Source organism: Sorghum bicolor, chromosome 7 (assembly GCF_000003195.3).
Source record: "Sorghum bicolor cultivar BTx623 chromosome 7, Sorghum_bicolor_NCBIv3, whole genome shotgun sequence".
NCBI lineage: Eukaryota > Viridiplantae > Streptophyta > Magnoliopsida > Poales > Poaceae > Sorghum > Sorghum bicolor.
Genome location: NC_012876.2, coordinates 1996287 through 2133863, shown reverse-complemented (window position 1 = coordinate 2133863; position 137577 = coordinate 1996287). Strand labels below are relative to the sequence as shown.

Below are 137577 nucleotides of genomic sequence, written 5' to 3'. Positions count from 1 at the left end.
ATGTATTGACACAATTTACTGTTATTAAATACCAGTTGTCAGGTGTACTTTGGAGGTTCATGTTCCTTTAGCTTTATTCTTCTTATTGCAGCCCTTGCAACTTAAGAAACAAGAAAAGGATCCATCTACGTGTTAGATCTAGTTTATCATATTAGGGATGGCCAAATGTTATGCAGCCTGTGTAGCATTTATAGCATGTGGCCGACTATCTTTTGAGAACATGTGATTGCCATGTGTGTTGTGCAAAGATATCAAATGCAAGTGTGCAGTGTGTACTTTTGACTATACTATTGTGGAAATCTAATTGTCTTCTGATACTGTTGCATGATATGGAGTGTCGATTCTTTAGTTGTTGTGATGCATGAGATTGCTGACTAAACTACCTATGATCTAAGCGCAACACATAGTTGGGCTTAGGCCCCATGTGATTACAATAGCTTAGTAAATACTATTGTGAGTTATGCCTCTGATTGTTACTACCATGTTTCAAACTTCCCAAGATAAAAAATGTGAAATATATCTATGTTCCACTGTATCCTAATTAACGCTGAGGTTTCTATTGCAGATGGAGCTGGTGGCAAAGGGACTTGGGGCAAACTAATTGATACTGATGCAGAGGCATGCCTTGACCGAAATGATCCAAATTATGACAGTGGCGAGGTAATGACTATTGATGATCTTGACCTGTTTATTCTTTCACTCTGCTACAAACAATTAAGTGTCAAATGTTCAATCTCAGAAACTATTGTAGTTCACCTTTTATTTAGCTCTAAGTGGTTACTATCCAACCATACATGTACATCGATGTTGATCTTTTTTTGCTACTCAGGAGCCATATGAGTTAGTTGAAGCCCCTGTTTCAACCCCACTAGAAGACTACAAGAAAGCTGTTATCCCATTAATTGAGGAATATTTCAGCAATGGTGATGTAAAATTAGCTGCTTCTGATCTTAAAGAATTGGGTTATGATGATTTCCACCGTTACTTTGTCAAGAAGCTTGTTTCCACAGCAATGGACAGGCATGACAAGGAGAAAGAGATGGCATCAGTGCTTCTATCATATCTTTATGGCAACGTGGTCAGTTCAACTCAAATCAGACTGGGCTTCGTGCTGCTATTGGAGGCTGTTGATGACCTGGCTGTTGACATACCTGATGTGGTTGATGTGCTCGCACTTTTCGTTGCACGTGCAGTTGTTGATGACATTCTGCCACCTGCTTTCCTCAGCAAGGCAAAAGTGAGTCTCTCAGGATCGTCAAAGGGTATGCAGGTTGTACAAATTGCAGAGAAAAGCTATCTTTCAGCACCCCACCATGCAGAGTTAATTGAGCGACGATGGGGTGGTTCAACTCACATCACAGTAGAAGAGGTGAAGAAGAGGATTGCTGATCTTCTAAAGGAATACATCAGAAATGGTGATACAGCTGAGGCTTGTAGGTGCATTAGGGAGCTGGCAGTGCCCTTTTTTCATCATGAGGTGGTGAAGCGAGCTCTTACTCTTGGAATGGAGAGTCCAGCTGCTGAAGCACTTATTGCCAAACTTCTGAAGGAGGCATCTGAAGAATGTTTAATAAGCTCTAGTCAGATGATGAAAGGATTCTATCGGGTTGCTGAGAGTCTTGATGATCTCATTCTTGATATACCGTCTGCAAAGTCTGAATTCCAGCTGTTGGTATCAAAAGCCATTTCTGAGGGATGGCTAGATTCTTCATATGTGAAGTCAGGTGTCAACGGAAGCGTTGAAGATGATGAACATGAGAAGCTGGCAAGGTACAAGAGGGAGGCTGTATCTATAATACACGAATACTTTCTATCTGATGATACAACAGAGGTTATTCGTAGTGTCAAAGAGCTCGGTTATCCAGAATATAATCCAATCTTCATCAAGAAGCTCATAACAACTGCTATGGACCGCAAGAACAGGGAGAAAGAGATGACATCAGTTCTTCTATCCTCATTAAGCATGGAGCTGTTCTCGTCTGAAGACATCGCCAAGGGATTCATAATGCTCCTTGAATCTGCAGAAGACACTGCACTTGATATATTGGATGCCTCAGATGAGTTGGGACTGTTCCTAGCCAGGGCTGTGATTGATGATGTTCTTGCACCTCTAAACTTGGATGAGATTAGCAGCAAGCTTCCACCAAACTGCAGCGGGGCTGAAACATTGAACATGGCACGCTCCCTTGTGTCTGCCCGGCATGCTGGTGAGAGGCTTCTGAGGTGCTGGGGTGGTGGAACCGGATGGGCTGTGGAGGATGCAAAGGACAAGATAACAAAGCTCCTGGAAGAGTATGAGAGTGGAGGTGATTTAGGAGAAGCATGCAACTGTATCCGTGAACTGGGTATGTCTTTCTTCAACCATGAAGTTGTCAAGAAGGCGCTCGTGATGGCAATGGAGAAGAAGAATGAGAGGACCCTGAGCCTGCTGCAGGAGTGCTTTGGTGAAGGGATCATAACCATCAACCAGATGACCAAGGGGTTCTCAAGGGTCAGGGATGGACTCGACGACCTGGCTCTGGACATTCCTGATGCCAGGGAGAAGTTCATTTCCTATGTGGAGCACGCAAAGAAGAGTGGATGGCTCCTGCCCGGGTTTGGTGTTGCATCTTCAGTTTGAACAGCTGGTCAGAGAAGTACGAAGCTGAAGCAGAAGGCAGGCGTAGGCCGTAAAATGTGGCTCAGCAAACCCAGTTTGGCTGTGTTTTCATCGTTTGTCGTTGCTCTTGCGCATAGGTAGCGGAGCGAGCCCCTCCTGGTTGCGGTGGTGGTGGCTTGTGTGTCTAGATCTTGCATCTGATGACATGCTCATGCTGTTCTTGTTTCATTTCATTTTAACTCCCCATAGACCCTTTTTACATCAAGCGAAAACAGAGAAGAGAAAAAAAAAGACCATGTTGTAAAAGATCTGGCGCCATGCTCCGCCTGCATTATGGCTGTTTCTTTCTTATTTAGCTGCAATGGTGCTTTCCTGCCCTTCAACTCTAATAATCTGCAGGGGAGGACAATGTCGCCAGTGGGATGAAGCGTCGCCTCCGGATCGCTACAATTTTGTGCTGCCTCATAGGCCGTAGCGGCTTTCCTGTGCCATTGGATGGTTGGATTGTGATTGCTACTCTTATTCTTGTGGAAATGGTGTGGTCTGGTGAATGCCTGGATTGCTGAGTATGCGCCGCCGGCCTCCCTGTCTGGACTGGCACTGTATCTCCGATGTTTTCTTTGTTTTATGATGCGAGACGAGTGCTCATGGATTTGGAATTCAGATGCGGTATCATGAGCTTTTAAAACTCCATCCTGGTGTGGTTTTAAATTTCTTGATCCAGCTCAAAATTTTGAAGGACTTTTAGGAAAATTTTGAATTAAGCTTGTGAAAAATGAATCTGACTCTTCCAGAATGCCCGTGCTCCAAACGGCGCAACAAGCAGGGTTGTTAGAGCAACTTCAAGAGACTGGCTAAAATTAGTAGCCAAATTTTATTGTTTAGCCATTTTGTAAAGTAGAAAACTTCTTAAAAAAAAGATCCACAACAGTCTTGCTATTTTACAAAATCATATAGCTTGTGTCAGTGGTTGGCTATATATGACCAACGAAAATCATGAAATAGCTAATTTTCTATTTTACAAAACTAGGAAATCATGGAATAGCTAATTTTCTATTTTACAAAACTAGGTAGCACATTTGTTGGAGTCTATCTTTTGTTATGCAAATTCTAAAATAGCATCTATAATAAAAATAACCAAGCTGTTGGAGTTGCTCTTAGAGCATGAAAACATATTCCGACAACTCTTTATTCTAGCTCGGAATCTATCGTGCATCTAATCCTTAAACTCCCAGTCTATTGCGCTTGTGTATTCTAACTCCCAATCTATCGTGCTAGCGCATGTACATATTCCATCAGTGGTGGTGGTGGCCTTGGCGCTTTTTGTTTTCTTTTTCCTTTGCACTTCCTTTTATCATCAACTGCTTGCTACTGCCACGACCTAGAGGTTCACCGAAATTGGATATCCAACCACTATTTTCAGATATGAGTAGGCAATGGAGATTCCATTTGGGAGTTTATGGGGTGTGTGTGAGTTATGATGGTGGAGATGTTCACCCATGGCTTGGCACACGGCCATCGCCGCATAGGAGGTTTGTCAGAACTAGGTCACTATGTTTAGATCTAAGAATACTTGGATGTAGAGTAGGTGATGAAAATTCGGTTTTTAAGGTTTTCTGTATGAAGTAGGGTGTTAGGGATGGCTGGCCAAGGCGATAAGTTGTGGGAAGTTGGCATGTACGACGACAACGACAGTGTATGTTTTTCAGAAAGAAAAAAAACTGTTGGAGTATATTTTTTTCATGCCTCATACTTTTTGGAAAGGCTCTAATATTTAGACTCATTTTTTAAGATATTGTTAGAGATGCTCTTATCAGGCAACGAGTGATGAATTATTCATTTCATCGAGATGATGAATTAATCATTTCATCTTGCTCCCTTGATTGGGATAATGATTTCATGAAAAGGTTAGGCCCAGTGCTGGCAAGTCCCACATGAGTGAGGTCTGGAGAAAGAATAACTGAGGCAAGCCTTGCCCCTACATTGTGCAGAGAGGTTGTGTTAAACCTAAGACCTTTGGCTTAGTGGAAAGGCTTCTCACCACTGCGTCGGTTCTGTCCTTCGTAATGATTTCATAAAGGTAGTAGAGTATATTATAAATAAAAGGAGCAAACCACACCGCACCTGCTTCATCTCTCACCCAACCCCGCTCCACCTCCGCCCTCCCATAATCGGAATCAAAGGAGAAATTTCTAGGCCACTCACCATCACGCCGCCCACCACAGCCACTCCATCCCTCCCCTTCCCTATTGCCAATCGAAGGAGGAAAGCCGACCCCTCACCTCCACCACGGATTTGGCTAAATGTCACTTGCCGCCTCGCTCATCGCCACTTCAGTCACCACCACTAATCCGACCACCTCCCTTTCCAACCTCAGCCAAAATAACCTTCCTTAACCGAAAAACTCCTAACCCTAACCCTAACCCTAACCCACAAAACCCTAATATGGATCAAAGCTCATCAAAGGTTGAGGAGGTCAACAAAGATGGAGATCGAGGAGGTTCAGCAGAGATAGAGATCACCGGAGAAGAGGAGGTAACCATCATATTTGACTTTTTATTTCCTCCTTGATCTCTTTTGTTCTAAGTCTATGTTACTTATTTCCTTTTATGTTTTAGTTGATTTAGACGGTGAATTTATTTCTATTTCTTCTAGGGTGGGGGTTAAAATAAAAGCACACCATCTAACAAACTATAAATATGGTTATGCAATCAGGAAAGTTTAATCATCCATCTATAAATATGGTTATACTACAAGAAAAGTTTAAGCAAATAGGCGAGGTTTTGTTTGTCTTGGCTCTTCTGGTTCCTTGGTTCTTATGTTTCTTTACCACTAGTTTAATTCAAAAGTAGCTCTTTTTGCTCTAAGTATTTTATTTGGAATTATCATCTATCTCTAGATTTTTTTCCCTGAAATTTTTAAGAGTTCAGAGATATTTTGTGATTTAAAAACCTTGCAAGTATACTACCAGAATTTTTTTTAACTAAAGAAGAACAAAATTGTCTTCAAAACCACTCCAAAACCAGTCAGTTGAATATAAACCACTCCAAAACCAGGTAACCTAACGGTTTTGCGAGTTTATGGAGTAAGATGTCTGATTTTTAAAGTTGATGATTCATTGAGGTAAAACAGATCCTTTTTTTCCCAAAGAAATCAAGAAACTCCATGGCCCAATGCAGCTGCCCTAGCCTTTGCAGCCGTAGCGTATATGCCCTGGCCTTCGCGTCCGCAGTGGCCAGTGGCCACACTCGCCGCCTCGATCATCCGACGCGTTGGCGGCGAGAGCCATCTGCCCATCTCGCGGAGGCAGGCGAGGAGATCAGCAGAGGCGGGCGGGACTCGGCAGCATCGCCGGCAGTGGCCGCCGTCCTGAGCCCGGCGATGCACATCAAGATTTCACGAAAACAGTAGAGACCGACATAAAACAAAATCCAACGCACAACTACAAACACGGTTATGCTACCAGGAAAGTTTAAGCATCCGACTATAAAATCTCTTTATGTTAGCGATGCACATCTGCTGTGTCTTCAACCAGTATCTCCCCCCATCGGAGGCAAGCTACAGTCTAGAGATGGACACACTTTTGACAGTCTGATGAAGTCTGAACTGATTTGACCACCAGAGCCAAACCAGAAAACATGATAGAAGACTAGCAAGAATGGACAACCACAATGTCAGGTTCAGCCAAATGGCAATCAGCATACCCCAGCCTCCAGCTTGAACTGCAGAGGGCTGCTCTGTTCCTGGCCTGCTGCAAACTACCCTGCTTCTGCCTTCGTTTTGCAGTCTGGTCCGATCTTGCAGAAGCAGCAGCTGAACAGCTTGGCTCGGCGTTTCTCCCGCGTCCGGGACTTCCGAAGGGGGGCACAAACACTGCAGGGTAGAAGGAGCGAGCAGCAGCCACGACGAACTCTGCCTTCATCAACCTTTGATGTGTCTCCAGCGGTGGCTTTGAGGGGAGCGTTTCCTGGTGTGGATGCTGCAGGGACGACAGAGATTTTCTGGTAGCTCAGGATCCTCGGCTCGGTATCCACTGTGTCACCATCTGCGCCGCCATGGAGACACCCCAGGATGTGAGGCGGCTTCTCCTTGGCTTGCCCCACGAGTGGGGAAGGGCAGTCTCTTCTCGATGACACGACGGTTCTGCAGTTTGAGGTGACTGGGTCCTGCGCCTGACGGTCTTCTCTTGATTCCATGACAAGGCTGACGGATGAGTCCTTGGATCCAGCCCTGCTGCCAGAGATAGGAGAAAGGTTGATTCGGATGTCGACGTTGCACCTCAGCAAATTCTGCAGAGATGCACATAGTGGCTTCCAGAAGCTCTCTGATGTTGGGACAACCTCAGGATGGCAGAACTGTAGCTCAGCAACTGCGACACCTACAATTCAGAGCAAAAAAGAATGAAATCTGACGTGTAGAATATCCATGGTCAGGAACACAGTGATGCTAACTGAATGTATGCAGTCCAAATTGGCAGGCAATATTTGATGCCTAGTAATGCAAGATGCACCCCCATTAGGAGACAACAACACTAGCTTATCAACAAGCATACCTATTGCTATATCATGCATATGTCCAGACAAACATGTCCTTTCTGAAATGCAGCACTGAGCAACTGTCTGGAAAGGTGTATTAAGGTGGACCACAGCAAATACAGGAAGTAGGGATGCGCTATTCAGTGACAAACAGATCTGTCTCCCCAAAAAAAAAGAAGAAAGAGGTCCCACACACAGAGCAAATTACCTTGGGTTGTATACAGAGACGACAACTTCCCATCCTTCCGCAGTAAATTTTGAAGTGGAGGGGATGAACAGTTTTCAAGAGCTTTCATCCATATCGTCTCCAATACATCTGGATCTCCTAAATTCATGTCTAGAGAACTAACTTTGTTCTGGGAACAAAGATGGGAACTTGTATCTAAGCTCTCATCTTTCAGTACTGCAGTCCCATCATCTGCACAAAGTGCAGCTCACTTATCAGTAAACAGACAGTGACATAATGATAAAGTGACATTGACATAGTTCCACTTCACAGTGCTTCTTACTCTCAAATATTTCAACATTCAGGAGAAATTAAATTAAGAGGATATTAATTACCTGTCTGACTTTCAGTAAACATGCTTGAAACTGCAGTATCATCTAGACAGTAGGGTTCCCTCATATTAAACTGTAACAATGCAGCAGTAAGCCATGTAGACTGATTTTTTGTGGTCTTTAATTGCTTTTCAGTTTCAGAGAGTATTTCCAAAGCATTCCTAAGTTTGTGTACATCCACGTCAGCAGCTGCGAAATTAATATTAAGTTAGAAAGAGATGGAAACAGTAAACAGGTATACACTGTGAGTGTAAATACTAAATACTCCCTCCGCCCTCTAAAATTTGTACTGAAATATAAGGCATTCTATATGGCACCCATGCTCAGATTAACAAAGTTTGCTAAACAGAAAACCATAATTTGAAAAGAAACTCCTTAGTTGGGTTTAATCCATGGATACATGCATCATATTTGAGTATTCCCTTAAGTTATCTAAAAAATTTTGGAATGCATTTATAGGACACAATATTATGCGGGTAACTCATCAGCGAAAAACATAATCTTATCTCCAGCAAGACTGCAAGAGTATTCAGTAGAAATGATACTGCAAAGCTTATCAACAACAGCAGACAAGATCTGAGGACATTTAATATGTAGGTACATGATTTTCAAGCTTAAGAAGAAAGAGAGCATACATGTATGTTTTCCATTAACTCTTCTAACTTCTGAAGAATCTGAAGGGTGCTTCCCAGCTAAAATATCCATGATAAGATTTGCAAGCTGAGCTAATAACTGCAGAGGGTCGACTTTTGAGCTCAAAAGCTCCCTGGCCCTCCTCACAATTGTAGCAGCATCTGATGACATGGCCAGATTGAGAAGATCAAGCAATTCCTCGTCTGAGACATCACCTATCTGGGAAAAGGGAAGGAAAAACAAAGAAAGTTCAGGTGCCGACAAATTTACGGTTTCCAATGGATAAGGGTTAAAACTGTAGATTGTGGTAACAAAAAGGGAAGGAAAACAAAGAAGTTCAGGTGCCGACAAATTGACCGTTTCCAAAGGAAAACGGTTAAAATCGTAGGTTGTCGCAACTCCTTTTCAGGAAAGAAAACCGGAGTAATCAACCTACCAGCTCATGTGTAACTGATTTGCTGATCCTCTTTCCAAGTAGAGTTAGTTGGTCAAGCATTTGAATTGCATCTCGAATGGAACCGTTAGCCTTGCGAGCAAGAAGGTCCAGTGCCTCAGCTTCGAATTCCATGCCTTCTTTAGTACAAATCTTGATCAACCTGCGGGCAATCTCTGCATCATCTATCTTGCAAAACCTGTAGCTCTGGCACCACCCTATGGAATTGCTTGGTAGCTTATCAATATCAGATGTGATCATAACAAAGATCGTGCTCTCAGGAATCCCTTCAAGGCTATTGTAGATAGAGTACCATCCCTCCTTGTCCATGTGCTGGCAATCATCAACGATCATAACCTTGAAGTGTGAAGAGGCAGGAACTTCACAGGCATTCCTGAGCAAGGCCGCGACCCTAGATTTGCAATCAAGTTTGGAAGCATCAATCTCTACCACACTGCTACTGCTTCCCGAGAATATGGCCACGCACTCGTCACAGCGGCCACACGGCTGGTTCCCACCAGGGGAACGGCAATTGAGCGCAGCTGCAAATGTTCTAGCCATGGACGTCTTGCCCACGCCGTGCGGACCATGGAAAAGATAGATAGGAGCAAGCTTCCCTTTCAGAACAGCACCCGAAAGAGACTGAGCAATAACACCGTGCCCAACAAGCTCGGAGAAAGATTTGGGCCGGTACTTCTGAAGCAAACTCCTGGAGCTCTCCTGGAACGTGCTGGCCTCCCCCCTCCGGCCAAGCTCCTCCCCATCACCCACCAAACCAAAACTCCTGTCCTTTGCGCCCCTCGATGACATCCCGGAGATGGCGGAGCAACAGCTCTGGTTATGGAGCACCGCCTTGGCCATGGCATTGGCCTTGATGATGTTGATGGGCGAGTCGGCGAGCCGGCCGGACCTGAGGCTGTCCCCAAACTCCTCCCTCCTCCGCTGGAGGTGATCGTACGCGTTGTAGCTGAAGCTGTGCCTGCCGTAGGTGGTCTTGTTGTTGCTCGCCCCCTCCTGCTGCTCGTCCTCGTCGATGGAGCAGCCCTCCCAGATGGTCTTCTTGGCGGAGAACTTGGCCAGCGAGTTGGTGTCCGGGTCCCTCAGGGATCTGGACCGCATGATGGCCACCAGGGCCCTCGAGACGGGGATGTCCACCGAATGCCGCCTCCCATCCATCATCTTGCTGCCGACTGCTACTACCTCCACTGGCGAACCCTGCGACGCAAACCAAACCACCAGCGTGTCATGGAATGGAACAAAACAAAAAGCCTACCACGGAACAAGAAAATTTCAGGCATTGCGCGGTGAACACACACACACACGGTCGAAGCGACAGGCAATCCGTCCTCCCGGTGGACGGAGCACCGGCCGGGTCGGGGGCACCGAAATGCAAACTGGGAAAGAAAATCTCGAGAAAGGAATCTCCTTTACGATCTTCCCCCCGCAGGCAGCATTGCCATGCGAACGGCCTCCCGAGGAAACCGAGCGGAAAAGAGACGAGAATCTCGCGCCTTGCTTGGTTCCGAGCAATCCCGGGACTTTTATTTTACACCAAAAACCCGTACGGGGACTGGGAGGAACAACGCAAGCGCGAAATGCATCCACGAGCGGTAAATAAAAAAAAAAGTCGCCACAACCAAAATCAAGCGGGAGAATTTCGCTCCGCATTCCAGAATCGCCGCACGAGAAGAGAAGGTTTTTGGGATAATAAAAAAAGGAAAAAGAAAAAGAAGAATCCGGCGACCGGGACGAGGCCAAGCATTTCTCCAGAACCGCGGAGCGAGAATCCAGCCGAGAAAAAAAAATGAAGAACAAAAACCCAAGCAGCAACATCGCTAAGAGATGGAAAGAGCTAAGAGATGGAAAGAGATAGAGAGATGGGGAGGGATTAGAGCAGCTGCAGAATCCTACCGCCTTCCACGACGAACGACGGATGCCCGAGCCCGGAGCGGCGGAGCGCCTTGTCCTCCACTCCTCCTCCTCCTCACGCGCCGTCTCGTCGTGGCACCGCCGCGCCGAACTCGACTCCCTGTCGCCGCCGCTACATTAATAGCGGGAGACACGCTCGCGAGGAGGAAGAGGGAGGAAGAGGTGGGGCAGGCGAGCGAGCGAGGAGTAGGAGGAGGAGGAGGAGACGGGGAGTGGCAGAGTGCCGTAAATCTCTGGGCCGGCCGGGGGGTGGAAACGGAAGCGGTGGCGTGCGGTGCGGTGCTTGCTCGGCCTGGCGGGAGCGGAGCGGGGGAGAAACCTCGTGCGCCGTGCCGCTCGGGGGCGGGGGGTATTTTGGTCTTTTTCTCTGCTTGGGTTCTGTACAGTTCCGTTGCGGTGGGAGGCGATGGTTCGCGGCGGGGGTGCGTGGGGGAGTGGATGACAGGTGGGCCACGGAGGTGGGGCTCGGTTGTCAGCGACGGCGGTGGGAGGCGGGCGGCGTGAGGGGGTTACTGTGACGGGGTGGTGTCACTGTGGGGCGGTGGGCCCGGGAGGAGGGGGTGGAGCTCGTGACCCCACCGCTGGGAGCTTGACCGTGGTCTCGTCTCTCTGGTCACTCCTCACCCCTTGTTTCTCTCTCTCCTACTGTTTCTCTTTTTTTTTTTTGCTAGTCATTCATCTTGGCTGGTTGTTTTGAGATTTGCCGAATTTTGGCTGCACTTTTGCAGTTGGTGTTTTGAATCAATGCAGATGAGAACGTTGGGGGGAAGGCATTAGGTTTTTAGATTAGATTACGCCTTGGTTTTTTTCATATACATCAATGACAGTCTTTGAAATTTTGTCAATGGTGTGAATTGTATTTTCCGAATGGACGCGACGGTTACATTCCGTATATAGGGCGAGTTATTCGGTCGATATTTGTAGTAGATCGTGTGAAATCTTTTTTATATGTATGCGACAGTAACGGTCTCTATCTTGGGAGATTATCAACGATGTGAATTGTATTTTTCGAACGGATGTGGTAGTTACCTTCCGTTTATAGAGCAACTCATTCGGTGGACATTTGTGGTAGATCGTGTGCAACTTTTTAAATATATATACGACAATAACGGTCTATATATTAGGAATATTAATGATGTGAATTGTATTTTTCGAACGGACTTGGCGGTTATCTTCCATTTCAGAGCGAGTCAATCGTGTCAATCTTTTGTAACGAACTGTGTGGATCTGTTGAAAGACGGTCTTTCCTTCTTTTTTTTTTTGTACGTGGTCCTTGTTTAAACATGATACCACGTACGTTATCTTCCGTTTATAAAGTGAGTCAATCCGTGTGTGCTTTTTTAACGAACCATTTGACGTGGCGGTTGTCTTCTGTTTCTAGAGCAAGTCAATCGGTACAAACCACACAAACATGTTGAAAATGACGATCTTGCCATTCGCATGTGCTATATATTTAAACACGGCACAATGTACGTTTTTTCTGCATGGACGCTGGTAGAAAAAACCGAAAACTCTGTGGAAATCATTTGTTTTCTCTCTAGAGAGTGAGAGGACACAGCACAAGTAATTAGTGGTTGCTTATTTCCTCCTGCCTCGTGTCCCTCACCAGAACTAATATATTTTTTTCTTGACAGTCTCCTGATGATGATGAATGATTAAGAAATCAGTAGCAACGGTATCCCGTGCTCCCTTTTCCGTTTCAGCCTATCATCTCCTGCCCCTGTCACAAGAATCAAGGTGGTGGTTTAGGTTAACACTCCTACTACTCCTAGCATTGCTTCAAGCAAGTGTGTTCTTTGCTTTTGTGCTGATTATGCTTTTCTCCCTTTTTTTCCCTCCAAAAAATTGTTTCTTGTGCACAAATGGATGGATAGATATTCCATGCTCGGGACCTTCTCCTCTTCTCTGCCATTCTTTTTTAGTAACCCCTCGCTTCTTTTAACGAGGATCCGGTGGAAACCGACAGCAACCGGCGGGGACCAGACCAACGCTAGTTGGCGTCCGGCGACCTGTTTTTTATAATTATTTTATGTTAAAACTTTAAATATACTACACTGCTCCCTAATCTTCTAGATTTATATACTAATCACCGTTAGTGTAAATTATTAGTACTCGTAGAGTGATTATGATTTCATCTTTTGCAGCCATCTCTTTTTTTTTTTTTTTTTGAGAAACTTGAAGCCATCATGTGGGATGGTCTTTCGCTGGTCAACTCTACCGCTGAAACCAGTGTGGTACTTTATCGGCGGCCCATGCCGACCCAGCCCATGAGCAAAGAAAGAGAGAAACAGGGGAATGATCGCATCATCATGCATGTTCATTCCAATCAAATCAAATCGCCGCCGTCCGTAACTGGCGCTGCTGCGCTCCTGTACATGTGATTTGCTCTAATCAGCATCATTGGTGGATTTGCCCTTAGTCATGATTGAACTCTAGGATTTTGTCATGGATACTAACCAAACGAACTGATTCTCATTGAGAGATCATATGTGATGAAAAATCTCAACGCGCGTTTAATCTGTTGGTACATACGTTATTTGAGTATTCCCTTAAATTAACTTAAAACTTTTTGGAATGCATTCATTACAGATCGAAGAGAGTAGTCACCAAATCAAACTAGTTCTAATAAAGTTTCTATTTGCACAAGAAAATTAGTTATTTCCCAAGAAAATTAGTTATTTGCCATTTTCAAGAGTGCATTTTGCAAATCTGTTATTGTCAAGATTAACTTCGCAAAACTACCATTTAGATCACACACACACCTTGATTAACATGCCATTTTGCCTCTTTTATTTTTTTCCAATTGTTTCTCTTCGAGTACTCCTATCTAGCACCAAAATTGACTAAATGGCAATTATGTGAAGCCCATTTTATAAAGATGACATTTTTTGCGATACGTTGACAAATCTGCAAAGCCCAATCTTAAACATTGAAATAGCTGGTTTCTCTTGTTTACACAATACTCTTATTCAATTTAGAGATGTTTCTTTCGAGTGAGCGTGTAAGATGGAGCACCATGTTTAAATATTGACCTTAAACAACTTTTTATGACCTTCAGTAAACCATCTCAAAACGGTATAGCTATTATACAACTTTACTAAACTAGGCAAATATCTGTTTCAGTAGCAGAATTTAACATTTTAGACATGTCCAATCCTGGTCCCGTGCGTCCATGTGACACAGACGGTACAGCTTGAATACTGATGTAAAAATTACAGTAGCAGCTACTCTCTCCATGTAAAAAAAAATGAAAAAAAGAATATCTCATTTACCGAGAAGTTAAGTATTTTCAAGCTTAATATAGTATCAACATATGTACCTTCAAATTCTTTTACTGTAAAAATATATTCTATGGTTAATCTAGTGATATTTATTATGTATTATAAATATTAATATTTCATTTATTTTTTATATATATTTAGTTAGACTTGACTGTTTGACTTCTTGTAAAGCAAGATTTTCATTCTTTGTTAGACGGAGAGAATATATAGTAGCCAAAGTACTGCGTGCAATGTGCTGGCTACCGTATCAGTGCCTATAACCACACTCTTCTAATGACTGTATTTTACATGTATTTTTTTACTGTATAAGCCATCAGCAGGCCGTGTCATTATCTTATCTTGTGCCCTTCAACCGGACCGGGAGTCTGCCCTACACTGCTGGGGTAGCTTGTAGTGATCATAGATCATTGTAGGGGCCTCCCTCTCTAAAAAGATCCAAGATCCGGCCTTGGGGCGTCCGAATTGACCCTTCGTCGTTTAACTTGCGTCCTTGGAGCTACAAAGATAGGGACAGGGAGACCCTAGCATATGACAGTGTAGTTAAACTAAATCACAAGTCGCGTCGTCCAATCCTGTCCGAGAAAAAAAAATCGAGGTCCATCCAACTGTTTCCATGGATAAGACATACTCCTATATACATATATGCTGGTCTACTTTACAAACCTCTTCCAATAGTTTGCCACTTACATGATTGTTATTACAAGTATAGTTCCATTGGCCCTTTTGTACTTTGGAATGATGCAAGTTTTGCCTTGCCCCATCTGTCCTTGTGTCATTTGCATGAGCAGGGAGTACACAGTACTAGTGGTACCCAAAAACAATATTTAGGTAGACGTGCTCACTAGTCAAGTGTGATCCAAATATGGCCTCAAGCCCTAACTTGAGATTATATGTTATGTTACTGCTAATAAGCATGCTAGCAGGGTGAACAATAATTCTTTTTTAAATAAAAAAAAAAGTTTCACAGACGATGCCCCAGTCCACATGATTGCAAGACAAGTAGAGTTCAGATGGTTTTAATTCAGTCCACACAACATGGTGAACAAATAAGAGCTCCGACCCGGCTGATTATTATGCTAATAATTTGAGCTAGTAAACACACAAACAAAGTTACAAAATTATAGGATCCAATGTTCTGAGAGTTACATGAGAAACAGAACAAAAACAATAATTGGGGGAATATCAGAATCCAAAGAAGAGCAATAGTTTTAGTGTCGCCTTGTCCTCTTCTCTTTCTGTTTTTTGGGTTTTCTTGCTGTGAGAAAAGAGCACTGGATTGGATTAGGTGTGCACAGGGGAAGGCTCTGCATGCAGTGACTGCCACTGGAGTCTGCAAGGCAAGCAGACAAGAGCCACAGGACAAGAGCTGCTGAGCCGTGCATTTGAGATTCTCCTGAAGGTCTGAAAAGTGATGGCTGAATTATTGTGAGAGAAAAATATTACTGACTGACAGAAAAAATATCGACTGATAAGAGCATTTCATCACACCTGGAAAGCTAGAGAAAAGCAGGTAAAAAGCTTCATCACATACTCCTACATGTTGTTACTGAATTCTGACGGAGTCTTGCTCCTTCCTGCTGCTGTTGTTACTGAACGCTGCTGCTGTGCATCTGCAAGGTCCATGTTGAGGATCTCACACTTGACTCTTTGGTCCAGCTTTACCGTGCATCGTGCAATAACTGGAGTGAGGTAGGGCCAGCCAATGAACAGTAGCGGCGGCAGTAGACAATGGACAAATGCGTGCATGCTTAGCTGGGGCCTTGGGGAAGGAGGGTACGTGTACAGTGCCCCCCATTACATGGGCAGCAGGACAGGATCTCCATGGCGGCAGGACAAGCTGCAAGGACCAAGGTCTCTTCATGGCGGTAAGGCCCGTAGCCGTAGGTAGGGTAGGGCAAGCAGAGTTAAAAAACGTCCCCCACTTCAATGGATGCGGCGGGTGGTACTTGGCTGCATGCGTTGTGCCTGTGCAGATCGTCAAGGATGTGATGATCATGCCATCATGGGTGGTAAAACTGCAAGCACAACAGTCTTCGATTTAACAACCAACCAGAAGAAAGTCATGTTTTGGTCTTTCCAGAAGCAGAAACATGCCAGTACAGATCCCTATTTCTAGATGCAGAAATAGTGGTCTATATCCTCATTTCTATGTGCATCAATGCAATATATACAAATGTAATTACTGGACTAGGAGCAAAAATGAAAATCATAGGCCATGAAACTATATTGATAGGCACTGCATCTAATCAAATGGGCTTAAAGTGTACTGTAAACACTATCTGCACTAAAAGGAAGACACCAAACTAAACAGATTGTAGAGCAGGGTACTACAGATGTAACTGATATTTACATAAATAGAAGAATAGACATCAGCAAATTATCCTTTGAAAAATGAAACAGCAACATGTGCAAGGGTAAGCCACACATGCTATATATGAAACCACAAAAAAAAAAAATCCAAAACCTAATTGAGCACCTACATGTGCTCATTCCTAGGATTTTTTAGCAGTTCATCCTAGAACTTTAGAGTACAAATAGGTTTGACAGTCAATAAGCACAAGAAGCTAGTTCTAGAGCTTAAAGGGACACTTACCTGGATATTCTCACAAGCTATTGAAAATTGTCGACCAAAATCGTAAAACAATCTTCAGATAATATCAACATCTAGACCCTGCATCACCAAGTATATGGATCATGCAGAATACAACTCAATTCATACACCTCTTTATGCATAATGATACAAAACACATACATGGCATGGCACAGAAAGGCAAATGCACCAAAGAAGCGACATGTTGATGTTAACTTTTGCAGCAGCCGACATGGAGTGTCCATGCTGAGCACAAGCACCTTCAATCTAACCATCCATAGGAAGGTAAAATACCAGGACAGTTACTGTCATTGATGCTGCCTGAAGACATACCATATCCCAGCAACCCCAACATGCACAGCTTATATAGACTGTCCAATTATGCAGAAGGTAGTCAGGTACTGCGCTAGTTATTTTTTAGCACATGAGCAAGGTTTCTATATATAGCTCGAGATTGATGTCATTCAGTGGCTACAATCTACATGGTTTTTTCCCCAGCTGCAAGGACACAATTTAGTCATGTAAATGACTTTCTGTATACAACGTGAATGATAATTGATCTCCACATCTACATGGCAATGAATTACTGTAAGAGGAACATACTGTCCTTGCTAGGATTCAGCATGAAAGAAAAAAGAAATAGTGAAGACCAAAGCAAAGAAGGCAATGATAAATGAACTACTAATATCACCAACCTATCCATAACCGCTGAGTAGAGCATTCCAAATAAAAGTTGTTGGTAATTCGATCTGCTCAAATACATTATGAGTAAAAACCAAATCTAATATCTAAAGAGCATCAGATCTGATAACCTTGGACACTGCATATTGACAGATGTGCAGGCCAGGAATAATGAGATGAGCATGGAGCTTCTTTACAGCTTCCATATTACAAGACAATTTAGTTAAAGAGGAGCAAGAACTAGACATGAGGTTCACTTCACCTGCTTCCTGCAAGGAAATGTAAAATAGGTAAAAGCTCTAACAAACAGCTGTACTGGGCAAAGCAGTAATTTTTTAGGAGGAAACAAGTGAACAAATGCAGCATGCCTTTGAGGCTTATTATGAGGGCACAAAAGGAAAACAAAGTGAAATGGCACAATGATAGCGCTGAGTTAACAAATATTGGGCTGCAGGCATATCAATTATGACAATCTATTTAGCAACCAAGAAACAATTAAATTTAATTTTGTTTCTTTACATGGGAGAAAAAAAATGGTAAAATATCTGGAGATTTATTGAAGTTGGTATAGTACAGGGAGCTTAAAGTGGTAAGGTTGCAATAAAATTTGAGAGAGCTTCTTCCTCTCATCAGACTGGACAATCAGCAACTACTGAATCTCATTAACCAAAGCAATCCCAAGAACCTTAATAGATCTCCTTTTCCTCTCATCCAATAAATTCCGTGCTTGTTCAGCATCACTGAACCTACCAAGCTCATTAAGCAAATCAGATAGCACCGCAAAATCACCTTCGCATTCTCTAAGTCTAGTATCTTCTTCATCGCCCGCTCCCCCATCTCAACTTCTCCACACTTACTGCAAACACCCAACATTATCCTCCATAGGACTGCAACTTGTCTATTGTTTGCTCGGCCTCACACAACCATCCAAGCCCTAGCTAGCAACTAGCATGTCTATGATGCACCCAAAATGTTCGACCCCTGGATCTATATTGTACTATAAAACCATGCTTTTTTGAAAAAACGCTAGCCCTTGCTTTACCAGCCCCCCATGACTGCAAGCATCGACGACGCTCAAGAAGGTGACTCTGTTGGGCCTAATCCCTGCTCTTCTCATCTCTGCAAACAACTCAAGTGCCTCAACTGACAGCCCATGCATTGCAAAACCAGAAACTATCGATGTCCATGGCACTAGGTTTCTTCTACCCATGCGGCATCTCACCCATAATGATCCATCCAAGACTAGATTTGCAGGAATATCTAGTAAACCAGTTACCTCACTCAGGCTAATGCCTCCAGCCATCATCTAGCAGAAAAGAGCAACAGCCTCCTCTTAGAGGCAGTATACCTATCAATCATCCTGGTCCATGAGACAACATTGCTGCAGGGTATTTGATCAAACATACGCCTCACATACTCAACCTCACCCCATCCGGCGAAGCCATTGATCATCGCGTTAAACCACATTCCTCACCAACATTTCATCCAACACCTTCCGTGCTCTGCTTCCATCAAACGCCTCGAAACAACATACACGTGGGGAAAGGAGGCGTGCACCTAATCCTGGAACTCCACCACCTTGGCACCTTGCAGACCACGAATGCAGCTGCGCACCGGCTCGAGGACATTGCGCAAAGCCTTGAACACGAACGCGAAGGCAAATGTGGTCATCAGCAGCTGCGGAGGAGGCAGGTGGACTGGTGGTGGTGCGCGTGCCTGAAGAAGCGCAGAGCTTCTTGGGGGTAAAGGGCCGTGGCCCGTGGGACGGTGGGAGTAGCCGTGTAGGCCTTGACTCTTTCTCGTAGAACACGGGTCTTTATTGGGCTAGGTGGGAGCCTGATTTTTTTTTTCCGAAGATTTACCTGCGAGTGGCACCCGTGATCTGATGTTTCTCCCTCTCTTCTACAGGTGTTTATTAAGAGGTTAAGTATTATGCATCACAAACCTAACTAACCGGGTTCATTTTTCTTCCTTTCATCAGCAATTAAATTCCAGTTACGTCTTGATAAGCTCATTTGTCTATATGATTTTTAAAATTGTTTTTAAATCCGAAACATGTCGACCACAACGCCTTGATAAGCTATCTATTTATATGGATCATACATCTACAACGGATGTAATATATTAAAAAAATCAAGTTTCCCTTCCTAAGATATTTATTATATGTGAATAACCGAATTAATTAGTGTCCTACAGTCAATTAGCATATAATCAGTCTTTTCGGACTTGGTCCCAAAGATGTTATAACCAAAGGACTTTCAGTTACAACAACTTTCCACAGCTCACATGTCAACCAAACACACCCCTAAACACTAGGGTACGTTTGGATAGGAGAATCGTTTTGGATTCTCATGTGGAACCCAATAATCTGTGCCAAATGATCAAATGTTGAAACGTTTCACCTCAGAAACGCTTCTCCTTCTGTCTAGGAACAGGAATCTTTTTTTTTGCGAGGAAACTGGAATCTTATTTGTTTGTTTTGCCTCCCTTCTCTTCTAACAATTGGATCTTATTTGTTTGTAATTTTTTTGGTGCAACAAATTAAAAATGTGTTGTATTTAAGTTTTTTCTCCCTCACAAAAGATTTAAGATTTTTAGAGCATGTCTATATATATATAAAATTCCCGTGAATCAGAATCTAGGCTACCAGCCAACGATCTCAAGAAGAGATTACCTTTGACAAAATCTAAAACCGGAAGGTTTCTACGAGAATCTGAACCCCTACCGAACCCTAAGTCTAAGGTGAATATGTTTCGCTCCCATTATAAGAAACATAATTAAATAAATAAGCTATTTTTTCCATTCATCGTAAATTAAATTGTAACTACTTTCTTATGACCATTTTCATATAATTCCCCAGTGATTCCAAAAAAAATATATGTCAACCATGACATCAACGCAAACAGAAAGCGAAGAAAAAGAGGGAAAATATTCAAGACTCATCACCAAAGTGACCTAAAACCGCACTACAAACTCAGCAACTTTGTTTTGTCATCTTGCGAGCGGCCCACGAGTCCTCCACATCTCCACGCTCCCACCCACAAACCAGGGCCCAAACCAAACCCATCATGGCCCCACATGTCATCCTCCCACCCCCAACCCTAGCACCGGCATTCCGATCGCTCCCTCCCCCGACCCCACATGTCATCCACCCACCAACGACCTCACATATAAATACCCTTCCGTTCACAAGCCCACCACGCGCCTCCCAACCTTCCAGGGAAAAAAAAAAGGAGACCCCCCCAAATCGGAATCCGCACCCATCCATGGCCGCCGCCGCCCTGCTCCGCCGCTCGTCGGCGGCGCGCACGCTCCTCTCTCCGGCCCTCTCGTCCCGCCTCGTCGCGTCCAAGCCCCACTCCTCCTCCCCCGCGCCGCCTCCGCCTCCGCCGGCGGCGAAGGCAGCGGCCAACACGAAGACGTTCTCGATCTACCGGTGGGACCCGGACTCGCCGTCGACGAAGCCGCACCTCAAGGACTACCAGGTGGACCTGTCCGACTGCGGGCCGATGGTGCTGGACGCGCTGCTCAAGATCAAGAACGAGCAGGACCCGTCGCTCACTTTCCGCCGCAGCTGCCGGGAGGGCATCTGCGGGAGCTGCGCCATGAACATCGACGGCGACAACGGCCTCGCCTGCCTCACCAAGATCTCCTCCGCGTCATCTGCGTCCACGGTCTCGCCGCTGCCCCACATGTTCGTCATCAAGGACCTGGTGGTGGACATGACCAACTTCTACAGCCAGTACAAGAGCGTCGAGCCGTGGCTCAAGCGCAAGGACCCGCCGCCGCAGCAGGGCAAGGAGATCCCGCAGACCAAGGCCGATCGTGCCAAGCTCGATGGCATGTACGAGTGCATCCTCTGCGCCTGCTGCTCCACATCCTGCCCATCCTACTGGTGGAACCCCGAGGAGTACCTCGGCCCTGCCGCGCTGCTCCACGCCAACAGGTATACCACCGCCACCCCCTTTGATACTGTGATGGATGACTGCTGAGTGATGCATGCTGGATCTGTTTGATGATTGCTGAATGATGTGTGATTGATCGGTTGTTAGTCATGCTCTTCTGATCATGAAGTAATTCCATTTGAACTGTTTGATAATTGCTGAGTGATGTGTGATTGATCGGTTGCAAGTCATGCTCTTCTGGTCATGAAGTAATTCGAGTTGAAGTGATGTGTGTAGATTGTTTGATATAGTTGATAGCTTAGCTACGGCCTGAAAATAATTGTGATCCAAGTAGATTGCCAATTGAAGTGATGTGTGTACACTGATATAGTTGATAGCTTAGCTACACGAGCCTGGAAACGGGTTGTGATCCAGGTAGATTGGTTATTTGGTCTGATGTCTTGATGAATTGTTTGTTCCTTAGATGTGATGGATCCTATGTTGTTTATATTGGTGGCAGTAACACCAATGAGAATTGGTTTCATGATCATGATTGAGTGGCTGCTGTGACTATGATCTTATGATTATTAGTATGACTAGTGAAGGAAACATGTTGAATGCACTTCTACAGAAGATTGCTTCGGCAGCTTTAAAGGCATTGTGGTACCAGTATTCTTCTAGCATTTACCTTATGAGTTGTAAACACGTCACACCGCCCAACTTAAATTAACATATGGTGGATGTTTTGGTGAATCTAATTCCTCTGATAAGTTGTTGGGCAGTGGCGTGCTAAACTGCTAACCTCTCTTCCAGTATAGAGAGTGCGAGTTCCTCGCTTCATCACCGTTAAACTACACTGATGATCAAACATCTTGTGGATTTGTCTGCACTTGTTTCCCTTGAATGATAGTTGTCTAATATGATAAATTTTCTTTGCTCTAAGTTTTAGGATGTTGCTAAGTCCATGACACGTTCACCCTTTTTAGGCTTCCGCTGTGGGGGACGCTTATCAAACCAAAACCCAACATGTTCATGCACCTTCAAGCTCGAGGATATCATGGGGTGTCAGAGAAGAGAAACCTGCGGGACCACAAACGTAGATTGCTTGCAGAAAAATATGAGCTGAGGGGAAAGCTGTATAAGGCTGTCTGTAGGGACCCTGATCTTCCATTGGATATGCGGGAGAAGTTCCGCTATAAGTTGTCCAAGTTGCCAAGAAATAGCTCCATGACACGCCTTAGAAACCGCTGCATTTTCACAGGCCGGTCTCGCGCTGTGTACAAGAAATTCCGCATGTCCCGTATTGTGTTCCGCACATTGGCAAACAAGGGTGAACTGACGGGCGTAAAGAAAGCATCATGGTAGATGCTAATGAGCCAGTAGAAAAAACCGCTAGCTCTGCAGTAGTCCAGGAAAATAAGGTTGTTTACATGCAACCTTTCAGTGTGTGATCCCTGAAACAAGCTTTAAAGTTTCTGACCAGCAGCCAGTTTTATTTAAATGTTTTAGCTGAATCAGTGTACTGCACTGTTTTTTTGGATATTATGCACTTATTATGAAGTTAAAGGATTGGAACATGTTTCTGAATGCAGAAATGTTTCTTTTTCTGTTATCTTCCCACTGGGTTGTGAATATGTTTTGCTTGTTTCTGTTATCAGTTACTCTGTACTTTATATTGTTAAGTAGTTACCGTCTCACTCCAAAGGTTACATCATGTGCTCAAAATTATTATGAATATTGTATGTTAGAGTAATCCGACTTCCTAAGTTGTTTGTTTTAGTGTTTGTTTGGCTACTTTTTGTTCTACCTTTCTGGACTTCTTTCTCACTTCTCAGAAGTCTGTTCTGCATTGCATATTTGTGATCCTCTGATATGTTGAGTCATTTGTTATTCTAGTGTTTTATTTGATTGTATGATCCATACATCAGCTGTTTGATTCATCTTACCTCTGTTTAATTTATTTGATGTGCACATGGGGTTTCTGTTAGATCATAGGAACTAAGATATAGCAGTTAACTTTCATCAAATAATATGATAACCAACTTTGTTTGCAGTTTGTGTAATTAATTAACATTATTGTTTTTTTGGTATGCAATATTTTATATTCCTAGAGTTGAGCTGAGATTAATCAAAACTAGTTAATGGGGGCAGTTTTGTTGCCTTAACTTTATGCTCCAAAAAGCACTGTTTGAATATCACCTCCCATAGGTAATAATTTTGAGTGTTTTTACTGCCTAATTGCCATAAGAAACTGTTTCTCCTGGACAGACAGCATATCTGTAAATGCTACATGCTGCAGATATGTGTACTCCCTCTGTCCCAAATAAGTCATTTCAACTTTCTTGGAGAGTCAAAGCATCTCATAAGTAATGTTGGGATTACAAAGACTTATGGCATTAAATAGGTATACTATGAAATGTAATTAATGAAGAATCTAATGATACTATTTGGTATCATAAATGTCCCTATTATTTTATTATATAAACTTGGTCAAACCTGAGATCTCCAAGAAAGTTGGAATGACTTATAATTTGGGAGTAGATTCCAAATACTGGTATCTAAACTTTAGAGTCTAGTTTCCTTATTTTTGTGATTGTGTTTTCATATTTATCTCCAATGAAGTGATTGAAATACTTGCCCCCTTCGGTTCAGTTTGAACTTTGAACTTCTGATGCCCAAGTAGGGCATGCTTGCCATACCACGATGGGTTGTGCTATAAAATATCCATTCGATGTTCCAGGTGGATACAGGACAGCCGTGACCAGTTCACCAAGGAGCGCCTGGACTCCATCAACGACGAGTTCAAGCTCTACCGCTGCCACACCATCAAGAACTGCACGCATGCTTGTCCCAAGGGCCTGAACCCGGCAAAGCAGATCGACACGATCAAGAAGCTCCAGTTGGAAGCCTGAGAGCGGATCGTGTCTTCCATTCAAAATGATCATGGAACAAACCTGTGAAAATTTGTGATAAACTTGCCTCTCTTTTTTTTCGTCTTTGCGTCGTGGTTTCTACTTGACAAATAATTCCTCGATTGGGGCCTCTTCTCTGATGCTCGTATTTGTGTCAGGTGGAGGTAGTGTAGGGAGTGAATAACTGCTACCTTATTTCATTTTTAAGCTGTATCTAATTTGGTCCTCTGCAATGCATTGTATGGATTACTGTCATTCGTTGATGATTTTCATTGCATTTATCATTTGCTTTACATGCTTGGCGAGGCGCTCCGCGCTCGTTGGCGCTTTCCTCCAAACTCCCAACCGGCCCAGCCCTTTTTCTGATTCACACTGGGCTCGACCACCCCAATCCGCCATAGGCCTTGAAGAAGTATTTGGGCCTGCTGGGCCTTCCAAATGTGAAGTAATTAGTTGTACTCCGTCTACAAATAAATGCGCATCTCAAATATTTTTAAGTTTAACTAAATATATACAAGAATATATTAATATTTATCATATGTAATATATATCATTAATATACTTTCATAATATACTTATTTGTAGATACAAATATTGATATTACTCCTTCATTCTAAATTATAAGTCATTTCAAGAATCTTAGAGAGTTAAAGCATTTTCAAGTTTGACCAAAATTATAGAGAGAAATACTAAGATTTGTAACATAAAGTGAGTATACTATGAAAATATAACTAAAAAAAAATCTAATGATACTTAGTTGATATCATAATAGTTAGTATTATTTTATCATATAAATTTAGTCAAACTTGAGATATTTTGACTCTCCAAGATTCTTGAAATGACTTATGATTTGGGATGGATGAAGTATTTGATATATTTCTAGTCAAACTTAAAAAAGTTTGACTCCTCGAGAAACGAACCGTGTATTTATTTATGGACGGAGGGAGTAACTAGTATGTGAAGCAATCTCTAAATATAGAGTATAGGAAACGTTTCAATTTGTTTGAACAAAATTGCAACGTATTGTTTGCATTTTGGAAAGCTTCTAACTAACATGTGGGGTTTCCAACTTGCGTCAAACTATCTTGAACTACTACTAGCTTAGAAAAAAGATGTTGCCAAGAAGTGTTAAACACTTAGATTATGTGTCTCATGCACGGCTGATGTGATGAAAGTTCCTGAGCTTGCGAATAGATCATTTCGTTCTAAGCTGTGTGCGCTTAGAAATGGTCTATTTGCAGGCTGGAGGATACTGCTTAGATTGATACTCACAAATATTTCAAGTACTTTTTTTAAGGAGATATTTCAAGTACATTGATTACCTAGTCTCTAAAATGCTCCTCCCATTTCAAACTATAAGACATTTTGGATCTTCTAGATTTAATATGTATTTAGACATAGTGTATACCTATGTGCATAGCAAAAGCTATGTATCTAAAAAAAAATCAAAACATCTTATATTTTAAAACGAAAGTAGTAAGAAACTAGGATCAAGCTTTGGCCGTCCTACCAAGCCGCCTACAGGCCCTCTCATTTTGCCTCGGCTTCCTGTACCAAAGTCTGGGGGTTGCCGGTTCCAGTCGTCGAGTACAATCATACAAGGCGATGCAAGTGAAAAATGTTTTTTAAAAAACTAATTCACTGCCTAAGGTGTTATAAAATTTGAAACATTTGCAAAGTTTGTGACTTGGTGCTGTTTTTCACCACCCACCGGAATAGTAATGGTGTCCGGTGATTGTAATGGTGTCGCATGATAATTCACATTTCATTTATCGCGCGCAATGGAAGACAGACGCGTAGTGGATCTCAATGCGGTAGAAAATGTGAAAAGAAGAGCTGGTTTGGAATGGTTACGCCTTAGTTCATTCTATAAAACGTTTTGATATTTCTAAATTTATAGAATTTGTTACGCATAGCTATATGATATATCTAAATACATAGCGAAAGTTATGAATCTATAAATGCCAAGGGCCTGAGACGGAGAAAGTGTTCTAATGACCGTGTGGCAAAGCCATGCTTGTATTTGTAGTGAAATTCTGATACTAGAGGGATGCAAAGGGGAAGCGGGTCCAAAAAAAACTTTCGGCAGAATTAGACATTTGGCCCTATTTTGGGCACGTTGTTGTCGACCAAATCCAAATGTATATTTCGCTAACGGAAGTATATTCTCGCACGCATTCTAATTTCTAGAGCAGTCTAGGTTCATTTCGATTGTCTGAACCTTCGGTCTCCCTTTGGTGTCGATGCGGGACCCACCCCGTTGCTCCGCGACCAATGGCCATGCAGACGCAAGGATAAGGTGTCAATTCTGGAGCACACACTGGGCGTCTCCAACCTTGCAGAGATAAAGCCACCGAGACGAAAAAGCTAGCTCGCCCTCGCCATTGCACTGCACTGCACTGCGCACCCACACGCCACACCCACACCACACCTCACATCCGCCGCCACCACCAGCAGCAGCCGCCGGTGCCACCGCCATCTCTGCCCCGCCTAACTGCCATGGCGACCATAGCCACGATGGCCCTGCTGAAACCCGCCAAGATCGTGGCGCGGTCGGCGCCGTCCACCAGCGGCGCCGTCTCGCTGCGCGTCCCGACGACGACGCAGGCCAAGAAGCAGACGACCGCGGCGGTGGCCGTGTCGTCAACGTCAACCACCACGCCGGCGGCGGCCGCGGCCGCGGCGCTGGCGGGCGCCTTCTTCTCGGCGCTGGCGTCGTCGGACGCGGCGCTGGCGGACGTGGCGGCGGCGGCCGACGCCGGGAGCGACAACCGCGGCCAGCTGCTGCTCTTCGTGGTCGCGCCCGCCATCGGCTGGGTGCTCTACAACATCCTGCAGCCGGCGCTGAACCAGCTCAACCGCATGCGCAGCCAGGCCGTGGTCGCGGGGCTCGGCCTCGGTGCCGCCGCCACCGCCGCCGGGATGGCATCCCCGCCCGAGGCCTCCGCCGCCGCGTCGGTGCAGGATCTCGCCGCGCTCGCCGCCGCGGCGCCCGCTGATGACAGCCGGGGCCTCCTGCTGCTCATCGTCGTCGCTCCCGCCATCGGCTGGGTGCTCTTCAACATCCTCCAGCCCGCGCTCAACCAGCTCAACCGCATGCGGTCCGACTGATGAGCTACTAGCTGCCAACAAGCTCGTGCACCCCCACCGCACCGGCGACGGCGACGACGGCGGCGGAGTGTGCGTATCTGCGGCGTGCGTGCGTTGGTGTGTTAGTATAACGTGAAGCGTGGTTCATCTACGTGCCTGCTTGTCTTTTCATCTTGATATTCTTCAACAAATGCAGTACAGCTCTCTCTCAATCTGTTACATACATTACATACAGTATATATACTCTGTGGTTGGTTGATCAATGAAAACATTCCTCGCCGGCGAGTGTTCCTGGTTCGCCGCCGGCGGCGTGAACCGTGGCAATCAAGATGCGCGTGGTCACCACAGCAGATGCCGCTTCATGCTCGCCTTGCGCGGTCTGCTGTGTGTGTGTGTGTGTGTGTGCCGCCACCGCCGTCGGCGGCCGGCCTTGACCATGCACGGTGACCGTGGCCGAGGCCACCTCGCTGCCCGGCGCTGCCGCTGATGAACGGCATCGATCGCCTGCACACCGAGACCGAGTCGGTCAATTCGTGAATGCGATGCCATGCAAAAGGTTTTCAAGGTACGGAGTGAACTGAATGAACTAGCTGGAGTCTCTCTAGATCAAACGAAACGAGGCATGCTCATACTCACCTCTCCGATGATCGTCCGGTGCCGGTGACGATCACGTCCATTCCATGAACGCCGAGGCTCCAAGATACCTACCTCCGATCCAATCCATACCACCAAGTTACGTCTTGTTTTTCAAATTCCAACACTATTTGAGCAGTACTTTCAGCGAAGAAATAATATTTTTCTCTCGCTACAAATTAGCATCAGCCAAATTTCAGCGACGTGAACTTTAGCTTTGTGAACGTGATAGAGTGGTGCATCGTTTGCAACTTTGTAAGTGCAGCTTTTGATATGATAGAGTGGTCCGTTCTGCTTGATGCGTTGCAACATAAAGGGTTTGATAGTCAATTTTAGAGTTGGTCCATGCTTGCATCTCCACCATGTCGTATTCTGTCCATTTTAATGGAGATTCCTATGGGTTCTTTTAAGCTTGTTGACTCATCAGGCAAGGATGTCCGCTTTCTCCATATCTTTTTGTCATTGTTGTTAATGATGCTATGGATAATGCAGCACTCATTGGTACTGCCCAGTTTGCCCCCAATTCGTTCGATCCTTTTCTAGCCTCCAACAGGTGCAAACAATAAATAATACTATCAAATCTTTTTGTGCTATGTCAGGGCATATGCCGAGTTGGCAAAAAGGTAATAACGTCGCTGCCTCTATAGCCTTTGCTGAAGAACATTTTGCAGGTTTAATCAGCTTAAAGAATTTAAACATGGCTTCCAATAATTTGAAGGTTGTAGTAAATGCAGACTGGTTTCCACCCTTCAGGCTTCGGAATGCACATTTTGCATCTTGCCAGATGGGTCCTCTGTTTCCAGATTGGCTTCAGCAACAGTTTGCTCTAATTGACAAGATTCCTGATTGGTTCTGGCGAACATTTTCCCTGGCAACAAATATTGACATCTCCAACAGCAACAAGTTAAGTGGTACCTTGCCAGCACATTTCAGTGACATGGCCTTTCTAGTGCTTAATCTCAGTTCAAACCAGCTTACTGGAACAATAACACAGTTTCCAACAAATATCACAGTATTAGATTTTTCTCAAACCAAATTGGTGGCAGCATTCCAGAATCTTTTTGCACATTGAAATGTTTGCATGCTCTTGATTTATCAAGTAATGGTTTAGAGGGAAAAATTCCTCATTGTTTTGAATTGGAATCCATAGGTTTCCTGCAACTAAACAATAACAGTTGTCAGAATATTTCCCTACATTTTTGAGGAGCCGCACTAATCTTGGGTTCTTAGATCTTGGAAGGAACAAATTCTTTGGAAGCTTGACAGATTGGATTGTGGAGCTGAAAAAATTACAGTTTCTACGACTAAGCCATAATATAACTTCTGGGAACATTCCATTAGAAATTAAAAATCTCAACTATCTTCAATACTTGGATCTATCGAGTATCAAGTAACAACATATCTGGTGCTATACCTTGGCATCGGTGAAACCTAATTGGTATGACCCTGAAGGGTAACCTACCTCTAAGATTGTATCCATATCAATCTGGAAATGAACAGTGGAGTAAATCAATTCGAAGACATCATGTTAATAATTAAATATGGCAATGTATTAGAATATTTTGTGAGCATTGATTTATCAGGCAACTCCTATCTGGTGAAATCCTCCCAGCAATCACTTCCCTCGATGCCTTAATAAATTTGAGCTTGTCATCAAACTGCCTGAGTGGAAAAATACCTAACAAGATTGGAGCAATGCAGTCACTGGAATCACTAGACGTCTAGACCTCTCTAAGAACAAGATTTTTGGCAAAATTCCAGCAAGTTTATCTGATTTGACAATCCTAAGCTACTTCTACTTGAACTTGTCGATACCAACAATTTGTCTGGGCGTATAACCACAGGCCGGCAACTTGACACTAATCTACAATTGTTAAACAAAGCAATGAGAGCCAGGCCCCCAAATTCCACTGGAGAGCAATACCCACTCTGTAATATCTGGAAAAAAGAAGAAGGGGCGAACATTAAGGAAGGACGGGGTTGTGGCAATGATGAGGAGTGAGTGGTGAGGATGTTGGGAAAAGAAGACACTATCATCTAGGCCCCTAGCTTCTAAAATAGCAAGTCTAGATCCCAAACTTGCTAATCAGTTCGCACCAGATATCATCTGAAGTTGCATATTCATGTCCTTAAACTTATTTTAAATTACTCCCTCCATCTCAAAATAAAGATACATCTCGCACTTCGAGTAATTAACCAATCTCAAAATCGACTAGACTTGTAAAAAAATAGTATTAACAATTATATCTCTAATTAGGTTTACTATAAAAAATAAATAGCATGGTTAATCTAATGATGTTTTATTTGATATCATAAACATTGGTGTTTTTATATATATTTGGTCAAATTTAAGATTAGTTGACTACTCGAAGTGTGAGATGTATGTTTATTCTGAGACGGAGGGAGTACTCTGTGATATGTTGAGAATTATTATAATCAAGTGGTTATCCCTACCATTACTCGTTAGCAACTGCCAATGACACTTCATGTATCCCTCTCTCCCTCTGTTGCAAAAAAAAATTCAGATAGATTAAGGACGTTAGTAAAAGACACATGTATCCCCGTCTCATTTCCTTTCCCAGAGGATATGTCTTGGATTTAACAGTTATCATTTGCACATATCCATGGTTAGTTTCTGTAATAAAAGGCAGTGTTCCATGTTTATATATAGTATTCTTTTGACAAATTCAATTTAATTTTTGGATGTCCGAGAGTCTATACCAAACTTGTACTCCCACCATCCAAAATTGTAAGTTATTCAAAGAATCTTAAAAGATCAAAGTATTTTAAGTTTAATTAAAATTATAAAAAGAATTATAAAAATTTATGAAATCAAATAGATATACTATAAAAGTAATAAAGAATCTAATGGTACTTTTTTGATATCATAAATATTATTATTTTATTAAATAAATTTAGTCAAACCTGTGATGTTTTAACTCTCTAAAAATCTTGAAATGATTTATAATTTGAGATGGAGGAAGTATATCGATGATTTGCAATTATTTTCACCTCGCTTTTCCTCGCTGTCCACTTTTGTAACGTGATAAACCTTGTTCTCGCAGCTGCTACCGTGCACTTGCGTGTCGTCCCTTTCCGTGTCTCCTTCGCCCCTCTGCTTCTCGGAGACGCTCCACTGACGTGCTGCTGGTGGTGCTGGTTGGGGCTGCGGCGGCGCAACAGAGAGCGCCGCCGAGTGCGGGATCCCTTCCCTATACGGAGAGATGGATGCAAACACACAGTGAGAGCAGCCCGTGGATTGATTTCCCCAGTCGATCCGAGCCGCCGTCGCGTAACGGGGATGCTGAATCTGAGTCCGCCCATGTTCAAGCCGCGCCCGCGGCGGCGTCGCCAAATCCAAACCCGCAGTAGGCCGCCTCTCCTTGAGCATCTCATTCTCCCTGTAAATTTTCTGCGATTTTTTTATACATGTAGAAAAGCTCATCTAGTTAGTTACTGTACGAAGCGAGGCTTCGTTGCTCTATCATTTTTTTTTTCATATGAAAAACACTGCGTCTGCTTGCTGCTTATAGTTTGTTTTTCTTTCGTTTACTAGAATAGACTAGATAGATACAAAAACAGCGCCCTCTCCTTGAGTGGACTACACTAGCCCATTGGATTTGTATGCCGTCGTCAGATTTTGCTGTGCCCATTGGAGTAGCTGCTATTCTGAGAACAGTGGTGAGGGATGTATTTATTAGTAGATTGGGAGAACATGAGAAACCTGAATGATGAACAAACCTCAGATTAATATCGAGTTCGAATTTGTTCTTCAAATGGAATTTTGTTTCTGTCGGTTTCTGCAGGCCTGAATTAGTCAAGTCATATTTTGTTCTTATATGTAACATAATCCGTAATTGGCTCACACAGATCTGGTGGGGCTGCAAGGAGAGATTCCCCCTGACATATATAAATTTACTTTGCATGGTGTATGTGATACTAGCTGAGTTACAGTGTTCTATTAGATAAATGATTTAGTAACCTAAGTTTTACGGCCTAAATTCACATTACTAGTATTTACAGCAATAGGAAAATAAAATACAGAGTGGTACCCTAGTATTAGTACTTACACAAAAGGTCGAGGGAATAGACCATCCATTACTGATATGCCAGGATGTTGAAAGTTGATCTAAGTAGCTAATATTTACAGCAAAAGCACAGTCAGGATTTCAAATATTTCCTCAAAATATTTAGGAGTTTGTTGTTTTCCTCTGCTGATGCTTTTATGACCATTATCCATGACCTCGCATGATCTGATGCAGACGGAAGGACTGGTTCGCAGACTAAACGTAAAGGCTCAACCTCTCAGCAAGATGAGAATCCACTTGAGAGTCAAATAAATGGATATTCAGGACCAAACCTTCCAGAGGTATGGTTTAGAATTTTGTTGATATTCACTGTTGCAGGTAGAATAGCAACGTGGCTACTTGAACAGTATAAATTGGTGCCTGTAGGCCTATACTATCTGAATAGAAGTTTATGAACAACCAATCTTTTTGTGTGAAAGCCTTCTGTAGCACTACTGATTTAGTAGCTCTGTTTCTGCATTATGTCAACTGTTTTATTATATTTTAACTCACCTTCAAAGACCTCTTTCATGAATCTTAGACCCCCCTGACCTTGGTTCAGGCTCAGAGTTGACTTACTAGGAGTCATCTCCCGCTTGTGCTTCTTCTGTGATTGCTGTAGCCTAGTAGTTTCATTATCCTGCTGTTTATGCCTACAAGAATCTTCGACGACTTGTCTCTAGTCTTCTCCGCATCTGAAACATGATAGCTTGTGTCCCAAAAAAAAAGATACTCCCATTCCTTACCCAATTGCCAAAGAAGGCTACACCCCGAATGCCATATAGATGGATAAATATTCTATTCAGCTCTTGCTACTGTCCTGAGTCTGACTGTTTAATTCTACTGATAATGACTACTGATGTTGTCTCATACAACTCCTAATTTGTGCAGATTAAGATTTAGTACTCTTGAGAACACTTTGGCATATCCCATCTCAATCTTTCTCCAGATCAATGTTCCGAAAACACAAATACTAAGCAGTGTCCAAGGGATTGACTTTACTTGCTGCCACATAACTAGCAGTTAGGCTGCATAAGCATAATTACCTTGTTATACTGAATAATGACTACTAGGTGGAGGTGGAGCGAATGGTTGGGTACCATTTAGTGACTTTTAGAACCTTGTCCAAATTAAAAGCAGCCATATGTCTCTTAAAGTGATAATATTTCAAATTATCACCCAATGTGACTTGACAGGCATTATCTAAAATTTGTGAATCGTTTGTCCTTTGATCTGGGATATTTGATTTATTATATCCTCATCTGAGTGGCTGAGGTTTCTATTATGTATTTAGCAATACAGCTGCTAAAGATATTATATTCTGATTTCCCTATATTTAGATGTACTCTTTGTTACCAATCTGAAACTTACTCCCACTGTCCCAAAATAACTGAAGTTCTAGGTTTGTCCTGAGTTAAACCAATTCAACTTTGACAAAGTTTATAGAAATGAACATCAACGTTTATGGCACCAAATAGTTGTAGTATGAAAATATATTTCGTGATAAATCTGGTACACTTATTTGGTATCATAAACATTAGTAATTTTTGTATGAACTTAATCAAATTTGAAATGGTTTTGATAAGGGGCCAGAGGCTAGGTTAGCCCCTTGCGTTATAAGAACACTTAGGGACCAGGTTCTCTCTTTGATATGCCTGGTTGGTGCCTACCCTCGAAATCCTAGCGAGGGTGGCACCGCGGGGATTCGAACTTGGTTTGCCTACTTAAAGGCTGGTGCAGCTGACCACCCAAGCCTCTGCCCCTCCCCAGATTTGAAATGGTTTGACTTAGGACAGACCTAAAACATCAGTTATTTTCAGATGAAGAGAGTATGTATGTTTCTTTGCTGCACTAACTCGGTTCTAGGATATTATTGTCCAATAAATGTTATTCCATGCATGTATGTTGGCAAAAATGTTGAAAATTCTCCCATGCATGCTCATGTAGGACATCTGGTGCTACATACATTCCCTAATGTCAATGCGAGATGCTGCCAAAGTTGCCTGTGTGTCTCGGGCCTTTGTTCATTCTTGGAGACGCCATCCTGACCTCCATTTCAGCAAAGAAACATTGGGCTTAGATGAAAATGCTTGCCAGAAGGATGGAATAGCAGATTTCGACAGCAGAGTTGACAGCATTCTGAAAAAACACTCAGGCATTGGCTTGAAGGCATTCAGATTGGATGTTCATTCAGTTTACGATAAGGATCGTTGCCATCTTGATCGCCTGGACAGTTTGCTTGAGGTTGTTGTTAAACCAGGAATTGAAGAGCTGGACCTTATTCTCACAGTGTATGGAAACTACAACTTCCCATGCGCACTTTTATCTGGTGGAACTAGAGGCACACTTCGCTATCTCTCTCTTGCAAGCTGTCAATTTCATCCCACAGTCAGAATTGGCTGCTTGACAAGCTTAACAACACTAAACCTAACTTTTGTTCATATTGAGGCTGATGAGCTATGGTGCCTTCTTTCCAGTTCTCCTAACTTGGAGCGGTTCGAACTCAGGCATTGTGACAGCATAGTTTTTCTTAAGATACCATGCCTGCAGCAACTCAATTACCTGGAGGTGGTATGTAGCTCCAATCGTCTTCGAGCAATAGAGAGCAAAGCTCCAAATCTCTCCAGTGTTAAGTTTGTAGGTGACCTCCGAATTCCGCTCTCACTTGAAAACACAAATCGTATTAAGATATTAGACACACACTACTATTGCAGTCTCGCCTTTTATGCCCGTGCTGATCTTCCATCCACCATGCCCAATCTTGAAGCTCTTACCATACGCTCTGACGGTGAGGTAAGTCTTCTTGACTATATATTACTGTTACCCACATTATGGTATATTACATACGATGCAATAAAATTTGGACATGTTCTTTTGAAGGTGGATACAGTACCGATGGTGCCTAGCAAGTTCCTCTACCTCAAGTACTTGAGCATTGCCATTGGTGGACTGACCTTTGATTATCTGTCTCTAGTTTCTTTTCTTGATGCTGCTCCTTCACTGGAGACTTTCATCTTGGAGGCAAGTCACCGTACTTCCTATCCTGCAAAAATATTTCGTAATTGTCGCTAATAAGTTATATATTAGTTTACAACCAAGTTTGGAATGTTGATTAATTAAAAGTCTGTTTTTTTTCATGTTTAGGTAATCCGGGAATTCACCAAGGAGCGCATCACAGTTTTGGACAATCCTTCAGATCTGCGGGTGATTCCAGGGCACCATCATTCCAGACTTAAGCATGTGAAGATCATCAAATTCGTTGCTGCCAAGACTCTGGCCGAGCTAACATGCCAAATCCTCAAATCTGCAACTTCACTGGAGTGCCTGACGTTGGACACCACCAATGGCCACCCTGGATGCTCTGTAAGCAAAACTGGCAAATGCGTCATGATGTCCAAAGATGCACTCGTTAAAGCCCATGAAGGAGTCCTGGCTGCCCAGACTTGCATCAGGCCCAAGGTTCCCTCAACAGTAGGGTTCAGTCTTTTGGAACCTTGCAGCCGGTGCCATGCTGTTGGGATTTAGACAATCATATAATTATGAGTTCAGTGCTGGAGTTTTTTTAATCTCACTGAAGTATGTGGCGCCCTGCAGGCCTGCACCTTTTATTATCCCGTTGTCTATAGCTCTCTCACTCTGTACTGCATTTGAGGTCAGCTGTCCCAAATGCCGTTCCTTCCTGCTGCTACATCGACATCGAGTAAAGTGCACCCAGACACCCAGTACCATTGCGAGTTGGAAATTGCAACTCCCAGTTTGCGTGATCCTTTGAAACATGTGATTATTATTATTATTGTTTCTTGTGTTTTTACTATAAAAATTAAATTGAATTCTGTAACATTCTTGCATTATAAGGGACTTTAAAACTTTATTTATTTTTTAATTCATACACACATATCAGGATTTTATTTTTGAAACACTGTAATCAATACTTGATTGAAAATAAACGACGTTGCGCAACCACAATTTGACAACCATCTTTTAATGATAAGTTAGTTAACTTGAACGTTGGCTAATGCTGCGTTTAGAGCAACTTGAAAGGGATCCTATCTTTGGCACGTGGGACATGTCTGTCATTGACACAGCTTTTAACTTTTTATTGTTTTGCGCATTCACATCATATCTCATGTTCTCTCCCGAGAAATTTCTAAAATTGACATACAACTCGTGAGTCTTTCAAAATTTGACATCTTGACCCACGTGTCGATGAGTAAGGTTGACCCCACATGTCACCATGATAGGAGTGTCAAATCTTCAAAGGCCTGCAAAATTATGATGTCAATTATCAAAATCTTTCGTTCCTCACATTGTATGCTCGCTCTCGCCTTCCTCCTCTTTTCTCATCATTAGAGATGTTGGAACACGGGTAGAGAACATCGTAATGGCGAGGCAGTTGTGGATGTGGTTAGGGCAGACGGAGGGGCACAGAGTGGGCACAACCGAGAATCTCGAGCAAAAATGCGTCAAATGGTTGATCCTTGGCAAGATGACGGACAAAGAGCCCGAGCAACAATGGAGGGCCATCGAGGAGGGAGCCCTGAAGTTGGAAACAGGGATGGCAACAAGGAAATCGAGCTCAGGAAAACTAGAGTTGAGGAGGGCGCGCGTGGAACCAATTGGTGAAGCATGTTCGTTTAAGCTTATCTATCGATTTTGCTAGCCATTCAGCGATGTTTTACTCTTATAATAAATCAGCGAACATTACTTTCAATCATAACTTTTCAGCCAAACGATCAGATATATTAGAGTAGAAGAAAGCAAATCCAGACACATACTATGTACTTTTGGGTGGGCATTTTGGGGTATTTTTTTTTCACTCATGCATACATGATTTTTTTTTTCTCGAAAACCTACTTTAACCCTTTTTCTGGGAAACTTGCTTCAAGCCTCTTAGAATGCAGGTCTTTTTTGTCATGTTTTTTTTTTATGTTTTCCCGTTAAAACAAACTATGGCCCTGTTTAGTTTTCACCCAAAAAACTTTTCGCACCATCATATCAATGTTTGGACGCATGGAGCATTAAATATAGATTAGAAAATAACTAATTAGATAGTTTGCAGGTATTTTGCGAGATAGATCTTTTAAGCTTAATTAGTTCATGAGAAAATACTAATTGCTATAGTTACACATGTGCTACAGTACCCAATATGTTTCTACGTTATGGGTAAACCAGAACCAAAGCAGATTTATTTTTATTAATACTTTTAAAATTAACATTATATTTTCTAACCTCTGCTAAAAAATAATTTTGGGCCTTGTTTATTTCACGAAAAGAATTTTTTTTGGACATTGTAGCACATTTTTAACTATAGCAATTAGTGTCTAATTATGTTTAAAAGATTTGTCTCGCACGATACATATAAACTGTGCAATTAATAATTTATACTTAATGCTTTATGTATATGTCTAAATATTCAATGTGAAAAGTTTTAAGATCAAAACTAAACAAATCCTTAATTTGTTTTAGGCCTTGTTTAGTTCATCCCAAAAACCAAAAACTTTTCAAGATTCTCCGTCACATCGAATCTTGCGGTACATGCATGAAGTATTAAAAAAAACTAATTGTACAGTTTGCCTGTAAATCGCGAGAAGTATCTTTTAAGTCTAGTTACTCTATAATTGGACAATGTTTGTCAAATAAAAACGAAAGTGATATAATATCAAAAAATAAAAAAAATAGATCAAAACAATACTACCTTAGTAGCACGGTGTCACTCTATTATGCCACGTGCATTGGCGCGTCGACGTCACGGTGGTTCCTGCGTGGCCCAAAGCAGTACTCCATGTATTCCGTCCGTTGCTCTGAGCGTCTGCTCGGATCGGCCGTACCGTACGTACTACGCCCATACCGACTACTTGTAGTGGTAGGAGCTCGCAGTCGCACATGCTGCATCGCAGAAGAGGAAATGACCGTGACACGACACGAGTAGGGGGAAAACATGGGCCGGGCGGCCGAATCGGCCCAAGCCCAGGACTCCACTGTCAAAGGGCGGTTGCCTTGACTCGCGCGCTGCATGCCTGCGGGGTGCCGGCTGCCGCACCGCAGTGGTCATGGTGGTCTGCGGCCGGAATCTTCCCGTCCGAACGATCGGACAGAAACCACGGTCCGATGATTCCCGCCCAACCCACAACGCGAGCGCAAGGCAATTCCCGCCCAAGCCACGACCCACGCGGCGGGAAGCGACGAGCCAGGTAGGTAAGCTTCTCTTTTTTTTTCTTTTTTATTATATTCTTTCCATTTACTTTCTTTTCTTTTTTCTTTTTCTTTTTCTTTCCATGCTTCATTTATTTTTATTTTTATTTTCTTTTTGATTTCTGTGACTTTTTATTATTCTTTTCTTTTCTTTTTTCCTTTTCTTTTTCTTACTATTACTATTCTTTCCATGCATCAATTTTTTTACTTTTGTTTCATATGTATTCTTTCTTTTTTTCAATTTTCTTTTCACATTTGTTTTCTCTTCTCTTTCTTTTTTCTCTCTTTATTTTTTTTTTCATTGCTTCTATTTATTTTTTATTTTATTCTTTTTTGTTTTCTATGTTTTTATTTTTATTGTATTACGTTTTCTTTTTTTATTCTTTTCCTATTTATTTTTACTTTTTATTTTTCTTTTGATTTTTTGTTGTTTTTGCTTGCCTCTATTTATTCTACCTTTTCTTTTCTTTTTGAGTATTCTATGCTTTCATTCTTATTTTAATCTTTCTTTCTTTTTAATTTCCTTTTTTGGTTCTTATTTAAGTTAATCATTTATTTTATTTGTTCTATATATTCATCATTTGTTAATCATGTTTTTATCATTTTATTTTTCTTTATTTGTTTTCTTTTTAAAATATTTTTCTTTGATTCATGTTTTCTTATCTTTTAGGTTTGTTTATTTATTTTTATGTGTTTATTATTATTATTATTTTCATACTTTTTATTTTTTTTACTATTATTTTTATATATTTTTTCGATATTATATGTTATTTTCTATGTTTATGTAGTATACATAATGCGTTGTTTTTATGTTTACATGATATATATTTGATGTTCTATGATGCTTTTTTATGTTCATGTGGTATACATGTAATATTCTGTGATCTATTTTGCGATGTCTATGTAATATATATGGGATGTTCTTGCAGTATACATGTGATGTTCTACAATGTATTAGTGATGTTCACTTTAGTATACATGTGGTGTTCTATGATATATTTAGTGATGTTCGTTTAATATATATGTGATGTTCTATAATATATGTAGTGATGTTCTATGGTGTATTACTAATGTTCTATAATATATTTTTTTTCTTTTCTTCTTATTTTGTTTCTTTTTGTTTTCCTTTTCTTTTCCCCTCCTGATCGCTGTTGTTTAGTTTTCTTTTCTTTTCTTGATATTTTTTTATTTTCTTTTCTTGGTATTTTTTCTTTTCTTTTTTATTTTTCTTTTTTCATATTCTATACCTTTTATCTTTTTCTACTTCTTTCTTATTTGTTTACAATTATTTTCATTGTATATTTTTTCTTTTCTTTTCTTTTATTTCTTTTTTTTATGTTCTATGTTGGATTTTTAATATTTTATATAGTTTATATGTGCTTTTTTTTATGTTCATGTGTTATATATGTCTTTTTTCATATTCTATACCTTTTATATTTTTCTACTTCTTTCTTATTTGTTTACAATTATTTTCATTGTTATATTTTTTTTCATTTATTTCTTTTCTTTTTCTTTTTTTATGTTCTATGTTGGATTTTTAATATTTTATATAGTTTATATGTGCTTTTTTTATGTTCATGTGTTATATATGTGTTTTTTTATATTCACGTGGTATATATGTAATGTTCTATGATGTATTTTGTAATGTTCGCGTAATCTACATGTGATGTTCTCGTAGTATACATGTGATGTTTTATAGTGTTTTTTGTGATGTTCAAGTATACCCGTGATGTTTTATAGTGTATTTACTAATGTTCACATTTATAATATATTTAATAGTTTACTTACCCTAATGTTATACATATGATATTCTATAGTCTATTTTAGGATGTTTGAAAATTATCCACGTGATATTCTTTTTAATTTTCTCTATTGCGTTTTCTTACATTTTTGTTTTCATGCTTTGGTCTACATTTTATTTTTTTTATTTATGATATGCATTTATTTATTTGTTTATCTAAAATTAGAACATTGTTTTTCTAAATTGAGAACATTTTTGTTTCAAAGACGGAACATTGTTTTCTAAACCTAGAACATCGTCTCTATTTAATAAAAAAAAAATTCTATCTTCATAAGACAAATGTTCGCCAATAAAATTTTATCTAAATATATTCATGTGAGATCTTGTTTTAAAGGATTTATTATAAGAAATCTAATGGTGTAATCAAAATTTAATTTGAATGTTTGATTTAGCATCTATAACTTTTTTTAGTTGGTAAAAACGTATGACGTCAGCACTACATGCATACTGGTGATCCGTGATCTGTTCCGCGCGTGCCATCCTCTCGTGCGCCATAGTCTGGTGGGCGGGAAAGTGACTACGCGGGAAAATATATCGGCCCACGATTGCCGTCCGAGCGGCCGGACGCTAAGACGCCCCGTCTGCGGCGGTGCACGGACCACGAGACGTGAGACGACCTTCTCACCTCCGCGGCGGCTGCTGCGGGCGGGACGACGGCAGCAAGGACAAGGATGTGGCTGTAGCCGGTAACCTTGTTTACTTCTAATTTTCTTTTTGGTTTTAGTATTATAACATTTTTTTTTATTTAAAAATTATTATAGACTAATTAGACTCAAAAAGATTTATCTCGTGATAGTTAAATTGTCCAATTAGTTTTTGTTTTCGTTTATATTTCACGCTTCATGAATGTGCCACAAGATTTTCCCTAATATCGAATCTTATAACACATTAAATATAAATAAAATAAAAACTAATTACATAATTTATCTATAATTTATAAGACAGATCTTTTAAATATAATTAATTTATAATTAAATAATATTTATTAAATATATGCGAAACCAAAAACTTTTACCTACTGTTCACGCCTCCTCCCTCCTCGACTCTCCGCACTGGCATTGCCATGCTGCCACCATACCATGTGCGATGCTGTTAAACTACAGTACTGTACTAGTACTACGCGTCTGCACTGACAGTGAACACCTCATCTGTTTTCACTTGCGCATCCATCGTCCAGGGAAAAAAAAAGAGATGACCTAAGCACCGTAAAAAAAAGGACCTAAGCTAACTAGTCAAACGTGAGTAGGTTTATTATAAAACATAATATTTATATTTATATTTTTCAATAGATTTATAAAAATACCTCTTCTATCTCAAAATAAATGCACTTCTAAAATAAATGTAGATAAGCTCAAACGAACAAGCTAAATAGAGAAAGTTTTAAAGACTTACTTGAACGAGATGCAGAATATCTAGAAATGTATTTGTTTTAGGATAAATTTTAAATATATAATTATAATTTTTTTAGGATGGAGAGTGTATATTCAAAGATTAATGCAATGATGCCTAATTTTCCCATAGTATTATTGCATTTTTGTATATATTTAACCAAATTTGAAATCAATTACCTTATTACAATACGAGAATTATAATCATTTTGTGACGGGTGTGTACTATATTGTTTTAGTTTTTTTAGAGTTAGATTCCTCTAATTTTAGAAGCATCAATTTTAAAAAGTATTCCGTAATGAACAAGCATCTCAAACATCAAATTTTATATTAGACATACCTTGAAATTCATATTTTCAGTGTTACTGCTGACGTGACTAGTTTTGTTAACTTGGTAAAAAAACTAGAGAAATTTTGTCTTATAATAAAAATAATTTATACTATATTTTAAGTGCATGCAATCAAATGTCCAAATCTTGACTATAATGATGTATCAATGTATGAGTTTATTCCAAGATTAGATATTTACAAATGGTGCGTCACTACTTGTACACTTGTGTATATGATTTATCGATGTATATCATTAATTAACACGCGTCTAATACTCTAGCCGGCTGGTGGCAGGTTGAGTGGAGTGATGAGTTTGTTGAGATGGCCATTTTGAACAAGAATCTCACGGATTATTGCATTTTTCACCCGAAATGATAAATAAAGTTGTTTTCTTATTAGAGGAGGTAGAACTACCATTGTAACTCTGAATTTTGGTAAAGAAAACTACGTTTGTGATATAATTTTTCTATTTACGTGTTTGGTGAACTAGGTAACCCAACAACATGGTTGTATAGATTTGGTGTATCTAGAATTTATTCATTAATGTCACTAAGCTATAATCTCATCAAACATTTAGAACAGAATTGTAATACATTAGTGTTGTAGTGGTACACTTGCATATAGTCATTGGTTTCACCTGGTACCAATACTTATATTCATCGAAACCACAATATGTACAATTATAATACTCTTTTTCCTTGAAACTTAAATTTTATGTGTGAGCTTCCTCTCAAGTCTCAATGAAACTAACTTGACCTCCTCTCTAATCAAGTCCATGACACAACTGGCGTCATAAGGTCTTGGTGGCGACGACGTGAACGTGCACCTCCTCCCTGCGTCACAAAAACCCCGTGAAGTCCTTCCCTTTCTACCCTCCAAAGTCTTGCCCTACCCTCCGGCCCCCACCGGTGTAGGACGGAGAGGGGACACCGCAATCCGGCCCGCCAATGGTGTCCTTCCACCTCGGCCAGCCGTCGCCACGTCGGCGCGTGATCGGGGAAAAGCGCCTCGCCACCCTGCTTCTGCTGATGAGCTTCTTCTCTTCTCGCCGGGGTCGCGGGAGGGGAGGGAGATCTCTCGCTTTTCTTTCTTTCTTTCCCTGGCATTTCGCGACAAAGAACCGTCCTTGGGCCGCGTGCGTGGAGGCGCCATGGCCAGCGGCGGGCGGCGGCGGCCCAAGCCGAGGGCGAGGGCGAGGGCTAGGGGCAAGGCGAAGAGGACCAAGTACCTCAGCCTCAGCGACCTGATGGTTAAGGCGGAGGTGGCAGCGACGCCGTCGCCGCCGTCGCCGCCGGCGGACCCGTGGGAGGAGGAGGAGGCGGAGGCGGAAGTGAAGCGGGAGGAGGACGCTGGCGGCGACGACGGAGGCGCCGGGCGGCAGCAGCAGCAGGTGGAGCCGTTCGCGCTGCACAACCACAACGAGGCGTCCACGCTGTTCGAGGCCCTGCCGGCGCCGTCGCTCTCCGACATCCTCGGCCCGTCGCCGTCCGCGTCGCCCGACGGGGCCGGCTCGGGGGCTTCGGGGCTCCCGGGCGCCCAGGAGGAGGACCTCGCGCGCCGCGCGCTGCGGGGCAGGGAGCGCTGGGTGTACTGCTCCTCGCCGGCGGCTACGGCCACCCCCACCGCCACCGCCACCACGTCGTCGTCGTCGCCGTGCTCGTCCGCCGCCAGTACGGGCGCGTCGGCGGCGCGCTCGCTGCTGCTCAAGCTCGACTACGAGGAGATCCTCGCGGCGTGGGCCGACCGGGGGTCGCTCTACATCGGCGCCGCTGGCGCCAGCGGGGGCGGCGGCGGCGACTCGCCGGAGCTGCAGCTCGACGCCGTAAGCCAACATCCGCTTCTCAGTCCTCGCAGATGTTGTATGCCCGTCGTGCGGGTCTTGGTGACACGGATGTGAGTGTGACCGACCGCGGTGCCGCCGCCGCCGCCGCCGTCTGCCCGTGCAGGTGCAGGTGTTGGTGGAGATGGAGCCGGCCGACCACGCCGTGGCGGAGCTTTCAGGGAGGGCGGAGAGGGTGAGGCGGTACAAGGAGAAGCGGCGGAGGCGGCTCTTCGCCAAGCGGATCCGGTACGAGGTTCGCCGGGTTAATGCCGTCAAGCGGCCGCGGTTCAAGGTGAAGAATTGACATCACTTTTTTTCTGTTGATGATGCTATTGCTGATGTCTCTCAAGTTGGCACGATATGAGCTTCTGTGATCTCATTCATACATCTCCTTATTAATTACTGATGGGCCAAGGCATGAATTTGTTATGATCCTAGTACTACAAACACTGCTCTGAATCCATGCTCTGAACTATATAAATTGATTGGTTTGGAGTTTGGGATTTTGGGATGCATTATTATGTCTTTATGCATGCATGCATATATCTGCAGCTCTAACCTGATGCTTGAAATTTTGCTAATTGGGACTTGGTAATTTCGTTATGCAATTGAGAACTGTGGGTTTTGCACATTACCAGTTTATCAGATAAATTCATTGTGCCTAAAGCATTTGAGTTGCTAAACAGAGCATTTGTTTGTTGTTTGCAAATGAGTACTCAAATCGTGTTCCACTTTGTCTGTCAGGTCTTGTTTGGTTACTCTCTAATCCACACCAATCCACATGTGTTGAGGTGGAAATCTAGTTATTTTTTCACCTCAAAACATGTGGATTGAGATGGACTAAAGTGTAGACAAAACAACCCTGAGTTAATTGCATTAGGCTTTTTGGCAAGCTGGGAAAAAGTAGCAGATACAATATGGGTTCAGCAACTTTGAAAAGCAAATCACAATATTTTCTGACCATTGTTTACATGAATGCAGGGTCGTTTCATAAAGGAACATGAGGAAAGCGAGCTGCGGCCTACGTAGCCTCCTTTGCTTCTTCCATCGCCACAAGGATAGCCCGTGTGTGTATATATACGGTTAGTCACCTTGGTGTCTCATCCCAGTTCAGTCGCTGTACCGCGCACCTACCCTGGCCAAGTGCCAAGCTTCAGCCTTCAGGTGTAGAATCACTAGCTGCAAAGTTATGTTCCGTAGGATGAAAATAACAGAACTTAGAATGGAAAAAAAACATCGGATGATGAATTGTTCTCGTTTCAAGATCCATTGGTTCGGACTTACTAGTTTGCAAACTGTGCACAGGGGCAATGTTCAGTTAGCAACAATTTGACTCAGGCAGGGCTTGAGAATTTGTCAATTTGATATCTGAGCCATCTGATTAGCAACAAAAAAAAAGTATGCTTAGAGACATTCATTTACCAACAGTTGACAGAGAACACCTCTTTGTAACGCTGGATTATGGCATGAGGATCTTGTAAACTCGGTAGCTGATGGCACTGCTTGCTACTATCTTTTAGAGTTCACTGCTAGTGACGCACGTCATGTGAGTCTGTTCATGGGGGGTGCAGTGTATTTTCAGACGATCAGTTCTGGTTTGTCGAAAGTGACAGTGTTCTGTTAGTAATAACAACTCAACTGACCTCTTGACCAAGGGCTGAAGCATCTGAGTTTGAGCTGTCCGATTGTTAAAAACTGATGCATGTTTCTCAAATAGTCAAATCTACTACTTACTACGTATGCCACAACAGCCTTTTGATTCAGTTTTGAGGCCTTTTTTTGCCAAAAGAACTGAACAGCGTCTATGTTCGTTTTACTTAAATTTGATTGATGCTATGTTGTGAGAGGAAAACATTGTTCTTTCGTTAAAAAATAGCTAAAGTAGTGCTGTATATTGTAAAAAAGAAGTACTACCCGGGAATGGGCTGCTGCATGCTGCTGCTGTTAAAGGCTGAACGCCGGCGTGCAAGCAAGTGCATGTGAATTCCGGGTGGACCTGAGACCTGACGGAGATGGAGGACGGTCCATACTCCATACCGTGGTGCCGTTCTGCTGCTGGAGTCAGGTACTATCAGCCATGCATGTGAGCCGTTCTAGGGCAGAGAGGCCCACCTGTCAGCCAGGACGCCTGTGTATGAGTGACTCTGGGACTTGTCCTGTTCCTTGTGGCGGCCGGGAGCACACTGTCGGCGTCGGTGATCCTTTCGGTGCGTCCGGCGGCGGCGGATGGTCAATGGATGTGCGTGTGCTGATGTGCTATTTTACCGCCATTACCTTTCACTGTACAAGGTACAGGTACTCGAATCCAGGTCGTGTGGATTTTTCTCTGATATATCTATAGGAAGGAAATACTCCTATTAAGGCCTTGTTTAGTTCCGAAATTTTTTTGGTTTTTAAGGACGGTAGCACTTTCATTTTTATTTGATAAACATTATCCAATCATTGAGTAAGAAGGCTTAAAAGATTTATCTCGCGATTTACTGGTAAACTGTACAATTAGTTTTTATTTTCGTCTATATTTAGTGCTCCATGCATTTGCCACAAGATTTGATGTGACGGAGAATCTTGAAAAGTTTTTGGTTTTTGGGTGAACTAAACAAGGCCTAACTGAGGCTTTGTTTAATTTTCAAAAAGTTTTAAGATTCTTCGTTACATCGAATCTTATGGCATATGCATGCAGCATTAAATATAGATGAAAACAAAAACTAATTACACAGTTTGCCTATAAATTGCGAGATAAATCTTTTAAACTTAGTTAGTCTATAATTAAATAATATTTGTCAAATAAAAATGAAAGTGCTACAAAGGCGAAAAACTCAAAATTTTGAGAAGCCGAGCTGGTTCATCCGGCGGAATTCATAAGTTCCATGCAGGCCTGTGTTACTATTGCTGCTCCAACATTGGATACTGAGTTGCATTGCTGGTGCTGAAGGAAGGACCAGCCCACGGGCCACGGCCTACCGATTGAAGTTGCTACTGCTACACAAGATGGGCCGCCCACGACTCGCCACCCAGCTTTGGCCCAGCAGTCGCTATGCGGGACCAGAGACCAGAGTGTGTCAAGGTCAAGCCCAATAAGCAGAGTGCAGTAGCTCACTCTGTTGAGTAAGAATGTGAACTCTGTTTAGTTTAACTTAAACATTACAGAATGAATCCATACACTCCTATAACTCTCATAGTTCTGGCTAGCTGCCTTGCACACCCTAGAGATTTTACTTGGCTTATATATTAGAATGGCATATGTATGAGATATAAATTTAGGGGCATTCCTTCTCAGGGGGTGCTTGGTTCACTCCTCACTAAATCTAGTCTCATTTAGTCACTTTTTACCCGAACACTATGACTAAATGAGACTAAATGGGCTTTAGCCAACTAGTCACTCTAATGTTGCTAAATGAGACTAAACCTCACTTTTTAGTCACTTTGGAGCCAAACACCCTGGCTAAAAGGGACTAAAAGGTCTCTTTTAGTTCACCAAACCAAACAGACGTTTTAGGAGCTGGTTTAGGTGACTAAACTTTATTAGTAGGTGTGAACGAAATACGCCCTAAGTCACTTGCTATGGCTCACTACGGCGTCACCTCTCTTTTTTTTCAGTGATGTCTCACTCCGATACGCTTTGGTAGACACAGTTTTGGAAAATATTACAAAGAATAAATTATTTTGTTATTATGATTAAACTTAAATCGAAGGCAACAAAAAAAGAATGTGGGTCTAAAATTTGTTCATTTAACCTTCACAACTAGGGGTATAAAAGAATTTGTTCATTTAACCAGCAGAACTCGTCTTATTTTTTTGGTAACTCAGACTGCATTAAAGATTTTAGAAGATCTTTACACTGAGGAGCACAAAGTCACGAATCATCGGGTCCGACCAGTCACTTCTCAGTTTTGGCAGGGGTTAGGCCTTGTTTAGTTTCAAAATATTTTACAAAATCGACACTGTAGCTTTTTCGTTTGTATTTGACAAATATTGTCCAATCATGGACTAACTAGGTTCAAAAGATTCATCTCGTCAATTTCGATCAAACTGTACAATTAGTTTTTATTTTTGTCTATATTTAATACTTCATGCATGTGTCTAAAAATTCGATGTGACGGGAAATCTGAAAAATTTTGCAAATTTTTTTGGAAACTAAACAAGGCTTAACATTTGTTCAAATGGGGACCAATTTTCAAGGTGAGGGATAGCAGGACTAACAAATTCTGGCAGGATTATTGGATCCAAGATGTCCCTCTGATGACCAGTTATGAAAATCTGTACAAAATGGTAAGGGTGCCTGATTGTACTGTTTCTGATTGCTGGGAGGAAGGAGGCTGGTTTGTTGATTTCAGGAGAATTCTCTCTGTTTGGGAACTAAACAGTTGGCAGGAACTCCTTGAGGAACTTATGGGTGTACGGAGTATCTCTGCATGAAGAGACCACGGATTCTGTTTTCTGGGCTTTAGAGAAAAATAAACAGTTTAGCATAGGTCTTTATATAGGTTCTTGATAAACAGGAGTATGACAAGTAGAGTTGCAGGAATCATTTGGAATGCAAAATTCCTTTGAAGATTAAGTTCTTTCGATGACAGGTTTTCAATAATAAAAAGATTGCACAGCTCATCTTTACTCAAAAGGGGCTGGAAAGGGAGTGGCAATTGCTGCCTTTGTGGCAAACCAGACACTATAGATCATATCTTTTTTTTTTGACTGCTTAGCAAATTAAACTGATTTGTAGTATTATTCTGGAAGTATTTCGGTGGAAGAAATTACCTTATTCTCTGAGAAGGTGTTATCACGGCCGACAAGAAGCACAATCTTTACTGTACAACTACTACCTGCTTGTCTTATAATCCGTACTTTTTTTGTCAGTCAACAATGTTTTTTTCTAACAATAAATCAACCAACAGTGTTTTCAGTCATAACTTTTCAGACCAGCGAACATGCTTGATTGATCATGTTTACTTTGCAGGTTTTGGTGGGCCTTATGGACTACTAGGAACAAGATGACTATTGAGAAGAGGTTCCCAAGCGCCAACTGATGTTATCTATGGTGCCTTGGCTCTGATGAAGAATTGGAGTATTCTGTTAAAGGAAACGGATAGGGAGAAGACGGCTCATGTGAAGGAAGGCATCATGTCTTGGATGAAGAGTTTCAAGCTCAGCTGTGTGGCGCCTACTATCTTTGAGATTTGATGTCTTATTAGCTTCCTGTTTGAGTGCGTCGTTGACACCGATATCCCCAATATTGTACAGCTACCTTACTTTCTTAAAAGCAGAGAATTCATTCTCCTTAAAAAAAACAATGACAGCTCCTTTATGAATTTGTGGTTGTTGGCGACGACTAGAGGAAGACTTGGCCGGCCTTGCAAGTCATTGATTTCAGATAGTGCAACTGACATCTTGTAGCATCCTAGCAAGGCACGGGAAGTCGCCTCTATATTTCCTTGAGCTTGTCCATGGCTCGGGAGTGGGAACAGCTTAGTCAGCTCAACAGTGTTAAACTGGGGGCTTGTTTAGGCCTTATTTATTCTAAAAAAATTACAAAATTTTTCAAAATTTTTCGTCACATAAAATCTTACAGCACATGCATGTAACATTAAATATAGATAAAAAATAACTAATTATACAGTTTGTCTGTAATTTACGAGACGAATCTTTTAAGACTAGTTAGAGAGTGTTTAGGACTGCTCCACGAACTCTACTTCACAAGCTCAACTAAAAGCAGCTCTAAAAAAAACTGGAGTTTATGGAGTAACTCTTTAAGTGCTCTCACAACTCCAATATTTTTTTCTCGAACTAAGTGCGTGGAGCTGAAACTGTTTGGCTAAAAATCGTGGAGCGGAGCTGAAAAACGTGGAGCAGAGCAGTCCCAAACACCCCTTAGTCCATGATTGGATAATATTTGTCAAATACAAATGAAAATGCTACAATGTCCATTATGCAAAAAAAAAATATAACTAAACAAGGCCTTAGTTGCATTTTTTTGCAAAATGAACATAATAGCACTTTCGTTTATATTTGACAAAATATTGTCTAATCATGGACTAAAATTCGTCTCGCAAATAATAGGCAAACTGTGCAATTAATTATTTTTTATCCATATTTAATGCTCCATACATGTGTCGTAAGCTTTGATATGACGGGAAATCTTAAAAAGTTTTGCAAAATTTTTAAAAAGAACTTCTGTCCAAAAGTGTGCACTCTTAGCTACAGCGCTAAATCAAAAGGCAATGCTGCAATGATGATATCAAATAAGTATTATTAGATTTATCATTTAATATATCTTTATAGCATCAAACCATAATTTAGTCAAACTTTAAATAGTTTAACTCTGATAAAATCTGAAATACACTTTTTTGATACCGAGGGAGTATAGTAAACAGCGCAAGAAAGTCCTCAGCATGTTCGTTAGTAGTAGTACACAGCGCAAGAAAGTCCTAAACTTTAAATAGTATAGCATCACTGCCAAGTAGGAAGAATCATCCTCAGCACTTCCTTGAATTTTCCAGCTCCACTTGTTTCTGCATGTTCACACTACTGTACACAGCGCAAGAAAGTCCCCTCCATACATTTTCGCTTCTATATACATATACAGGTAGACATAGACATATACATGCCACAGTTAGTTGACTCAGTAATAAGGAACACAGCAGTGTGTCTGTTGGTGATCCCTCCTCCTTCATCCCTTCGGTTGGTGCTGCAGCAACCTGCAGGGAGGCCGACGCATGAGCTAGAGGAGAGCCAAGGTAATAAGGATTATATATATTCCATGCATATGCATCGACCTGTAACCCAATTAATTAAGCATGAAAAACATGCACTGCTCCATATTACAGATTTACAACTAGTATATATATAGTATTTATCTAGTACATACTTCGGTACTTGTGTGCATCAAATTGAAGTATAAACCCTGCTGTTGTTTTGTGTCCTGATCAGCAGGTTGGTCGAATCATATCCCTACACCTAGCAAGTAGCGACTTCATGGCAGAGATGGTGTGTTCAGCACTTGTTCAGGAGACGGTGAGCAGAGGCGTCTCCTTTGCGTTGGGCAGACGCAAGGAGAAGGCGTCCCAAGGGCACTTGACAGAGAGGCTCGAGATGGCAGTCAGCGAGCTGGAGTTTGCACTTGAGAGGGCCATGGAGCTGCCCATCAGACACCTCTCCTTGCTCCAGCGCAGGAAGATTATCAAGCGTGCCTACATCGAGGCCATGGAGCTGCTCGACAAGCACAGGCAACAAGCGGTGCCTCCTGGCGAGGAAGAGCAGCTCCCGCAAGTGGTAAACAAGCGCAAGCGATGGTTTAATAGTGCTAAGAAGAACATGTCCATCACACCTTTTGCTGTCTTGAGCACACATGATGTTGGAAGATTTGAATGGTATGCAGATTGTGCCGGAAGGTTTGTGAGGGACTTGGAGTCTGGTTGTTCACTTCATCACTACACCTTTTGCAACCCTATTGTTAGGCATCTCCTTGAAGGGAAAACTCTCACTTATCATTCGGAGCAAGGAAACCTGCTACGGCATCTCTACATCAGGCCCACGTATTCTGATGAGCGTGGCGTGGAGGCAGCGCTTGCATACCGTTATGAGGATAGCACAATGGCTGAGAAATGTTTCTTGCTGGGGTTGATCCTACGACTAACAGAAAGCACAGACTTGGTTGAGGTTGCTATAAAAGGCTTGCAATTACTACTAGCATCTCAATTCAAACTTGCTGTTGAATATGCAATGGGAGAACTCACCCTACTATCTAACTTACAAGACATTGCCCATTTGCATGGGCCTCTGTGGGTGGGCATTCAAGAATTGCATGTCATGCACACACAAATTGCTCGCCCAGACCCAGCATGCTGCCAAGGAAGCAGGCACGGACTTTGTGCTGCTAACAACAACGTCTCATCAGAGTTAGCAGATATATTCCCAGATCAAATTATTGCTTTGGGTTTCCAGTGCTATATATCAGCTCCAGTAGAGTCCAAAACACGTACTAGCTCATTTCATGAGTGCGGAAGAAGAAGAAGCAAAAACAGAGGTTGGAAGCCACCACCTCTGGTGCTGACAGCTGCCTTCATGCCTCATGCTGTGACTCAAACGCAAGATAGTTATGCACTCGAAATCATCGGAGACGCTACAGAGTATAGAAATGCTAGTAGCATACAACAAGTGGCAGAGACAGTACAATCAAGCGCGGTCAATTGTTTTTCGCATCAGCCAGAGCTGCCAAAATATGGAATGGATTGGTTCGGTAAACATGGTTTTGCATGGTTTGTGGTGGAAAAGTCAAGCTCTGAAAGAGCACTTGACTTTGCCAACTTGTTGCAGCGCTGTGACTGCTGCTGCCGCGACAAATTCCTCCATAGCTACAATGGCTGGAGAGAGAAAAATATGCCGCCCACAGCCACCACAGAAAAAGGGCAGCCGAGCAGAGCTACCCGAGCAAGTGCAAGGAGAAGTAGAATGAGGTAGTAGTTAGGTGTTTTTTTTTATTCAAGTTAAGTGTGTTAGTTTGTTGCCCTGCAGCCGAGTGTTACAAGGCTCAACTGCTCTCCTGATTTCGTACGGTGATGTAAGCTACATAGTGTGAAAACTAAGCTATCCTTAGAAAGAAAGATATATGTGCTATGGATTCTATACTCCACAAGAGATTAGTACCAGAATAAGAGGATGCATATTTCTATCGATACAGTGGCGGTGCTCGAACAGAAATTTAGGTGGGGCACATCACAGACACAACTTTTTAATGACATCGCAAGGACACACATCAATAGCTAATCTATGGCAATTTTAAACATTGATTGATGATAGTACCTCTCATTTGAAGATAGTAGTCCATTAATTCAACAGAGACCAACCGAACAAGAAAAGGTGTCCAAATTAAAGACTGAAATCCAACATTCCAAGAGCTAAGAGACCTGTGAAGAACAAATCAGTTAGTGACTTAGTGTGTAATATATGAATTATAATGTAATAAAACTTTTTTTTGGGGGAAATGCATGACCTCTAGGTTGGGTTGGACCCTTGAACAAATAAGCCTTATTAACCTCATCTCTAATGTCAGGGTGAAATTAATCAATTGCTATTCGGCATCCAATATCAGCAATAACATGAAGATTTGCATCAAATTCCCTAATGAGATCAGTACCTGCACTTTCTTATTCTTCTTCTTCATCGTGAGTTTGTGCTTGATCTGTTTGGGCTTGTGCTTGTTCAGTTGATTCAACTTGAGAAACTACAACTACTTGTTGATGTATTTCTTCAGATTCCACAGCCACACCAATTTGATTTTCATGGGTACTTGGGGCAGGATCCAGAACCAACACTCATACTTGAAAAGAAAATGACTTCAAATCTACACATATACAACCAGCAAAATCTCAATTATCACATCTCGAATAAAATAAATTGCTAAATGCCTAAATCTCAAATTCACAATTACAGTATACCTCTTGTTACAATTTTTTTTCTTCCCAATTGCTTGCAGAAGAGGAATGACTGTTGGTGTTTTGGGGCGCCTGTACCTCAGCCTCGGCCTGCTACTCCCTCTCGCTCTCCTTCAGCTTCTCCCCTGCCACGCCCACTCCCGTGGCCCGCGCCCACCAAATCCTCCTCCTCCTCCTCCTCCATCAGAGCAGCCTGCCTGCGTGGCTGCGCCGCTGTCGCGAGCGGGAGCGGCGAGCCACGAGCGGGTGCCGCGCAGCTCGGGGCCGGTCGGGCGGGGCGGCTGCAGCGAGCAGCGCGACGCGGCGTGGGCTGGCCGGCTGGGGCTGGGGCGCCCCGCGCGGAGCTCCGACCTCCAACTCTGGCGCTGTGCCGGCGGACGCCAACGGGACCAGGAGGAGCGCGATTGGGCCTGGTTTGGGTACACTTTCACTTGGGCCGAATGCTGGGCTTATTGGGCCTGTTTTCCTTCTCTCTCCGTTTTTCCAGTCCCTGGCTGCCGCTCTCGTCGGAATTCCGCCGCTCCATGGGCCATGGCTGGGCGCCTGGCCGGAAAGGAGAAAGACATGGGTACCATTAGTTATTTTTTATCTATATTTAATATTGGTTAAATTTGATGTGATAAGAATTTTTGAAAAAATTTAGATTTTAGGTATAACTAAACAAGACTTATTAATGCTGTACCACAGTATTCACTATTGAGGGATAAAACCATATATTATGGAGTTTTTTTTTCTCTTCCTCCCATCAACTGGAAATGTTTCCTTCCTGATGAGATGCTTTTTATTTCTTTCTCCCTGAAAGTCTGCTACTGGCAACATAGCGGCACGTTTTGCCGTTTCAATAACGCTTGTTTAGATACATCCAAGAATCCAAAACTTTACAAAATTTTCCATCACATCGAATCTTGCGGCACATGAATGGAACATTAAATATAAATAAAAAGGATAACTAATTGCACAGTTTACCTGTAAATCACGAGACGAATCTTTTAAGCCTAGTTGCTCCATAATTAGATAATGTTTGTCAAATAAAAATGAATGTGCTACGGTATCAAAATCCAAAAAAATTTTGGATATAAACAAGGCCTAACTGTGTTATCACGAAAGTAACCGTACAGTTGCACTAACCGAGGTTAAATGAGGCATGCATTCACATCTTGCCAGTCTTTGCTTGGCGTTGTTCTGCTCGTGAAGCTTTCTCGCTTCCCGAGTTCACAGCTGCTTCTTTCCAGCAGCCCCCTGGTATGATTTCTTCTGTCATGTAGACTACTCCAATCCAGAGGAATCGACAAGGCCACATTTTTACGTCAATCCTATGGCACTCCAAGGATCCCGATGCTATGTAGATGTCTTCAGAGTGACAGACGATCAATCCACAGCTCCGGCCAATGCTGGCATAGGTATTTTTATTCTCAATTTTCAGGCACACCCAGCCCAATCTATCTACATCAAGACCAGGATGCAAAACTGTTACTCTGTTCTTATGGGAGAGGCTGCGGCTCTAACTCTTGGTGCCAAGCTGATTCAAGCCCTCCAAATCTCTCAATGTTTCTTCCTCTCTGATTCCGAACAGCTGGTTCGGTTTCTTCACAAAGACAGAAAGGACAACCTTCCCCACTGGAGAATGAAACCATATACCCAAGCCTTTGATAATGTCGCAGAATTACTTCAAGCTACTCTTTTCAAGATTCCCAGATCATCAAACTCTACAGCGGATACCCTAGCTAAACAAGCGAGAGTTTCCACTCTTGTAGAGCTTGATCACACTTGTACCCGTTTGGCTTGTGGTTCTTTATGTTCTCTTCAGGAACCTTTGTAGCTTCATGCTGCGATTAATATATTTCGGTCTGTTCTTTGTCAAAAAAAAAAAAAGAGTTCACCGAGAGAGATTGGACTGAGTGAATAGGCTCTACTCCATTATGTAATATAGTATATTTTAGAAATTTTATTTTAGAACAAATTAAGAGAGATTATAAAAGGCATATGTGTCTTCACTTTATTTTCTAATAAAATGCTATCGTTAGTGGTGATTAGTTGATAAATGGAAAGTATTAAATATAAAACTCTATATTACAGGATGAAGAAAATATACATCTAATATGTATGCCATCTCAAATCTGTGTTCTTTTTTTAAAAAAAAATTACCTACACAATGGGGCAGGGACGTTGGCACACACAGGATCATGCATATGCATGTGCGCAAAAGTCAAATAGTACACACATTTGCCGAGGCTTTGTTTAGTTTTACTGGAAATCTAAAAACTTTTTAAAATTTCTTATCACATCAAATTTTATGGTACATATATAGAGCATTAAATATAAAAAAATAACTAATTGTACAGTTTTTCTATAATTTGCGAGAGAAATCTTTTAAATCATAATTGAAAAATAATTCCTAAATACAATCGAAAGTGTTATGGTACCAAAAAAAAAAAAAACAAGGCCCGAGTTCTTGACGGGCTGGCCCCTGCTACATTTTTGCAAGCTACCACTACCATCCACAGGGAGTCAGCAACAAGCAACAGCAGCGGCCTCATCAGTACACACGCATACTCCGTAGGGGCATGCACCGCCGGATTGTATGAAAGAATCTCTCTCTAAAAAGAAGTCCAGAAAGCCAAGAAACAAGCAACAAAAGCAAGTCGACGTTCAAGGAAAGAAGGGAAAGCGCATGCATTCTATAATAATGGTTCTTCCCTTCCTCAAATTGATTTTTCTTGGCACACAATTTCAAACAACGATTGATTTCAATTCAATTGAATTCAACTGTTATTGCTACCAATTCGCTGCCTAGGTATACAAGAGCAAGAATACAAGATGGATGGGATGCGTACTGTTGTGGTGGGTCACCAAAAAATCACCTCCTACCTTAGTACCTAGAATTACAAGGCCACAATCAGTACTAGTAAAAAACAAAAACAAAAATCGATGCCTAAAATTACCCTTTTTTTCTTTGGCGTAATTTGCAAGCCAAAGCCAAGATTGGATCGTGTGGTCGGCCGGTGACTGTTCTTGAGGACCCAAGTACCACACCCAACAGAAGAACGGATGGATGTCCGCACGGCTAGAGCCGCCGCCGACGACGACGACGACGAGACGACGGCCTCTTCTTGCGGAGGATGACCTCGGTGTCGAGCCCGAACGCATCAACCTTCGACACCCTCACAACGTCGCACCTTGGGAACAACCCAACGAGGCCGCGCACATCAAGCAAGTCATTGGCAGAGTACTTATCCCCACGGCGGTGCACGGCGACGTGGAGCACCGCGACACCCCCGGGGCGCAGGGTACGCTCGACCTCGGCGGCGAACCGGTCCGGGTACAGCGCGTGGTCGAAGACGTTGGAGAACTCGAAGTCGAAGGTGTCGTTGTCGAACGGCTGGTTGTGGAAGTCCCCGCGCGCGACGAGCGGCGGCGCGGGCGCGAGGTCGATGCCGAGCGCGTCGCGGACGCCCACCTGCCGCAGCGCGGCGACCTCCTGGCCTAGCCGCGCGCCGACGCAGAGCGCGCGGGAGGTGGTGGAGAGGAGGCCCTCGTCGCGCAGACCCGTGAAGAGCCGCGCGAAGGCGTCCACCTTCCGTTGCCAGTCACGGGTCGCCCAGACCCGGCGGAGGCGCGGGTCCAGCGTCTTGTTGAGCTGGTGACGGAGGTAGTCGTCGTAGGAGGCGTACCGGGAACGCCGCATCCGGATGTGTGGGGTCGGCGGGGATGGGGTCAGCGGCACGACGGTGGTGGTGGTGGTGGAGGCAGCGACGGCTGTTGCGGAGAGGACAGGGCGGGAGGAGGTGGAGTAGACGTACAGCAAGAGGAGGAGGGAGAGGAAGGGGAGCGCGAGGAGGAGCGGGCGGGCGGGGAGCACGGCGGCGCGCGCGGGCTTAGAGGAGTCAGCGGCGGCGGCCATGGCGGCAGGCGGCGGCGGCGTGGTTAGCAAGGGGGCGGCCGCATGGCGTGCGGTGGCGGTGGGCGGTGGGTGCGTGATTTGCTTTTGGGATTCTTTCCCTTTTTTTTTGCTTGTCTGGGCGAGAGAGAGATGTCGTGAGCTGTGCTGTTGGGGACGGATAGCAATGTGGTGGGCCCGGTCGCCGCCCCAAATTAGGCCGCCCAACCGGCACATGGAACGGAAGTGGGCCTGGCCGGCCGCCTGAGTAGCGACCCATGTTCACCTGCGCTCAGCTCACGTGGCCACTTGCCTGTACTCTGAGATAAGGCCTGGTTTAGTTCCCCAAAAATTTTGCCAAATTTTTCAGATTTCCCGTCACATCGAATCTTTAGACACATACATGAAGTACTAAATATAGACAAAAATAAAAACTAATTGTACAGTTTGGTCGGAATTGACGAGACAAATCTTTTGAGCCTAGTTAGTCCATGATTGGACAATATTTGTCAAATACAAACGAAAAAGCTACAGTGTCCATTTTGCAAAATATTTTAGAACTAAACAAGGCCTAAGTATAGGAAAGCCATGTTTATATAAGGCCTTGTTTAGTTCACCCTAAAAATCAAAAAGTTTTTAAGATTCCTTATCACATCGAAATTTGTGCCACATGCATGAAACATTAAATATAGACGAAAATAAAAACTAATTACACAGTTTAACTGTAAATCACGAGACGAATCTTTTGATCCTAGTTAGTCCATAATTGAATAATATTTGTCACAAACAAACGAAAGTGCTACAGTACCGAAAACTTTTCACTTTTCGGAACTAAACAATGCCGAAAATCAAATTATGAAAGTAATTACACTAATCATATCATGTGCATATCTATACCTCTGAATCTATTTCTATATCTCCACATCTGCATTTATATCTACATCTAATCTAGTCTAAATCTGCATCTAATCATCTATATGTACATCTACTTACTACATCTAGACCGTTGAAATGGGTCAATCAGAGGGGACCGACTGGCCTGCCTACCATGTTGGTTCCTTTCATGGCCACTTATTATTTACCTTAAAATTGCTGCCATGAGTGTACTAGTAAATCATAAATTAGCATCAATTTACAAGAGAACTATTTCAATTAATCATGCCATGTCCATGTCTAAAGGCTCAAAGCATCCTGGCTAGGGATAAAAATAATATGGATATTTTTCGACCGTATTCGAGACCGAATTCGTTTAGAGAGATTTAGATTTGTCTGTATCTGAGTTCGAATATTTAACATCCGATATCTGTATCCGAATACTTAAATCGTATATTTATGATGTCGACATCCAATTATGATGCCGTATTCGAATCCATTATACTTAAATTCGGATATTATCCATATTCAGATTGATATTATCCGTATTCGAATCCGAATTCGACCAAAAACATGAAAACAAATGTGGTATCGATGATATCCGTCCGTATCTGATCTATTTTCATCCCTAATCCTGGCTACTCATAAATACTCTCTCCATTCTTTCGTACAGTATATTAAAAAAAAGTAAGACAAATTAAGAGAGAATACAAAAGACACATAAGTTCTCACTTTGTTTTCTAATCGAATGTTACCATTAGCGTGACAAATGGAGATTGGTCAACAAGAACAAGTATTGATATAATACAAACCAAATTTGTTGTAATACTATACATACCAAATTATTGTAGCTATTAAATACAAAATAGCTCTTGTCCCCTAAAATACTTTATATTTAGATATAATCTTTGAATAATAGAATACATTATATATGTTACAAGACAGAGTGGTTTCTATCTTCTAGTTCATAGTTTACAGCACAAGGTCTAAAAACGTGTATGTTTTTTTTTCCTATTTACATGCACGTGTTGTTCAAACCGGCCTAGTAACAATAAAGACAATTTGATGCCCTATACAAAACTTGCCATATTTCTTTGAGGGCAGAGGATAGTACAAGACAATTCTCAGTTATGGACCCAACCAATACACGGGTCCGTGCACCGTAGAGCGAGTGCTCTTTTTTTTTTTTTTTTTATAAGGAACAAACCGAAATATATTAAACGCAGCATGATGCTGCAGAGATTTGTACATCATACAGGTCTACTGAAAGTAGAGCCTGAAGAGAGGAACATAACAGACCACAAGCCAAACGGCTACAGGAGTGATCAAGCTCTACAATAGAGGAAACTCACGCTTGTTTAGCTAAGGTATCCGCGGTAGAGTTTGATGTTCTGGTGATCTTGAATAGAGTAGCCTGAAGATTTCCTGCAACATTATCAAAAGCTTGGGTATATGGTTTCATTCTCCAGTGGGGAGGGTGGTCCCTATTGTCTCTGTGAAGAAACTGAACCAGGTGATGGGAATCAGAGAGAAAAAAACATTGAGACATTTGGAGGGCTGCTCGCTCACTCCTCACTCCCAGCGGTATACAATTTATGCGGTCCATGCGCGTTGTTGCATTCAAAGTGATCGTACTCTATATATCCCACAACCGCTGGCCGCTGCAACAAAACCAGGAAAGCCGTATGGTGTAGTGTAGCAACTAATCTGCTAAGCTGGGCACCTTGTACTGATGCGACCAGTGAATCGTCTAAATGAAACACAATAGGAGTAGCATGGAGAGAACAAAACTATCCTAGTCCTCACACAAGGGCTTCAGATAAGGATAGTCTCCTAGTAGCTTCTCTTCCGAAAGAACGTCGTTCTCATCTTGGGGAGTCCATAAAACTTGAATCCCCTGAAAAAAGCATGTTGAATCAAGAACTGAAGAACTTCAAAAAAAAATCAAGAACTGAATATACAACGGTATCAGAAGGACAAATCACTTGAGATATATAGTAAATAGGTTTTCGCAGTAATTCTCTGTCATTTTTATTCCAATGCATGTCACAGACTCGCAGTTATGCATCTGAAAAAGCAAAGCGCTTGTGAAACTGAAAGGGGGGGGGGGGGGGGGGGAAAGAATTATCTGCAACACTATACCTGAATTTGTCTTGCAGGTATAGAGTTGAGTTTTTCCACAATTGCTTCCAGATCTCCATAGTTTCTGACTTCGGGGAATTTTAGTGCTCCATCGGCAGCAACCAGTATGGTTAACTGAAGATTTGGAGATTATATTAAAAAGATGTCATTTTGTAGTATGAAGCTTCACATGCCTGATGTTTCTACAGAAAAAACATCAGCTCATAGAAAGTCTAAACAAGTTCATAGTGAAGTGCATAGTGAAGGAAAAACATGGATAACAATTGTTCTTTTGGTACAATTTTGCCGTGTAAGAAGTACACGTACCACAATGTATTCATTCCTGAAGCCATCAGGTTTTCTGGAGTAAGTTTTCTTTCTCTTGATTCCTTCCAAGTTGTAGAGAGTTTCTTCATCAAATTTACTCCGTTCCTCGATAGAAATTTTGTCAAAATGCTGCTCCCAAGAGTCAACACTATCTTTCACATCAACCTAAAAATAAATGCCATGGAAAAACACGAGATTCAGCGATTTGCACTACAGAGGCATGAAAATCATCTGTCACCAAAGAATTTTCATGTCATATCTCTCTCTCTCTCTTACTGATAAACATGAAGATATACAGCAATTGTTGTGCCGGCGCAGGGAACATATGGTCTCTGCATAAATGGTGGTTCACCAGAGATCAGAGTATGGTAAACAAGCTACTATCAAGTTTGGATATATTCATGTGCAAGCTCAGCAGGTATTAATGGAAAGGTATGGATAACATTTGAGTGGATAATCATCTTGTATACATATACTATATTGCAACTGTATCAGAGATACTGCTACAATTACATCAGTTATTATATTGATAAATGTTAGAAATAATTGCTATTTAGTGTTATCACCTAGTTACCTGTGTAATCTAGTCATTAATTGGCCTAGCTTCCTGTGTTGGCCCCTTGGGTCACGCTTGACTCCTGGGGACTCAGCTGGCCTCTTGGGCCATCCTCCTCCCCTATATATATGTAATCTCTGTAATCTAATCTACTAAGCAATCTAAGCTGTTGGCTACTGTCTATCATGGTATCAAAGCATCAGACTTAACACGAAGAGGAAAAGTCCAAAGGAAATGGGGGCAACCATCAATAACATCACCCGCACCCTCCTCTTCCAGGCTTCTATGCCTCCTGTTTACTGGGCTGATGCTCTTGCCACTGCCACCTATATTCTCAACCGTCTCCCCACCAAAACTCTAAACATGAGCACCCCTTTCTTCGCCCTCCATGGCACCCTCCCCTCTTATCATGATCTTCGAGCGTTTGGGTGCACCTGCTATCCTAACCTGTCTGCCACTGCTCCCCACAAGCTTGCCCCTCGCTCCACTCTTTGTGCCTTTCTTGGCTACCCACCCGATCACAAGGGTTACAGGTGCCTTGACCTCACCACTAACCGTGTCATCATTTCCCGCCATGTTGTGTTTGACGAGACAACATTTCCCTTTTCCCACAGCCGGCCCAATCCACCCCCGCAGGAACTTGATTTTCTAACTGACGACGACGCTCTCCCAGTGTCTCCTCTTCCTGCAGGTACATTTGGAGCTGCTGGCCCCCGGCCATCGCCTCCCCCAGCGCGTGCTCCCTCTCAGCCGCCCCTGGGGGGGTCCCCTGTTCAGGCGCCTGTGTCTCCAGGGGTCCATGACCAAGTGTCCTCCTCGCCAACACAGCCGGCTGTGATCGGTGGGGCTTCTGTTCAGACGCCCCCCGCACCACTCGCCCCGGCTCCGCCTGTCACCCACGTCTACAGCAGGCGCGCTCCACCCCCGGTGATCGCAACACAGAAGCCGCCCGTCACTTATGTGTACAGCAGGCGTGCTCCTGTCCCTGCCCCGGCTCTCGAGCGCCCGGTAGGGGCTCCTCCTCGACGTTCCAGCATGATTCCGTCACCACCACGGTATGTGAAGTGCGACCCTCCGGTCCCTGCTGGTGCTGTTCCCATTCCACCGATCGCCAACTCCCATAGCATGGCGACCCGTGGAAAAACAGGGTACCGGCAGCCTCGTCTCGCACTACATACCGAGGCCCTGTCTCCACTCCCGCGGTCCTGCCGTGATGCTCTTGCTAATCCTCATTGGCGCCAGGCCATAGAAGACGAATATGCAGCACTTCAAGCCAACCACACATGGGACCTTGTCCCCCGCCCTGCCAAGGCCAACGTGGATACTGGGAAATGGATCTTCAAACACAAGTTCAATGCTGATGGTTCTTTGGAGCGCTACAAGGCTCGTTGGGTACTTCGGGGGTTTACTCAACGCCCTGGAGTTGATTATGACGAAACTTTCAGTCCGGTTGTCAAGCCAGCCACTGTTCGAACAGTCATCACGCTCGCACACTCCAAGGACTGGCCCATTCACCAACTTGATGTGAAGAACGCTTTCCTCCACGGCACACTTTCAGAGACCGTCTACTGCTCCCAGCCTACCGGGTTTGCTGATTCTGCTATGCCAGAGCATGTCTGCCGACTCAACAAGTCCCTCTACGGCTTGAAGCAAGCCCCGCGGGCCTAGTACAGCCGGTTTGCTTCTTTTTTGATCTCTCTGGGGTTCACTGAAGCCAAGTCCGACACTTCTCTCTTCATATACAGCCGCGGTACAGAGACTGTCTACCTGCTCTTATATGTGGATGACATTGTCCTCACAGCTTCATCACAGCAGCTCCTTCACCGTGTCATTGTTGCATTGAAAAAGGAGTTCGCCATGAAAGACCTTGGCCCTCTCCATCACTTCCTTGGCATTTCAGTTCAGCGCCACAAGGACTCAGTTGTTCTCTCGCAGCGCCAATACACACTGGACATCCTCGCTCGCCATGGCATGAGTGATTGCAAACCCTGTGCCACACCAGTTGACACCTGTGCAAAGATATCTGCTGATGCTGGCCCCCCTGTGGCTGATCCCACCAGCTACCGCAGCCTTGTGGGGGCCCTCCAATATCTCACTTTTACTAGGCCGGACATCGCCTATGCCGTTCAACAGGTCTGCCTTCATATGCATGCTCCACGAGAAGTTCATCTTGTTGCTGCCAAAAGGATTCTTCGCTACCTATAGGGTACCCTCGGTCATGGTCTGGTCATTCCCCGCACAGCTCCAACACAAGTTTGTGTGTACACTGATGCTGATTGGGCCGGCTGCCCGGACACCCGCCGCTCCACCTCCGGATATGCCGTCTTCCTCGGGGACAGCCTGATCTCCTGGTCCTCCAAGCGGCAGCCCACCGTCTCCCGGTCTAGTGCCGAGGCTGAATACCGGGCAGTTGCCAACGGCGTCGCTGAGGTCACCTGGCTGCGGCAGTTGCTCAAGGAAATTCACCATCCCCTGGATTCCGCCTGCCTTGTCTACTGTGACAATGTTAGCGCCATCTACCTCTCCTCCAACCCCGTACAGCATCAGCGCACCAAGCACGTGGAAATCGACCTTCACTTCGTCCGGGAAAAGGTTGCCATAGGTGCTGTCCGTGTTCTTCATGTACCCACCACGTCGCAGTTCGCCGATGTCTTCACCAAGGGACTTCCCTCCTCCGTCTTCATGGATTTTCGCTCCAGTCTGAACGTCCGTTCCACCGACGCTCCGACTGTGGGGGGGTGTTAGAAATAATTGCTATTTAGTGTTATCACCTAGTTACCTATGTAATCTAGTCATTAATTGGCCTAGCTTCCTGTGCTGGCCCCTTGGGTCACGCTTGACTCCTGGGGACTCAGCTGGCCTCTTGGGCCATCCTCCTCCCCTATATATATGTAATCTCTGTAATCTAATCTACTAAGCAATCTAAGCCTGTTGGCTATTGTCTATCAATAAACAAGACAGTTTTTACAAGTGCCAGTATTCCTGAAATGACTTGTATTCACCCATTTATGCAGTACAATATTATGGTTATAGATATTTGTCAACTTCAGTCTTCACTGCAACTGAAATAAAAGTAGAACTATCTACTACCTGTTCCCAATTATCCATGTATTCTTGCAAAAACTACAACAAACTCAGTTCTAGAGTTCCCTTTGTATTCTAAAGAAACCTAACATCTTGTCGAAGCTTAAAATTTCATCTACTGCTGGGCACTGGGCAGGATTGGTTCCGCATTCAGTATTTATGAAAGCATGTACAAACTTCTGAATGAAAGTCCTTGTCAAGTTTCAGAAGGTACAAAACGGCGGTAAAAAATGAAACTAATATTGTACAAGGAGGTGCAGAGTGTTAGTATGAGCAGCATTGCAGCAGCAAGAATTTAGAATCTGCATTACCTGTCAGTATGAACTTATACCATCGTTGATTAGAAGCCTCCACCTTCTCAGCAATCTCGTTCAGATCTTTTTGGAATGACTTTGCCAAACCCAGCAATGCGACCTGAATTATGACAAATTCCCAATTACTCCATTGATTTGCATAGTGAGCAGTCAGATTGATGTGCTAACTAGTGATCACAGACAGGGGGAAAAAATGGATACGGCAAAAATCAGAAGGACCTGGAGTTTGATGACGGTCGTCTTCGGCCGGGTGTAGTGCCGCACGGCGAGAAGCAGGGCAACGGCGCTGACGGAAGCAGAAGCTAGACGGGTCCAGAACAGTGTCGCCGCGTCGCGCTCGGCGGCCGTAACCACAGGAGGCGGCTGCGCCGTGCCGACGGATACGTGAGTCGCCTCCGTCTGCTGCTCCGGCGAGGAGGAAATCGAGGAGGAAGGCCACGACGTCGACGATGACGAGGTGGAGGACGATGAGGAGGGCCACTCCGACGTCGACGATGAGGAGGGACTCGACCATGACGAGGAGGAAGAAGAGGATGAGGATGCCGGGGAGGAGGAGGAGGGGCGCGAGGACGACGAGTAGGAGCGCCCTCCCATGGCGCCGCCAGACGCGGCGAGCGCGGCATGCGGGCTGGCGGCCGCTGCCGCTGCGGCGATAGAAGCAAGTAGCAGGGCTACATCGAGCGGGCTCTTGCGAGGCTCGTCGTCGTCGAGGGGAACCGGCGGCATGGCCAAGTTCGCGCGGCAGGGCCGGATACGGCAGGGCTCGCCGGTAAGGAGTGAACAGGGGTCGTGCGGCGGCGCGCCGCGGCGCGTTCTCGCGAGGGGGAGGGTCGAGTGGCCCAAGCCGACGGTGATCGCCATTGGAAGCGCGGCGCAAGCGCGACAGGGATGAGCGGGACTCCGGGTGAGGTTTAGAGGCGTCTTTCGTCTGCTTAATTAAGCAGGCTACTTGGAACGCAAGGATTTGGCAACAATTTTGCATGAATTTCATACAGATCAAATTCACAATTCTCGGCGAATCAGAAAATTGCTAATGTTTGTGATGATGCAGCAGCACAGTGTTTATTAAGTACGGAATATTTGTTAAATATGAACTGCATGCCCAAATGTGTTACAACTATGCCATGATCAACTTCAGTTTATACAAAAACTGAACTTTGTGCGCAATCCTTTCAGGATGAATGAACCTGGAACAACAGTTTGGTATCCAAGATGATTGCGTGATAATTTGCATTGTTGGTCAAACTCTACCGAGCAAAATGATTTACAGACGAAATCTTGTCACAGGATTGAAGGAGAAATATGCTAGCAACAGCACAGATGCAGATTAAAGCCGCGGATCAATTCCCACTGACTGAATAGCAGTATCTGCCTTCTCCACAGACCCATTCTTTAAACCAGAATTTACAGCATTTCAATTTTCAAAAGCCATTGATCGATCAAACTAATGATAACTTTAGGGATGGCTGCTACATTGATGATCGTACTTCAGAATCACATAAGGCTCAGATCAACTCAAAAAAACTTGTGCGGAACAGAGTCATAGTCATCGTAGTCGAATCTTCCATCGAATCTTCCACGATCCCTTCCCGTCTGCACCAAATCCCAAACTTAGCAAACCACAAGGCAGGGACGAGAGAAACAAAATATCTATGAAACTAACTGACCTTCATCAAATATGCAGGATCACATGACATGTTCTCATCAATTGAAGCCAACTTCTTGGACAATGCCGTCAATCTGGGGATAGATTATAGAATGGTGGATCAGTCCAAATTTACATGTGTCTAACAATAGATCAATGGCATCAACATCAACTATATGAGTCAACTTCTCTGAGGCTATAGCAATGTGCATGGTTGCCAAGAATGGAACCACAATTCTATAACTAGGATGGTTTCATAAACTTTGAGGTTATAAAATAATTATAGGTGTCAAGAGTGTGAGTAATTCACACACCTCTGGATAGACGAGTCAATATGCTCCACCATCTCGACACTTTTATATTGTTCAGGATCTTCATGAAAGCTGACCATTCCATCCTTCTGGTTTATGGTTGCATGGATCTCTCCATCTTCGATCTGTAGAAATATGCCATTTTTCAGTGTCAACTACTTGAATTGGCCACATAATGCAAACAGGCTGTAGAAAGAACACCTACCATGCGAAGTACATGCATTTCAGCATCCCTTGGTGTTTCAAGTTGAACAGACCTAGCAATATCTTCAAGTGAAAGAGTTAAATAAGTCTGGGTCAGCCTTTGGATGTTCCGTTTGTACATCGAGGAGAGCACTTGCTTCACCAGCCCTAGGTTGTTGTCCTGCCAAAAAAGAGAGCAGCTCATAATCAGGGATGTTAACAAATGCATCATATTGCCAATTAAATTTTTGAATCATATAAAATCTGACACAAAGACAACAAGTAGCTTCCATCAAGGCAGTAGCTACTGTTGCAGGTAAACAGAAGATAAAACTAGAGAATGGCAACCGAAGTGGACAGAAAAATACTCACAGATTGAAATGTTGCCGAATTTGCTTGGACAAATATCTCTAAATCAGTGTAGCGACCGTTGCTATAGCTTGTAGATAGCTCAACATAAATCTGAAAAAGGATAACAAAGAGAGATTATATAAGATCATGACAGTTACAGATAGACCACATAAAAAAAAGGACGTGCAGGTAATCAAAAGGTTGAGATTCAATCACCAATAAGAGCAAAATCTACAATAGTAAAATTTATCATAATATGTTAAGCATGGCAATAGTGCAAGTGGTTGAACCTAAGAGAAATGCTCAAATGCCAACAATGTTATATCTACAGCTTTCGAAATAGAAGTTCATTATAAAAAAGTGTGTTGCTAAAAACATAAAGGTAACCATCTTCCTATGATTTGTAAGGTAAAGAAACAGTCACTAACATTTATCAAAACAAAACTAATTTACGAAAAAATACAATAAAAACAAAACAACTAGGCAGAGCAGCTGCCATCAACACGGCATTCAAGTGTTCAAACAACTCAGCACTATCATAGCATAAGCCATAGTTTATAATTTGGTGCTTTTCAAATTGAAACTCAGTAGAATAAGACCTGGGCGTGAATTTTCATACTCCTTTGACCTGATACGGATGTATACTTAGGAAATGATGGGACCTGTTACACAAATTAAATCAAAATGTTAGCCAATTCAACTTGAAGCAACAACTTCCCAGGGATGTTCAGAAATAAATTATAGTGAGCTTAAATTAGATATCTATCAGCACATTGAAATTCAGAATATCAAGTTCACCCGATCCGGAATCTCTATATGTGGTAAAACCCAACCAAGCAAAACAAAGACATAAATTGAGTGGACAGAAACAATTATAGAAGATAAAAAAAGGTGTAATACGTTGAATCTATCAAAATAGAAATTTATTAATCACCCATACCCTTATCAATTTGCCTGTTTTTTTGTACCAATTTTAGTTTTCCTGAACAATAGGTCTAACTTAATCTACCAAGTGGTAACAGACACAATATTAAGTTCAACGAATTCATGGAGAACTGGGTTTTAGATTGCTCAAGTTGTCCAATAAATGAAATCCACCAAGAACTTAGTGTTTCAATTAATCATATTTGTATTTGTCCTATATAAACCTATAATAAATGATGTAGAGTGCTAATTGAATACTATGCTAGTGGGGAATGAAGCTTCCAAAACTAAACATGCGGTAAAGTTTCCTGAAAAAATCATCCCTGTAGATCTGCATTAGACAGCAGTAGATAGTGCAGAGTGGAAGTGTACCTGTCCATTCACAATGAGTGAAACTAGGACATACTTCTTGTAAGCTTCTATAGCAATCGCGTTCAGCATTGACATTGGAGCAGTAACAGCCTGAAAACAATACCTCAGTAAACATCAGATTGCAATCCAAATATCTAAAACAGAGACACGACATAAGTCAAGGCTTCACATTGTGAAGAAGCTCCAAAGCTTTAGGAAACTTCTTGAGCCCAATGTAAATCATCCCTCTGCAGCAGAAGGTAAACTAGTAAGGAAGAGCCACATGGACTCCAAAACCACAAATAAAATGTGAACCACAGGGCACATCCGATCCAGACCCGTAGTAGCAATAGAGGAACAGGTCCTTTGGCTGATCGACTTCGAATATGTCATCTTCCAGGACGCTGAGTCCAGCCTTGTACTGCTTCGCCAGCAGGCACAGGAGAAGGTAGTCCGCGTGGAGTGGAGTCAGCTGCTCGGGCGAAGACTGGATCTTACGGACCGCCGCCCGCAGCGGGGCGATCCCTCTGATAGGCATGTTGAGCTGCATCACCTGATCCTTGAGCACCCTACACACATTCAGGACTACACAACACCACCAACACCCGACGATGTCAAAAATTTGTCAGATTATGACCGCTGCAGAGCCAATCGTAACAGGGCACAACGCATTGGAATTGGAATCGATCTGGGGATCAAAAACAGCACGCACATTTGTCGGGCGCCAGGCGTATCTGGTCCGCCGAGCACGCGGTGAGGAAGCCGGCGATGGTGACCAGGAAGTCCCCGCCGCCGAAGTCGCTCAGATTGGAACCGGAGGTCGCGCACGCCTCCCTGCAGCAAACAACAAGGGGGAAGTAAGTTAGGATGAGATTGGAGTTGGGGACAGAGAGAGGGAGCGGCGATGGGTTCGAAGGTGCGGGGTTAGGGTTACGAGGTAGGTCGGGGGAAGTGCGGCACGTACAGGAGGTAGAGGTAGCCGAGGGAGTGGGTCTCGGGGCTGAGGTGCGCGAGGAAGGGAAGCAGCGCGGCGGCGTGGGCGCGCAGGGAGTCGCCGTCCGCCTGCTTGAGGAGGCTGTGGAGGTGCGCCACCTCCTCGGGGCTGCCGGATAGGCCCTGGATGTGCGCCACGAGCGCCTCCAGGGACTCCATCAGCGCCGTCGCCCTCGCTGAAGCTGCCGCCTCCGCCGTCGTGGCCGCCTTTCTTCTTTTCCGCGGCGGCCGCCGAGAGGTGTTGGGGTTCCGCGTCCGCGTGGGCTCGGCTCGCTGGGGTTTGAGGATGCGTTTGCGCTTGCGGGCCGCGGCGATTCGCCTGGGTTTGTTTGGGTTGGGGAGGTTGGGGGGAAGGGAGGCTTTCGCCGTGCTCGTGCAGGGCTGAGATCTAGGACGTCGATTAACTTGGGGGTGCCTAATCTGCACCCTTGATAATTCATCAGTAATGATAATACGTTATCTCAATTTATCTATTTGTGTTTCCATATATGCGCAGGATTTTTAAAATATATATTAATAAGGACATGTACGATCAACAGACAGAGATTGTCTATAATTTTTTTTATATAGAATCTAACATACAAATACAATAGTATGTACCTCCTTGATCTACTATGTCGACCGTGACGGCGATTTACAGTTGATGATTCGCCATCGATGTTGGCCTTCAACTCCTCTCCCAGCTCCCTTCTAAATTCTTCTAAGATTTCTTCAAAGATAGCATCTAAGATTGTGTCTTCTTCCATGAAGTCTTCCATGGTGTAGACCTCCATAGGATCAAAGTCATCGACATCGTCTTCCGGTTGCTGCGACATGAGGGCTAGATAGAGGAAATGGCAAATTGTGGCACTAGATCAGGTGGCACAGCCGCTACCCTTCTTTATAGTGTGCACGTAATTCCTTATTATTCACACTATCGGCACCATGTTCACACTATCAGCATACAGTTCAGTATTAGAATGCAGTTCGCACTACTACTCTACTAGTACTAGTTCGCAATCATCTGTTATAATTAGTAACTTGTAGTGTTAGGCATTCTACGAAGAGAGAAAAAATACTAAACTTTTTTGGCATAATTAACAACTCTCTATGAGTCATGAAATTAAATGCATATAAAACTTTAGAATGAAACTTTGCATTGAGGGGGGTGTTTTATCCAAGTTTCATGCTATTTTATATGACACATAGTAATCGTGGAAACAACGATATGAAAATATCCACTGAGACTGCCCTAATATCCAGATCATGAATTAGCGTACTTCATCATCACCGATGTTTAGGGGGGGTGGCAATAGTACAAAATAATTTAATACCCTTATAAATGTTTATTTTACTACATAACAGTGCATCAAATTAGCTACGTTTATGATAATCTTGTGACTTTTCTTTATAAATATATGTAAAAATATAAATATAAAAAATTGCTAAGAAATACGTTTAGGTATATATTTATCGCATTTAGACATGTCATCATATTTGCCAGTCCCCCGTAATCGAAATGGTTGGCTCCGCCTGTGGTTTAGTGTGACTCAAAATTGATAGTTACCATGGAACTGTTGGTTATGTTTCTCTGACCTTCCAAATCTGCAACACCTTAGCCTGGAAAACTCCAAGTTCTGTGAAAGGTTACCACCAATTTGGCATCTTCAGAAGTTGAAGTTTCTAAGAATAGCCAATCTCTCCAAGCTACAATCAATTGACATGCAACCAACAGCAGAAATCCCATCATCTCCTAATGTAGAGGAGTTGGAAACTGAGGACATGGAAGATTTGAATACTGGTCAGATTTTCAAGCTGGCGACCTGCTACACCTTCGAAAGCTGGCACTCAGAAGGTGCCGAAAGCTGAAGCGTCTTCCGGGTGGCTTGGAGCACTGCAAAACTATGTCAAAGATGGAGCTGATAGATGCAGGATTAGTACAGGTCCTTGAGAAAATCCCTGTGCAGGAGTTGCTTGTGGAAGCAATGCCAAGTCTTAGGGAAGTGTCAAATCTTCTATTAATGAAGGTATTACAGCGATCAGCTGCCCAAACCTGGGAAATCTTTCAGGGGTGAACTTGCTGCAGCACATTCACATGGAAGATGCAGAGCTTGAACAGCTTCCGAAATGGCTGGGACAGCATTTTTCAAGGACAGAGACACTCGATATAGAAGGCAAAGAAGAGCTTCTTGCGAGCTGTGAAGGCAGTAAGGAAGACTGGTATATCAATCGAGAGATTCCACGCGTTTATGCTTATTTGCCTAAGAGATTGCCATATTTCTCGTATGCCCGCCCGGAGCAATGATTTATTTTGCAAATACAAGACACAGAAAACAGAGGCACCTAAGGATCATCTTCCTCCACCGGAAGCTGTTGTACAGAGAACAGGTTTTTCAGTCTCGTCCAGCTCCGGAGGAACCGATGATTCACCATTGGGACCAGCTCGAGTTGATGGGACCGACAGGAAATTCTTGCCACCGGGACCAGCTCCATCGGATCAGACCTACAAGACAATCTTTGACATGGACTTAGCCTGTTCGTTTGAGCTTATCCGCCGAACCTGCCAGCGGTACTTTCCGATCATTGTTCCATTGCTTCCGGTGAATCTCATTCTCTCTGATCGCAATCCACAAGAAGAAATATATTTCCTTTTTTTCTCGGGTGTGTTTGTAGGTCTTCTTATTTTTATTGTAAAAAAACCACGTCAGTGACCTGAATGTGCCACTGTGTAAGCCGTCTGGTATTGTATATATTTCATCATATATTCATATACTTGGGCACAATAGCTTGATCTGTTTCTGATGGTTAGAGCTTGTGCAGTGATCATTTTGTGGAGTAGTATTTCCTTGAATTTTCTGGCTTTAGCCCTGAACTCTTTTGTATGCTCTGGTTTTTGCTAGTGGAAGATGATTTTATTTACAATGCCTGATTCAATCAAAAGTTCCAACACCTTCACTGCGGTCAGTTCTGCTGCAAAAGCAGTTTGTTACGGAAAACCCTGTACCCTCGGTTCCAAAGAGTTTTCACTTGCATTAGAAATCGCATTCAGCACTGTTGGTTTCTCACCTGAACGTGAAAACCATTTTGTAGTTTGTACCATTGGCTTGTAGTGGCAAACGATGATGATGATCATATATGTACCGTCAGCCTCGAGTATCAACCGTAACTATAAACGCTATTTGCATGGTCGGTTTTAAGCATCAATCAGTGGTCCAAATTCTATTCTGTTCAGTCAGTTGGATCCGCTATCCGAGAGTAGTGAGAAGGCCCAAGCACATCCTGTTTTAACTGATTTTTACATAAATTTGGTTCACTTTTGAATCAGAACTGATTCAATTCACAAGCATCAGAGAAAGCACAATCAACACAAATTTCAACCGATTCACACATAAACACGTCAATATAAGTTCAATCTGAAAGATCCAAAGTACATGTCAACCATATTACATCAATTATAGAAGTTCAACGCATGCAGCGTAAATGATGTGGCCTCCTAGATCATCTTACCAAGCTTAGTTAAAATGCAAGAACTTCATAAAAAATTAGACAAATAAAATACTATAAGAAAATCATAGGAGTAAGAAGTCATGTAAAAAAATTGCCTGTATAAAATGCAAGATTTCACAGATATAGTGTAAAAATTTTACATCAATCAGAAGATATTCAATACATGCTCCATATGGGTGACTAGAGCTCACGAAAACCAGTCTAGCTCCAACACATGCTTCTGAAATTTACCATCACATATCCTGTCTTCAGGATTCCAAAAAGGACATGAATACCAGCGTCATGCCCAAAACAAAACATCTGGTGAAATGATGTGGACAACGCCACACCGGATACCACAACGGAGCAAGCTAAGGGAGCATATAAGCGAGTACACTTGCAGCAAAGGCAAGTCCAAAACTCTCGGTTACAACCATATAATAAGCGCGTCTGCAAAATCGCTTATCTTTATCTATAACAATAACAAAAAAAAAGACATAGCCGACTGACTCTCTCAAGCCAGAACCCACAAACATAGGGATATTAGATATGCTGCAGGCAGGATCTGAATTCAGATCCTTTTAGACTCTTCTCAGACATAACATAATTAATAATATTTACGCGGTGAGTTTGTGCGGTGTTGGGGGTGAGTCCAGATGCTGGAGGTGCAAGGCGGCTACGAGCCCCTGCCATGTTTCCCCAGGGCGAGCAGATGTCTTCAGTTCCACAATTTTCCTCTGCTTCTTGTAGTAATCTTCCAGCTGCTTGGTCTGCATTTTTGAAATTCCATATTAGTTATCATCGTGACTTTCCACATTCAGAGCTTTGAACAACAATAATGCAATAGCCTCAATCCGTCGAATCATGAGTTGAAGAATGGTTTTTTTTTCTCTTTTTTTGTACAGAAACAAGTTTAGTAAGGTCTGACAATAGAATCACTAGCCTGGTCAGTAAGGGACTAAGGGCATAATGTTCTAGGCATCCTTTGGCATAAAGCAAGGCCAAGACAAAATGTTAAGCATTACCTGCTTAGCATAAGTGCGCATCCTCTCCATCCTTGAGGCTTCCAGGCCTACAACACCAGCAGGTTCTACCTGAGAATGCCATGTATAACTCCCAAGGCTGGGGCTGCAGTTCATAGATGCTGAATTGCTGACATCAAAGAGCTGTCCACAGTGGGAGCAGATATCGCCCCTTGATCGCTTCTTCATGAAACAGTCATCAGCACACTTAAAATTCAGAACCAAATCAACATCCACAATCTCATCAAGAATCTCCTGAAACATGTGCAGTTATGAACAAATCAGATTCGAGTCCAGTCACACCATTCTGTAAGTAATTTGGTGTCCCATCCCATCCTCTGTGATAGTTACATGGTACCAGGATGTAACAAAATCATATTGTCTGAGCATACAAGGTACTCACAGCTTGCATACGGGTGCGTGGAATCCCATCAAGAATGAACCCAGTTTCACCCTTGTTGTATCCGTCCTCAAGCCGCTTCGTCAGCAACCCAAATATGATGTCCTCCGGAACAAGCCTCCCCTCATTTACCGAGTTTGCAATCTGTGTATAGGCAGAGAGAGAGAGAGATAGCTTAGGGCTTGTTTAGATCAAAAAAAACTTTTTAGATTTTGACACTGTAGCAATTTTGTTTTTATTTGACAAACATTGTCCAATCGTAGAGTAACTAGGCTTAAAAGATTCGTCTCGTGATTTACAGGTAAACTGTGCAATTAGTTATCTTTTTTATCTATATTTAATGTTCGCTGCAAAATTCGATGTGATGGAGAATCTTGTAAAGTTTTGGGTTTTTGGGTGCATCTAAACAAGGCCTTAGCCCACTTCAACGAACCCATAAAGATAAACTTTGACGTTTTCAGTGTATTCAAGAAATATTAGGTAAATATATGCTCATGTCTGTTCCCTGAAGCTTGTGCAAACAGTTCAACGAAATGTGCACAGTAGGAAACAGACATGAGTGCCAACTGGGAAAGCTGCATATGCTGTCTGCAGCCGCCACAGGACGGCAGGATGGAATTTTCCAAACTTCCAGTGTGAAACCCTAAACATGCTAAATCCCAAAATTGCCCCAACATTGTGTGGACACAAGACAAATTACGGGGCTGCCCCCGCAGCCGTCCACAAAGACATGGCTAGCACGCTCTTCTCCTGGCACCATTGCGGCCCACAACTAAGAAAATGCTTGATTTTGCAAAATACTTCGTGGGGAATAATAAGGGAAATATATTCAGTACAATTAACTGGGCCGAAGAATATCTTGTGGCTTTGCAGGAGCTGAGACAAATATCTCAGACGATCAAAATAGTGCACAGGTGTGTCACGAGAAATTTCCAGAAGGGCCCAAAAAAAGGCGGCGAGAAGACTAGAATCCCAGACTCCTGGGAATTGATGCGCGAAATTGCTTCCATAAGAAACACAAGCAGCTCTGCGAGAAATCAAGCAAATACCCCAAAGAAAAGGATCCTCCTGCTAAAAAACGCGGCTTGGGACAAAAAAAAACGGCTTGATCGAAACTACGACGACCAGGACCCTCGGGATCGCACAATCACTCGAGGAATCAACAGACCAACTCAGCTCCGCAGCGATTGGGGCGCAGGCAAAGAGGGGGCGGGGGGAATCGCCGGGCGTGTAAATCTCCGAGCGGAGAGCCGGAGAAGACGGAGGTCGGACCGAACGTTACCCACCTTCCTGTAGAGGTGCGAGGCGGGGCTGAGCTCCTGCCTGACGAGCGTGCCCATGGAGATGTAAGGCACGGCGAGCACCTCGGCGAGGCGCGCGGCGTGGGCGTGCTTCTGCGGGCCCGGGCGGCCCATGACGACCCACTGCACGCCCCCTGGCCCGCCACCGGCGGGGTCGAGCCCCGGCGCCGGCGCCGAGGCGCGCGCGCGGCGGGCCGCCTCCTCCTCGTCCTCGTCCTCCCAGTCCGACCAGCACTCCTCCATCGCTGCCGCCGCTAGCCTCCGGTGTGGGCCGCGGCCGGGGGCGAGCCGCGACGCGGATCGGGCCGCGGCGAGCCGCAGGAGGCCGGCCATTTCTGGCAACGGCGGCGGCGGCGGCGGCTAGGGTTTGCGGGGCGTAGGGTTTTGGAGGCGGGCGGGCGGGCGGGCGCGTGGTGGTGGTGGGGGCGGAGGCGGAGGAGGGCCGTGCGGTGCCGGGTGGAAAAATTTATTTGGAGCTGCGGGAAAGGTGGAAGCGAGGCGAGGTCGCGGTCGCGGTCGCGCTGCTCTCTCTCTCTGTGGTGTGGGCCATGGGCGGGCGTGTGGCTGCCGCGTTTCCGTTTGGTGGCGGAGACGAGAGGACGAGAGGAACAGGGAAAAGGCCTCTCGAGATCCGCGTTCTCGAGGCGGGCTGGGCCGGGCCGAATCGATACGGGTGCTTTGAGATCCACGCTGCCACGGCTGCAAAATTGGTGGGACTTCGCGCGAGATTTGGACGGGTTTCGCGCGAGATTTGAACCTGTGTCATTTCATGCGTCTCAAATGTTTCCAAGTTCGCTTTTTGCGATGAAGTGGATTTAGGTTGTATCTTTTTCTCTGCTTTTTTTGTGAGGGGAAAAAGGAGATTCTAATTCTACACCGCTTTTAATAAAGAGCAAGTAGAGGTTCAAATAGCGATGCCGTGCCGTTGGGGAAGTCACGGGTCACCTATCCCTATCCCTATCCCTCACCGGTCAAGTTCTTGGCTGTTTAGCCGCTAGCATGAACAGAAATTCAAGAGATGCTCACTGATTTTTTTTTTGTTCACTCACTAAATTGTATTTTAAGGAATTTTTAGAGATACTCTAAATCATGCAGGTTTATTAGAGATGATGTTGTAAGATCTGTCACCTTGCAGAGGAATAATTTAGCGGCCAACCGAACATTCAAACTAGTTTTTTTAGAATTACATAGTACAACACAGACGTCGATAACACGCACGTATATTCACCCATATGAATATGTGTACGCTAACCCTGCTATCAGTAAGCATCCCAGCCGACAGATCTCGAGATTTATATAGTTATCACAGACATTGTCTATTACTAAAAAAGGGATGACACCAATAAATCATAGAATAAATCTGGGTGAGCAGCTTACAACAACAAGCAACACAACTGTGAGGATGAACGGTGTCCCAGAAACTTGGGCCAAGTGTAGGTCGACTCGACTGTGAGGATGAATGGGCTGGCCCGGTTGGAGGTGCCTGAGCAAGGGACGAATGTGTCCCTGGCGAGCGGGCTGGCGCATCATCGCTGCATGATGATGGGCCGGGCCGGGAAGGAAAGCGTCGCCGTCTGCGTGGGCCGTCAAACAATAAAGCGCATCTGCTCGTCTATTTCATTCACGGATTATTCACAATCGCAGCCTACTAGCCTTCGCCAATAATTCGCCATCGCCAGTGCAAGCTTTGTCCAAGTTGCTTTAAAACACTTTTCGTCCCAAATGCAAATTGCAAGGTCGTCGTCCTCGTCCGGATCGAAAGACATCATATGGAGAGGTACGGCGGCGGCGGCGCGATAATCATATCGAACCAATGCAACCATGGATGCATGATTGTAGAAGTAGAGCTCATCTATAAATTTTGTTGAACTTTAAAAAATAACATGAGACAACTCTAGTAATTGATTTATTTAGAGATGGATGGACTATATATATATATATATATATATATATATATATATATATATACTCGACTAACTATCCTAGAAAAATCCCAGTAAAAAGGAGTAACAATATTTAGCTACTCACTCAGGTGACGGAGGTATATATTTTTTGTGACTAGAAGAAGATGAAAGTTGGAGCACACCATGGATCTCCGACGGGAACACACATACTCCGTATATACGTATACTAGCTACCTGTCCCCTGCTTTGATGAAACCGGCAAAATATCTGGAAAAGTGAACCGGTACGGTGGTTGACGTGAGTCGGCGTCAAGCAAGACTGGCATACATGCCACACTAGAGAAATTAATAAGGCCTCTTCTTTGATATAGGAGTTTTCTTTTAAAAAAAGCTTTTGGTGAAGCTCTGTGAAATATGAGTTCACGAAATGGTTGTAAAGAGAATAGGCGTTTTTATTGTCCTACTGTAAAAAGGTTAAGCTACACCAATGTTTTTTTAGTAACCCATAAGGATTAAAGTATTTCTTATAGCCTACCTGAAATATTTCATGAGTATAGTCCATGGTGAAACAATAACAAAAGTCACCCACCACATATAACACTATGGCCTGTAAACTATTTTTTCTCTTGTTTGTTTAGCTGATAATCCATGACAGATAGTACTGTTAGCTGATTTATTATGAGCACTGCTAAGTGGCTGACAGATTCGGCTAATAAATTCAAGCTGACTATTGATGGGCACAGTTTATTTCTTGCTGTAGACCGAACATTGTGAGATTTGTTGTAACTATTGTCCACTGTTGTAGGGTCTAGCTATATGGATTAGATGATCTAAATACATTGTTGTATTCTCTGGCTTTCTGTTATTCTTGGTGAGTGAAAAAGCATGAGGAAAAAACTATAAGAGCGAGTATTATAGTAGGCTGTAAGCTGGCTAAATGCTAAGGTGGAAGAAAAGCAGGCAGTAAGCTTACAACCAGCTTAGTCACACGAACCAAGAAATTTTGTGTGAGAGATAAGTGAACTATGTATTAATAGTGAATAGCTAACTATTATATGGTGGGCTGGAAAAAACCTGCAAAAAAAACTTACAGATAGGAAGTGGACTGTATTATTAACTTTCTCTAAAACCGCATACGCTCAGGCTTGACTGTTCTTGTAGGCAGTCAACTTGCTGCCGCAACTGTACACCGCCGGCATCCACTGGACGTCTGGACCAGATTATATATTTTCCGGACCACAACAGGGTCGCCGTCGCCCCCAGGCCAGCCAGACCAGGTGATACGATCGTCGGCCAGGCTCGATCGTGTGCGTGCGAGGCGAAGAATGCTGCCGGGGGCACAGGGACGACACGGCCGCATGGGCAACCGCACCTGGCGACGACGTGTTCTGCATCCGCATGCATATGCAGAGGCGCCAAGCAACACCTGCATGCATTGTTGGGCATGCATATATGCAATGCAACTTGGACAGGCATGCATGTGGTTCAATCATTCGGTCGCGTATACCTACCTACCGCGCCAACAATGGTGGATCGAGTCAGATATGCAGCGTAGATCGACCGCCTCCGGAGCAGGGTCCGGAAAAATTCAACCCCGGCCGACCTACCCTGATCTAAGAGCAAGGCCTTGTTTAGTTCAAACCTAAAACCAAAAAAATTTCAAGATTTTCCGTCACATCGAATCTTGCGGCACATACGTGAAGCATTAAATATAGACGAAAATAAAAACTAATTAAACAGTTTGCATATAAATCGTGAGATGAATCTTTTAATCCTAATTAGTTTATGATTAGATAATATTTGTTACAAACAAACGAAAGTGCTATAGTACCAAAATCTAAAAACTTTTCACAACTAAACAAGATCCAAGCTCAGCCTCAATAGAACCTGAAGAGAATATGGTCGTGTCATCGTGTGGTGAGACCGGCAGAGCGGGGGACACCTGATGAAGCTAATCGACACACCACGCACCCACAGCCACAGCCACAGCATGGGCGATCGATCGGCGACGCGAACAACAGCTCATCAGGCGGCTGCATGTCTGCTAGCTGCTGCCTCGTCCGGGGGGCTAGAGTCCAAAATTGCTAAGAACATTTTTTTTTCATCGCTAGTCTAAAATAGTTTAAAATCTAGATGTTTAGTCTTATTCGACACTGATCTATCGTAGTATTTTTAGCATTCTTTTACTATTTTTCCTTTCCTTTTTGCATCGCTTCTGGATGCGCGCCACTGCACACATCAGCTCCTCCACCTCGTCGTCTCTTCCCGGCCGCCGCCATGCAAGATCACGCCGGGGTGCCGGCCGCGCGCCAAGATGGATCGAGTACTAGCTACACATAATATATATATATACATGCACACCTGGCCTTATTTACTTCCAAAAAATTTGTAAAATAGGAATAGTAGCACTTTCGTTCGTATTTGACAAATATTATCTAATTATATACTAACTAAGTTCAAAAGATTCGTCTCGTCAATTCCAACCAAACTGTACAATTAATTTTTATTTTTATCTATATTTAATACTCCATGCATACGTAAAGATTCATCGATGATCGGTGTTGCTAGTAGATCGGTACAGCAAGGGCGCGTGGTCCTGCAGCCAACCAAGTCGTCGCGTGTGCTGTGTCGTCTCCGGCAGCACCACGCGGCCGGCCGGCCGGCGGCGAGATGGACCATGGAACGGAGCACGCGTGAGTGTGTGATCTAGTACTCCCAGTTGCGCCGCACCTGTACGGCTGTACGTGTTCGGGAATGCTGGGTACTCAAACCTGTCTGCCCTGCTTACAATTCGACAAAAAAAAATGAAATAGATGTAGCACAGGAAAAAAAATGCGTTTGCCGGGAGTCGAACCCGGGTCTATTGCTTGGAAGGCAATTATCCTAACCGTTGGACTACAAACGCTTGCACGTACGGAGTGTACAAAGTTTAGTATAATTTAGATAACCTGTGTCTGATTCGTTACCGAGATCTCTGTACTTGGCGCCCGTGGCAAAAACCAGTCAGCAGCGAGCGGTGTGGGTGTGACCAACACATTGCATCCACTCGTGACCATTTTATGTGTTAGCAAAACCAAACCAATAATCAGGATTTAGCCCAGAACTTATGCAACTAACGTTTTTGCTATTGCATGCCCGTGGAGAAAACACAAAACCGATGTCTACCATGCACAAATGTGTAAGTTCTAGACTCAGTACTTTCATTGGTTATTAAAATGAGGGGACAAACTATGCTAAAAAGGGCGAGTTATGGATTAGATGAAAAGAGTGTCTAGGCGTCACATGCATATTCGGGATAGTAGTGCCACTAGAGCAAAGTTGTTTTTTTTTGAGAGGCGGTTTGTAAGGGCTCCCAATTTTAGATTCTTGTGAAAATCGCTCTCATAGACAACAAAACGGATAAAACACACACAACTAGATTATCGTGGAGATTCGACAAGAATTGCTTCTCTATTTGTAATATAATTTTAGAGCCAAAATGTGCTCTTTTAAATAATTTAGTTACTCCCTCAATCCCAATTTATAAGTCATTCCAATAATCTTGAAAAATCAAAGCATCTCAAGTTTGACCAATGAAAAATAGAAAAAATTTATGACATCAAATAGACATTACTATAAAAATATAACTAACGAAAAACCTAATAATACTTAGATGGTATCATAAATGTTATTATGCTATCATATAAATTTGGTCAAACTTGAAATGCTTCGACCCATGCTTAGGGTCCATTTGGTTCCCCTTGCTGAATTTTAACTAGCTAAACTTTAGTCAATTTAGTAGCTAAAGTCTCAAAGGCACTAATTAAAAAAATTAAAATAGTTTAATCTCACTAATTACTCAAAAATAATTAAAATAATTTTATCTAACTAAAGTTTAATAACAAGAGGAACCAAACAGTCTTACTCTGTCGTTGGTTCATGGCCCAATTCGAGGCTGAAGGAAATCCCACGAAAGCCCATAAAGGCCTTTTCGGGCCACCCATTTGCAAGCCGACTCTAGTAGAGACAGGACGCAGCTCACCGCACAGCCGGGCGCACCCAAATCCCCAAACCCTAGCGGACGCGCGCACGCACGCGGCACCATGGCGGCGGCGGCGGCGCAGCAGAAGATCCGGTGGGGGGAGCTAGAGGAGGACGACGGAGGGGACCTCGACTTCCTCCTCCCGCCGCGGGTCGTGGTCGGGCCCGACGAGAACGGGCTCAAGAAGGTGATCGAGTACCGCTTCGACGACGACGGCAACAAGGTCAGGGTCACCACCACCACCCGCGTCCGCAAGCTCGCGCGGGCGCGCCTCTCCCGCAGCGCCATCGAGCGCCGCCAGTGGCCCAAGTTCGGCGACGCCCTCAAGGAGGACGCCGGCTCCAGGCTCACCATGGTCTCCACCGAGGAGATCCTCCTCGAGCGACCCCGCGCACCAGGTCTCGATCTGCTTTGCTACCTGCTTCCGTTTCGAATTTCCTCGTCGTCTGTTCGTTCGATTGCTAGCTGCTAGGCACGATCTGTCTGCGTCGAATGTTTCGTTAACTGCAGGCAGATGCGGTCTTTGTGAAATTTGGGGATGTTTGGATCGCTTTGTTAATAATATGCCCATCTAGTTCTAGTCTAGGTACGTGATGGCTGTGTAGGAGCAATAAATTGGAACACTATTCTATTCATCTCACTCCAGCTGCCACTCGACGATGCAAGAATCGTTTCATAGAACACTGGTTAAGATTAACATTTCATTCTCACCTATCATCGTCGTTATATTGGCCATACTTGCTTCTCTTGGTATTTTAAGAGAACTAGAATCAATACCCATTTTATGAAATCGTGGCAGTCTGTTTTTTCATCTCAAAGGCTCAAATTCTGTTTGTGATTCACATATGATGCTGTTGGAGCACTAATTCAGTATGTAGAAGGATTATTATGTTAAAACTTACACTGTGTGTGTGTGTGTGTGATATTATCAGGCCTTAAAAACCAGTATGTTTTAAATTTTGGTTCGTGTTTATGTATGATGTTATGATGAGGCCTTAAAAACCAGTCTGTTTTAAACTATGGTTCTTGTTTGCTAACATCCCCGTTAATTGTAGGGAGCAAAGCTGAGGAACCAGCTGCATCCGGTGACCCACTGGCTATGGCGAGCAAGGGAGGTGCTGTTCTCATGGTTTGCAGAACCTGTGGGAAGAAGGGCGATCACTGGACCTCAAAGTGTCCCTACAAGGACCTTGCACCACCGACTGAAACTTTCACGGACAGGCCTCCTACGTCCGATGGCCCTCCTGCACCAGGCGGTCCTGTGAAGGGAGCATATGTGCCCCCAACCATGAGAGGTGGTGCTGATAGGACCGGAGACGTGATGCGCCGCAGGAACGACGAGAATTCCGTCCGTGTCACCAATCTCTCGGAGGACACCCGTGAGCCTGACCTCCTTGAGCTCTTCCGTGCGTTTGGCCCTGTCAGCCGTGTCTACGTCGCGGTGGATCAGAAGACTGGGTCGAGCAGGGGGTTTGGGTTTGTCAACTTTGTTCACAGAGAGGACGCGGAGAAGGCGATCAGCAAGCTCAATGGGTATGGTTATGATAACCTTATCCTCCGAGTCGAGTGGGCGACGCCAAGGCCCAACTAGTTTTGCCGCTACTTGCTAGAATTGCATATTTCTGTCTTGAATTATATCAGTATGGTTGTTTGAAACACTAGTACCTGTGCCATGGGGGCGTATCCTGTCGTAAAAACCTGCTGTTGTCTGTGTTTTGGTTGGACGAGAATAATTATATACTCGCTGTTGTTTTTAATTTGAGTTCACATGTCGTTTGTTGTCAGTATGTATGTGCCTCTAAGTTCTGACTTCTCACGATTGTATTTAGGGGATACCAAAGCAACATGGTTGCAAGACTGGCACCTTGTATAGCCATTAGTTCAGCTAAGGCTAAAACAAGCATGATCCTTTTGAGTCAGCAATGGTGGATCAGATATTCTAAAGGCTCACTGTTAACTACCATCTCATTCTATCAAAAGATAAACAACAACAAACTAACTACTGAAACCGTGTCACGAGATGTGGCTGGTGCTGCTAAGCATAGAATTAGTATTTTGGTTTCAGTTGAACAAAAATGCTATGTGCTTCCAAATCCTGAAGTTGGCATCTAGGACCAACATTATTGGACGTCCTGGTGCATTCATTTGCTCTGCTGAGGCAACGCGTACCAAGATGTACTGTAAATTAATAATGATCAAGGTTCAGGGATTTGCTCGCGTGGAATGTGGCATTTTAGACAGATTCCATCAAGGTTAAGAGATTTGCTCGGGCCCTGTTTAGTTCCCTACCAAAATTTTTTCATCCATCCCATCGAATCTTTGAACACATGCATGAATGGAACATTAAATGTAGATAAAAAAATAAACTAATTACACAGTTTAGTTAAGAATCGCGAGACGAATCTTTTAAGCCTAGTTACTCCATGATTAGCCTTAAGTGCTACAGTAACCCACATATGCTAATGACAGATTAATTATGCTTAATAAATTTGTCTTGCAGTTTCCTGACGAGATATGTAATTTGTTTTTTTATTAGTTTCTAAAAACCCCTCCCGACATCCTTCCGACACATCCGATGTGACATCCAAAAAATTTTCGTTCCCAATCTAAACAGGCCCAAGTGTGAAGAGTCTATGCATCAACTCTGCCGCATAGCGAATTGATGGTTGTGCCATGGACAAGACTAGGCGACTGGGAAGTTGTTCACAGCAACGCGGTAAAACACCAATTTGCTAGTCTGAAGTTCTACTCCTGTATTTTCCGTGCTTAGCAAGACCTTTGTGAACCTGGCCAAGAACCCTAGACATTATCAGGGTAATTTCACGATCATGCACCCGACCAGAGCTTAAAAAAATAAAATGAAATTGAGCATCATGTGATAAAAGTGACAAAAAGAAAGGCAGAAAAAAAATGCGTTTGCCGGGAGTCGAACCCGGGTCTATTGCTTGGAAGGCAATTATCCTAACCGTTGGACTACAAACGCTTGGATGCTAAATTCCTTATTAAACTTTACATGTTTGTGCGTGTTTTGTGCTACTGTTTTGCAGGCTGCGTTTCTAGTTCCAGCTCATTTATGCCCTGCCTTTTTAGTGCATTTTTTGTTGCATTTGTGTTTGCGAACATATGTTAGCAGTTAGCACCCATCTCTGGCATCAGTGTGCATTATACACGAGACAGTCCATGCACCTGGTTCCAGTGTGTTCTTTAATCTCTTTTTTTTTTAATCAGACAGGAAATGCTAACCTCTGCGGAATACTTGATAACTAGTATGACGTTTTCCTTGTACAAAGTTTTGACTGCTTAAATATTTACCTACCTACCTAAGTATAAGGTGAAAACAGTGTATCATTAGATTTGCTATTAAAATCATGTTAAAAATGTTATGTACTCCGTATTCCTGGATATATACTCGTGTATGTACTCCGTATTCCTCGATATATATTCGTGTAAATTTTCATATAGTAAAAGACAAAAGAAGAAGAAGACGACGACGACGACGACAAACTGGCAGGCACAAAGCTGTCAATCATTCTGAAATGGGATCAGGACATCACTAGAAAGCCGTTATAGCGCATTGTCAGTTTGTTGTTCGTTTTATTTCCTCTTTCAAGAACCATTCAAGTTTCGATTATCACTAGAAGCTCTGATAGGGAACATCATAAATTAATCATCATCTTTACACAGGGTCCAAGCATGCAAACCCAAATTAAGCTTGTACGTCACTCCAATCGTACTTAGCTTCATCATCCCAATTTGGACAAGAATCTTCAACACACACCCTCAAAAAAAAAAAAAAAAGGGGTCCTGCAGGAAGCCGACGAACGATCAAAGTCGTCGTCGTGAGTGGTGGTGCTCGTCCACAGCGGCGGCGACGATGTCGGCGAAGTCGCCTTCCGACGCGCAGGGGATGGTGAGGCCGCCGCAGCGGTGGTCGAAGCCGAACTCGTCCTCCACCCGCTTCAGCAGCGTCACGAACGCCGGGTGGCTGAGGCACGCCGTCGGGATCACCAGCCGCTTCCGCCCCTCGCCGACGTACACCGCCAGGTGGCCCCGCGGCACGTCCGGCACCGACGACGACGACGGTGATCGGCTTCTCCTCGCGAGGTGCAGCCTCATCATCAGCTGCCCCAGCTTCCCCGCCATTGATCGATCTCAGTAGTCTCTGTTTTCTGAGTCTCTGCCTGCTGTTGCCTTTCGACTGTACTTGACGGGAGCTAGCTAGCTAGCTAGTGTGAACTGGAGAGTGATGACATAGCCAAGTGCCCAAGTGTGTTGTGCATGTACTTATAGCTGAGACCTTTAGGGATCCAGTGCCTCACCAAAATAAAAAAGGAAACAAAACTTTAGGCATATCTATCTGCAGCAGCTAGGAGGTTCTTGTTGGACATGTCACATGGGATACTGCACTGCGTTTATCATTCATTCAGAACAGACAGATCATGCAGTCATAGTAGAATCTAGTCCAAACCAGAGAGAGAGAGAGAGAGAGAGAGAGAGATGGGGCCAGCTTGTCGCGTGGCAACAGCACGATTTGGTCGAGTGCATTGTACTTGGGCACACGGTGACTGGCCAGGCCAGACGAGGCCGACCACGGCAAGAACAAGATCTATCAGGTGCCGGCCGGCTCCTCTGAAGAACACAAGGCAGAGCAGAGCAGAGCGGCTCATCACAGTGATGTTCTACTGATGTGAGCATGTTGAATTGTCCAGCCATCCAAGGGATTTTCTCTCTTCTCCTTTCCTTTGAAGAGCGCCGCCAGCCTGATCGAACTGGAGATGGAAGGCCATCATGTGTGCAAGAACAGTGGCAAACTGGCGAGTGCAGCATGGCTGTATGGATGGCCATTCAAGGAGCAGAGGAAAAGCAGAGCACATGGAGGCTGCATGGCATGGCATGGAATGGAAACTCAAAGTTCTTGAGCAACACTGCCAGTGTGTGCATCCACTGCCTGGCTGACGCCGGAAAACCGGCGGCGGCGAGGTCAGGGCTAGGGCTAGGGCTAGGGCAGTAGGGCCACGGCCGCCGTTCTGGAGCCATGTGACGTGCGCGGTGCGCCTCCCGAGTAGTGTCCCTGAAAATTGCAAATTCTGCCGCCACAATGATTCTTTAGCTAGCCTAGCCCACAGAAATTCGTGTTCTCATTTTTTTTACCCGCCAAAAAATAACGTAATCGGTTCGACCGTGAGCAGCGCTTTTAGTTTTAGCCCACGCACAATGATTGCAAATATTTCTGTCACAAAAAAATGATTGCAAATGTTTCGGGGGTTTGTGCAAATAGCATGTTAGAGCAACTTCAGCCGAAGTCCCTAAATTAAGCTCTTAAACTTTTATTTACAGGCTATAATAATAAAAAAATAGAGACTCAGACCAAATCCATATCTTATATAGGACCCACCTGTCATTGACAAATCCTACGTCAACTCCACCATTTGTAATTTTTGTCTTATTTATGGGTGGGAAGAGGAAAGTGGGTGGGACCCACTCGATAGTGGGTTGTGGATGTGAGGGGCTGAAACTATAATTTGGGAGGACATGAAAAATGAGATACCAAATAGGAGATGGGTTGGAGTTGATTTTTTTAGATCAAGTCCCTAGATTTAGAATAGGGACTTGTTTAGGAGGTGGGCTCGAGTTGTTAGAGAGGTCACAATTAGCTGTAATGTTGCTGTAATTTAAGTTGCCTTTAGCCTTGGCATTTGCATAGCCTCCTCCTTTAACTGTTTTTTCCACCTTTCTACTATAATGAAAAAGGCTGAGTACTTGCAAACTGCACTCATAACTAGACTAGACCCCAGTGTAGCCGTGTAGGTAAAGGCGGTTTAGAGGTGTTTGATCCTGGTATGTTAAACATGAGTCTTTTAGGAAAGTAAAGTATTTGTTTTAGCTTGAAAATGAGGAAGGGCCCTTGCATTCTCCTCCTTGCTATAAACTAAACGTAAGCCCATGGACTTGAATGCTGGTCCCTTTGGAAAACAGAAACATGTTGGCCCATAAAGTTAAGGGGCAACAAACCAACAAGTGGGCTGTACTACTTATACAACGCAATTAACAACATCTCTTCTCGGCCGTTGTTTCTCTCTTGTCCACTTAGAAAGAACTTATATTTTTCTCAGAATGTTTTGAAGGGTTGTTATATTCTTCTCGGCTGTTCTATGTTAACTAGTTGCTGTTGGTTATTTCTGTTCGGGCTCTGGTAATCTTGTTATTACCATTTCCCATGTTTGTCTTAAACTATTCATGCTTAATGAAAAACGCTCCATTGGCGTGGTCTCAAAAAAAAAAAGGTTGGAGGTGGCGGCAACCTTGTACATGTTACACACTCAAGCGGATTGGCAATCAGAACAGGACAGCATGATAAGCTGATTATTCAGAAGCCGCATGCCCTGTACCTAATGCACAGGAGAAACATTGGGGAGCACTACAGTATGGCTGTTTATAGAAGGCGTTTAAAAATGCCTTTAAAAGTCATCAAAATGCCTTCAAAAACCTTTTTAGGCATACTTAAAAATGCCTACTATAAACTGGACTTAAAAGGTCTTTTGAGGCATTTTTTCAAAATGCCTTCCAATATCAACATATAAAGGCATTTCGTAGCTGCCTATAATAGTTTTTAAAGGCATTCTGTATAAGCCTCCAAACACTGATAGAGGCTTTATTAAAAATGCCTCCAAAGCCAACTCATACATGCTGAAATTTGCTAGTAATTAATATCAAAATAGCACAAATCCATCAAGAAATTAACCGATGAAAGCAGATATTAACAGCACAATCCAATCATTTAAATCTTTCTGGCATACATAGTTATATTTGTAACAAAAAATAATCAATAAGGTAGAAAAATAGTCAAATATCTATCTTCAAACGATATTCCCAAGTCCTTTTGTGTAGGTCCCTAATCCTAAGTGATGCAAATGGAAGTAGTGCCACAAAAGATGTAGATAAAGAAGTAGAGGGAGAAAGCTTCCATGATTCAGATAACCCAGAGCTGATATATCTCTGAATCAAGTTGATTAAACGAGCACTAGCATCATCAGTTTTATGACTGACAAATAATCAAGCTGTCTGCAATGAAAACAAAAAGGTTAGTACTAACTTTTGAAGCCGAAAATACAACTTAGTAACTCAGTATTTAACTCATCATGATTCTAAAGAAATTAATTAAGTATGTGTGTGCTGAGCCTAGTAGAAAGCACAGCGCGATTTGCTTACACACAAGCAGTGAAGTGTGCCTGCGAGGTTGTGACTGAGCTATGCGTGAACCATGTGTGCGTGTGACTGAGCTATGAAAGCCATAGTGAGGAAGCAATTACCTAGGGACCTACAATTACCCCACAAGATCGAGGCTCAGGCCATCAAAATACCAAGGTGCTTTCTAAGGGACAATACAATATAAGAATTATAAAAAGCTATCTGTTCGATCCAAACTAGTCCAAAGAAAGAAGCTATCTCTTACCTCAAAGCAATGTTAAATCATGGGAATAAAAAAAAATAGCTAGTCAACGCATGAGACAAGGATTGAACTTCCAAAGGCTATAAGTTGAGGTAAGAAAACAATGAAATTTGAAGGCCTAAAAGAGGTAAAATGGTAGGGCCAGCATCTAAAAATGGTAGGGCCAGCATCTAAAAAGCCGAAGGGTCTTCTTGAAGTCTTCTTCAGATTTCATCCTTCAAAAAAGTTATGACCAAATAAATTTTTTAACCATAAGTAAACTAATAAATCAGTAGGAGGAAGAAAGCAACATACATTTTTTTCAAAGCTTTAGTCATGAATTGGCTGCCCATTTTTTCTATATGTGTTGCTATAGAGCTCGGCACGGCTTATCTGTCTTCCTTCCTTTAGTTCCTGTATTAAGAACAATAGGTGGTAACACATAAAGACAATCAATAATTAAATTTCAATAAGATAATGGCATACCAGCAGGTCTAAAACAACTACATTACTTCTTGATCCAGTGAATAAGTGCATGTTGTGCCTATGTACCTTTACAGTTGTCCACAACTTGTCTTTATGGGATTTATCTACCTTACTCTAATTTCTGTGTCCTAAAGAGATTTCCTTCCCTCTAACAAGGTATCCAATGAAACTTGTTAAGTTAAAGAAATTTAGCATGTGAATCCTATATACAACCTTAAACCTCGGCATTGAAGTCAACACATTGATAGCAGCAACACAGTTCACTTAACTACAGTATAACAAAATGAGCTTGAGGTGAACAAACTGGACAGCAGCTAGTATATTGAATGGAATTAAAATATGGAACGATTTTTGTTTCGGAACAAAACCATTCCTCAAGATCAATATTAGGATGTAAAATGTCCCCAGAGAAAACAACTGTAAATTGAACTCAATACAACAGCAGTAATAACAGTATTTAGAGAACACATTTCTTCATAATTTCATTAAGCCAATGACTGGCCACTATAAGAGAATTATGCACTCAGCTATTTGTCCACCCACTGTCACTGCTAATATGAGGCCAAGCTATTTCTCAAAAGCATAAAACATATCCAATTTAAATAACCACAGGATCTGGTTATCACAAGTTAATCCATGAGCTTGTGGATCTGATAAGCTCAGGCACATATTAGATAGACTTGTCAAAACCTATACATTCTATATGGCACAGAATCGATCATATATATGAATATCCTGAGCCAGTACTGGGGATAACTCATCCTTTTCACAACCTTCATGACAACTCATTTAAGCAATTTCTGTTTGCAACATTAAATATCAGTAAAACCATCACTTCTAGAAAAATCAAGCATGAATCCTCATCTCCTATTTGCAATTACATTTTTTTATTTTAGCTTTCTTCAAGGCTCCCCCTGATTCCAATTGACTCAACAACAAGCTTGTACCAATAAAACAGGTCAAAACTCCAAACAAATCATGCTCTTCTAAATTTATGCGGTTAAGAAAAGTTTGGTTTGGACAATTGAAAACAAAACTAATCTATACAAGCTAGAAGAAAAATCATTTGAATAAGCACAGGTGATATAAACATGTCACCATTCAGTGGCTCAAATAGGGGAGTGATATAACCCTTTAATCTTTATTCAACAAAAAAAATACAAAATGGAAGTGTTTCAAAACACAGCCCTGGCTATGCATTCTTATGGGGCGACAAACAATTTTTCCTTTTTCCTTAATGTTCTGCTACAAGAGTCCACGAACTCAAAACAAAGAAAATACTATTACATGGTGGTATGTTTTGTAATTTGCTTTGTAAGCCTATTAATTGAAACAAAAATTGTTATATCGAATCTATCAAAGGTGTGGAACTTCATTTTAGTTTTCAAGCATAAGATGAATCATTATTTGAATATATAACAACTCACATAATAAGTAATAAAGACTGAAGAAAAATAGCCAACCTGGCAATGTCTTCAGAATCACATCAGAGGAGTGCAATATAACTACCACTGAAGGTGGTTCTGCCGAACCTGTGAAAAACACGCAGAACATACTCAAATAGATACGCTAACTTCAATAGAATACCAACCCCCATGGAACTTCAGGTTCTGCCTTAAACAGAGGCATATCCATAAGCTTGTGGATCTCATAAGCTCAGGCACATGTTAAACACACTTGTCAAAAAGCTATACATTCTATACAAGTTACTGTAGAATTTCTAGATAACTCTTTACACCAATGCAAAAAAATGTTTATTTATCTCGGAGATTACAATGTAGATATCATCCCATCTTCTGATAATGCATAATCTCAGACTCTCAGTGCAAGCTATTGCATTAGCAATATGATTGTGCCTATCCTTCATGCGAAGAAGCTTCCCTATAAATACTTCGTCTCACCACTACATGTGAAGAAGTCATTCAGAAAATGTCCTATTATTGTTTCAGCTATTCATAACAATGTCTGCTATTTCTTTATGATATTGATATCCACTATGATAATCTAGGCAAGGAGCCGTGCTGTTGCATCAAAAGAATAGTAGTAATTTGTGTGGACGAAACTGTGAAAAATTAACATGCAAATTATGTGCCCACCAATGTATGGTTGAGCTTTACAATGTCAGTCATACAGATACATCAAAATGACTATCTACTGCAGGAACAAATATATTCTAGCAGAATAAACAAGAATACAAAATGACTATCTACTGCAGGATCAAATATATTCTTTGTGCAGCTACACCAAATGGGTATCATAAAAACAATTGACTATCAAAAAGCATGAACTGCAGGAACAAACATATTTTAGCAAGGCCAATAAAAATATTGTAATGTATCTATTAGCAAAAGGACTTGAGTTTAAGTTCAGTAGCCCAAGCTCCATCTGATTTTTTTATCACTTTTTTATAACAACCACAGTTCATTTAACTTACACAGAGCTACTTGTGTGCTGATCAAGTCCACCAGCAGCTGCTGTTCGCCACTGCAAAATTTACAAAGCATCATTGCCATTATTCTGATTTGGGAACTGCATCACCACCTGACCAATGGTTAGTAGTGGAGCACTCAAAATACGTACTGGTACCAATTTTGTTGGATAAGGATAGATACAATCATCAGTGCATTCCATAGGCAAGGAAGGGGAGGCAACAAAAGGGAAGGAAAGACTGCATACCAACACGAACGGGATTAATGCTCATCTCGCCACCCTTCATCTAGTGTCCACTCAGCAGTGGCCACTCACCACCTCTCGCCATCCAGGAGCCGGATCCAGGCTGACCGCGCTAGATCCGCCATACGCGCTGCAGCTTCTGACCATCCCTGGCCTGACCGCGACCGTGAACAGGCAGCGGCGGCCGGAGAGGGCCTGATGCCACCATAGTCGAGAGGAGCTAGGCCATCGTCGGTCGAGGTCGAGGGGAGCAGGGCAGCGCCGCCGTCGGTTGAGAGGAGCGATGCCGCCGCCGCCGCCGCCGCGACCCCGCGGCCTTGGTGCCCGCGTCCGCTAGGGTTTAGGGGCAGCGAAGGGCGACGATGGATTTGGGTGGGGATTTCTGTGGGAGCAAGGTACGGTTGGGGGAAAGGAGCAGGACGACCACGATGTTACTTGTGTGCTTTTGTTTCCACGGAAAATAAAGGGAAAAACAACAGGGGAGGGAGGTGGGAATAGAACTGGAGCGCGTGTGTCGTGACTTGTGACGGGTTAGAGTACATACCGGATACAAGGCGTTTCGGAAAACGCCTCGAAAGGTAAGGTAATTAAAGGCATTTTAAAAAATGCCTCCAATGCTATAGTTAATTAAAGGCGTTTTTTTATTTTTGCCTCTATAAAAGTGGTTTTAAAGGCCTTTTCATAAGAATGCCTTTAAGTAAAAGAAATTTAAGGCAGATTCATAAAAACGCCTTTAACAAAATGCCTTTAATTAATAGACGTGTTGTAGTGGAGACCGCATCTGCGACCAAGCAATAGAGTCATGGTATGGCACGGTCTCTATCTGTCTATATCATTAAGCCACGGTGTAACTACTGGATCAGTTCAGAATCAGATGATAACACGCGGCTTGCTTGGAAGCCTGGAGCTGGACTGCTAGAGGTGAGCAAAGTCCAACTTGCTGCTCACTCATCCACCAGCATCTTGCAGCTTAAATAATCCGTATCATGTTCTGGACCTTATGCAGCGTGATTCTGATCTTGGCGTTCTTCACCCGTGCTGGTGAGTTTGCTGCTAAAAATGCAGACATGACAGCCTTGTAAGCAAGCTCAACTAACTAGGATGCTTCTTGGGTTGTGTGTCTTGTGTTGCAGATCACCACTTGGTTACAGATGAGAATGATTCTTGATGTCTGCTGGTTCATGTTCAACTACTTCACTAGCTCTTGTTATATAAAGAGGCAACAGAAGGCTAGAAAGAAACCATTGCAGCTACAGCAGCAGCAGCAGCAGCTTGCCTTCTCCTCTATTCCCACTGAAGAGAAGCTTCAAAGCTTCCATTGCAACCATGGCCTACCATCTGAGATCTGCAAGTGTGCCTTCGAGCCCTCGCTCCAGTGAAACCAGTGTCGAGGAACAATTGCAGAGCCTGAAGGTGACTGTCTCTTCGCCTTCCACGATTGTCCAAACCATGAGAGATAGTCTGAGAAAACTGGGGAGCATCTACAGCTGCATCGACGAGCTCACATGCTTCCCTAGCAGCCAGAGGAAGGTGGTGGAGGAGGAGCTTGAGCGCTCTCTTGTTCTGCTTGACCTCTGCAGTGCCATGCAAGATAGCTTTGCCGAGCTCAAGACCATTGTCTTGGAGATGCAATTGGCTCTCAAAAGAGGGATGATGCAGCTGTTCAGGCTAGGGTTCACTCTTACGCTCGTTCAGCCAAGAAGGCGCAGAAACAGTGCAAAAACATCAACAAGGCTGCTTCTGACATCGATGGAGGCAGGGTGGTCAAGCTGTTGTCGGAAGCAAGAGAGATAGCTGTCACAATCCTCGAATCAGCACTGCAACTCTTGTCGAAGCAAGTTGCGATGCCAAGCCCTGGGAAATGGTCTCTTGTATCCAAGGCTTTCCAGAAGAAGAGAGTTGTGTGTGAAGAGGAGCAATTGCAGATGTTGGAGTTGGACATTGTGGACCTTGAGAGCGGAGTTGAGACTTTGTTCAGGAGGTTGATCCAGAGCAGAGTTTCACTTCTAAATGCTCTTAGTTTGTAGATAGATATAGGTCCTGCACCAGCTCCACCCTGCGATTAGCATCCGCCTTTTAGAGGATCTCCTGATCATCCAAACAAATTTGTTGTATATATGTGATAGAAAGTGTACAGAAATTCATCTGACTGAGAAGCAAAGTTTGTTGCTCCATCCATTTCCTGTTGTCTATTCCAGCATTCTTCTTTCCTGTGGAGAAATTTCTTTGTTTAGGTCAAGTTGCCTACGCGCTTTCGTTTAGAATTGTACAAAGGGGAGTTAAACAACAGTCTAGAGGGCTTTCCTCACCATGATTGGACTGTTAAAGAAGTGCAAATCAACTTGAGGCACATCTCATGTGAAGCAGAATATCATGATCAACTCATTTTCTCACACACTGACACACTGCCATGATGAAATCCTGTTACCGATAGCTGGTAAATGACAGATTTACAAAGTTATAATCTTCATTACAGGTACAGAATGATCCTCTTGAGATTTCTGCTTCAATTTATTATTATTACAGGACTCAGTGTACTCTGAATTCTGAACAGCGTCACTTTTTAGCAGAAGCAGCAGAAGCCCAGTAAGCCTGAATCTTCTTGGCGTACGCCACAGCCTGGTCCGGCTCCGGCAGCACCTCCTTGGCCACGGCGGTTTCCGCAAACCGCTCGGCCCACGCCGCCAGCAGCGGAGCCTGAGCAACGTCGATGACCTCGACGCCGAACATGGCGCGCAGCGCCCCGAACCACGGCAGGGAGCACCCGAGCGCGAGGTCCAGGTACCCAACGGAGTCGCCGCCGAAGAAGCCCGCCGCCGCACCGTCGTCGTTGCCGCCGCCGTTGCTGGAGGTGATCTCGGCGAAGGCCTTCTCCAGGTTGAGCACCGCGGCGTGCGTCTCCTTCACCTTCTCCGCTCTCTCCTCCTCCGTCGCCGCCTTCATGACGTCTACCCACGCCGGGAACAGCTTGCCGTCGATGTAGGCGGCCCAGAAGCGAGCGACGGCGCGGCCGTAGGGGTCAGCGGGGAGGATGGCTGCGCCGGTGCCGGTGCCGGGCGGCCCGGGCCAGACCTCTTCGAGGTACTCCAGGACGACGAGAGACTCGCAGATGGGCTTGCCGTTGTGGATGAGCACGGGGACCTTCTTGTGCACGGGGTTGGAGGTGAGGAGGAGGTCGCTCTTGTGGAACAGGTCCTGCTCGACGTACTCGTAGCTCAGGCCCTTCAGGTCCAGCGCCATGCGCACGCGAAGCGCGAAAGGGCTCACGTGCAGGCCCAGCAGCGTCAGACGACCCTCGGCCTCCTTGTTGACAGCATCCGCCATTGATGGATGCTTATTAGCTTATGCTTTCTCCTCTCCCTATCTCTTCTGCTGTTTGCAAAACTAGCTAGTTAGCTACTTGGGTGGGTAAGGTTTCTATATAGCCTGGTTTGGTTGACTTAACTCCCGTCACATCGAATGTTTGAACACATCTATGGAGTACTAAATATAAACTATTTATGAAACTAACAATATAATTAAAGAATAAAACGGATCTTTAAATCTAATTAGTCTATAATTAGATACTAATTAACAAATAAAACGAAAATACTATAGTACTTATTAAATTTTAACATCTCCGACCACAGGTGCCCATAGAACTACGACATCGTCATCTATGGCGCTGCAACCTAGTCAAACTGCAATGGTTATTTTATTTTTTGTCAACCTGCAAGGGATAACATTTTGGTTCACGTGGATGCTATCTCTTTGCGGAGATCCCGGACCACCGGATGTTTTGTCGTCTTTGGGAACGTTTATTTTTTTTACAACAACCATCATCTTTGGGAACGTGATTTCCTGTCACTAGAAAACGTGTGGCCACTTGGCATCACATATGATACACATTTCATGCTGCGTCGGTAGAGGTTTCTGTATATATTACTCACTGTGTTTCGAATCATAAGAGGTTTTGTTTTTCTAATCTATTATTTTTCTATAAGAGGTTTCTAATCTATATATCTAAGTGTACGTAGGAAAGTCAAAATATCTTAGGCCTTGTTTAGTTCGCAAAAATGTTGGGTTTTGGCTACTGTAGCACTTTCGTTTTTATTTGACAAATATTGTCCAATCATGGAGTAGCTAGGTTCAAAAGATTCATCTCACAAATTACAAGTAAATTATGCAATTATTTTTTTATTTTTGTCTATATTTAATGCTCCATGCATGCGACCAAAAATTCAATGTGACGGGAAATCTTGAAAATTTTTGCGAACTAAACAAGGCCTTATATAATTTTTAAGTTGGAAGGTAAATTACTTTAGGAGGGAGGTAGGCACTTGTAAAGTATAGCCTAAGCGATCGATGTGCCATTGTACATGCATCTTGTCTTTTATTAGTTGTTGCCAGAGTAAGGAAAAATCAAGGTGCAAAAAAAGATCATCTAGTAATTAACTAGACCCAGGTGTACCCCATGTAGATAAAGGTGGTTTAGTACCCTGATTTCTTAGATTTGAATCTCTTAGGAAAATATTTGTTGAAGATTGATAATGAGGAAGGTCTCTTGCGAAGTTGCAATCGCTCTTTGCTAAACATTACTTGAAGGCTGGTCCCTTATGAAAACAGAAACATGTTAGCCTATAATATAATTCTATAAAGTTGAGGAGCAACAAGTATTCTGTTTTGATGCAACACAATTAACAACTTATCTTCTTTTCTTAATTAACAGGTTATCTTCTCTGTCTGTTTCTCTCTTGTTTCCCTTAAAAAGAACTTACATTTTTTTTTCTCATAATGTTTGGAAGGGATGGACATCGCAGAAACATAGTACATATTACACACTCGAGCAGATTCTTTGCTGATGGCAATTGGGACATTACAGCACCATAAGCTGATATATTATGCAGGAGCCGCATGCCTTCACGTAGTGCACTAGAAAATTGGAGAACACTGGGGTCGGGGAGACCAAGACATGACACGAGTGCTATCATTAAGCCACAGTGTATTTCTGTGATCAGATCAGAATCAGATGTTAACACGCGGCTTGCTTGTTCCATAAAAAAAAAAACACGCGCCTTGTTTGGAAGGCTGGAGCTGGATTGCTGGAGTGAGCAAAGTCAACATGCTGCTTACTCATCCACCGGCAACTTGCATCTTAATTAATCCATGTCATGATCTGGATCTGATGCAGTGATTTCTGATCTTGGCGTTCTTCACCCGTGTAGGTGAGTTTGCTGCCAAAAATGCAGACATGACAGCTTTATAATCAAGCTCAACTAACTAGGATGCTTCTTGGGTTATGTCTTCTGTTGCAGGTCACCACATGGCTACATATGAGAATGATTCATGATGTCTGCTGGTTAATGCTCCACTGCTTCACCAGCTCTCGTTATATAAAGAGGAAACACAAGGCCAGAAAGAAACCATTGCATTGCAGCAACATAAGCAGCAGCTTGCCTTCTCTTCTATTCCCAGCGAAGAGAAGCTTCAAAGCTTCCATCACAACCATGGCCTTCCATCTGAGATCTGCAAGTGTGCCTTCGAGCCCTCGCTGTGGTGAAACCAATGTCGAGGAACAACTGCAGAGCCTGAAGGTGACCGTCTCTGCGCCTTCCATGACTGTCCAAACCATGAGCGATGATCTGACAAAGCTGGGGAGCATCTACAGCTGCATCGACGAGCTCACATGCTTTCCTAGCAGCCAGAGGAAGGTGGTGGAGGAGGAGCTCGAGCGCTCTCTCGTTCTGCTTGACCTCTGCAGTGCCATGCAAGAGAGCTTTGCAGAGCTCAAGTCCATCGTCCTGGAGATGCAATTGGCTCTCAAAAGAGGAGATGAAGCGGCTGTTCAGGCCAGGGTTCAGTCTTATGCCCGCTCTGCCAAGAAGGCCCAGAAGCAGTGCAAAAAAATCAACAACAAAGCTGCTTCTAGCATTGAAGGAGGCAGGGTGATCAAGATGCTGTCTGAAGCAAGGGAGGTCGCCGTCACAATTCTTGAATCAACACTGCCACTCTTGTCGAAGCAAGTTGCGATGCCAAGTCCTGGCAAATGGTCTCTTGTATCCAAGGCTTTTCAGAAGAAGAGAGTTGTGTGTGAGGAGCAATTGCAGTCGTTGGAGTTGGACATTGTGGATCTTGAGAGCGGAGTTGAGACTTTGTTCAGGAGGTTGATCCAGAGCAGAGTTTCACTTCTAAATGCTCTTAGCTTGTAGATACATCCTACACCAACTCTAACCCTGCGATTAGCGTCCGCCTTTTAGAGGATTTGCTGATCATCCAAACAAATTTTGTTGTATATATGAGAGAAGTGTACAGAAAACTAGTTGACTGGAAAGAAAAAGTTTTTGGTCCGTTTCACTGTGAAGAAATATGTTTGTTTATGGTTGCCCATCTTGCGTATGCGTTTTCATTTCACATGAGCATCATTGAACTGTTATAGAAGTACACATCATTCATCCTCATCACTAGTATGAGATAATGAGTTGTTCTTGTTCACATGACATGTGCCTCAACAGCAAGCACAAGATCCATATGCAGATCTTGCTATCAACAGCCAAAGTGTGCATCTTCCAAGAAGCTGGTACCTTAACAATTACAACAAGCACAAGAAGAACGTTGGTTTCCTCCGTCCTAGAAGCGGGCCGGCTAACGTTGGTTTCCTCCGTCCTATCATCCATGCCAACCTATCACCTCACAGTTTTCCCGCTGGCCGCATGGGCCAAGAAGAAAATTGATAAAATCAGGAGATCTTTTCTTTGAAAAGGGGAGGAAAATGCAAATGGCGGGCACTGCCTAGTCAATTGGCCAACAGTGGCTAGGCCAAAAGACCTAGGTGGCCTAGGAATCCTTGACCTTCAGAAATTTGGAAGGGCTCTCCATCTGCGGTGGCTTTGGCAGGATTGGACCAATGAATCCAAACCATGGGTTGGCTCAGAAATCCCCTGTAACGAAGAAGACCGCCTCCTCTTTAAAGCCTCAACCTCGATAACAATTGGGGACGGGGCCAAGGCCCGCTTCTGGCATGATAACTGGCTTGATGGTGAGGCACCCAAAAACCTCGCCCCACACTTGTTTCAGCTAGCTGCAAGAAAAAACAGATCAGTGCAGCAAGAGCTGGACAATGACAGATGGATACACTTCCTAAGTAACCGTATCAACACCACGGAGCACTTGGAAGAATTTGTTTCACTTTGGATAAGAATCCAAGCCATACAACTGCAGCCGGGCGTAAAGGACTCCATCATTTGGCGATGGACCGCAGATGGATGCTACTCCACCCGCTCTGCGTACAGGATTCAATTCAGAGGGTCTTATGCCACTTTCAAAAGTGACCTCATTTGGAAAGCCCGAGCAGAAAATAAGTGCAAAGTATACACTTGGATTCTAGTGCAAGGCAAGATACTAACGGCGGATCACCTTCAGAGAAGAGGTTGGCCTCATCAAGATCGCTGCGTTCTGTGCAACGGCCCTTTAGAAACATGCTTACACCTTTCCCTTCTATGCCCGTACGCCAAGGCAGTGTGGAATCATATCCTAAACTGGGAGCACTTCGACACCCAGTTAACCCAATTCCACCAAGACCCTTCTAGCATCAAGTCATGGTGGGAGGACGCTGTAACGAAAATCCCAAGGGAACAAAGAAGGCGCTTCAACGGCTTGGTCATCTATACTTGCTGGAATCTTTGGAAGGAGAGAAATCGTAGAATTTTCAACAATGCATATGAGGCGGCGCTGCAGGTTGCTTCAAAGATTAAAGAGGACATAGCGCAAAGAGAAAGGGCTATTCAGAGAGCAGGCTAGCTTTTTTCTGGTTTTTGTTTCTTCTTCTCCGAGTGCTCTGCTTTTAAGCAGCTGTTTACTCAAGCTGTACATAAAACTTTCTCTTTTCTAACTTAATAGAGAGGCAGAGCTCCTGCCATTCCTTTCAAAAAAAAAAAAAAACAGCAAGCACAAGAAGCCGGTACCTTAACAAATACAAATACAAACTCAGCAATATTCTGTTAGGGTTGTATATTTCTCAGAAACCAATCTCCATTAAACAAGTGTTAGGCTTAGAGCATGCACGTATACACTTTGGGAGTTGGAAAATGAGTTGGTCATGATGATTCCTGTTGCCGATAGGTGGAACATGACAACGTGATAATCTTCATTAGGAGTACAAAATGCAGCACTGAGGCCATAAAATTTTATAGCATGTGGAACCTCTTGAGATTGCCAAAGATTCCACATGATATGGTTCAGCAGGCATCAACAGTGAAGTCAACTGCTGCCTCCACCGGCAAGTAGCAACCAGCGTCGGCACAGCTCTGCATCTCCCATTGCATAGCTTGCTCACTGATGCCGCAATCCGGATCCAACACTAAACTAAGCACTCGTGCACATCATTTTGCCGCGTACCTGAACAACAACAAAAGGGAAAGGCATCAGCTTGTCGTGCAGACAGGTGGTTTTTTTGCAGCAGCACAACAGCTCCCATTGATGAGATTGTTTGCTGTTTCTTCATCTTCTTTGGTTATATAAAGAGACGAGCTACACCATGCAAGAGAACTTCGGAGAGCTCAAGATGAGCATCATGGACATGCAGATGGCTCTCAAGAGAGGAGACAATGCAGCTGTCCAAGTCATGATCCAGTCCTACATCCGATTGGTAAAGAAAGCACAGAAACAGCTCAAGAAGATCAGCAAGAAGGCCATTGCAGTTGATCAGGAGAACTGCAGGCTCATCAAGCTATTGTCTGAAGCAAGCCAGAGAGATTGCGATCACCATGGTAGAAACTGCAGATTATTTTCCCTGGCTACATCATGCATATTCATTTACAATCACATATTCAGAGCATAACTAAGCATTTATAGTCCGGTTTATCTAATACAAAGATAATGTGCAACTTCTAAAACACTAAACATGTGTCTCAAAAAATATCTCGAGATTTAGAGTGTCGAGGTTCATCTCAAAATTGTCATTCTATAAAGATTTTGTTGCTGATTCTCACTACTGTTATCACCATATATCATATAGATTCTGCACACCACATCCACAATTGTCACCATATATTCCCATCAAGCTTATGGTTGCTATGGATCAACTTTGCCCCACAATTCAGCCATCATATTAATGCGCCACTGAAACACTCTGCGCCTAAAAAGTCCATGTTAAATGAATCCTGCATTTTATGGCAGCCTAATTAGGCTGAATGCTTAGAAGCTATAATGATAGGGAAATGGAGTAACCAGTAACCAAACATGTCCAGCAGATCAAATCATGATTAAATGTACGTGTGCATCCTATATAAATTTGATCAGCTGGACAAGAAATTAAAAACAGGAAGCAAACACAACACCGGCATTGAAAAATACCAAGATAAATGAACCAAGTTTTGCTGTTCAAGACATCCACGGACAGAAGCCACCCAGTCCAATGTGACGCACACCGGCTTGACAGACCAACAACAACGCACAAATGCCTACCAGAATCCTAAGACTAACGCTACATATATATAGGTATCCTTTCATTCATCTGTGGCAAATGAACTTGGCACAGCCACAAAAGAAACCTCCCATAACCAACAAACCAAAACCATCCCACATTAAGAAACCACCGCCAGGTTTATCATCCCCTGGGCCCATTGTGCAGTATCCCGAACTTCATCATCCAACTCTTGGGCTTGGCACTCCCTCAAGAACTCAATATGGAATAGTTGGGTCTTGAACAGATCCTTTGAGCTCTCGCCAAGCGTGTCTGCGAGATCCCCAAGGACAGCAACTGCAGCCTTTGTCACACTATCATCCCTGATGGCACAAACAACAACAGAACAGGGATATATTATAGCTGTAAGAAACAGGTAGCAAAAAAAAAAAAAAAATTGAACAGAAATTACAATGTAAATGAAAGGCACCTGCTCCTATCTTTGAAGACAGCTTCAGTGAACTGTAGTAGATGGGTTGCATATGGAATCATCTGCTGAGCTTTTGGGCCCTTGATGCCCTGGAGTATACCAGAGTATGCCTCAAAAATGCCGCGTCTGAGCTGGTTGCCATAATCAACCATATCATCATCACTCTGATTAAGAGTACCAAGGAGTCCTGCAGCTCCTTGAAGCATCGGAATGGCATATGGTAGGTATTTCTCAAAATTCTCACCAATAGCAAGAGCAATGTCTCCAAAGCATGAGAAGATCGGAGGCTTCACAGACCGATTGAGCATAGAGCTTGATAGGTTTTTAAGAAGAACAGTCATAATGCTATCACAGAATGGCAAAATTTTATCTTCCAAGGCACGACAAATATCACCAACCACCCCAACAGAGATGGAACACACTTGGTACTCTTCATAATTCTGCAAGCCAGCCTCCAGATATGTGAAGAAGTTAGGCATGTATTTAACAAAATCTGGACCAGTAGCATATGCAAGAGCACCAATTGCAAGCATAGCTTCTTCATGAACAGTAGAATTGTGGCAGGCAAAGACGCGCAGAAACAGCATCATCAACTGATCAGCAGTCTGAGAAATTATGGACTTTGCATCTGTGCTGCTCAGTTTCTGGATGATGACCTGCAGAACACCACATAGCAAAGCCTGAAGATCGCTTTGCTTCTCCTTGTCACCAGAAGAAAGTATATGGAGATCAAATGTAAGGTTTAATCTTCTCATGATCTCCTGCAACAATTGGCCTATGATGCCTGAAGTTTCAGGTATATTGCTGACTCTCACAATCTCATTCAGTGCTTCATAAGCAGAAGCACGAAGCCTGAAATGGGTGGTATCAGCACGGTCCGCGGCAGAAAGAAGAGCAGCAATGATATTAGGTAGATAAGGTGTGAGCATAGAAGACATTGACTCTGCATCTTCATAACCTTGGGCAAGAAAATAAATAGCTCCACAGACTTTCTCAGCCACATTTGGAGCATCTTTACTACTCTGAAGCAACACAGACATGATACGAGGAAGGTTTGAATTATTTATGATTGGGTTTGCACCATCTGGAGAATGTAAGAGCTCAAATACCCTCCCAAGAGTCCAAGCAGTAGTATCTTTTACCTGGCTATTTGTATCATTCATTGTGTTAAGCAAGAAATCAAGACCAGCCTGGACCAGTGGAGCAAGTTTTTCAACAGAGGGGCCTTCAAGGATAGAACCAAATGCAAAAGTAGCTGCCTCGCGACAATGCCAATCAGGCTTTGTGATGTTGGCCTCGACAAATGGCATCACAAGAGGGACAACTGCATCACCAACAGTTTTAGAAATGAGTCCGAGGCACGTCCCACCACTCATAGAAATGTTCCAAACATTATCATCTTGATCTTGATCTTCCTCTTGCTTCAACAAAGCTTCTAGCAGCATCGGTACAAGTGAAGGGAGGGCCTTTTCAATAAAGCAAAAGTGTGCAGTAGAGTTGCCATCCTCAGATCCCTCATATTCATCTTGGAGCATAATCTCTTCATCACAAATAGCGCTCCAGAACTCAACAGCTTGAAGCGCAACTGGTTCCTCATCACCTTTCACTGCATTAGCTGTCAGGTTGAATATCGTTTGCATGTAAGGATCTAAGTGTGGATAATATGTGGATGCTATTGCAACAAGGCATTCAAATGCAGCCTGTCTGATCTCCACTTCTTTAGACACAGCAGTCTCACAAACCACCTTCATTATATAATTCCTCTCCATTTCATTTGCAAAGTTACTCACGGCAATGTCAAGAGCATTGTATAGGGCCTTAACTGCAGCAAGACGAACTTCAGGGCTGAGCTCTGTCTGGTTCATTCCCTGGACAACAGCAGTCAGAACAGCATTCACTTGGTCCTGCTCCATGTCCAGTGGAGAAATCTCCTCACAGACATACCCCAATGCCTCTAGTGTTGCTTGTTTCAAAGGAGCAGATGCACCTGGAGAAGTCATGTTGCCCAGTAATTTGGCAACAAGGTCTTGCCATTCTCGACGTGGTATCTCAATTGATGCAACCTTGGCAATGACTTGTGAAGAGGTATGCCTCGCATCATGCACCGAAGATCCTAGTGTCACCAGCAACGACTCCTTGATCTTCAACTTGACAGATGGATCCACGCTTACCCATTGCTGAGTCAGTAGCTCCTTTTTCGCAGAATCCTTCTCGTCCAAAGAATTCTTAAGGATAATACCAGCAAGCCTTCTAGACTCCGGAGGTTTTTCATCGTTCGAGAGCTCTATTGATAAGGAGAGGAGGAAGTTAGGAAGATTCTGCTCCTGGAACTGCGTGAGGTTGCCTTCTGCTACTGTTCGAAGGTTAGCATCTGGAGATTGAGCAGCTAAAAATAACAGATTTTCAGTCAGCAAGGAATCACAGAAAATCAACAAGCAACATAACACATCAACAATGCAGATTACTAAAGGTCAGTCAGACAGAGACAGTTGAGCGTAGCTTAAAGCTTTTGCATTCAAAACAACATTGCTCACAGCACAATATTAGCCAAACAACTCATTCGAACAAATTTTTTATCAACATATGCATAATATTTGCTTAGCCTCATCAGCAATCCAACCAAGGTTTGAAAAAACGTAGTTAAACGCTAACCTTCGAACAGTAGCAGGTGGAGAGGTAGAGCGACGGACAGGGGCGCGCAGGTGGAGCAGCGGCGGTGCTCAGTCGGAGGTAAGCAGAGGAGCGGCTGCGCGCAGGTGGAGGAGAGCAGAGGAGCGGCGGCGCTCAGGCAGCCAGGCAGAGGTGCGGCGGCGCGGTCTCGTGAGAGCGAGGATTTCCTAACGGTGATGGCACTATGGCAGCCTGGTAGGGCATCCGTTGGGTGTTCGTGTTCTAGCCTTCTAGGTTTAGATGGGCTGTCGCCTAAAAATTTTTTTTTTAGATTGGCTAGTGGGCCTCCTCCCTTACTGGGCCGAGTGGGCTGTTATGGTATTGCTCTTCTTTTTCTATTGGAATCCTTATTCGTTCACATTTACTGGACCGGAGTCCTATTTGCAAAAATGTATAGTCGCGACGCTTCCCCTCCGGTCGCCGCCGCCGCCGGCGGCGGCGGCGGAGTCGCGGACGCGTCGGGTTCCGCTGCCCATGTTCCAGATGGAGAGCCATTTGAGCGCCAACATCTCCACCGCCGGTGGACTGCCACCATGGTCGCCCAGGCGCAAGGGCACCGGCGGGACGACCCCTAAGGCCGCCGTCGCCACCGTCTCGGGTTGGCCACTGAACTCGTGGGTGGAAGCCGCAGTGCTCCGGTCTCCGGCAACGCTCTGGTCAACCCCAATGCCTCTTCCATTACCTTCTTCTCTCTGTTCTCCTCTATTTTTATCCATGGCAAGGGACCGAGCGTGTGCATCATCTTGCACGCTCGAGCGAATCCGTTGTCACCGCTAGCTGCGACATGACAGCGCGATAGCAAGCTAGGTCCATGCGAGTGCGCAATGCAGAACCCACCGGATCGGATTGCTTGGGAGCCTGGAAGCTGGAGGCGAGCCAAGTCAACTAGTGTTCGTCCCTCCACCGGCAGGACAACAACTAACCAGTGGCGCGGAGCCAGGATTTAAATCTTGGGTATTCCCTTGCCGGTGTCTGGTGGGCCACCACTCAGCTGTTGCTTCTAACCTTATGACCGACGTGTCTTCAACGGTCGTCATATAGGCATAGCATAGATACAGGGCCACGCCCGCGCTGCACGCCCCGCTCCGCTAGGAGCTAAGGACACTGGAAACCAGCAGTGCCGCCACTACATCATGCCTGGTCAGCTAGGGTTAGAGATTTAGGAATGAGGATTATGGAATTGTCTCCCACTCAAGCCTCGTTCACTCACACGAAAAGAATACTTTGTTATACATGTTGCCATGTGCATATTCCGATTTGTCTTGGAAAAGAGTTTGGAAATAAGATACGATTTGTATTAATATTTGGTGGCATGAGTCAATATGTATGTAGTCTAGAGATAAATAATTACGTTTTCATTTGTAGAAACAACATATAGAATAATTTTGGCAATCGAGCTAACATAGAACCTATATAGAAAAAGGAATACAAGAATAAACTAACAAGAATGAGAGAAAAAATTTATTTGCTAAATATAGAAATGCTAATATATTAGATATACATATATATAAATATACCTATATATATTTAGTGTATAAAAAAGTTGGGTATTCCTGGGAATACCAGGAATACCCACTGTATCCACCCATGCAACTAACAGGCTTATTAATCCATCTCAGGATCTGGATCAGATGCTAACCTCGAACGCCCTTTCGCCCGTGCAGGCGAGCTTGCTAGCCATAATGCAGACATGACAGCCTCGTGATTGTAATCGTAATCAAGCTCAATGAGCGATGGGATTCTTGGCCTCGGTCCTGCAGCGCATGAGCACCGAGTTGGTCACACATGAGACTGATTCTTCCTGTCTGCTGGTCAGCTGTGCAGTTGCTTCAACCTCTCTGACTATATAAAACAAGGAAACTGAAGCCTGGAAGGGACACCATTGCAGCAGCTTGCATTTGCTCTTTCCTTCTCTTCTACCTCCAGTAGCTTCATTCCAAGGATGGCGTGCCATCTGAGATCTGCGAGTGTGCCTTCGAGCCCTCGCTCCAACGAGATCAATGTTGAGGAACAGCTGCAGAGCTTGAAGGCAACTGTCTCATCGCCTTCAGCGACCATCGGAACCATGGTTAATGGTCTGAGCAAGCTTGGGAGCATCTACATTCACATAGATGCGCTCACATGCCTGCCCAGCAGCCAGAGGAAGGCAGTGGAGGAGGAGCTCGAGCGCTCCCTCGTCCTGCTTGACCTCTGCAGCGCCGTACAAGAGAGCTTTGTGGAGCTCAAGGCCACTGTCCAGGAGATGCAGTTGGCTCTCAAAAGAGGAGACGGTGCGGCTCTCCAGACCAGGGTTCAGTGCTACTTGCGCTTGGTCAAGAAGGCACAGAAGATGTTCAAGAAGGTCAACAAGAAAACTGCTTCTGACATCGAAGGATGCAAGGTGATCAACCTGGTTGCTGAAGCGAGGGAGATTGCCATATCAATCCTCGAATCAACATTCCATCTCCTGTCGAAGCAAATCGTGATGCCAAGTTCTAGCAAGTGGTCGCTTGTCCCCAAGTCTTTCCATAAGAAGAGAGTCCTGTGCAAGGCGGATCAATTGCAAGGGTTGGAGCTGGACATTTTTGATCTTGAGAGCAGAGTTGGGACATTGTTTAGGACATTGATCCAGAGCAGAGTGTCTCTTCTGAATGCTCTTAGCTTGTAGACAGATCATAAAACAACTCTGACCCCCTGCGATTAGCATCCGCCTTTTAGAGGATTTGCTGATGATCCAAACAATTTTGTATGTACAGATATATATGTCAGAAAGTGTACAAAATTACTCAATTGAGAGATTTTTTGGTCCATTTCCTGTTGTCAGCTGGTGTCTCCCTTGTGATTAATTTTATGGTGTGCATTCTTTCCCGTGATGCCTTTATGTTTTACATCATGTAATGGCCAGCAAAACAAGAACTAAGGTCAATATGATTTGAACTGTTATGCAAATACACGTTCTCCTGTGTTCAACATCATTATGAGAAAAATGAGCTGGCATGAGATGTGCCTCAACAGCAAGCCCAAGTGGCCAAGATCAGTGGATCTTGCTCTCCCTAGCTAAAACATGCCAACTCCAAACCATGAGAATTTATCTCCTCCTACCATGATTTGTTTCTAAGAAACCAATAACATAGCATTTATTGTTGTATGGAATCCTGTGCAGTGCAGTTGATACTAATATGGCCCCTTACAGCTTTATCTCCTTGATTAATATTATTATAACGATTAGGGGTTTTACCCCTCCAGTTTTCTCCCCCAAAAAACATGGATCTGTTATAGTTGTATTTCACAGGACTTTGTGCCATCTGCTTCTACTCTATGTATTAGGATAATAGGCTATATACTCATAATTTTACCCACCAAAATGAATTTGTTACATCTTTTTGTACTTGTTTTTCTTGTTAATATGTTCCTTCTAGCCTCTTATATTTTTTTTTTCAGAGCATGGATCTTCAGAGTGAACCCTCAGAGCATGAACCTTCAGAGTGAACCCAAAGGTAAGAAAGTTTCATTAATTTCATCAAGATTTCACTTGAATGATACATAGCAAATTCATTAAAATAAGTGTTTAGCAAGACTTGCATAACACAAACACTGCTCCGGGTTATAGGATGCACGAATGTGCTAGACTGAATTGTCATGATTTGTTGCAGACAACAGGAGTACAACATGCTGTAGCAAAGCCACAAAATTATAAAACACATCTGTAGATTTTCTTGAGATTGCCAAAGGTGCTGCACACCTTATAATTAAATAAAAAAGAATGAACATGCCAGCGATGCTCACTTCAATTAAACATATATGAACCCACTAGATTAGAATGCATGGGAACCTGGAGCTGGGAGGCAAAGTCAACTGGATGTTTGCCCCTCCACCGGCAACTTGCATGCTAATTAATCCATCTCAAGATCTAGATCAAATGCTAATCTCGACGCCCTTTCATCCGTGCAGGCGAGCTTGCCAGCCATAGCGCAGACATGACAGCTTCTAATCAAGCTCAAAGGCCAATGCAGTTCTTATTAGTTGGCTTTGGTTGCAGCGCTTGAGCATGCAGTTGGTCACACATGAGAATGATTCTCCCTGTCTGCTGGTTCATCTCTGCAGTTGCATCTGATTCTCCCTGTCTGCTGGTTCAGCTCTGCAGTTGTGCATCCACCTCCTTCGCTATATAAACAGCAGAAGCCCTGAAGACGCCATTTCAGCAGCTTGCCTTTTATCTTTCTTCTCTCTCACTCCAAGAAGTTTCAGTGTGTCACAGCTTTCATCAACTCCAAGGATGGCTTGCCATCTGAGATCTGCTAGCATGCCTTCGAGCCCTCGCTCCAGGGAGGCCGATGTTGATGAACAAATTCTGAGCCTGAAAGCAGCCATCTCTCTGCCTTCAGCAACCATTGAAACCATGATCGATGGTCTGAGCAAGCTTGGGAGCATCTACAACCATATCGACGCGCTCACATTCTTGCCCAGCAGCCAGAGAAAGGAAGTGGAGGAGGAGCTCGAGCTCTCCCTTGTCCTGCTCGACCTCTGCAGCGCTGTGCAAGAGAGCTTTGTTGAGCTCAAGGCCAGTGTCCAGGAGATACAATTGGCTCTGAAATGAGGAGATGGCACGGCTGCCCATACCAAGATTCAGTGCTACGTGCGCTCGGCCAAGAAGGCACAGAAGCTGTTCAAGAAGGTCAACAAGAATATTGCCTCTGACATCGAAGGATGCAGGGTGATCAATCTGCTCGCTGAAGTGAGGGAAATTGCCGTGTTGATCCTTGAATCGACATTGCATCTCCTGTCGAAGCAAATTGCGATTCCAAGTTCTAGCAAGTGGTCTCTTGTCTCCAAGTCGTTCCAAAAGAAGAGTGTTGTATGTGAGCCGGAGCAATTGCAAGGGTTGGAGCTGGACATTGTTGATCTTGAGAGCAGAGTTGGGACATTGTTCAGGACGTTGATTCAGAGCAGAGTGTCTCTTCTTAATGCTCTTAGCTTGTAGACAGATCATACAACAACTCTGACCCCCCTGCGATTAGCTTCCGCCTTTTAGAGGATTTGCTGATCATCCAAACAATTTTGTGTGTACATATATAGGAGAGAAAATGTACAGAAAAATACTCAACTGAGAGACAGTTTTGGGTCCATTTCCTGTTGTCAGCTGGTGTCTCTCTTGTGATTAATTTTATGCTGTGCATTTTTGCCTGTGATGCATTTATGTTTTACATCATGCAAAGTCCAGCAAACAAGAATTAAGGTGAATATCATTTGCAAATACACGTACTCCTGTGTTCAACATCATTATGAGAAAAATGAGCTGGCCAGAATATTCTTGTTCACATGATATGTGCCTCAACAGCAAGCCCAAGATCCTTATACAGCAGATCTTGCTGTCCCTACCTAAAACATGCCAACTCCTGTTAGCATGATGTAATTAGGCCTTGTATTAGGGAATGTAATTGAGCCCATACGGTAGGCCTGCGAGCCACCCTAGCTGCCCCTATATGTAATCCTTGTACACATCAATGGAACACAATCAATCATTCCTAAACTTACATGGTATCAGCGCGGTTACGATCCGCTTCCGCAAACCCTAACCTCTACGCGCCGCCGCCGAACCGATCGCCGTCGCTGCCCGCTCCACGTCCACCGACGTCGCTGATCCCTTCGCTGCGCACACTGATCGCCCAGCAGCCACCCACCTTCCTGGCCCTGGTCGCTGATCCCCCAAACCCTATCGCCAGCCGCCGCCACCGGTCTTGGTCGCCGATCCAATCGCCCAACACCGCACGCCGGCCCCTGGTCGCTGATCCCCGCGTCTCCCGTCGTTTTCCCCGTCCTCATGGCGGACGATGACGAGGCTGCCGCCGCCGCAGCCGCTGCTGCCAAGGAGGCCGACGACCGACGCATCGCCCAGGAGCGCGCTGACGCCGTGCGCGCCGCCGAGGCCGCTCGCCTCCGCGTCGAGGCCCTGGACAAGTACGAGGCTGCGCACGAGGCCATCTGGGCTACAGCCACTGCCGTCGTCAACATCAAAGGCATGATCCCCATCGTCCTCGACAAGGCCACCGGCACGTACACCAAGTGGCGCGGCATGTTCCTCACGGTGTTGGGCAAGTACGCCCTAACCCCGCACGTCCTCGACGACGTCGCGCTGCCCGAGCGCCCCGTTTGGGTCCAAGTGGACTGCGTCGTGCTCTCCTGGATCTTCTCCACCGTCTCCGGCAACCTCCAACAGTCCCTCATGATCAAGCAACGCCGGGCACGTGAGGCGTGAACGTACCTCGAAGATGAGTTCCTTGGCCAGAAGGAGTCGCGCGCCCTTCTCCTGGAGACGCAATTCCGCAATCTCCGCCAGGACGCCATGAGCGTCACCGACTATTGTCGCAAGTTGGAGACCATGGCTGCGTCCCTCGTGGAGTTTGGCGACCCCATCAGCGATCGCCAGATGGTCCTCACTCTTCTTCGCGGCCTCAACGGCAAGTTCCGCCATATGGTCGCCATCTTGAAGATGCATCGCCCGTTCCCGAACTTCGCCGACGCCCGCACCCACCTGCTGCTCGAGGAGGTGGACCTGGACGCTCGCCCTCCGTCTCCACCAGCGGCTCTCGTCGCGGGCGTTCCATCTGCTCCAGCTGCTCCACGCCAAGGCGGCCAAGGCGCTGCTGCACCACCTGCCCCTGGCCGACCCGGTCAGCCCGCACCTGGTGGCGCGCCAGGCAACCAGCAACGCAACAGTCGTCGCCGTGGCAAGGGCGGCCGCGCTCAGGGCCAAGGCGCCAGTGGCCAAGGCCACCAAGCTGCACCTCACGGTGCACCGCACGCAGGAGGACAGGGCCAGCAGCACGGACACGGCCAGGGCACCATGCCATCGTTCCAGCAGCCCTGGGCCGGCCAGCTGCAGATGTGGCCCTACGGCCGCCCACCGCCACCACCAGCGTTCGCCGCCGCTCCTCAGTACCACTACACCACGGCTCCAGGAGCCGGCTACGGCCACCACGGTGGCACTGCGCCGCACGGCTCTTTCTACGGCGCGGGCATACCCTACGGCTATGGCTACAGCAGCGGCGCACCCTCGGCACCCCAGGGCATGTCGTACCAATCGACGCCTTGGAACCCCGTTCACGGCGGTGCTTGGAACCAGGAGTCCCTGGTGCAGAACTTCAACACGATGACACTCCAGCCCTCGCAGTCGGAGTGGTACGCCGACTCGGGCGCTGGCTCCCACATGTCTTCGGACACTGGTATACTTTCTACTACCTCTATGCCCACTTCATCTACTCCTTCATCTATCATTGTGGGCAATGGCGCTTTACTTCCTGTCACAGCCATCGGATCTCGTACTTTTTCTTTTCCACATGGTAATCTTGTTCTTAAAAATGTTTTGGTCTCTCCACATATTATAAAGAACTTGATTTCCATTCGTCGTTTTACCACCGACAATAATTGTTCTATTGAATTTGATCCGTTTGGTCTTTCTGTGAAGGATTTACAAACCAGGAACGTGATCGCCAGGTGCAATAGCTCTGGCGACCTCTACCCGTTCTTCCCATCCACCACCAGCGCCACCGCACTCCTCGCTGCTCCCACATCCCTTTGGCACCGTCGCCTCGGTCATCTTGGGCGTGAAGCTTTGTCCAAACTTATTAGCTCCAGTGTTATTTCATGTACTAAGGATGATTTCCATCATCTCTGTCATGCTTGTCAGCTCGGTCGTCATACTAGACTTCCTTTTAGTACTTCCACATCTCGAGCTACCAATAATTTTGATTTAATACACTGTGATCTTTGGACATCCCCTATTGTTAGTGTGTCGGGCTACAAATATCATTTGATCATTTTAGATGATTGCTCTCACTACATTTGGGTTTTCCCACTTCGCCTCAAATCTGACACTTTTTCCACCCTTGTCAACTTTTTTGCTTACGCACGTACACAGTTTGGCACCACCATCAAGAGCGTCCAGTGCGACAACGGTCGTGAAGTCGACAATTCCATGGCCCGCACGTTCTTCCTCTCTCACGGTGTCACGCTTCGCATGTCATGCCCCTACACGTCGCAGCAAAATGGCAAGGCCGAACGCTCGATTCGCACCATTAATAACATCTTGCGTTCTCTGTTGTTTCAGGCGAGTCTTCCTCCGGCGTACTGGGTAGAGGCCCTCCACACTGCCGCCTACCTAGTAAACCGGCTCCCCACCAAAACGCTCGCCTCCTCCACCCCGTACTTTCGGCTTCACTCCACCCACCCCACATATGATCATCTCAAAGTTTTCGGTTGCGCGTGTTATCCAAATATGTCCTCCACCGCACCCCATAAACTTGCCCCCAGGTCATCCCTCTGCGTCTTCCTTGGCTATTCCTCGGAACACAAAGGCTATCGGTGTCTCGAGTTAGAGTCGAATCGCATTATCACTTCCCGACATGTCGTTTTTGATGAATCCTTTTTCCCTTCCACCGACATGTCTACCTCACCCATGGCATCCTTAGCCTTGGATTTTTTACTTGCTGATGATGAGATAACCGCTCCAATCCTTGGAGCACAGCGTGTGTATGCAGGTTCCACGGCGCGGCTCGCCAACAGCGGGCGTGGTGCTGAGTCGCCGGCGCCCAGCTCGCCCGTGCCCGGGCCGCAGGCGCGCGTCTCGCCCACCACTGGCTTGGGGACACCGCCTGGCTCCCCCGCAGGCCCGCCCGGCTTCTCCAGCGCTGGGGCTCCCGGCTCACCAGCACCGGGAGCGCCCAGTCCACATGCGCCGCCAAGTCCTGGGTCACCAGTGCCCGGGTCTTCTTCACCGAGCCCGTCCCAGGCTGGTGCTGCTGCCCCTGTGCGCCACGCACAGGTTGCTGCCAGCGGCGCCCCGGCCACGGGACGTACACTAGCCACGAGGCCGGTCTCCGTCGCTCCCATCGAGAATGCGCATTCCATGCGCACCCGAGGCAAAGCTGGCCTCGCTCAGCCCGTGGATCGCCTCAACCTCCACGTCGCGCCTGTGTCGCCGCTCCCTCGCTCAGTTCGTGATGCCCTCACTGATCCTATTGGCGCGCAGCTATGCAGGCTGAATTTGATGCTTTGATTGGCAATGACACCTGGAGCTTAGTGTCCCGCCCTCCTGGAGTCAATATGGTCACTGGCAAATGGATTTTTCGCCACAAGCTGCACGATGATGGGACTCTTGATCGCTACAAGGCTCGCTGGGTTCTTCGGGGTTTCACACAGCGCCCTGGTCTGGATTATGATGAGACTTTCAGCCCTGTTATCAAACCAGCGACTGTTCGTGTTATTCTCTCTGTGGCACTCTCCCAGGATTGGCCTGTTCATCAGCTGGATGTCAAGAACGCCTTCCTGCATGGCACCCTCGAGGAGACAGTCTACTGTGTACAGCCCACTGGCTTCGTGGATCCCTCTCATCCTGGTATGGTGTGTCGTCTCAACAAATCCCTGTATGGTCTGAAGCAGGCACCTCGTGCATGGCATCAAAGGTTTGCTTCCTATTTGTCTTCCATTGGCTTTGTTGAAACCAAATCCGACAGCTCACTGTTCATCTACCGCTGGGGGTCTGACACCGCCTACTTGCTACTGTATGTGGATGACATTGTTCTCACTGCCTCCTCCTCCCAGTTCCTCCGTCAGGTGATTGAGGCCCTTCAGCGTGAGTTTGCTATGACAGATATGGGTCAGCTTCATCATTTTTTGGGCATCTCTGTGACTCGGTCTGCTAAGGGTATGTTTCTCTCCCAACGCCAGTACACTTTGGACATTTTGGAGCGCGCCGGGATGAGTACGTGCAAGCCGTGCAGCACACCTGTGGATCTTCACTCCAAACTATCCGCATATGGGACTCCTGTTGGCGATGCCACCCAGTACCGCAGCTTAGCAGGTGCTCTTCAGTACTTGACCTTCACGAGGCCAGATATTGCTTTTGCTGTCCAGCAGATTTGCCTTTACATGCATGATCCTCGAGAGCCTCACCTCGCTGACCTGAAGCGCATCTTACGCTATTTACAGGGTACTACGACACTTGGACTGACCTTGCGCCGCTCGCCTCTTGCTGAGCTCGTTGTCTACACAGATGCAGATTGGGCCGGATGTCCTGACACGTGACGATCGACCTCCGGCTATGCAGTCTTCCTTGGAGACAATTTGGTGTCTTGGTCCTCCAAGCGGCAGCACACCGTCTCTCGGTCTAGTGCCGAGGCCGAGTATCGTGCTGTAGCAAACGGTGTCGCTGAAGCCACTTGGTTACGACAGTTACTTGTTGAGCTCCAGCGTCCTCCTCACCGTGCTACTTTGGTCTACTGTGACAACGTTAGTGCTGTCTATCTCTCCAGCAATCCTGTGCAGCATCAGCGGACGAAGCATGTTGAGATCGATCTCCATTTTGTTCGAGAGAAGGTTGCCCTTGGTCACGTTCGAGTTCTCCATGTCCCTACGACATCGCAGTACGCCGACGTCTTCACCAAAGGTCTTCCTACTTCCTTGTTCCAGGAGTTTCGGTCCAGCCTGACCGTTAGCGATGCTCCCGATTAGACTGAGGGGGAGTGTTAGCATGATGTAATTAGGCCTTGTATTAGGGAATGTAATTGGGCCCATGCGGTAGGCCTGCGAGCCACCCTAGCTGCCCCTATATGTAATCCTTGTACACATCAATGGAACACAATCAATCATTCCTAAACTTACAACTCCAAACCATGAGAATTTATCTCCTACCATGATTTGTTTCCAAGAAACCAATAATTTACCATTTACTATTGACTGGAATACTGGATTCCTGTACAACTGCACAGTTGATATTAATATGGGCCTTCTCTTTGAATACACCTTTATCTTTTTTATTAACATATATAATCAGTAGTGGTTTTACCCCTCCAGTTTCCTCCAAAAAACCATGAATCTCTTATAGTTGTATGGTATTTCACTGGACTTTGTGCCATCCACGTCTGCTCTATGTATGAGTATAATTAGGCTATACACTGATAGTTTGACCACCAAAATGAATTTATTATATCTTATTTGTCTCTTTTTCTTATTAACATGGCTCTTTCTAGCCTCTTATAATTGTTTTTTTCAGAGCATGGATCTTCAGAGTGAACCCACAGAGCATGAATCTTCAAAGTGAACCCAAAGGTAAGAAAGTTAATTTAATTGCATCAAGATTTCTCTTTGAATGAAACATAGCAAATTCTTTAAAATAAGTGTTTAGCAACCAGATGACTCACGTGACACCAACACTGTTCTGTGCCTCTATCCGTTAGAGAAGGGTTAGAGAATGCACATATGCGCTAGACTGAATTGTTATGATTTATTGCAGACATCAGGAGCACAACATGCTATAGCAAAGCCACAAAAATACAAAACATGGTTTTAGATTATCTTGAGATTGCCAAAGCTGCTACACGCTTCAATTAAACCAAAAAAAGAAAAATAAGAGAACATGCCAGCGATGCTTGCTTCAATTAAACATATCAGAACCCATTAGATCAGAATACATGGGAACCTGGAGCTGGGAGGCGAAGTCAACTAGATGTCCACCCCTCTACCGGCAACTTGCAGGCTATTTAATCCATCTCACGATCTGGATCATATGCTAATCTCGACGCCCTTACGTCCTTGTAGGTGAGCTTGCCAGCCATAGCGCAGACATGACAGCCTCGTAATCAAGCTCAATGGACAATGCAGTTCTTATTAGTTGGCTTTCAGTTCCAGCGTCTGAGCACGCAGTTGATTACACATGAGAATGATTCTCCTTGTCTGCTGTTTCAGCTGTAGTTGCATCCACCTCCGCCGCTATATAAACAACGAAGCTGAAGCCCGGAAGACAACATTGCAGCAGCTTGCCTTTGATCTTTCTTCTCTCCCACTCTCAGAAGTTTCAGTGTTTCAAAGCTTTCACCAATTCCAAGGATGGCGTGCCACCTCAGATCTGCTAGCATGCCTTCGAGCCCTCGCTCCAGCGAGACCTCTGTTGAGGAACAGATTCTGAGCCTGAAAGCAGCCATCTCTCTGCCTTCAGTGACCATCGAAACCATGGTCGATGGTCTGAGCAAGCTCAGGAGCATCTACAACTGCATCGATGTGCTCGCATGCTTGCCCAGCAGCCAGAGAAAGGCAGTGGAGGAGGAGCTCGAGTGCTCTCTCGTCCTGCTTGACCTCTGCAGCGCCATTCAAGAGAGCTTTGTGGAACTCAAAGCCAGTGTCCAGGAGATGCAGTTGGCTCTCAAAAGAGGAGACAACGCGGCTCTTCAGACCAAGATTCAGTGCTACGCGCGCTCAGCTAAGAAGGCGCAGAAGCTGTTCAAGAAGGTCAACAAGAAGACTGCCTCTAACATCGAAGGATGCAGGGTGATCAACCTGGTCGCTGAAGCGAGGGAAATTGCCTTGTCGATCCTCGAATCGATATTGCATCTCCTGTCGAAGCAAACTGCGGTTCCAAGTTCTAGCAAGTGGTCACTTGTCTCCAAGTCATACCAAAAGAAGAGAATCATGTGCGAGGCAGAGCAGTTGCAAGGGTTGGAGCTGGACATCGTTGGTCTTGAGAGCGGAGTTGGGACTTTGTTCAGGACGTTGATCCAGAGCAGAGTCTCTCTTCTGAATACTCTTAGCTTGTAGACAGACCATACAACAACTCTGACCCCCTGCGATTAGCATCCGCCTTTTACAGGATCTGCTGATCATACAAACAATTTTGTATGTAGATATGTATATATGTCCAGAAAGTGTACAGAAAATTCCTCAAATGAAAGACACAGTTTTTGGTACATTTCCTGTTGAGAGTTGGTCTATCTCTTGTGATTAATTTTATTGTGTGCATGCTTGCCTGTCATGCAAAGGCAAGCCAATCAAGTACTAAGGTCATATCATTTGAACTGTTATGCAAATACAAGTTCTCCTATGTTCAATATCAGTATAAGAAAAATGAGTTGGCCAGAATATTCTTGTTCACATGAGATGCGCCTCAACAGCAAGCACACTTTCCTTACATAGTGGATCTTGCTCTGCCTAGATAAAACATACCAACTCCAAACCACTAGAGTTTATCTAGTAATACCACGACTTATTTCCAAGAAACAAACAACTTAGGAATTCTGATTGAATGTTGAATCCTGTGAAACCATTAGATATTAACAAGGAACTTCTCTGTGTATGGACCTTTATATTTTTTATTAATATATATAATCAGCAGGGATTTTACAGATCCAATTTTCTTCTAAAATATATGGATATCTTATAGTTTGTATTTGTTAGGAAATTTTGCTACCTGTTTCTACACTATGTACGAGTATATTGACTATGCACTTATAATTTGACGCACCAAAGTGAATTGTTAGAATTTTTTCTCTCTTATTAATATTGTCGTTTCTAGTCTCTTGTAAGTTTTTTCAGAGCTTAAATATTCAAAGTGACACGGAATGTAAGAAAAACTGAGTAATTGTATCCAAATTTTACTTGAATGAAAGCAGAGGAAAGAGAAAAACACATGAATAGAATAAAAGAGTATTCACAAAACAAGAATGGAAAACATATGAAATAAATTTACGTGAGATAAGATGGGAGGGGAAAAAGGCATGTAGCCAAGTGTCGACGAAAGCTAGCCGGCAGTCTACCTTGGGGTATACCCACGGTAGTAGTTTATCGGTAGACGGTGCGCAAACTACGAACTCGATGGTGACGCAAGACACGGACAAGCTTTTTATCCAGGTTCGGCCGCCGAGTTGGCGTAATACCTACGTCCTGCGTCTGGTTGTATTGATTTGTGTTGAGAGAATATGATGTCCTAGGGGGTCTCTTGCCTCTCCTTATATAGTCCGGAGGGCAGGGTTACAGATCTGGAAACTAATCCTAGTCGCTTACAATTGCCATAGATAGTTCGATATCAATTCCTATTCTAACCGACTAGAATCCTGCTTGATCTCCACGTCTTGTTTCCTTGCGCGAAACTCCAAGCTGTCGGATCAAACCTTGAGCTTGTCTCGTAATGGGCCAAGCCTCCTGGCCCAAGTCTAGCCGTAAGGATATAGGGGTCTATACCCCCACAGCTAGTCCCCGAGCACCATGTATTGTGATGTAACACGTCGTCTTGAGCTTCTTCGATCAGTGAGGCTTGACGTCTTCAGTAAACAAAAGAGTCGCCCAAACAGTTGCAACGGTACTTTGACCAACTCAAAAGACAGTTGATCAACATTGACATCAAAGAAGCAGGTTGTTCGAAGAATGCATGGCGCTCCAAATTAAAAAAGATTTCTTTCCTGGTGAAGTGTGCCCACTTTACTTTTCTGAAAAGTATAGACCTCAAAAAAGCAAGCATATTCACCGCAAGGTGAAGTGTGCCCACTTAGTCCCCGAGCCTGGTAGTAGGTGACGTAGGCACGTGGTGCCAGGGTCAAAAGAAAAGTCCTCAAAGAAATTCTGAAACTGAGATGCATCGCCAGATGCATCGTACCGATGTAGTCTCCGAGCTTGCTGGAAGGCGAAGTATGAGCCTTGTAGCAAGGTCTAAAAAATTGAATTTACCAGTCCGTCTGCAATTGAATAGACTAATCGACCAGTCCCCGAGCATATAACGTTCGGTGGTCGGTACAGTCCCCGAATTCTCAAATTGGTGGGCTGGTCGACCAGTCCCCGAGCGTATAGTGCTCGGTGGTCGGTACAGTCCCAAAATTCTCAAATTGGTGGGCTGGTCGACCAGTCCCCGAGCGTATAGTGCTCGGTGGTCGGTACAGTCCCAAAACTCTCAAATTGGTAAGCTGGTCGAACAGTTTCCGAGCGTATAGTGCTCGGTGGTCGGCACAGTCCCCGAGCACGGCGTAGGGACCGGTGGACAAGTCCCCGAGCGTGGTTGGGAACGTAAACGTGCTCGGTGGTCGGCACAGTCTTCGAGCACAGCATAGAGAGTAGTCGACAAGTCCCCGAGCGTGGTTGGGAACGTAAACGTGCTCGGTGGTCGGCACAGTCTTCGAGCACAGCATAGAGAGTAGTCGACAAGTCCCCGAGCGTGGTTGGGAACGTAAACGTGCTCGGTGGTCGGAGCAGTCCCCGGGCACAGCGTAGGGAATAGTCGACGAGTCTCCAAGCGTAGCTTGTCGACTGGGCCAAACTCGTGAAAAATAAATATAAAGAATTGGTAGTACATGATGTATAAATAACCTTTAGATAAAAAATCAGTACTAAGATAAGTTTTAGATTTGTTATAAAATTAGCACGAGTAGTTAATTCGTCAGAGGTTGTACCAGCTCTGGTCTAGCCAACAATCAGCATGAGGTGCGGAACCTAGGCACGCGTAGGATTGTCAGCCACGTCAGAGAGCTACTGCCGACCACCCGGAACGCAGAGGGCGGATCTCGTGCACGTGTAGGGAGGAGTCGGAGACAGTACCGGCTCTGGAAAGCTCGTGTAGGAGAAAAAACTAGTCGGCTAAAAAAGTTATTTTGAAGAATAATAATATTAAAGATATTATGCCAAAAATAAATAAAATATTAGAATTGTACTTATCTTTGGACGAAAGTCTGGTCGGGAGAGTTGCTTGACTTGTCGTGATGGTGGTCGCGGCTGTCGTAGCGCCGTTCTTCGCGGCGATTATTATTGCGACTGGTGGTCAGAGCAAGTAGGCTAAACAATTTGGTCGATGGCCCGAGCAGGTCGGTGTTGTCGATCTGCCTCCCTTTGTAGCAGGGAAACGGGTGACGCATTGTCGGCGTGGTCGGAGACGTTGCTGGAGTAGTCAGAGTCGTAGCCAGCGTGGTTGAAGCCGCCGCCGACGTCGATGAAGAAGTGGTTGGCGCAGATCGGATCTACACCTCCTCCGTGGTCATGGCGGTGAAGTTGTTGAAGCTGACGGTGAACGTGAAGTCGCCCGCCATGGCCGCGAAGTCGGGGATGATGGCCATCTTGTTCGTCGGAGAAGTCGTACGCACACCCCCTACCTGGCGCGCCACTGTCGACGAAAGCTGGTCGGCAGTCTACCTTGGGGTATACCCACGGTAGTAGTTTATCGGTAGACGGTGCGCAAACTACGAACTCGATGGTGACGCAAGACACGGACAAGCTTTTTATCCAGGTTCGGCCGCCGAGTTGGCGTAATACCTACGTCCTGCGTCTGATTGTATTGATTTGTGTTGAGAGAATATGATGTCCTAGGGGGTCCCTTGCCTCTCCTTATATAGTCCGGAGGGCAGGGTTACAGATCTGGAAACTAATCCTAGTCGGTTACAATTGCCATAGATAGTTCGATATCAATTCCTATTCTAACCGACTAGAATCCTGCTTGATCTCCACGTCTTGTTTCCTTGCGCGAAACTCTAAGCTATCGGATCAAACCTTGAGCTTGTCTCGTAATGGGCCAAGCCTCCTAGCCTAAGTCTAGCCGTAAGGGTATAGAGGTCTATACCCCCACACCAAGCATCTCAAAACATGTACTACTTCTGTCCTATAATATAATACGTTCTAGGAATTTTAAGATAAATTAAAAGAGAATATAAAAGACACATGTATCCTTATTTTATTTCATAATTAGATGTTGTCATCAACGTGATTAATGATAATTGATTGATAAATGAAAAGTATTTACTGTAAAATTATTTTTTATTCTCTAGAATGCATTATATCTGAACAAAAATTTTGAATGCTAGAATACATTAAAAATCATGACTGAAATAACTGTTCGCTGATTTGTTGTGATAAAAAAAATACCACTTAATGGATAATAGGCTCATATTGGACGTAGGGAGTAGTACTGTACTAGTCAGCTTTGTGACCTACTCTACTGAACAGTGACAGTGGTGCTGATCACCCTCTTGTTCATGCGCTTTGCCTTCGGGCTTCAGCTTAAGAAGAGAAAACCATAAATCAAAGTGGATTTTTTTCATTAATGTGAAATCGCTGGATAGCTGTAGGATTCCAGAGGAAAGGGAGAGACGATTCTACAATCTCTTTCCCCTGTTTTTCAAATGAGTGACACGTTAGTAAATCATTTTGAGTTTGTCAAATATTTCAGTCGCTATTAATAAAATTATCCAAATGAGGGGGCATTTTGCAAACTGTGTGACCATGGCCCGCCCAAATTGTGGGCCACATTTCACAGTCGCGATGCTTCCCTCGCCTGCGGTCGCCGCCGGCGGCTTCCACTGCCCCTGTGGCCCTGTTCCGGATGGAGAGCCAATTCAGCGCCCCTCATCTCTTCCGCCGGCGGGTCACCCTCATGGTCGCCAATGCGGAGGGCACCGGCAGTACGACCCCCACGAACCGCCGCCGCCGCCGTCTCGAGTTCGCCGCCGAACTCGTGGGGTGGGACTCTCGGTTGACGCCCGCCACCCAGGACTACGACCCGGACTCCGGCAACGATCTGGTCAGCCCCACCCCCACCTGATGCTTTCTCTCCCACCATTATTTTAATCCATGGCAAGCGTGTGCATCATCTTAGTTACACGCTCGAGCGGATTGGCGTTTGGATTGTGGGATATGGAGGTTGGGATAGAGATATGAGATAGGGTGGAAATCGTATCCTCTGTTTGCGACATGACAGCGCGATTGCAAGCTGAATCATCAAGAATTGCAGCAACACGTGGATGGTTGAGGATACTTCGATGCAAGCGAGAGCACGCAACCCTGAACCCATCAGATCGGAATGCTTTGGAGCCTGGAGCGGCTGAGGCGAGCAAGTCAACTAGCTGTTCGTCCATCCACAGACAACTTGCAGACCAGCTAGTGCATCTTACGATCTGGATCAGATTGCTAATCTCGATGCCCTTTCGCCCGTGCAATCGAGCTTGCTAGCCATAGTGCAGACATGCCAGCGTTGTAATCAAGCTCAATGCTTGATGAGATTCTTGGCTTCGGTTGCTGCGCATGAGCACGCAGTTGGTCACACCACACATGAGAATGATTCCCTTTGTCTGCTGGTTGAGCTCTGCAGTTGCTTCAGCCTCTCTCGCTATATAAACAAGGAAGCTGAAGCCCACAAGAGACACCATTGTATAGCAGCTTGCCTTTGATCTTGTCCTCTCTTCCATTTCTAGCAGCTTCACAGCTTTCATCAATTCCAAGGATGGCATACCACCTGAGATCTGCGAGCGTGCCTTCGAGCCCTCGCTCCAGCAAGACCGATGTTGAGGAACAGCTGCAAAGCCTGAAGGCAGCCGTCTCATTGCCTTCAGCGACCATCGATACCATGGTCGATGGTCTGAGCAAGCTTGGAAGCATCTACAACTGCATTGACGTGCTGCCCAGTAGCCAGAGGAAGGCAGTGGAGGAGGAGCTCGAGAGCTCCCTCGTCCAGCTCGACCTCTGCAGCGCCGTCCAAGAGAGCTTCGTGGAGCTCAAGGCCACTGTCCAGGAGATGCAGTTGGCTCTCAAAAGAGGAGACGATGCAGCTCTCCAGACCAGGGTTCACCGCTATGTGCGCTTGGTCAAGAAGGCACAGAAGTTGTTCAAGAAGGTCAACAATAAGACTTCTTCTGACATCAAAGGATGCAGGGTGATCAACCTGGTTGCTGAAGCGAGGCAGATTGCTGTGTCAATCCTTGAATCGACATTGCATCTCCTGTCAAAGCAAATTGCAGTGCCAAGTTCTAGCAAGTGGTCGCTTGTCTCCAAGTCGCTCCAAAAGAAGAAAGTCCTGTGCGAGGCGGATCAATTGCAAGGGTTGGAACTGGACATTGTTGATCTTGAGAGCAGAGTTGGGACATTGTTCAGGACGTTGATCCAGAGCAGAGTGTCTCTTCTGAATGCTCTTAGCTTGTAGACAGATCATACAACAACTCCGACCCCCTGCGATTAGCATCCGCCTTTTAGAGGATTTGCTGATCTTCCAAACAATTTTGTATGTACAGATATATATGTCAGAAAGTGTACAGAAAATTACTCAAGTGAAAGGCAAAGTTTTTGGTCCATTTTCTGTTGGTAGTTGGTCTTTCCCTGGTGGTTAATTTTATGGTCTGCATCCTTGCCAGTGATTCCGTTATTTTTTACATCATGCAACGGCCAACAAAACTATAACTAAGGTCAACATCATTAGATTAGAGCTGTTATGGAAATACACGTTTTTGGTATTCTGCATCGGTATGAGAAAATGAGTTGGCCATAATATTCTTGTTCACATGAGATGTGCCTCAACAGCAAGCCCAAGATCCTTATTGTTCCGCAACAGCAAGCAAAAGATCCTTATACACTGAACTTGCTCTCGTTACCTAAAACATGCCAACTCCAAACCATGAGAATTTATCTCCTACCACAGTTTGTTTCCAAGAAACCAATAACTTAGAATTTATTATTGAGAGGAGTCCTTAATATGGTCCTAAAGTTTGTATACACCTTTATCTTCTTTTTTTATTAATATATAGGTTTTTACACCTCCAGTTTCCGTAAAAAAAACATGGATCTCTTATAGTTGTACTGTATTTCACAGGACTTTGTGCCAACTACTTCTGCTCTATGTATGAGTATAATTAGGCTATGCATTCATAATTTTACCCTCCAAAATGAATTTGTTAGATCTTTTTGTCCTTCCTTTTGTTATTAATATGGTTCCATCTAGCCTCTTATATTTTTTTTCAGAACATGCATCTTCAGAGTGAACCCTAAACCGTCAGAGCATGAACCCTCGGAGTGAACCCAAAGGTATGAAAATTTCAGTAATTTCATCAAGATTTCACTTGAATGATACATACCCAATTCATTAAAATAAGTGTTTAGCAACCAGATGATTTGCATGACACCAACACTGCTCCATCCATTAGAGAAGGTTTAGAGGATGCACGAATGCATTAGACCTGCAGACAACCGGAGCACAACATGCTCTAGCAAAGTGACAAAATATAAAACACGTCTGTAGATCGTCTTGATATTGCCAAAGGTGCTGCGCGCCTCAATAATAGAAAAGAATGAGCTTGCCAGGATGCTCACTTCAATTTGAACATATCAGAACCCACCAGATGGGCATGCATGGGAACCTGGAGCTGGGAGGTGAAGTCAACTCGATGTTCGCCCCTCCACCGGCAGCTTGCATGCTAATAATCCATCTCACGATCTAGATCTGATGCTAATCTCCACTCCATTTCATTCGTGCAGGCGAGCTTGCTAGCCATAGTGCAGACATGACAGCCTCGTAATCAAGATCAATGGGCAATGCAGTTCTTATTAGTTAGCTTTGGTTGCAGTGCATGAGCACCCAGTTGGTCACACATGGAATGATTCTCCATGTCTGCTGGTTCAGCTCTGCAGTTGCATCCGATTCTCCATGTCGGCTGGTTAAGCTGTGCAGTTGCATCCACCTCCTTTGCTATATAAACAAGGAAGCTCAAGCCCGGAAGACACCATTGCAGCCGCCTGTCTTTTATCTTTCTTCTCTCCCGCTCCAAGAAGTTTCAGTGTTTCACAGCTTTCACCAATTCCAAGGATGGCTTGCCACCTGAGATCTGCTAGCATGCCTTCGAGCCCTCGCTCCAGCGAGACTTCTGTTGACGAACAGATTCTGAGCCTGAAAGCAGCCATCTCCCTGCCTTCAGCAACCATCGAAACCATGGTCGATGGTCTGAGCAAGCTTGGGAGCATCTATCACCGCATAGATGCAGTCGCATGCCTGCCTAGCAGCCAGAGGAAGGCAGTGGAGGAGGAGCTTGAGCGCTCTCTCGTCTTGCTCGACCTCTGCAGCGCCGTGCAAGAGAGCTTTGTGGAGCTCAAGGCCACTGTCCAGGAGATGCAGTTGGCTCTCAAAAGAGGAGATGATGCGGCTCTCCAGACCAAGATTCAGTGCTATGCGCGCTTGGTCAAGAAGGCACAGAAGATGTTCAAGAAGTTCAACAAGAAGACTGCTTCTGACATCAAAGGATGCAGGGTGATCAACCTGGTTGCTGAAGCGAGGGAGATTGCCTTGTCAATCCTCAAATCAACATTGCATCTCCTGTCGAAGCAAATCGCGATGCCAAGTTCTAGCAAGTGGTCGCTTGTCTCCAAGTCATTCCAAAAGAAGACAATCATGTGCGAAGCGGAGCAGTTGCAAGGGTTGGAGCTGGACATTGTTGATCTTGACAGCAGAGTTGGGACACTGTTCAGGACATTGATCCAGAGCAGAGTGTCCCTTCTGAATACTCTTAGCTTGTAGACAGATCATGCAACAACTCTGACCCCCTGCGATTAGCATCCGCCTTTTAGAGGATTTGCTGATATACAAACAATTTTGTGTGTACATATATATGAGAGAATATTTACAGAAAATTACTCAAATGAGAGGCAAAGTTTTTGGTGAATTTCCTGTTCGCAGTTGGTGTCTCTCTCTCTTGTGGGTAGTTTTTTGGTGTGCATCCTTGCTGGTCATTCCTTTTTTTTAACATCATGCAAAGGTCAGTGAAACTAGGGCTAAGCTGAACATCATTTGAGCTGTTATGGAAAATTGGAAATACACGTTATTTGGTAGTCAACATCAGTATGAGAAAATGAGTTGGCCATATTCCTGTACACATGAGATGTGCCTTAACAGCAAACCCAAGATCCTTGTACAGTGGATCTCGCTCTCCCTACCTAAGACATGCCAACTCCAAACTATGAGAATTTATCTCCTACCACAATTTGTTTCCAAGAAACCAATAATTTAGCATTTACTGTTGAGTGGAATCATGTACAACTGAACTGTTGATATTAATATCCCTCCGTAAAGGATTTAGAAGTCGTTTTGGACAATGTTTGGGTCAAATATTGGGAATAAAAATCATCAATAACTTTTAAATTGTTGAGTTTGCAAATGTGAAAATTATATGAATAGATTTGTCTTGAAAAATTCTTTCATAAAAGTATACATATATCATTCTTTCCTAAATATTTTTATAAATAAGATGTCAAAGTTGTGTTTTGAAGACCGTGTCGTTATCCTAAACGACTTCTAAATCCTATACGGGAGTAGGCCTATTATATATACCTTTATCTTTTTTATTAACATATATAATCAGTTGGGGTTTTATACCCCTCCAGTTTACTCCAGAAAAAAACATATATCTTATATAGTTGTATTTGTATTTCACAGGACCTTGTGTGATCTACTTCTGCTCCATATATGAGTACAATTACGGTATACTCTCATAATTTTTCCCACCAAAATGAATTTGTTAGAAATTTTTGTCCTTGTTTTTCTTATTAATATGGTTCCATCTAGCCTCTTATAATTGTTTTTTTTCCCAGAGCATGGATCTTCAAAGTAAATCCTCAGAGCATGAATCTTCAGAGTGAACCCAAATGTAAGAAAGTTTCAGGCCTTGTTTAATTTTTAAGATTCTCCGTTACATCGAATCTTTAGATAGATGCATGAAACATTAAATATGGATAAAAAATGACTAATTACACAGTTTATCTGTAATTTGTGAAATGGATCTTTTAAGTCTAGTTAGTCCATGATTAGACAACAATTGTTAAACATAAACGAAAATACTACAGTAGCCAAATCCAAAAGAAATTCGCGAACTAAACAAGGCCTCAATAATTTCATCAAGATTTAATTGAATGACATAACAAATTCATAAAAATAAATATTTAGCAACCAGATGATCACTCTTGCTCTAGATCTCAGCTACCCACTGATCATATCGTACTGTTTTTCCGTGAAAGGCAACTTTGGCTTGTGTCAGACTCTTATACACGTTTCACTCTCAAATCGTGAAAGTGCCCGATGAAGACGCCAGTGACTGTTCACAACACGAACTGGGCCTTGTTTAGATGCGAAAATATTTTGGATTTCGCTACCGTAGCATTTTCGTTTATTTATGGCAAATATTGTCTAATCATGGACTAACTAGGATCAAAAGATTTGTCTCGCGATTTATAGTTAAACTGTGCAATTAGTTTTTATTTTTGTATATATTTAATGCTTTATACATATACCGAAAGATTCGATGTGATTGGAAATCTTGAAAATTTTTTGGTTTTTGAGGTGAACTAAACAAGGCCTTGGAAAAAAGTGCCTTAATCTTTTTGTTAGTTAGAGTACCTGCTGTAAGCTAATACGGACACTTGTGGAAGCAAAACCAGTGGGCGGTGTGATCTACAGCCTTCACGCAGACATGGAGGCTGACGCTAACAACCAGCACAACATGCATAGGCAAAGCCACAAAATTATAGAACACGATCATCTTGAGTTTGACAATTATTCCAGTCACATTTAATAATAATCATCTAAATTTTTTAGTTGCAAACTGGCCGTAGCCCAATTGACAACCGATTCGCTTGTGTATCAGTCGAATCCGCCAGTTTTTTCTCTCGCAGCAAAAACAAATCAGGCAAGAGTAATTCTGCCATGACTTATCATTTCACTGTCGCGAGGCTTCCCCTCCTGTCACCGCCGGCCGCTTCCGCTGCCCCTGTTCCGGATGGAGAGCCAATTTAGCGCCAGCATCTCCACCGCCGGCGCCCCGTGAGTCACCCCCATGGTCTCCAAGAAGCGAGGGCAACGGCAGGACGACCCCCAAGGACCAAGGCCGCCGCCGCCGCCGCCTCTGGTTCGCCGCTAAACTCTTGGGGGGTGGGCCTTTCCGCAACGATCTGGTCAGCCCCACCTGCCTCTTCTTCCCCTTACACTTTTCTCTCCTGTTTTTGTAATCCATGGCAAGCGTGTGCATCATCTTAATTACACGCTCAAGCGGATTCGTTGCTGCTGCCACTAATTGCGACATGACAGCACGATAGCAAGCTGAATCATCTAACGATGACTGAGGATACTTCGGTGCAAGCGGGCACACAAAGCAGAACCCACCGGATTGGAATGCTTTGGGAGCCGGGAGCTAAAGGCCACCCTCCATCGGCAACCTGCAGACCAATTAAAGATCTCACGATCTGGATCGGATGCTAATCTTGACGCCCCTTTCGCCCGTGCTGGCAAGCTTGTCAGCCATAATGCAGACATGACAGCCCTGTGATCAAGCTCAATGCGTGATGAGATTCTTCGCTTCGGTTGCAGCGTCTGAGCACGCAGTTGCCCACACATGAAAACGATTCTCCTTGTCTGCTGGTTCAGCTGTACAGTTGCTTCAGGGTCTCTCGCTATATAAACAAGGAAGCCAAAGCCAAGAAGAGACACCATTGTAGCAGCTTGTCTTTGTCCTCTCTTCTATTCTAGTAGCCTCATAGCTTTCATCAGTGCTAAGGATGGCATACCACATGAGATCTGCTAGCGTTCCTTCGAGCCCTCGCTCCAGCAAGACCAGTGTTGAGGAACAGCTACAGAGCCTGAAGGCAGCTGTCTCATCGCCTTCAGCAACCATCGAAACCATGGTCGATGGTCTCAGCAAGCTCGGGAGCATCTACATCCACATAGATGCCCTCACAGGCCTGCCCAGCAGCCAGAGGAGAGCAGTGGAAGAGGAGCTCGAGCGCTCCCTCGTCCTGCTCGACCTCTGCAGCGCCATGAAAGAGAGCTTTGTGGAGCTCAAGGCCACTGTCCAGGAGATGCAGATGGCTCTCAGAAGAGGAGACGGCGTGGCTCTCCAAACCAAGATACAGTGCTATGTGCGCTCGGTCAAGAAGGCACAAAAGCTGTTCAAGAAGGTCAACAAGAAGGCTGCTACTGACATCAAAGGATGCAGGTTGATCAACCTGGTCTCTGAAGCGAGGGAGATTGCTGTGTCAATCCTTGAATCGACATTGCATCTCCTGTCGAAACAAATCGCGATGCCAAGTTCTAGCAAGTGGTCGCTTGTCTCCAAGTCGTTCCAAAAGAAGACAATCATGTGCAATGCGGAGCAGTTGCAAGGGTTGGAATTGGACATTGTTGATCTTGAGAGCGGAGTTGGGACATTGTTCAGGACGTTGATCCAGAGCAGAGTGGCTCTTCTTAATACTCTTAGCTTGTAGACAGATCATACAACAACTCTGACCCCCTGCGATTAGCATCCGCCTTTTAGAGGATTCGCTGATCATACAAACAATTTTGTTGTGTGTACATATATATGAGAGAATGTACAGAAAATTACTCAAATGATAGGCAAAGTTTTTGGTCAATTTCTTGTTGGCAATTGGTCTCTCTCTTGTGGCTCATTTTATGGTGTGCATCCTTGCCGGTCTTTCCTTTTTTGTTTTACATCATGCAATGGTCAGCAAAACTAGAGCTAAGGTGAACATTATGTTTTTGGCAATTGGTCTCTCTCCTGTTATTGAAATACACGTTTTGGTATTCAACATTAGTATGAGAAAAATGAGTTGGCCATAATATTCCTGTTCACATGAGATGTGCCTTAACAGCAAAACCAAGATCCTTGTACAGTGGATCTTGCTCTCCCTAGCTAAGACATGCCAACTCCAAACTATGAGAATTTATCTCCTACCACGATTTGTTCCCAAGAAACCAATAATTTAGCATTGTTTATTGAGTGGAATCCAGTACAACTGCACAGTTGATATTAATATAGGCCTTCTCTTTGTTTACACCTTTATATTTTTGATTAACAAATATAATCAGTAGGGGTTTTACCCCTCCAGTTTTCTCCAGAAAAAAACATGGTTCTCTTATAGTTGTATTGTATTTCAAGGATCGTGTGCCATCTACTTCTGCTCTATGTATGCTTATAATTATGGTGTTCATTTATAATTTTACCCACCAAAATGAATTTGTTAGATCTTTTTGTCCTTCTTTTTCTTATTATAATATGGTTCCATCTAGCCTCTTTTAATTATTTTTCTTTTCCAGAGCATGGATCTTCAGAGTGAACCTTGAGAGCATGAATCTTCAGAGTGAACCCAAAGGTAAGAAAGTTTCAGTAATTTCATCAAGATTTAACTTGAATGATACATAGCAAATTCATAAAAATAGGTGTTTAGCAACCAGATGACTTGCATGACACCAACACTACTCTTCCAATAGAGAAGGGTCAAAGGATGCACGAATGCACTATTGTCATGATTTGTTGCAGATAAGAGCACGGCATGCTCTAGGAAAACCACAAAATTACAAAACACCTTTGTAGATCATCTTGTAGATTGCCAAAGGTGTTACATGCTTCAATTAAACAAAAATAATGAATATGCCAGCTGTGCTCACTTCAATTAAACATAGCAGAACCCACCAGTTCGGAATGCATGGGAACCTGGAGCTGGGAGGCGAAGTCAACTAGATGTTCGCCCCTCCACTGGCAACTTGCAGGCTAATTAATCCATCTCACGATCTAGATCAGATGCTAATCTCGATGCCCTTTCGTCCATGCAGCGAGCTTGCCGGCCATAGCACAGACATGGCAGCCTTGTAATCAAGCCCAATGGGCAATGCAATTCTTATTAGTTTTCTTCGGTGGCAGCGCTTGAGCATGTAGTTGTTCACACATGAGAATGATTCTCCCTGTCTGCTGGTTCAGCTCTGCAGTTGCATTCACCTCCTTTGCTATATAAACAAGGAAGCCGAAGCCTGGAAGACACCATTGCAACAGCTTGCCTTTGATCTTTCTTCTTTCCCACTCCCAGAGGCTGCAGTGTTTCACAGCTTTCACTGAATCCAAAGATGGCATACCACATGAGATCTGCGAGCCTGCCTTCGAGCCCTAGCAAGACAGATGTTGAGGAACAGATTCTGAGCCTCAAAGCTGCCATCTCTCTGCCTTCAGCGACCATCGAAACCATGGTCGATGGTCTGAGCATGCTCGGGAGCATCTACATCCACATAGATGCACTCACATGCCTGCCCAGCAGCCAGAGGAAAGCAGTGGAAGAGGAGCTTGAGCGCTCCCTCGTCCTACTCGACCTCTGCAGTGCCGAGCAAGAGAGCTTCGTGGAGCTCAAGTTCATTGTCCAGGAGATGCAGTTGGCTGTCAAAAGAGGAGACGACGCGGCTCTCCAGACCAGGGTTCAGTGCTATGCGCGCTTGGTCAAGAAGGCACAGAAGCTGTTCAAGAAGGTCAACAAGAAGACTGCTTCTGCCATCGAAGGATGCAGGGTGATCAACCTGGTTGCTGAAGCAAGGGAGATTGCCGTGTCAATCCTCGAATCAACATTTCATCTCCTGTTGAAGCAAATTGCGATGCCAAGTTCTAGCAAGTGGTCACTTGTCTCCAAGACGTTCCAAAAGAAGAGAATCATATGTGAGGCGGAGCAGTTGCAAGGGTTGGAGCTGGACATTGTTGGTATTGAAAGTGGAGTTGGGACTTTGTTCAGGACGTTGATCCAGAGCAGAGTTTCTCTTCTGAATACTCTTAGCTTGTAGACAGATCATACAACAAGTCAGCAACTCTGACACCCTGCGATTAGCATCCGCCTTTTAGAGGATTTGCTGATCATACAAACAATTTTGTATGTACAAATATATATATGTAAGGAAGTGTACAGAAAATTACTCAAATGAGAGGCAAAGTTTTTGTTCCATTTCCTGTTGGCAGACTGTCTCTCTCTCTCGTGGCTAATTTTATGGTGTGCATCCTTGCCTATGAATCTTTTTTTTACATCATGCAAAGGCCAGCCAAACAGTGACTAAGGTCTGCATCATTTTGAGCTGTTATGGAGATACACGTTTTTCTGGTATTCAACATCAGTATGAGAAAATGAGTTGGCCATAATATTCTTTTTCACATGATATGTGCCCTAACAGCAAGCCCAAGATCCTTATACAGTGGATCTCCTGCTCCCTACCTAAAATATGCCAACTCCAAACCTTGAGAATTTCTCTCGTACAACGATTTGTTTCCAAGAAACTAATAACTTAGCATTTATTATTGAGTGGAATCCTGTGCAGGATATTAATATGGTCCTTCTCTTTGCATATACCTTTATCTTTTTTATTAATATATATAATCAGTAGGGGTTTTACCCCTCCTGTTTCCTAAAAAAAACATGAATCTCTTATAGTTGTATTTTATTTCACAGGACTATGTTCCATCTACTTCTGCTCTATATATGATTATAATTAAGCTATACACTCATAGTTTTATACAACCAAAATGAATATGTTAGATCTTTTTGCTCTTTTTCTTATAATATGGTTCCTTCTAGCTTCTCATAATTGTTTTTTTTACAGAGAATGGATCTTCAGAGTGAACCCTCTGAGCAAGACTCTTCAGAGTGAAACCAAAGGTAAGAAAGTTTCAGTAATTTCATAATATTTCACTATAATGATATATAGAAAATTCATTGAATTAAGTGTTTAGCAACCAGATGACTTGCATGACACCAACACTGCCCTATCCATTCAAGAAGGGTTAGATGATGCACAGATGCACTAGACTGAATTGTCATGATTTGTTGCAGACAACAGGAGCACGGCATACTCTAGCTAAGCCTCAAAAATTACAAAACACGTATGTAGATCATCTTGAGATTGCCAAAGGTGCTACACGCTTCAATTAAACAAAAAACTTTGAACATGCCAGAGATGCTTGTTTCAATTAAAAATAACAGAACCCATTAGATCGGAATGCAAGGGAAGGACCGAACCTTGAGCTGGGAGTCGAAGTCAACTAGATGTTCACCCCTCTACCGGCAACTTGCAGGCTAATTAATTCATCTGATGATCTGGATCAGATGCTAATCTTGATGCCCTTCCATCCGTGCAGGCGAGCTTGCCAGCCATAGCGCAGACATGACAGCCTCGTACAGTGAGCAATGAGGCGCCCTTCCATTAGTTGGCTACCTGGCTTTTGGTTGCAGTGCATGAGAACACGGTCACACATGAGAATGATTCTCCCTGTCTGCTAGTTCAGCTCTGCAGTGGCATCCACCTCCTTCGCTATATAAACAAGGAAGCCGAAGCCCAGAAGACACCATTCAGCAGCTTGCCTTTTATTTTTCTTCATTCCCACTCCAAGAAGTTTCAGTGTGTCACAACTTTCACCAATTCCAAGGATGGCGTGCCACCTGAGATCTGTGAGCATGCCTTCAAGCCCTTGCTCCAAAGAGACCGATGTTGAGGAACAGCTACAGAGCCTGAAGGCAGCCATCTCATCGCCTTCAGCCACCATCGAAACCATGGTGGGTGATCTGAGCAAGCTCGGGAGCATCTATGACCGCATAGACGCCCTCACATGCATGCCCATCAGCCAGAGGAAGGCAGTGGAGGAGGAGCTCGAGCACTCCCTCATCCTGCTCGACCTCTGCAGCACCGTGCAAGAGAGCTTTGTAGAGCTCAAGGCCAGCGTCCAGGAGATGCAATTGGCTCTCAAAAGAAGAGACGACGCGGCTCTCCAGACCAAGATTCAGTGCTATGTGCGCTCAGCCAAGAAGGCGCAGAAGCTGTTCAAGAAGGTCAACAAGAAGACGGCCTCTGATATCGAAGGATGCAGGGTGATCAAGCTGGTTGCTGAAGCGAGAGAGATTGCCATGTCGGTCCTTGAATCGACGTTGCATCTCTTGTCGAAGCAAATTGTGATGCCGAGTTCTAGCAAGTGGTCACTCGTCTCCAGGTCATTCCAAAAGAAGAGAATTGTGTACGAAGCGGAGCAATTGCAAGGGTTGGAGCTGGACATTGTTGATCTTGAGAGCAGAGTCGGGACTTTGTTCAGGACATTGATCCAGAGCAGAGTTTCTCTTCTCAATACTCTTAGCTTGTAGACCGATCATACAACACTCTGACCCCCTGTGATTGGCGTCCACCTTTTAGAGGATTTGCTGATCATACAAACAATTTTGTATGTACAGATATATGATAGAAAGTGTACAGAAATATACATTAATTGAGAGGCAATTTTTTTGGTCTATTTCGTTTTGTCTCCTCTCGTCTCTCTTGTGACTATTTTTTGGTGTGTACTCTTTCCTGTGATTTCTTTTTGTTGTACATCATGCAAATCAGCAAAACAAAAAATGTGGAACTAGGTCTGCATCTTTTGAACTGTTATGGACACATGTTCCCAGTATTCGACATCATTATGAGAAAAATGAGTTGGACATAATATTTTTGTTCAAATGAGATGTGCCTCAACAAGCAATAGATCCTCATACAGTGGATCTTGCTCTCCCTAGCTAAAACATGCCGGTTCCAAACCAGTAACTTGCAACTGCACAATTTTTTTCTTGAACATGAGGCGAGGAGAGCTATATATCATTGTATTATAAGAAGAAAATTGGACTGCACAGTTAGATATTAGTAACTTGGACCTTCTCTAGTTCTCTTTGTATGCACCTTTATCTTTTACCCCTTCTTTTTCCTTAAAAAAATCATGGAACTCTTATAGTAATTGCATTATATTTCCTAGGAACTTGTGCCATCTATTTCTACCCTATGTGTATGAGTACTATTTGGCTATACATTCATAATTTGACCCACCAAAATGAAATGCTAGATCTTTCTGTCCTCTCTCTTATTAGTTATTAATATGTTTCTTTCTGTTCTCTTTTTTTCAGAGCGTTGATCTTCAAATTGACTGAAAAAGGTAAGATAATTGAGTAATTTCATCAAGATTTCACTTGAATGATACATAAAAAAATCATTTACAAGTGTTTATCAACCAGATTGACACCCACACTGCTTTGTAACAATATACATGATTTGAGGATGCACGAATGCGCTAGACTGAACTGTCATGATTTGTTGTGGATAACAGGAGGACAATATGCACAAAGCCACCAAATTATAAAGACGTCAGTAGATCATCTTGAGATTGCTGAAGATGTGCTGCACGCTACAATTAAACCAAAAAAAAATGAACATGCCAGTGATGTTGCATGAGGATTCACCAGAACCAGTCAACAGTTTAGCAGGCATGAACAATGAGGTCAACTGCTGCCTCCACCACTCTACCAGCATCGTAACAGCTCTAAATCTCGCGTTGCATAGCTTGCTCACTGATGTCATGATCTGGATCTAACATTAAACTACACACTCGTGTACACCATTTTGCCTCTTATCTAAGCAAGCAAACAACCAAAAAGAATCAGCTTGTCATGCAAATAGGTGGTTTTGTTGCAGCAGCACAACACCTCCCATCAATGAGATTCCTGTCGATACTGTCGTTGAGTTCATTTCTTCATTTTGTTTGGTTATATAAAGAGGCAAACTACAGCCAGTTGACACCATTGACGCTTTGTTTGGATGTTGTCGGATTCACCTCGATCCACATGTGTTGGAGTGGATTGGGGTGGAATTTAGTTCAAGTTCTACTCCAATCCAATCCAACACATGTGGATTGATGCGAAACCGACTACATCCAAACAAGGCCTGAAGCAGTTCAGCACCAGCTCTCTTCTCTTATTACTTTCTAGAGAACAAAATAGCACTACAATTTCTACTACTACCGTGGCTTACCATCTCAGATCTGCTAGCGTGCCTTCTAGCCCCTGCTCCAACGAAGTCGATGCTGATGAGCAGCTCCAGAGCGTGAAGACAACACTTTCTTCATCATCTGTGACCATTGGAACCATGTGCCATGGTTTGAGAAAGCTTGGAGAAGTCTACAACTGCATCAGCGAACTGGCATGCTTACTCAGCAGCCAAGTTACACAGCAGAGGAAAGCAGTGGAAGAAGAGCTGGAGCGCTCACTTGTCTTGCTTGATCTTTGCAACACCATGCAAGAGAGCTTTGGAGAACTCAAGATGAGCATCATGGACATGCAGGTGGCTCTCAAGAGAGGAGACGATGCAGCTGTGCTAGTCATGATCCAGTCCTACATCCGATTGGTGAAGATATGCCACAGAAACAGTTCAAGAAGATCAGCAAGAAGGCCATTGCAGCTGATCAGGAACACCGCAGGGTCATCAAGCTATTGTCTGAAGCCAGAGAGGTTGCGGTCTCCATGCTAGAAACGTCGTCACATCTCTTGACAAATCAAATTGCGGTGCCGAGTCGTAGCAAGTGGTCTCTTGTCTCCAAGACATTCCAGAAAATTGCAGGAGTTAGAGTTGGACATTGTTGATCTTGAGAGCGGAGTTGAGGCTTTGTTCAGGACATTGATCCAGAGCAGAGTTTCTCTTCTGAATACTCTTAATTTGTAGATAGATCATACAAAGTCTGGCAGCCTGTGATTAGCATCCACCTTTTAGAGGATCTGCTGATCATCATTTTTTATGTAAATATGAGAGAAAGTATATAGAAAGAAATTTAATCTATACAAATCAAAGCTTTGGTCCATCTGGTGCTGTCAATTTTTGTGGTATCTTTCTTAATTTTCATATAACTTGACATGGATAACAGGTAAACAGTTAATCAGTCACAAGAAAGTGGGAGTTTCATTTGAAGCTTGATCATGTCAAAGTAATTTATCTAAAGATTAGTAGTTCATGTTTGTATTTGAAAATTACAATGAGATGCCCACTGTTAGTATTCACATGGGATGTGGCTCAACAGCAGGCACAAGATCCTTGTAAACTTGATCTTGCTCTCAAGAACTAATAGCTTGCCAGTTCCCAAAGAAAAAAAAAACCCGGTTTCAGGAAGATGGAATAACACACATGGAATATGACAGCAACCAGCACTGGAGTGAGCTGCCGTGCTGATTCTTGTTGCCAATACTTGGAACATGATGATGCGATTCAGAATTCAGATTCTGAATGTTGTAAGTAGAGCAGGCAGGCCAAGGAGGCCAGCAATGCTTTCACATGAATTGTGAAGTCAACTGTTCCTCCCGTCTATTTTACTCTGGATGCAAGATTACTCACCGATCTCACAATCTCAATAAGACATTAAAGTACACACTCGTGCAGATGAGTTTGCCGCTTCTGACCTAGACATCACATGTGGATCATAAGCTCCACTGCAGTTAGAGATGCCTCTCAAGCTGATCAAGCCAACCAAAAAAAAGGGTATCATCTAGTTTCGTTGCAGGAGCACGACACAGCATTATCGATTTGATTCTTGTTGTCTACAAGGTCAGCAACGTCACTTTCTTCACCAGCTTGTATCGTTATATATAGAGGCAAAACCATAGCCAAGAACACATCTTGGAGCAGCTTCTCTTCATATGTCCTTCTCTGTCATTTCTAGGGAAAACAAAGCAGTACAGTTTCCACTACAACCATAGCTTGGTTGCCACCTCAGATCTGCTAGTGTGCCTTCGAGCCCTTGCTCCAGTGACATGGATGGATGTCGAGGAACAGCTGCAGTCTGCAGAGCTTGAAAGACAGCAATCTCTTTGCCTTCTTAGATCATTTGGACGACGTGCAATAGTTTGAGAAAGCTTGAGGGAAGTGTACAGCACGATCAGTGTCAGTGAGCTTGTGTGCTTAACCTGCAGCCATGTTACGCAGCAGAGGAAAACAGTGGAGCAAGAGCTTGAGCAATCACACTTGCCGTTCTTGATTTCTGCAATGATATGCAAGAGATCTTCTCTGAGCTCAAGGAAACCATCCTCGACATGCAGTTGGCACTCAGTAAAGGAGAGCATATCTTCAAAGGGGAACTAACCATGCCATAGATTCGACTTGTAATCGGATTGTTTCTGCTATCTTAATACATTGACGCACAGTTTCCTGCGTGTTCGAGAAAAAAGAGAGATGAACATATAGCTGTACAAGCCAAGATCAGGTCCTACATCCGATTTGCCAAGAAGGCACATAAACAGTTCAAGAAATTCCGGGCCTGGGGCTGGTTCTGGCGTTCTGCAATGAGCATCCACCTTTTAGACGATCTGCTGAAATAGTCAATTGAAAGAAAGCAGAGTTTTTATTCATTTCAAGCTGTCGATTTTGTGCATTCTTCCCTAACTTCCCTTCATTTGAAGTTTGATCAAGGCAAAGCGGAATTCCGCTTTCCCACACAAGACAGAACGCAAGTAAGCTTGTTCTTTTTTTTTTCCTTTTGTTTGCCA

The 137577-nt window shown here is 44.1% G+C and overlaps 20 protein-coding genes, 3 long non-coding RNA genes, 2 other non-coding genes and 3 pseudogenes across 37 annotated transcripts in view; 16 read left to right on the top strand and 12 right to left on the bottom strand.

The window, feature by feature from the left end:
* LOC8066122 overlaps positions 1-2976 on the top strand; it is a 5251-nt gene extending 2275 nt beyond the window's left edge. Inside the window, exons 3-4 of the mRNA XM_002444923.2 lie at positions 566-660; positions 830-2976. Of these exons, the coding sequence (XP_002444968.1) occupies positions 566-660; positions 830-2620 (1886 nt within the window). The 3' untranslated portion in view covers positions 2621-2976. The remainder of the gene's footprint in view (positions 1-565; positions 661-829) is intronic.
* On the bottom strand, positions 6033-10971 carry LOC8074045 (protein STICHEL-like 2). Its single transcript, XM_002443743.2, has 6 exons — positions 10670-10971; positions 8762-9973; positions 8328-8544; positions 7696-7881; positions 7343-7552; positions 6033-6977 (listed from the first exon to the last, which is right to left on the bottom strand). Exons 2-6 carry the CDS (start codon positions 9935-9937, stop codon positions 6358-6360), a joined length of 2409 nt encoding a protein of 802 aa, XP_002443788.1. The 5' UTR covers positions 9938-9973; positions 10670-10971; the 3' UTR covers positions 6033-6357.
* LOC110436928 lies at positions 14948-19113 on the bottom strand. 2 transcript variants are annotated; one of them, XR_002454859.1, is made up of 3 exons: positions 16562-19113; positions 15457-15983; positions 14948-15383 (listed from the first exon to the last, which is right to left on the bottom strand). It is a non-coding gene; the product is annotated as an uncharacterized LOC110436928 (long non-coding RNA). The 2 variants fall into 2 exon arrangements; XR_002454858.1 differs by having other exon boundaries at positions 14948-15369.
* LOC110437047 (succinate dehydrogenase [ubiquinone] iron-sulfur subunit 1, mitochondrial) lies at positions 20438-24298 on the top strand. 2 transcript variants are annotated; one of them, XM_021465137.1, is made up of 2 exons: positions 20438-21185; positions 23864-24298. In XM_021465137.1, exons 1-2 carry the CDS (start codon positions 20506-20508, stop codon positions 24033-24035), a joined length of 852 nt encoding a protein of 283 aa, XP_021320812.1. In that variant the 5' UTR covers positions 20438-20505; the 3' UTR covers positions 24036-24298. The 2 variants fall into 2 exon arrangements, with proteins under 2 accessions (XP_021320812.1, XP_021320811.1); XM_021465136.1 differs by lacking the exon at positions 23864-24298 and adding an exon at positions 22110-22735.
* On the top strand, positions 26401-27353 carry LOC8074044 (photosystem II core complex proteins psbY, chloroplastic). The gene has a single exon (XM_002444922.2). The coding sequence runs from the start codon at positions 26535-26537 to the stop codon at positions 27144-27146; it is 612 nt and encodes a 203-aa protein (XP_002444967.1). The 5' UTR covers positions 26401-26534; the 3' UTR covers positions 27147-27353.
* Positions 30820-35696, top strand: LOC8074043. The gene is made up of 5 exons (XM_021465460.1): positions 30820-31126; positions 32021-32127; positions 33773-34618; positions 34706-34846; positions 34970-35696. The coding sequence occupies exons 1-5, from the start codon at positions 31060-31062 to the stop codon at positions 35348-35350; spliced, it is 1542 nt and encodes a 513-aa protein (XP_021321135.1). The 5' UTR covers positions 30820-31059; the 3' UTR covers positions 35351-35696.
* LOC8074042 lies at positions 42294-45098 on the top strand. Its single transcript, XM_002444920.2, has 3 exons — positions 42294-43358; positions 43483-43650; positions 44340-45098. Exons 1-3 carry the CDS (start codon positions 42687-42689, stop codon positions 44385-44387), a joined length of 888 nt encoding a protein of 295 aa, XP_002444965.2. The 5' UTR covers positions 42294-42686; the 3' UTR covers positions 44388-45098.
* On the bottom strand, positions 49591-53148 carry LOC110437184. 2 transcript variants are annotated; one of them, XR_002455381.1, is made up of 5 exons: positions 52790-53148; positions 52489-52695; positions 52345-52394; positions 52155-52258; positions 49591-50050 (listed from the first exon to the last, which is right to left on the bottom strand). It is a non-coding gene; the product is annotated as an uncharacterized LOC110437184 (long non-coding RNA). The 2 variants fall into 2 exon arrangements; XR_002455380.1 differs by lacking the exon at positions 52345-52394 and having other exon boundaries at positions 52790-53139.
* LOC8074041 lies at positions 49964-52018 on the top strand. Of its 2 annotated transcripts, none has more exons than XM_021465531.1 (2): positions 49964-50089; positions 50283-52018. In XM_021465531.1, the coding sequence occupies exon 2, from the start codon at positions 50328-50330 to the stop codon at positions 51810-51812; it is 1485 nt and encodes a 494-aa protein (XP_021321206.1). In that variant the 5' UTR covers positions 49964-50089; positions 50283-50327; the 3' UTR covers positions 51813-52018. The 2 variants fall into 2 exon arrangements, with proteins under 2 accessions (XP_021321206.1, XP_002444964.2); XM_002444919.2 differs by having other exon boundaries at positions 49969-50089; positions 50286-52018.
* On the bottom strand, positions 55435-56975 carry LOC110437183. The gene is made up of 2 exons (XM_021465532.1): positions 55729-56975; positions 55435-55662 (listed from the first exon to the last, which is right to left on the bottom strand). Exon 1 carries the CDS (start codon positions 56898-56900, stop codon positions 55851-55853), a length of 1050 nt encoding a protein of 349 aa, XP_021321207.1. The 5' UTR covers positions 56901-56975; the 3' UTR covers positions 55435-55662; positions 55729-55850.
* On the bottom strand, positions 59054-69086 carry LOC8066119 (COP9 signalosome complex subunit 3). Of its 2 annotated transcripts, XM_021464812.1 has the most exons (13): positions 68668-69086; positions 68416-68537; positions 68042-68288; positions 67894-67951; positions 67725-67814; positions 67028-67090; positions 66450-66539; positions 66100-66258; positions 65898-66019; positions 65606-65678; positions 59985-60149; positions 59679-59792; positions 59054-59433 (listed from the first exon to the last, which is right to left on the bottom strand). In XM_021464812.1, exons 1-13 carry the CDS (start codon positions 68853-68855, stop codon positions 59332-59334), a joined length of 1593 nt encoding a protein of 530 aa, XP_021320487.1. In that variant the 5' UTR covers positions 68856-69086; the 3' UTR covers positions 59054-59331. The 2 variants fall into 2 exon arrangements, with proteins under 2 accessions (XP_021320487.1, XP_002443786.1); XM_002443741.2 differs by lacking the exons at positions 59054-59433; positions 59679-59792; positions 59985-60149 and adding an exon at positions 65117-65531 and having other exon boundaries at positions 68668-69027.
* On the bottom strand, positions 72266-75250 carry LOC8074040 (probable adenylate kinase 7, mitochondrial). Its single transcript, XM_002443740.2, has 4 exons — positions 74870-75250; positions 73587-73727; positions 73187-73438; positions 72266-72931 (listed from the first exon to the last, which is right to left on the bottom strand). The coding sequence occupies exons 1-4, from the start codon at positions 75215-75217 to the stop codon at positions 72779-72781; spliced, it is 894 nt and encodes a 297-aa protein (XP_002443785.1). The 5' UTR covers positions 75218-75250; the 3' UTR covers positions 72266-72778.
* On the bottom strand, positions 79621-79692 carry TRNAG-UCC. Its single transcript has one exon. It is a non-coding gene; the product is annotated as a tRNA-Gly (tRNA).
* On the top strand, positions 80780-82592 carry LOC8066118 (eukaryotic translation initiation factor 3 subunit G). The gene is made up of 2 exons (XM_002444917.2): positions 80780-81206; positions 81864-82592. The coding sequence occupies exons 1-2, from the start codon at positions 80870-80872 to the stop codon at positions 82397-82399; spliced, it is 873 nt and encodes a 290-aa protein (XP_002444962.1). The 5' UTR covers positions 80780-80869; the 3' UTR covers positions 82400-82592.
* Positions 83720-83791, bottom strand: TRNAG-UCC. Its single transcript has one exon. It is a non-coding gene; the product is annotated as a tRNA-Gly (tRNA).
* Positions 84460-85110, bottom strand: LOC8074039 (auxin-induced protein 15A). The gene has a single exon (XM_002443739.2). It carries the CDS (start codon positions 84949-84951, stop codon positions 84634-84636), a length of 318 nt encoding a protein of 105 aa, XP_002443784.1. The 5' UTR covers positions 84952-85110; the 3' UTR covers positions 84460-84633.
* Positions 87546-91883, bottom strand: LOC110436802. Of its 4 annotated transcripts, none has more exons than XR_002454660.1 (5): positions 91400-91881; positions 91158-91207; positions 90187-90626; positions 88553-88651; positions 87546-88473 (listed from the first exon to the last, which is right to left on the bottom strand). It is a non-coding gene; the product is annotated as an uncharacterized LOC110436802 (long non-coding RNA). The 4 variants fall into 4 exon arrangements; XR_002454661.1 differs by having other exon boundaries at positions 90187-90255; positions 91400-91878; XR_002454659.1 differs by having other exon boundaries at positions 90187-91264; positions 91400-91883.
* LOC8066117 lies at positions 92559-98776 on the top strand. Its single transcript, XM_021464898.1, has 3 exons — positions 92559-93189; positions 93964-94624; positions 96691-98776. Exons 1-3 carry the CDS (start codon positions 92723-92725, stop codon positions 97582-97584), a joined length of 2022 nt encoding a protein of 673 aa, XP_021320573.1. The 5' UTR covers positions 92559-92722; the 3' UTR covers positions 97585-98776.
* Positions 93803-94797, bottom strand: LOC8074038 (probable glutathione S-transferase GSTU6). The gene has a single exon (XM_002443738.2). It carries the CDS (start codon positions 94718-94720, stop codon positions 93953-93955), a length of 768 nt encoding a protein of 255 aa, XP_002443783.1. The 5' UTR covers positions 94721-94797; the 3' UTR covers positions 93803-93952.
* Positions 100715-104651, bottom strand: LOC8074036 (importin subunit beta-1). Its single transcript, XM_002443737.2, has 4 exons — positions 104321-104651; positions 103918-104127; positions 101266-103651; positions 100715-101158 (listed from the first exon to the last, which is right to left on the bottom strand). Exons 1-4 carry the CDS (start codon positions 104649-104651, stop codon positions 100957-100959), a joined length of 3129 nt encoding a protein of 1042 aa, XP_002443782.2. The 3' UTR covers positions 100715-100956.
* On the top strand, positions 105819-106997 carry LOC8074035. The gene has a single exon (XM_002444913.2). It carries the CDS (start codon positions 105878-105880, stop codon positions 106580-106582), a length of 705 nt encoding a protein of 234 aa, XP_002444958.1. The 5' UTR covers positions 105819-105877; the 3' UTR covers positions 106583-106997.
* Positions 108117-109037, top strand: LOC8074033 (annotated as a pseudogene).
* Positions 109736-112775, top strand: LOC8074032 (annotated as a pseudogene).
* On the top strand, positions 115516-116823 carry LOC8074031. The gene has a single exon (XM_002444909.2). It carries the CDS (start codon positions 115798-115800, stop codon positions 116500-116502), a length of 705 nt encoding a protein of 234 aa, XP_002444954.1. The 5' UTR covers positions 115516-115797; the 3' UTR covers positions 116503-116823.
* Positions 120957-125132, top strand: LOC8074029. 2 transcript variants are annotated; one of them, XM_021465251.1, is made up of 3 exons: positions 120966-121234; positions 123442-123504; positions 123955-125132. In XM_021465251.1, the coding sequence occupies exon 3, from the start codon at positions 124283-124285 to the stop codon at positions 124985-124987; it is 705 nt and encodes a 234-aa protein (XP_021320926.1). In that variant the 5' UTR covers positions 120966-121234; positions 123442-123504; positions 123955-124282; the 3' UTR covers positions 124988-125132. The 2 variants fall into 2 exon arrangements, with proteins under 2 accessions (XP_002444952.2, XP_021320926.1); XM_002444907.2 differs by having other exon boundaries at positions 120957-123504.
* LOC8074027 lies at positions 126747-133535 on the top strand. 4 transcript variants are annotated; one of them, XM_021465248.1, is made up of 4 exons: positions 126747-127413; positions 129551-129606; positions 131861-131916; positions 132396-133535. In XM_021465248.1, exon 4 carries the CDS (start codon positions 132685-132687, stop codon positions 133387-133389), a length of 705 nt encoding a protein of 234 aa, XP_021320923.1. In that variant the 5' UTR covers positions 126747-127413; positions 129551-129606; positions 131861-131916; positions 132396-132684; the 3' UTR covers positions 133390-133535. The 4 variants fall into 4 exon arrangements, with proteins under 4 accessions (XP_021320923.1, XP_002444950.1, XP_021320925.1 ...); XM_002444905.2 differs by lacking the exons at positions 131861-131916; positions 132396-133535 and adding an exon at positions 130212-131219 and having other exon boundaries at positions 126764-127413; XM_021465250.1 differs by lacking the exons at positions 131861-131916; positions 132396-133535 and adding an exon at positions 130067-131219 and having other exon boundaries at positions 126764-127413.
* LOC8074028 lies at positions 127412-128879 on the top strand. The gene has a single exon (XM_002444906.2). It carries the CDS (start codon positions 128014-128016, stop codon positions 128716-128718), a length of 705 nt encoding a protein of 234 aa, XP_002444951.1. The 5' UTR covers positions 127412-128013; the 3' UTR covers positions 128719-128879.
* On the top strand, positions 134972-135902 carry LOC8074026 (annotated as a pseudogene).

Coding starts and splice junctions, on each gene's coding strand:
- LOC8074045 (XM_002443743.2), bottom strand. CDS start 9,937: ATGATGGATGGGAGGCGGCATTCGGTGGACATCCCCGTCTCGAGGGCC. Junction 7,553..7,695: donor GTTTACTGAAAGTCAGACAG/GTAATTAATATC, acceptor CACTTTGTGCAG/ATGATGGGACTGCAGTACTG. Junction 6,978..7,342: donor GTCTCTGTATACAACCCAAG/GTAATTTGCTCT, acceptor TCTGAATTGTAG/GTGTCGCAGTTGCTGAGCTA.
- LOC110437047 (XM_021465136.1), top strand. CDS start 20,506: ATGGCCGCCGCCGCCCTGCTCCGCCGCTCGTCGGCGGCGCGCACGCTC. Junction 21,186..22,109: donor GCGCTGCTCCACGCCAACAG/GTATACCACCGC, acceptor CACCCTTTTTAG/GCTTCCGCTGTGGGGGACGC.
- LOC8074044 (XM_002444922.2), top strand. CDS start 26,535: ATGGCGACCATAGCCACGATGGCCCTGCTGAAACCCGCCAAGATCGTG.
- LOC8074043 (XM_021465460.1), top strand. CDS start 31,060: ATGCTGAATCTGAGTCCGCCCATGTTCAAGCCGCGCCCGCGGCGGCGT. Junction 32,128..33,772: donor CAGGACCAAACCTTCCAGAG/GTATGGTTTAGA, acceptor ATGCTCATGTAG/GACATCTGGTGCTACATACA. Junction 34,847..34,969: donor TGGAGACTTTCATCTTGGAG/GCAAGTCACCGT, acceptor TTTCATGTTTAG/GTAATCCGGGAATTCACCAA.
- LOC8074042 (XM_002444920.2), top strand. CDS start 42,687: ATGGCCAGCGGCGGGCGGCGGCGGCCCAAGCCGAGGGCGAGGGCGAGG. Junction 43,359..43,482: donor CGGAGCTGCAGCTCGACGCC/GTAAGCCAACAT, acceptor CTGCCCGTGCAG/GTGCAGGTGTTGGTGGAGAT. Junction 43,651..44,339: donor TCAAGCGGCCGCGGTTCAAG/GTGAAGAATTGA, acceptor ACATGAATGCAG/GGTCGTTTCATAAAGGAACA.
- LOC8074041 (XM_021465531.1), top strand. CDS start 50,328: ATGGCAGAGATGGTGTGTTCAGCACTTGTTCAGGAGACGGTGAGCAGA.
- LOC110437183 (XM_021465532.1), bottom strand. CDS start 56,900: ATGTGCCGGTTGGGCGGCCTAATTTGGGGCGGCGACCGGGCCCACCAC.
- LOC8066119 (XM_021464812.1), bottom strand. CDS start 68,855: ATGGAGTCCCTGGAGGCGCTCGTGGCGCACATCCAGGGCCTATCCGGC. Junction 66,540..67,027: donor GTATGAAAATTCACGCCCAG/GTCTTATTCTAC, acceptor ATCCTTTTTCAG/ATTTATGTTGAGCTATCTAC. Junction 59,793..59,984: donor TCAGGAATGAATACATTGTG/GTACGTGTACTT, acceptor CCAAATCTTCAG/TTAACCATACTGGTTGCTGC.
- LOC8074040 (XM_002443740.2), bottom strand. CDS start 75,217: ATGGCCGGCCTCCTGCGGCTCGCCGCGGCCCGATCCGCGTCGCGGCTC. Junction 73,728..74,869: donor CCTCGCACCTCTACAGGAAG/GTGGGTAACGTT, acceptor GCCTATACACAG/ATTGCAAACTCGGTAAATGA. Junction 73,439..73,586: donor CACGCACCCGTATGCAAGCT/GTGAGTACCTTG, acceptor CACATGTTTCAG/GAGATTCTTGATGAGATTGT.
- LOC8066118 (XM_002444917.2), top strand. CDS start 80,870: ATGGCGGCGGCGGCGGCGCAGCAGAAGATCCGGTGGGGGGAGCTAGAG. Junction 81,207..81,863: donor CGAGCGACCCCGCGCACCAG/GTCTCGATCTGC, acceptor CGTTAATTGTAG/GGAGCAAAGCTGAGGAACCA.
- LOC8074039 (XM_002443739.2), bottom strand. CDS start 84,951: ATGGCGGGGAAGCTGGGGCAGCTGATGATGAGGCTGCACCTCGCGAGG.
- LOC8066117 (XM_021464898.1), top strand. CDS start 92,723: ATGGCCTACCATCTGAGATCTGCAAGTGTGCCTTCGAGCCCTCGCTCC. Junction 93,190..93,963: donor TGTCGGAAGCAAGAGAGATA/GCTGTCACAATC, acceptor GTCACTTTTTAG/CAGAAGCAGCAGAAGCCCAG. Junction 94,625..96,690: donor TCGTAGCTCAGGCCCTTCAG/GTCCAGCGCCAT, acceptor CTTCTGTTGCAG/GTCACCACATGGCTACATAT.
- LOC8074038 (XM_002443738.2), bottom strand. CDS start 94,720: ATGGCGGATGCTGTCAACAAGGAGGCCGAGGGTCGTCTGACGCTGCTG.
- LOC8074036 (XM_002443737.2), bottom strand. CDS start 104,651: ATGGATAAAAATAGAGGAGAACAGAGAGAAGAAGGTAATGGAAGAGGC. Junction 103,652..103,917: donor CCACCTGCTACTGTTCGAAG/GTTAGCGTTTAA, acceptor TGTTATTTTTAG/CTGCTCAATCTCCAGATGCT. Junction 101,159..101,265: donor GTCTTCAAAGATAGGAGCAG/GTGCCTTTCATT, acceptor TTGTGCCATCAG/GGATGATAGTGTGACAAAGG.
- LOC8074035 (XM_002444913.2), top strand. CDS start 105,878: ATGGCGTGCCATCTGAGATCTGCGAGTGTGCCTTCGAGCCCTCGCTCC.
- LOC8074031 (XM_002444909.2), top strand. CDS start 115,798: ATGGCGTGCCACCTCAGATCTGCTAGCATGCCTTCGAGCCCTCGCTCC.
- LOC8074029 (XM_021465251.1), top strand. CDS start 124,283: ATGGCTTGCCACCTGAGATCTGCTAGCATGCCTTCGAGCCCTCGCTCC.
- LOC8074028 (XM_002444906.2), top strand. CDS start 128,014: ATGGCATACCACATGAGATCTGCTAGCGTTCCTTCGAGCCCTCGCTCC.
- LOC8074027 (XM_021465248.1), top strand. CDS start 132,685: ATGGCGTGCCACCTGAGATCTGTGAGCATGCCTTCAAGCCCTTGCTCC.